Source organism: Saccoglossus kowalevskii, chromosome 15 (assembly GCF_978046115.1).
Source record: "Saccoglossus kowalevskii chromosome 15, keSacKowa6.1, whole genome shotgun sequence".
NCBI lineage: Eukaryota > Metazoa > Hemichordata > Enteropneusta > Harrimaniidae > Saccoglossus > Saccoglossus kowalevskii.
Genome location: NC_140655.1, coordinates 9,824,591 through 9,957,867, shown reverse-complemented (window position 1 = coordinate 9,957,867; position 133,277 = coordinate 9,824,591). Strand labels below are relative to the sequence as shown.

The following is a 133,277-nucleotide window of genomic DNA, read 5'->3' as shown; positions in this document are numbered from 1 at the left end:
CTGCTCATAAAAAATATGGCTGTTCAATTGTTACCTCTAAATAGTGCTTGTTGTTGAATAGCAATGAACCATATGGTTGAGTAGTAATTTGTTCTATTTTTGCATTATTTGGAGTTTAAAATGGTGTGATATTGGAAAAGAGAAATGTCATCAGCTCCTATTGATTATATTATTATATATTAATTTAATCCAAGATTATTTCTTATGGAAGTGTCAATCAAATCTGGGACAAATCAGTCATACTTTGATGCAAGATATTTGTGACAGCTTTCAGTTTCCAGAAAATATGTGGAATTATGGGAATGCTCATACACAAGTCTGGACCACATACTAGTACGAATAAAACTAGTAACTCGATTTTGCTTTCCATTGCTCTGTTATTTGTGATGTCAGTGCAACAGGAAAATATAATTGATTATTGTCCTGTGACGTCATATATGGTTATGTGTACTTGCCATATGTGTTGTAATGAAGGCGTTTATTCAAGGGTAATCAACGTACAGATAGCTGTTATAATACAATTATCAAGTGCATCATGACAAAGACTAGATCTAGATCAAGAAAAGGGAACTCACCTGACTCAATTTCAATGAAAAAAATGTTGTGGTTTAAGAGTAAACGTGAATGAATGAATACTATATAATATATGTCTTTTATTGAACGTTATTTGTGTAGCTGAATGTGATTTATATAATTAATCTATACAAGGAATATTTTCACATAAATTTTGGAGTACATAACGTTTTAGTGGATATTGATTGACAGCCGTTAGCAAACAGTACGGTCAATATTGCATAAAAGTGGTTATTATGCAAATTAGCAAATCTAAGCACCCGACAAAGTAATCATTCACCGTACATTTTAAATACCCGTTTACCCTTTCCCCTAAACTAGTGTCTGAATTTGTTTATATATTAAACAATATGAATTGAACGTAAAGCCATTTATGTTAGTGCCATTTATACAAAACTTCAGGATATCCAATTTTCTATCAAAACGACGGTCAATACGAACTATTCCCGATCTAGATTTTATCTTTGTGAAACAATCTTTTCAATTACACCAGTTAGCAAAGAATCGAATAAAAATGTTAATGCTATTATATTGTTGATGATTATTAAGCAAAAGTCGTGTTTTTTGTTTATGAATAACAACAATTAGTTGAATTTTTGATAAACTATCATATTCAGATTTCTCTATACATATATACTATATCATGACACGTCTTAAATGTCATCTTTACCATATATTCCAGTCATTTAAAAAGTTTGGTTAAAATCCACAATTCTTCCGAGTTCATGTCAGATAGCACGCACGAAATGCGTTTTTCTGAAGGTTAGCGTGACCTAAGCATAATATAGAACAAACAAGAATAGTATATCACAATTGCTGTCATACGTGACCCTCGCTTGTCAGCATATTTTGTTTACTGCAAAATATTGTGTTTTATGCTTTCACAAGCGTGTTATGGAAACGGTTAATTTTGTGTCGTTAGTGTTTTCTCTCGCGGGTTTTATGACAGGTGTTAAATGGACCGTATGGTGCGTGGTGTTAGATTATATAGAAGATGTATTGTATAACGAGTACACTCGTAAATAATCAACTTTTATGTAATATGTTACTTTTGCAATAGACCCTCTAAAAGGGGGAGGGTCTATGATTTTGCATAGTAAATACACGTGTATGTTTTGTGCTCATATACCTTGCATTGAAACGCATTCTATACATATCTGGTGAAGTTGAACATTACACGAATTTGCACCAACAACATGTAGCGAAGCATATAAAAAATATCTACAAATGATTTCCGCTGTTTTTTGTGATTCCGACGTAGAATAACAAAGAAGAAAAAAACATGCATATCACTAGCAATTGTCATTTACTTATTCGACGGACATATTTTTTGTTGTTGATTTGTTTGTAATATATTTTATTCTAGATTGATCACGCATCGGAATAAATAACACTGTTTTGTTTTCAATTTGTTTCATTCTTACGATTACTGTGTAATTTACGGGTATTTGCTCGAACCTTGCTAAAGGGTGTTATTTATTACTCGGGTACAATAACTGTTTTTGCCGCGTCATGTATCACCATGGTAACACACACCATGGGTGGATTGGTGGATGTTCTATAAAGTAAGACCACAGCAACTGCATAATTACATATCACCTATGAATCACAACTGCTCTTTATATTCGAACTTATAAAGTGAACCAGGAGACCTCTGTTAGGTAAGTGGTGATCTATTAAATTTACTCGTAGGAATTCTCGTTATGTTTTAATAATTATGAAAGTTATTTTATTATATTTTTTATTTTATTATATATTATATATTATATATTATATGCGTTATAAAAGGTTTTAATATACATGAGGTTACGTTTGGAGACATCCGTCTTGATCTAGTACCGGATAGAATGAAGTATATGATTAGTTGGATTTTCACACTTTCTAAACATTACCCCAGTAATCGGGGTCGTATTAGATGTGACGTTGGAGAAACTAGAATCGTAATTGTCATACAGCTTCGATAGTCTTATTATCACAACCTCCTAGTTACCTCTAAACTTGTCATCTCTCACAAACTCATATAATGTTGCTTTTTCCGTAGTTTTGAAAATCATATTCTGTCACAACCTTTCCAACAAAGTACTCGAATTGTGATTGCAATATAAAAACACTGTTTATTGATATTTGATATTATATCAAGACAAACATAATATGCAGAATTTGAAAATTTGAGTTATATTCAAATATATCTTCATTGTATAAATTGATTAAGACGTTTAGCAAATTGGAAAGTATAGCATAAAGTCGTACAAATGCATCAACATTTTGACTGGCAAATCGCAAGTTAAATGATGATTGTTATCATATATTCAAAGAATAACCAAGCCCAGGGTCGAGTATAGCACGTGAGTTTGACTAGTTTGAAGTGTACTGATTAAAATCTCGTGGTATACTCGCATCTGGTATGGTTATTTCTATTACATTATACCAACTTCATTTTAAAGGTAATTCTGAGACACGGAAATATTTTTTAAAGCATCAAAAAACATGTTCAAATGTGATACAGCTTCTGAAACGTGGTACTCGCATGTGATAAAATAAAAATGGGCCCTGGAACTAGCATGCATTGGTTATAAAACACCAAGCGGTGGCGCAAATTCGCAATCTCATTTCGGCGTTGCGAGGTTTATTCGTTTAGTTTCTTGTTAGGGGTAACGTTTGTTATATTTAAAATAATTTCGTTAATAACAAAAATATAGACGCCAACTGTCGGCGTTTGCCCGATTGCGTTTAGAGAATTGACATAACGTCTCGGTTCACGAACCAGTCCCTGCAGACGCCAATCATGTTTTGCATCGTTTGTGTAATTCTGAAAAAAATTCATGCTTCTTTTTTGTTCCCCAAAATACACGAAGGTCGCATTTTTATCCACTACGTGCTACGTTCGACCACTTTTTAACAAGGAAACCCGTTGTATATCGTCTGTTTAACCATGGCTTGAAAATTTAAAAACACAATTTCTTGCTAATGGTATAATATTTACGCCATAAAAGGGCGTCGCTCCGCGTTCTGTTAGATATGGGACCCATAGCGACGCATAACACACGTTGTCTGCTCAAGTGAAATTTGAACACACGCAGTGTACAACCAACGCCATTGTATACGTATTAAGCCGAAACAAAAAATTAACATTAATATAAATATTATCATCATATGTTCAATAATGTCAAGTTGGTTTTGCAACCATGTCAGAAATAATATAAATTGAATAAAACGAACAAAAAAAAAACATATGGATCCAATAACGAAATTAATTCCCTCTTTTAAAATGGCAAAAACGTCGCGTGTTGACAGTGAAGAATACCACCGTATTTCAATTATAATAAATTCAGGCAGTACTGATTAATAGGAACAGAAGTTCATTGGCGACGAAGCAACAACAATGATTTATTCAAAACTCAGACGGTTGTGCTCTGTCTGCTCAAATTAGCACAATGTTCAGACAAATTGCACACATTCTATTATCTATTCACAAATCAGGTATTGAATTATATCTCTAACAAGTTTGTTTAAGTATTAGATTCGCATAGTATTTAAAGTATAGTAAAATGTTTGTTTGTTTGTTGGCGTTTTCGGGACACCAGTACATCAAAAGACATCAAAAGTAATAAATATATAATTATTGACTTTTGTACAGATTAATTAAAACATGAATTCAAAGATCTTGTATGCTGTGGTTGTGGTTGGAATCGCTTGGTTTGAAGCTTCTGGACAACTCGTTCCAGTAAGTATGTTTATTATTAAATTATATTACCAAATATAGAAAACCAAAAACCCCAAAACAATTTGTTACGTTTATGATAATGAATAACAGAGCACCAGAAAAAATCAATATATCAAGAAATTATGGTTAACTTTTGAGTAGTTTATTTCAAATAAATATATTTGATGTTGCATTTTCTTTGGAAATATATTCCATGGTTTACTAAATGGTGAAAATTGCTGTTTTTACAGCGAACCGAGCATAATTTGTGCAATGCAATGAAAAGCGCAATTACGCATGCACACTGTCGTTTCCATTGTTTCATCGAATGAATATTGCCATGTTTGGTGCGTTTAAAAGTTACTATAAATTATACACTACTGTTTAAATAAAAGATGCATTATCGAACAAACCTTTCTAAATATCCATATCGCTTCTGTAAAGGAAACCCTTTAGATCGGAATACATGAGATAATCCGGTACATTGGTGTCATTTAGTTTGGCCTACAACAACATTTGTATTTCACGTTTCATTGCTCAATAATTAATTTCTCGTGTATATTTCTAACTTATAATCAGCTTATCTTCTTTTGTTTTAGGTTCCGAGAATAGACGGTAAGAACATTATATACTGAATGTATAAAACACAAATGCATTACAGCGCAGTCCTTACAACGTGCACGAGTCTACACGTATCTTGTAACCTTGTATACTACAAATCATAAACTATTTACATTACTGTTTGGCATACATTGACTACATTACTGGTTAATGTCTGATTATAGATCGTCCGACATTGTAAGGTATTATGACAAATATGTAATAGGTAACATTGGTGCATGTGCTGCTCTGGTGTTTTGCGTTCTGACATTTTTTTGACAGTTAACATACCTCGAAAATTGTTGACGGCCTTGCGCCCACTAGCTCAAAAATGCAAGTTGTTCAATTGAAACACCAGTTTCTTTACACATTATTAGTAGTATATGCCAGTGTGCATAATGTTTTTCTTTAAACTGACCTGCCAAAAAGATGCACATCCCTGAAATTTATATTTATATTTCTAGACTGGGTTGAATTATTTGATTGCACTGTGCAGACAGTAGACGGAGTTCGGAGATTCGACAATTTCGCCGACAAAACAATACAGCCTCCAAATATAATCTTTGATCCAGTTTGAAACCTGTTTACATCTAAGTAACATAGGTTTATTGAAATGGATACACGTGTCACAGTGTACCAGAGATTTCAACTTGGACGATTTTGTGGTTTGTCGGACAATACTATAAATACTGTATATTATTAATGCCCACCAATTATTTGATTTTGGTTTCACCGACAAAATTGTTGAGTCAACATAGACGATAAAGTTTAAAATTTAATTGTTGAGCCTTTGTTGTGTAATAGTTCTTTTAATTCATTTCATTGTTGGTCAGATGTCCACAGAGTAGCTCGGGTTGTGAACGGGCAACCGGCATCACCAAATTCATATCCATGGCAAGCATCGCTGTTGTTGACTGTCAATGGTAACGGCGTGTTGTTCTGTGGAGGAATATTAGTTGCCATAGATTACGTGTTAACAGCCGCACATTGTGTTGACGGGTATGTATGCTCCATTTATAATATGAGGTTACTACGAGGATACCTCAAAGTATGCACGAAGACAGTACAGCGGCAGTATCGACCGACGTGCTGCGGATTTATTTATCTGATCATTAGATCAAGGGCAGGGCACATTCGGACTATGATACTATATTTAAATAATGAACTTCTTTCAATTATGTTCCTTAAAAGGAATTCAATACATCACCACATTCCACACCTACATACACAAGGAGATGGCACTATGTTTTGATACATTGCAACATTGATATTTATTTCCGACCATTTTGAACCAAATCTGAAAAGTCAAATGACGTGCATCAAGGTCTCATTATATAACAAAAACCGGCCATGCTCGTTTTTGATGCATTTTTTGGACTTGGAATGGCTGCTATTCGACCATCGGACCATGAAACAAATGCACGTACATATGTCCGTTGTCTGGTGCGTACAGACACATGCTCGGAGTTAATATTTACCAGTAATTATTATTGTTTGTTTAAAAATTAATAAATGATCATATTCATCTAACCTTTTCTCAGTCCCCACTGCTTAGCATTGCTGTTTTGTGTACACCGACTTACCTCCAATGATTCATTCGTTCGTTCGTTCATTCATTCATTCATTCATTCATTCATTCATTCATTCATTCATTCATTCGTTCGTTCGTTCGTCCATTCATTCATTCATTCATTTTAATTATTCAATCATTATTCGCCTTTTTATTTGTGCAATATTTTACACAATAGTATTGTACATTGTGTATTATTCTATTCCTAGTTACACATCGAGCAATCACTTCTTTAATAAACAAAATGCGTTGTACCACGCTATTTCCTTTTAGAATAACAGCGAAGAGAGTGAAAGTTGGTCTTGGTGACCATATATTTAACGAGGAGGAAGGAACGGAGCAAATCATCAGTGTATCGCGCATAACTATAAGCTCGTCTTACGATGCTGATACGTTCGACAGTGACTATGCTCTTGTGAAGCTGAAAACTGGCGCCACGCTAAATAATTACGTGCAGATAGCAAACTTAGGAAACGTATATAAAGCAGATGGAGACTGCGTGGTGACGGGATGGGGAACTTCCGATCCGAATCGTATGTATTGCATCCCAAGGGCTTTGTTATAAGATTAATTATTCTGAGAGGGAAGATATATGTCATCGCAATAGATCATTTTCCGTTCTCTGCGAGATCACGCGTTATGGGTGAAATAGAACGCAAAAAAACATGATAAGCAAGGGTCATGGCGTCGCAGTGGCGTCAAAACGTCGCGCGGGATTCAACAAACGCGAAAGTATTTTGGAGATATTTCCACGTCTCATAATGTGCTTTAATTTTTAAGAAGTAAGAATATCTCAAAGTCATATTCTTTTCTGAATAATCGGCATTTTAACATTCAAATTCAAAATCAAATATTTCGGTTTTTGCTGCAGACGTCCACGCCTTTCACACAATATGCGAGATCTCACAGTTGAACTGAAGATTACCCATTAATTTATTTATTTATTGGTTTCAAAGTTGTTACGTAATATTACAGCAATACAATTTTGAAAATAGTAGTCGTACCTCAAGGAAGTTGTTATAGTGTGCGATCAGCTGAATACGCGCCATATATGTACTAGTACATTGATTGACACAATCCAGTGCCAATCTAAAGGACGATCATAGAAACCGTAATTCTGAGATGAAATGTTATATATCAATTCGTAATACAATCAGTAGTTTTAGAGACTGACTGTAAAATAGAATAGCAACTTTATTGACAAAAGAATTTAGATAAGCGACCCTTTTTTATACACACATTCATTGAGAGATAGCTTTTGGGAATTGCAATAGTGTTCTGTTTAGACAAGATTCTGTTTAGACAAGATTCTGATTAGACAAGATTACTTAGTCATGATATCAGTTACGTGAATTTTAATTTTATCTAATCTGAGTCGAAGAGTGTATAAATGACCGTTTTTTTTGTAATACATCTTCTCAGTGTCGTCCATGACGCCTGTCCTACAGGAAGCAACAGTTGACGTCATGTCTAATGCTGACTGCGCCGACATTTGGCAACATGTCAGCCCTATTACAGATAACATGATGTGTGCTGGATCTACTACATCCGGGTCATGTACGGTGAGTACAATTTAATATGACCAGGATGTGAAATTACGCGGTGATTCTAGATTGGCAATTATAGTAACTATCAGGGAAAAAAAACTAATTCATGACGTAACACTCACGTAATTGATCTGAAGGTAAATATGTATATTGTGGTAATTTGGGGATCGAACAGGTTTAAATTGTCAATCGACGCAAATTCATAAACGTAAGAATACTGAGCATCTGGGCGTTATATTTTTTTTTTACATATTTTAGTGATTCTTTGTCGTTTTACAACATTAGCACTTCCCTTCATTGGTAAAACCAGAATTAATTAATTAATGAAGTAAATGTTATATGCAATTAATTCAAATGATGTCATTTCCACCTTCAAGAATAAAAAAAATGGCATTTCATAGGTGGTTCCGAAGTTGGTAAATGACATCACTACTTTATTCGTCATGTAATTAAATATTCGTAAAGCGTTTAATTCGTACAAATAGGTAAACACGAACAGCGACAAGTGGTTTTATAAACTGTTCTGGCGTTGACATTATTTTCCAGGGGCTTTATTAAGGCAGGAATTTCGCCACGTCAAAGAAATACAGCAGCGTTTTAACGGCTCTTTATTGTCTGTGCCTGTTGTGTACATTTCACCTGTGTTCCACTCTTAGTAGCGTTGTATCCCTACGCCATTCTCGAAATTCCGAAGTTCATTATATTTTTCTTTGTATTTCCAGGGTGATAGCGGCGGGCCATTGATGTGTCTTGAAAACGGTAACTGGGTCGTACATGGCATTGTTAGCTGGGGTGCCAGTGCATGTGGAATTGACGGGGTACCGGATGTCTATACTCGTATCAGTGCAGTTTATAAAAATATTATGTCGATTACTAGCAAGGCTAGTAATAGCAATGGAAACGGAAAAGGGCACAAGGGTAAACGTAGTCTAATTATCAGAAATATATTTGGTGGAGCCTAATTACGCACCAGCCTGAGGGCGTACTAGTATGCATTAGTATGTTATAAGTTTTTAGTCATTATGAGGCGTAACGGAAAAGCACGTCAACAAATATGTTGATTAAACAAAAAGGATATACTTTGTATTTGTTCTATAAATCCGTAATTGGACGAGCCTAAATTAAACTAAATCTGAACTTGAATCCGTGCCTAGGCATCCACGATACTGCTAATTCATTGACTGGTGTGATTAGTGTCATTCCGTATTTATTTATATTCTAAATGACGTAATCTATAATATCACCCATTTTGTGGGTCTTTAAATATATAATTTAGTAATTATTATTATATATCATATATTATATTATGTTATGTTATTTTTAAATATTCGGTTTTTACTTTTATTCGTTCATAATTTATTTTCAATGCATTCGTTATACCACATCATTATAATTATAGTTGTTTATGGAACATGTGTAATACTACCGTAAAACGTTAAGTTAACAAGGTGGAAGCACGTTCACATTTTAATTTGCAGTGCAGTGCTCTGTGTTTAAATGGCTGCCACATAGATTGATGTTATAAGGGCTACAATAAACATATAATAATATATTGACTGTAATTATCTTTACCCGAAAATGCTGTTATTGTAGCACTAATCTGAATATTTCCTGAATACGCATTTGATTGAGGGTCGGAATATGTTTTTCGTTTTCACATCTCTGTAATTTAAGCCTTAACTCTCCGCATTTCCTTCTTTGGAGTCATTGTGAGAGTCAATCAACTATTTTGTCTTTTATTAACGTCAAAATGGGTGGGTGGTGAAGTACGAATCGTACATTTTTATCTTTCAGTTCACTTATTGATATTCCAGTTCACGTATAGATTGTAATGTTTCTTTGATTTGAAGCTCCGAGATTATAAATAATTTATTCTAATATTTAGTATATCTTCCAAGATAACACCTAACTATCTAAATAAACTGTCTTGTTTAAGTTACAAAATTGACGTCTTCCTAACACTTCCATGAAGGAGTAACAATGACAATCTACAAACAATTATGGTGTTTCCCTGTGCTGCCTAGTTGGCGTGTAACGTGAAATATGATTAATCGTTATTTATACAAATAACTTTATAGTAACCATGTAAAATGTTGTAATTGTAATAAAAATAATTTCTGTAAGCCCATGACTATTGCTATGCATATTTGATGAGTGTGTTGTTGTGATGATGTTTGTCGCAACCATGACAACCACATCAATCAACCTGTTGAAATGTGAGGTGATGAGGATTGTTATTTCCAACTCATTAAATTTGACCCATAACATTCCAACCGAAGTTTCTCTGTAACAGTAACTACATTTAAATTAGCACAATACGTCCTACTTGTTTAATTCGTCCAAAACATACCAAACGATGTCTCGTTATAACTACAATATGGTTACAATAATTTATACTCGCTTGAAGGCAAAGTCATGTCCAAGACTCTTAACTCACCACCTTCTAATTTTCATTCTAGAAATGTCTATCTATTCAATCTTGAAGAATTTCTCCAAGTATTTGACGAGTATCTACCTCTGGAACAGATAAGTTATGTTTACAAATAAAAGGCAAATGAAACACTATTTTGGGGTTGAAACAAGTCTCGTGGTTCTCGCGATCTCAGCGAGATTTTGGTGGCCATTCGCGATTAAAGGTCTATTGGAACAAACACTGTGCAATAAAGTGTATGCGCTCATATTTCTCAGCTCAAATCGTTTCCCATTCCATCAGTATGTAATAAAACATTCATGTGGAGATTCTTTCCACGTAACTACCACCGTGTAAAACAGTTCCCGGGAATATCAACAGCTTTCATATAATAATAATTTTGAGAGTGGAAACATGCGTTCTCATTTTCTCGATCATTGCGTTTTAACTTCAGATGACTGGAGTCCGATCTCTGTCAGTGTAGGGGTTTGGGTTTTCGTGTAAAAAAAACACTAAATAAGTTCGATGTATGCATTTTCATGACTGGCCGCCTAATTGTTTGACCAGACTGATTATCAGCTGCTTAACGACAAGTCCGTCTGTCTGAGAAGATTTATGTACGACCTTTTCACTTTCTTCTTTGTACAGCCAAATTTAGCTCAAATAAAAAATTCAATTGTAGTACCAATCACAATGGATTTGGTTCTTTGTGAATATTTAACCAAGTTCACTTAATTCTTTAATGTTACAGACTTTGATCAAAAATTTGTGAAATGAAATACACTTTGCAATGTTGTATGCACATCCAGTAGCGAAAAAAAAAACATGGCGGCCCATGTATTTGGAAGATTGGACATGAATAACGAGAATTTGTAGAACAATAGAAAGAGGGGGGCAAGGGTTATTTTCGTTCAACGTAATTGCAATATTTTTTTTTTCGTACAACGTAAATAGAAAAAATAAATTCCGTAATTCTGTAATCACAGGCTAGACGTACAACGTAATCAATCAAATATTTTTTTCGTACACTGTAAAAATGTGTCATTTTTCTCGGTACGTACAAGAATTTACATCCAAATAAAAAAAGTCGTAAAGAATAATCCAGGGAAATTACATTTTCGAAACTCTAAAACGACTAGATGACCCATTCACCGCAAAATTCAATTTTTCACTGTAAACTGTAAAAACGTCCCGTTTTTCCTTGTAAATAGTAAAAAGTCCTTTTTATTTCCCGTGAAACTGTACCAGCTAACCTCCCTTGACCCCCTCTAGATAGATGTCTGGAAGTCACTGTCTCATTACTTTGGATGAAATCAGGAAAAATGATACTAAACTGAAATGTGACAAAGCACCAGGCTCAGATCTTATCTCTGCTCATTTTTTGTAAATAACTCAAGACATTTTGTTATTTATTTGTTACTATTTCCGCATACTTCAGTATGATATTTCTAGGAATGATGCACAGGGCTTGTATTATCTATTTTTTGTTGTTGAAAACATGAATAACGACAACCCAGTAAACTGCCACGGAAATATTTAACACTATTAGTAATATGTATACAAGTATAGCGGCAAGCAGCAACAATTGGATTGCAGCATACATGCTGTAGAAAACGTGTTGCTAATGGTTACTATGAACACATCCATTTGTCGATAAAATGAGATTATTTCATTTTCCAAGTATCAGTAAAGAAATAGTTGCAATATAAAATTAGATTTAGGCCTAGTTGACGAGGTCACGTGATCACGTTAGTTTATCCAAAAGTGCCATTATCCATGCGCACAATGTCCAGTTATGAGTAAAAGCGTAATAGTAATAGTAATAGAAAGAACTCACATTTAGACAAAAAATCTTCGTAAACTAAATTAAACTAAATTAAACTAAATGGGTGATTCCTGAGATTTTTATATACAAATTCAGTGAAATCATACAATAGAAAAAATGTTTTAGGGGAAATGTATTGCAATATACGACAACACTTCAGATGAATACAAGATCTTCAAATATTTGCCAGATTTATATTTCAGTTCTCGAGATATATCTAACTAATTACTAGTGAGACTACAATTAATTTTAAAAATACTAGATGAATCGCTCATCCTTTAGGAGAATTTCATCTCTTTGTTCCAACCGTGACGACAGTGTGTGCCAAAATCCAAGAATTCCATAAAACTACTTGAACTGATGATATGTCTCCTTAAGACTGTGCATCAATAAAAACACATTCAGAAATCTAGATCTTGTCGTTTTTGATTTACGATGGTAGGTACAAAAAAACGAAGAGAAAAATTACACAAAAAATTAGCGTAGAAACAATGGCTTGCTGGTCAGCGCATGTACAATGTGAGGGCGCTGGTTCTATACTAAGAAGTAGATTAAGCAAAAATTAAAATAAAATAGTAGATGAACAAAGTGGCTTCCAGAAAAGGACGAGTACGCTAGATAGTGTTTTCAGTTTGAATTCAATAATTCGGAATACGTCTATGGTTTAACCCGTCTTTTCTATTGTGCCTTCATTAGTTATCAAAAGTGTTTCGATGGAGTCTCCAATGCTCGCTATTTTATAAACTAAATATGAAACAAGAAGATTTTATTTGAAATCTTTGTATTCAATGTTTGGTCACATGTGTCACATTTGATAAGGCTCAGTCACTACTCCGTTGTCATTTTGTTTCAATATAAATTATATTGGAAATACTTTAAGGGACGACGTCAAAAGATCGATGTCGGATAAAAAACTTAATTTCTTTAATTTTTTTCCAACCCCCCCCTACCCCCCACTGAAACTTAATTGATAAATATTGGTCATGGCGTTAGACTACATTAACCATTAAATACAAATTGATAATCGGACAGTAGTATTGCATAGCAGTTGGTTGTCGGGTGGGTGTAAACAATTTTACAAATGCACCTCATTTGACGCAGATTTACACTCGAACCAAACCATTTTTCTGTTTTTTTCCCTTTTCGGTTATTTCTGTCCATGATTGGATAGGTCAAAAGGTCAAAAACCGCCACCCCCAAACTAAAGGAAATAAGTTTTTTATCCGACATCGATCTTTTGACGTCGTCACTTAATAGGCAGTTTATCGGACTGTCTTGAAATTGTTGATGATCTTGATCTTTTCAATATCACACATATTCATTATTGCTATTTCAACCCTAACAGTCAGCCCAATCAGAGAGCAACGTCTTTATTGACAGGTTGGGGATTGTTACTTGTGATGATGTCATAAAAGTTGAACGGTTCGTTACAGACTTTATAAAAATACACTTAATGAGCTGTTTCGAATGCATCAAATTCCGGGATACAGGGGGACGATTGTGAAGACATCAAGTTTGTGTAGAAACAAGTCGTTTTTGAATTAAACTTAAACAAAATTAATATTCGAATATACTAGTTATCATAATGAAAAGAATAACGCTTGCCAGACAACATGTGTTAAATGTATATGTATATGTATGGAGTGAACACATTTCGTAAATGGCAAAAGAATTGTTTACACAGTTCTACACAAAACTTGAATCAAAAATCAACTACGTGCTGTATATTTACATTTGTTAAGAAAATGCCTGAATCATCCATCCCCGCCATACCGCATAGCAATGGCTATGCTTAGAATGTCACTGCCTTCAAATTGAAAAGGATCGGGCGAGCGTATCCAATGACGTATACATTATATTACTATTTTCGCGTATGAGAGAATACGACGTATTTCAAATGCAAAGTCTGCGTGAACACATCTAACGTATACAAATTATGTATCCACGATCCCCTGTGATGGAGGGACTGTGATGTATCCAAACTCATAGTAGCTGATAAAATTAGGAAGTAGGGTAAGTGAATAACAACGAATATACGACAGGGTACTATGGTAATCTAAGTAAACATGTATTGCGTGCGTGACTCAAACCCACGCACACGTTATGTGACGGCTTGTCTTCACTTTGGCCACCCAGGATCCCCCAAAGACGCTTAATAACCAAGCTCCGTGAAACCCGTCCAGGTTGACCCACTTATCATAGCGTGGTCAGGAATTGACGCAAAGCTTTTCTGATTTGCCTGTACAGATGGCGAGACATCTAAAAACTAACGGTACATCACTTATTGTTAACCAATCACGTACTGGGAGGTTGTTGCTATTGTCTTGATTCCGTATTTCAACGTTCTACAAAATCAATCATATTCACGTCTACCTACAACCATTGACTGACGTCATAATTTATAATTTCCGTTCTTTCCAATAATACCAGGAGTTGATTCAAGGATAATTTGTCATCGTTGTCATGGATATGCACGGCTGTCATCAAAAATTCCCATATGTACACATAATTAATTTGATGAATAAATAATTGGATCTCGTAGCATTAAAACAGTTCTTGCTTTACGGACAATCCTTAATCCGCTGTATATCGTCGTTGTTACAGGCCTCTCTCTCTGTAAAGTAAGTTTTTTTTTTATTCACTATGTGTTTTTTGATGCGGTTCAGGAGATTCCTAGAAGTTATGCTGACAATTCGCAGCATTTGTAAATTCGTATTTGTCATTCGGGAAACTAAGTGTGTTACTTTCATGCGAATAATTTTAAAAATAACTTTAGTGTATTTAATATGGGTGGTGCGGCAGCTTCGAATTTCGTGTAAACAGTGTATTCTATAAACGTCGGACACGACGCGCTGTGACGAACACGGCACTTCAAAAGTTACATCGCAGTTGTCCCAGTGAGCAACGTAGTCATGTGTCTCATGTTGTCAGCTCAGAGTGTCCTGTTGTATATTATCAGTAGAAGACATTCTGGAGTGTTGTTTTATAATTGTCACATATTTTTTTTATTTGTTTACATATTATCCAACTTTTCGTTTTTTACCCAGTATGACATAAAATTCAAAATTTTTGTCTTGAAAAAATTGTCTTGAAAATACAAAAATGGACATTTTGGAACAATTTCCATAGGAATATTATGTTAAAAAATTAATTACTGAAAAACTGAATTGATAATGTTCGTCGGAATTTTCAAATAATTTCTCGAGAACCCATTTTATAACTACATATACTTTCTCCATCCTACGAAACCGAAACGAACTAAATGTTGGAATATGATGTGACAGCATAGAAACCAAAGATAAATAATCCTATAATCGCCATTTTCATCGATACATTCATGTTTGGAGCGAAAAGTAGTTCGGAGACCATTTCATCTGGGTTACATTAACAACAACGTGAAGCAAGACCATATTGTGAAATCTGATCATTTGTTTAATTGGCAACAAACTACCTTATGGCGCTGAGATTATTTTAATTAAACCGGTCCCAGTTTGTAACTTAAAGCATATCCATTCTCTTGTGCCCAAGCTTTTTGAATATGTTCCTCTGTATTTCTGTGAACACGAGTGAACATCGGGACCAAACTGTATACTATGTATCGCGCACTACCAATCAACATAGGAGTACATAAACGGGTTGTTTCACGATATAGGACGAAAAACGTAACACCTAGGATAAAGCGATAATGTAACCACGTCTTCAAATATGTAAATGAGTAAAAATAATATGTCGAGATTTGGTCCTACACGCATCGTTCCCATGGGACACCGCGACTCGGATCAGGCATAATATAAATATAATATTCTAATTTATTATATTACACATAAAATAATACTGAACGGGGTAATAATATTAACAGTACAGCAATGCGACCAATGACGTAATAGATATATTAACCTCGAATACTTGAATCTAAGCAACTAAATATTTATGGTAACTATGGATATATTGATGTTTGATCGTGCTGTCTGCGTTGTTGTCAAATAACGACGTCATAACAATAGTGTAATTAATAATACAGTGGGGATAGAAACAACAACACGACGCAATGCAACGCAACGCAATGTATTGTATCAAAGTTGGAAACATTGGTCTAAAACCATCAAATAGTGTTCGTAGTTATTAAGATGTTTAAAAAAATGATGTGGTGGTACGCCTTTTTCTACTTTTTTTTAATTTCACTTTATTTCACTCATGTCGCTACGAGCACCTGACCACTCTAAAAAAATATGTGTTTTTGTTTGACCTTAGGTGGAATATCACGTTCAATATTGACATTTATTTCCCTGTAGATTCGTGTAATGGATATATTTTACATATTCACCTTGTGTATCAGTGCGCAGTTTATTGAAGTTTACGGACAGTTAAACCCAGTAAGTATTCAATGTTAAACTCATACATACTCAAAATATGTAAATCTACGTTTTAGCTTTTTTGAGAGAGAGGGGTGGTGGGGTTACAACTAATAATATAGACCATTTTCCGTTCACAACGAGATTCCGCGTTATGCGTGAAATCGAACGTAAAAACAGGACAAACAAAGGTGATAGCTTCGTAGTGGTCTCAAACATCTCGCGAAAGTATTTTGGGGGATATTTCCATTCTTAATAATGTGCTGTACACATTTGATGATGGTCAATTTCGATGAAGTAATGGTATTCAAACGCAATATTTTCTTAAAGAAATTCGAGTTCAAAATCAAATCGTTCGATTTTTGCGGCAGACATTCGGCGGGCGTCTTTCACGCAATTCGCGAGATCTCGCAGTTGTACGGAAAATCACCTATTGAGGGAAAATGAACGACTATACATAGGGTGAAATAGGCTTTGTAGGCTCGTTCGAAATTCGCGTCAACGTCAAATTTGTTTAAAGTGACACAGTGCACGTTTCTACGAGTTCACTGTGCAATGGATACTGGGATGATTGTCCTAGTTGTCTGATAACAACCGACTACGAACAAGGATAACAAAATAGCGAATAAATATGACGTAATCTGACAAAGCATATGTTAATGGCATAGTCCCCGTCAGCTGAATTAACTTACGTCTTGCCTTTGTATCTACTTTGTTCAATATATATATATATTTACATAGCCGCCAGTTGGCCTTTTTGAATCAAATCACTAAGCACGCCTAGGGGCACCAATAATCCAGTGAGTTGACATGAGTTATGTCAAAGCCAAGTTTGAACGAAATCAGCACAGGCACGCATGGGAAATGGTTGATAAATCGTTTAAATGTTGTTTTCGTGTTTTGGGGACAACAGTAGCTGTCAATCTGTAAACAAACAATCAAAAGGGAAGGTAAATCGACGGGCACATGTCGGCCATTATGACTTGTCTTTTTACAAATTTCCAACAAAATTTATCCAGGCATGTCCGATTCATTAACGCACTCACGGAAACATATAAGCCTTCATTCCGAAGTACTGATACATTACTATAGAAAAAATGGCCCGCCATTTGAACGGCAGTATCATCTAATATAGCATTGTTATGTATGTATTGATTGAGTGTATGAACTAATTAATATTCATACCAGCCTGTTATTAAAGTGAAAACATTTCTGAAATTTAAATATTGACATTTCAGCTTGAAAGATAATTAGATATGTTACCTGTGGTAAAATTGCTTAGCAAGAAGCGACTCTTCGATGCCATGTTGTGTTACCAACTTAGACACTGTCTGCTTCAATTTGGAGAAGAATAAGAGACGGTCAACTTAATTTCGCCAGCAAAAGTCATTCTCGTCTTAATTTCCATCCACACCGTGATTGGCCGCTCTGCAGCCATGACCATACCTGCTTGACGAATCTACCTTTTCAGCAACACACTGGCACTTTCAGACCGACTGTTTTAAAATTATGGCAAATGACACAATGGCCTGCCTCTTATTACTGAAGAAATCACCAGCTTTGCCGCTATCGCAGATGGCAGTGTTAATTACTTGGTCGGTGTGAATACATCATCATCTAACTGCATAGCATATCGTAATATTATCACTTTTTTCTTACTCTCCTTAGACACCAAGAAAAGATGCGGAAGGTAAAACATAACATTGTTATTTATAACCATTTGTGACGTGTTATTACATAGCTAGGACAAACTCACCGGAGGTCTACTTCGGCCACGTCAATAAAAGCGCCATCTTTACCGAATTTCTGGATCCACCATTGATTGGTGTTTCAGTTACCCCACTTTTCCTGATTTGTAGAACAATATGTACATTTTGTTTTAATATAAAAATGCATGGCTTCAAAACTTCATATGTTATTATTTGTATCTCTCTATAATAAAGTGTTAATAATATAGATCTTGTGTATTTATTGTTAAACATGTTGAGATAATTGTTGTTTTATCGTATTGTAACAATGCATTATGATTTATAACCGTAAAATAAATACGTTTTTTTTTCCAGCATATAGAAATATTCGTTCAGTGAAATAATATTATATCGTCATCGCTGTACACACCAATGGCGCATGCGCATTCCCCATATTTGTTCGAGCGAATACAACTATAGTTGATAAATTATATTATTATACATCTGTTACCGTAACGCCATAAGTTACAGCATGCCGTAATTTTGCGGTATTTTACGGGGTATTTTCATTCTACCATATAAGGAAATGCGATTTCCAAATATGGAATGATTACGCGCGTAAGTGTCCTCTAATAATAAAATATATGGACTCAGACAGTACGCCTCGCATCGACCTCCGCTGCGCGTCGGTCGATACTCCAGCTGTACTGTCTTCGTGCATACTTTGAGGTATTCTCGTAATAACGTCATATTATTCAAATCAAAATACAATAACAAAAAACATTATTTGAACTTCCAAAAAAATACAAAGCTTACCCGTGGTCATTTGCATCACTACCGTTGTCACGTGACAATTATATATTTTCTCTATAATACTATACCAGAGTACCTGTGTGAATGCATATATTTTGTATTCTATGCAAGCTATGACGGTTAAATATCCTACCGTCAACTAATTGTTCAGAAACTGATATTTTAAAAAAAGGTCATCAAATCTATCAGTGTCCGAAATAATATACAATTTGGAAACAAACTTAATTTGTAGAAATTTACGCTGCAGCTCGGTGTATCTCAATTGGGAAAATGCTAGTTCAAGGGCCCATTATATTTTACCCCGGACGCGTCTAGAACTGGCTGTTGAAGTTTGGTTTGGTTTCCCTATTTTGATCATTGTGTCGTTGTTTTCATCGCTAAAAAATACGGGGAAATAAATGCTTATATAATATTATAACAATGACCCTGGTTGAAATCGGGTACACTATTCAGTATTGAAAAACTCAACGTACGTTTCGACGGTTTTATGTGTAAACGAAACGTTCTTAGCGAAGTGATGTCTACGCTCTGGAAAAGCCAAAATTGCAAAGTAACAATGAGAATTATATAGTGATTCCTACACAATGTACGAAAAGCGTTCGCGTTTAATAGAACGCCTTCGCGTCAATAAAATTAGTATAGTGTCAATTGTATAATAATGAGCATTACACAGTGCTGGCTCCGTATATTCAGTCGGCATACCTTAATTTCAAAACTGGGGCACCCTTAATTTCAAATCCCACTTACCCCTTCCCTCTGAAAGTGTTTCTTGTGAATACGCCATTTATCTTCGTAAATGTGACATACTTCTTGGATTCTAGCATCGGGGCAATTTAATCTGTTTATAAAAGTAAGCAGCATGTTTATGAAGATAATTACACTTCGCGTTTCATTTCAGTTGATCTAAGCACCCGTATCGTAGGAGGACAAGAAGCAGCCCCCCATGCGTATCCATGGCAAGCGTATTTGATAAAACGTTTGCAAGGCAACTGGCGTTTCACTTGTGGTGGAATGCTTATCGACAGGGAATTTGTACTGACTGCCGCCCATTGCATAGAAGGGTAAGTGTCCTGCAAACTTTGATTTCCGCAATAAGTTCAATTTATTTCCTGTTTAACATTAGAGTTGTTTGAATTTATCTCGTATAACAGAATAACTACAAGGATTGTGTGAACAATTTTGTGATACGAAAGTTGAATTAAATGGGTCAATAAACCTCGGTGTGTTTTCAAGGCATACTGTTGATTGTATTGTATGAATTTTGTCTCGTAAACAGCAAACTAATTACTCTCTGAAACCGTGATTATATTATGAATAGCTTCTAATTCAAAAATAAATGCAAGACATTTAAAAAACGGGACATTGTCTTGTAAACTTAATTCAATAAATTAGTGGATATCCCATGGTAACGGAAAAATGATGCTTCGTTATATCTCTATATTCAAGCCACACAGTCATTTATGAAACGATACACACAAACACACACAAATATTTCTAATAAATTGTTCACAGACTGAACGCGGATAGATATACATAGTTTCCGAACTACTTTCCTCACTAGGATTAGATACTCATGAAAGATTTCGTCACGGTTCTGTTACACACGACAAACACAATCATGTACACTTACAAGATGAGTGATTATTTATGTTACAAATTATTTAGAATTTATTGAGAGTACTATTTATTTGTTTTCGTTTTTACATTGGTTCTCATGGAAACTGTCACACTGTTTAAACAAAATGTTGCGATAAATTATATGAGTGTGTTTAAACAATTCGATTTTGATAAGACAATATTGTCCAATTTTTCATAAAACAAAACTTTTGTTTTAATAGAAGCAAACATAACTATTGGTTCGATGCAAAACTGACAAACTCTAATGCGCATGCGCAGATTTACCTATACGTACATATTATCAAAAAACTTGTCTTTGCAGAATTGCGTCTAACGAAAACTGCCATAATTATAACTTTTCATCAAAATCATTCAAACAAGCCCAAAATTCTTAAAGTTATCGATATAACCAGACTTGTATGTATGTATACCGTAGAGTCTCGAAGCGTAACCTCCAAGTGGTGCTCGGTGATCACGATATTACAGTTACTGAGGGCACGGAGAGGTTTCACGAGATCAAAAGCATACTGATTAATCCTGACTATGATCCTTACACATTCGACGGAGACTTCGCTCTTCTGCGACTCAAGAATGCGGCTACTCTCAACAGTTACGTGGACGTGGTGACTCTGGCTGACACATTCAATGACTCCGGGGAGTGTGTGATTACTGGTTGGGGTAACGCCATCAAAGATGGTGAGTTATTAATTTTCAATGCACGAGATGCATGTTGTTTTTATTAGACTAGACGTCGTCTATTATCGTGAGATTTTGACAAATCTACAAATACTAGACTAGTGAATCGGTCTGGAGCATGGAACTATAAACCATTTTTATAGTTCCATGGTCTGGAGGGTTGTGTCTTACGTACGAGTCAGTCTGCGCATGCGAGTTCCCATGGTAATGTACTGAAGTCATGAAGACAGCGAATCAGTGATTAGAATTTTGTGCCGTCTATGTATTTACGTTGGCCATTCGTGGGTGCAGACCATTCTTGAGTGCTCTGGGAAGGGCACACTGGGATTCTAGGCTAGGTTCTTATGGTCACCCCATTTGAAAACGTATTGAACTTATGTAGAAAACTGTGGTGCATCTCAAATGGGAATAATAATTTGGGGATGATGTGGGAATAAAAAACATTTCTGTCATCTACCAGACATAATCAAACACACGCCCATAAACCTTAACAAAAGTTTCCAAAGGTTTTGACCTTCCCACGGAGCCGTGACAGTGAGACGCTCATCCAGGATACAGATCGAGTATATACTCCGCCGTAACAACTTCTACAAGTTCAGGTCTACGGTTTAAACTGAACATACTGAACTGCCTCTATAGAGTGAATGTGGTAAATGTAGGCACGTACCATGCAACTACTTTTAGCTAAGTTTCTACATTTGATTTAGTTTCTGCATATAATAGCGTTCACAAGAATGTGATTTAGAAACATAATCTTCGATGGGCGATAATAGGGAGTCTCCAGAGCTGTAACAATTGTTCTCACAATTCACCATTCAGTCGCGCCCTCTACAATGTAACGATTATGTGACGTCAATGCGTGCAAGAGGGACATCCCTCCCAGCGTCGATATTGTTTTGATCTGCTGTCGTCTGCCAACAAAACATACTGCCTACATATTTACTATATTGGCGAACTAAATAACATAGTTGTATATCAAAATGACGTTGCTCACACCTATTACGTCATTTTGACGTCACAGAAGTGCTTCGCCACCAGGGGGTGTGACTTTGTTATTTTGTTTGTTCTTTTCAAACGTTTGGCTGCAGAGAATCACGTTAGGTAATATGTGAAGTACGGTCTATGTTTTTTGACAGGTCCACAGTTTACAGTCCTACAAGAGGCGGCCGTCACTATAGTTCCTGTGAGTACATGTGAAAGCATATGGAACTCGTTCAATCCGATTACTGATACAATGATGTGCGCAGGAAATGGTGCGCAAGGTTCTTGCGAGGTAAGCATGTACAGTGTCTTCAAAGATGTCCGTGGACCATTTTGGGTTCACTGCGAGATCCCGCGTTATGTGTGAAATAAAGTAAAAACAGGACAAACCAACGTCATAGCCTCACATAGTAGCGTCCGTCGAAAAATCGTATGGGATTCGAAAAAATAATGCGAACGTATTTTGGGGGATATTTCCACGCTCAATAATAAGCTATACAATTTTGACGAAGGTAAATTTTAATAAAGTAAGTTTATCTTAACGCAATATTCGATCCGCGCATTACGCGAGATCGGAAGTCTGAGTGAGCGGGAAGTAACCTATTGGTATTCTGCCGATAAGCACATTTCATCAGAAACTAAGAATTATGTTCGCTGTGCAATATAACAGGATTTTGTAGTGCTTTTTAAAGTTTTGTATTGTGTTAGTACTGTAGCATACCACTGTTAGGATTTTCGCAATGAACGCTGGGAGTGAAAGTGTATATTTTGTCAAACAGTTACTATTATGCTCTCGTGAATGTCTTGCAAAATATGTTTCTATGGTGAAACTATTTTTTCATATATATAAAAAAATGTTTCGGTATTGTTATTAACATTGATTAGAATTTTTTTAATAAAGTACGTTAATGGTATTTTTCTGATACATTCAATACATTGGACATTGGACCTGATCCAAATTCGTGCTCGCGAGTTACCGGTGTCGGCGCTGACATCTGCCGTTTCTTGGAGTTTAAGTTGTTCGCATTAGTGTCCATACGTTAAATGAACGAGTTTAATCAATTTTTATAATTTAATATGCAATTATAGATGGAAAATATCACAATTATATTCATACTTTAATATACAATACTATATCATTTGGAAAATATTGATAATGAGAGATGTTCTGAAGATGTTTATATATCATGTGACCTGATAATCATTGTCACAATCACACTGTTTTTAGGAATTTGTGCCCTTCAGGCAAAATGTACATATTTTATTACGTAACAAAACACTTCGCGATAGGCGTCTTTTGTGGTATTATTTACGGGAAGTATTTGTTCACAATTTTGTAAACTGGCCTAGCAATTCCCATCACCCATTAGACAATGTCACAGCATTTCGGCTGTTTTTCAACAAATCTAAATCACTCTCGATAATTTTGATAATTTGAAGTTTTGGTAATTTTAAAGGGTATAAACGTACATTCACAAAAATACCCATAAAATAGGAAAATTTAGTATATAGCTTTGACAAAAAAGCATTATTTTTCATAATAATGCATTTTTTCGATCTGTGTAACTACATGTGGAAATCCTAATGAGATTCAAAGTTTAGTTGACAACTGTCGGTTTTGCAATATTAGGGTTTATCAACTTGTCCATGGAGGCTGCATTTTTTTTATATAAATATTGTATTCACTGACATTTAGCAAAAGATTCACAGTTCTGTATCTTTTTCTTACTGATTTGACAACACTGTGTAGTGTAGATGTTTTTTTTTTTGTCGATTGCAGTCAGTTGTTTGTTTTGTGTTCTTGGAATGTACACAAATCAACAACGGTTAAATAAGTATATTATTTCCACTTAGAAAGCTAAAAGTCAGTTGTCCGAGCCGCAGAACTAAAACATTCTGTCAGCCGTCGCCGTTCACAGAAGCGATATGATTTTACACATCGAAATTCAGAATCGCAAGTGTAGACATATTGCATAGAAATGAACACTAAATACATCTATCCCAACCAGCAATCGAATCATCAATCTTCATGAGTGATGTAACTGGTATTTCCATCTAATGTATTTGCTTCTATTCCCACTATCATAAAACGCTCAAGTGAATGTTGTCAAATTCGTATGTGTGCGTTGCTACAATAAAAAAACAGGAAATACATTCTGGGCTATTACCATTGTCAACTTGAATTTTTTAAGAGTAGAGGACTATTTATACTGGGGACGCGCCAGTAAGAAATTGTTAAAATTGTCCTATTGGCATACCAAAATTGAAACAGAAAATATTCTGTATTCACTAAAAAAAACTTATGTTACGTTTTTATACTTACAACGAACTCGAAACAAAAGAAACAGTCCGATCCAAACAACCTGCGTCCTAGAAAATCGGGTCTTACCGCCCTTGCGTTTCCGAGCAAAAATACGTCGATGCCAAAAACGACCGATTTTCGCCAAATCTTCTATGATTTTTTGATAATATCATTAATTCAGTAAAAAACAAAATTGGCGATGTAAATCACTCTCGGCGATAATAGCCAAGGGACTGGATTTTCAAAAACATATTTCATATACAAGGTATATCAAAAGCAAAGTATCAAAAGCATAATAATCTCATTTGCATAATTAATATTCATGAGCAATGAAAAACTCTTTTCAAACTGTGCTAAAATGATTTCTTATAGCTAACATTTCCAACTACCATGTTTTGCACAGTTTCACTAAAAGGGCGAGTTTTTCATTGCTCATTAATATTAATTCATGCAAATGAAACGATTATTTCAGCCAATCGTGTCATGCAACTCCCCCTGGATACGCGTTACTTATCATTATAGCTAATTTGCATATATATGATCTACAAGTTCCTTTCGGTTAACGCAGTTTATGTTAAAGTCATCCGGTTACGTTATTCAGTTTAATAAATAGTTTTACATGTTTGGTTAATTAAATGAAATATACCAGTAGATGATTTGCGCTAGAAAAGAAAAATCTTTCAAAAATGTCAAAACATTGGATTATAAATAAATGACTAACTTTATAAAGTGACTAAAAGCATTGTGTTCTATGACTGTTAAACGCGGAGAATCGAATTCGCTCAAGACTGAAACATTTTAGAAATATTCACCGAAAATCAGATAAACGAAATTGTTTAGAAAATCCATTTGAGTGCAATTAGTGTTTAAAACGGGGAGTCGTCACCTGCGCATGCGTCAGAATGCCAGAGCGTGTCATTGTTAACAAACAAGCGTCCTCCCGTAAGCTATTGCGTTTTTAGCGTGTGTTGTTATCGTCGCTTGGGACTCAATTTCCGCGCGTGCGCAGGTGACGACCCTCCCGCTTTAATATTTCGTTCCCAGCTAGTAGGTACGTAAACAAACCGATGTTTTTCCACAGTTTTAGTGTATCACGTGTGACATTACCTTGCACAACGCAGTCCCCGATAAAACTGTTAGCGATTCCACAGTAGTTAGACATTAATAATTAATATTAATAAATAAGTTCATTCAGCCATTTTCAGACTTGTAAACAAGTCTACCCATACACAGTATTGAGTACATTGTATTTAGGCAATGTTTAGACGAAGTATGTATACAATTTACAGATAAATATGTAGATGTTGACGATGACGATTGCGTTTACGTCTAGAAATTGACATGAACCATTGCCATTGCATATATAAGGGAGTTCATATGTGAAACGGAAAGCTCAACTCAAATCCCAGTAGTACCTTCTATTATATTACATTTTCCATACTGGTCAAAACGTAAAACATTTTTTTTTATCTTGTAGGGCGATAGCGGTGGTCCAATGGTTTGTTTTGAAAATGGTGTCTGGGTGGCGCATGGCATTACGAGCTGGGGCACAGAACAATGTGGAGTAGACGGTATCCCGGATGTTTACGCTCGAATCAGTAGTATACACGCGCAAATCATGTCGATCATTTCTGGTGGTGGTGGTGGCGGTGGTGGCGGTAACGGTAATGGCGGGAATGGTAATGGTAATGGTAATGGTAATGGCAAAGGCAAAGGTTAACCCGCTACTTGATCAACAGTCTAAATCCTATCACTTACGTTATCTCGCGAGATATACACCTATGTAATCTTGCGAGATTTCATCTACATGTAACGCACTGTGTGCAATAAACAATTTTCTTCCAAAATATTCCAGTCTTTTCTCATAAAATAAAAAAAAATGTTTCATACATGTTTCATGAAAGATTGCTTGGGAATGTGACAAATGAATATGACAGTGAGTAAAGAAATACAAACTAATTGATTTATGTCCAATGTGAAATCAAAATAAGTTATTGCGCCCTCACTGATATACGAGTTTAATTGGCATCGGTAATGGGAAAGTAAAAATACCATCGAGCTGGGGGTCTTTATGTAGTAGTATACGAGTTTACGTGACAACGCGGACAGCTCGCAAGTTGTGTATCTTTCACCAGCGTAGTTATTTTCACGAAAACAATGTGAAAGTGAAATGTCCCTACCTTTTTTTATTGTTTAATATTCCTGTATGTTGATAAATAAAATGGACTGAAATTTGTTATTTACTGTGAATGCTGTTCTTGTCACAACCATCTGAGTAATCGTTTAGTGAAACAATGCAACACGCATGCGCAGCGGCTATTATGGTACGTACAATAACAGTCAGTGCACATGCGTATTAGTGTTTTTTTTCACTCACCGTCCAACAAATTCTGTGCATGCTACAAAAAAATATTAATAATTTACAATAAATCATGATCTAATTCGGTCATCAACATTCAGTATCAAACAACAATATTACAAAAATATGTTTTCGCCCATATTGCATCTTAACTATTAGTCAATATCACAAAAAGTTGAGAAGATAAATGTTTATCATTTATTAAATGATTCTTTTGAATACATACATTACATTCATTTTAATTTGAGACGGCCATACATCCTCTCGAACAGAAAGCAAACATTTCCCTTTTCTACCGTATGTGGCACGCTTCACTGGTAGTGTACGCGTAATTGCAAAAAAATAATGTGTGTGATGGCCGTCAATTCAGCAGTGAATGTAAGATGCGCTCAATACGTGAACGCCCTGGTGGTTCCTAGCCTAGTAAAATAGTGACTGTGCCATGGAATGTGTCAATGTAAATTGCCAATTAAATTTACTAAAACTAAATTTCGATAATTATGATATGGCTAAGATATTACGCTTTACCCATAATCCTTTGCTGGAGAATCAACATGGTGGACTACATAACACCGATAAAAAGTTAAATATCTAGAGAATGAAAAAAAAAGGATATAAAACTGTAAATTGAGTTCTGCTGAATTTTCTCTGAGAGCATTATCTTTGCTCGGATTTCCCTTTTAATGATTCTAGCTCTTCTAGAATCGATTATTATAACCTCAGACAACCAGTAATATTGGTTATCCGAGTTTTAACACACGATTTAGATGATAAAAACTAAATATTAGTGTCAGACATTGGTCGTCGCAAAACCAGTTGAAGAATTTCTTACGAAGGCAGACGATTCGAATATTCTTTGAAAGCCACAGAATGATTCAAGTTGATCAGTGAATATCTGCGTCCTGATTGGTTGAAAATGTAGGTCGTATAGGATTGCGTGAGAATTTATTTTGAACGAACTTATAGACCAACAGATAATCAAAACATACAGCGTACTTATGACAGTGTGGTCACATTAGGGTTGCCGATGCATTTGACTGGTAAGTGTTTATGGGTAAATCTGGCTACGGTATTATGCCGATTAAACTGGGTGGGTGATGTACTAGTATAAGGTACATTGCGCTTGGGAAAGAGGATATTCCAACTACTATATGCACAGGGCCTTAACGCCCTCGACCGAATAATTGCATGTGTCCCGTTTTTTTTTTATTTAGAAATTCCATTTTCCCTGGAACTGTAAAAAAATCAAATTATCGGCAATGAATCGTATTCTCCCATCCCAGTTGTTTACACACTCGCGATCGAAAATTAATTCGTCTCAACTCTTCAACTCTTATGTACCGATGAGGTGTACTTTGACCTGTACCTGCAATGTGAACTTAAACGTGTGTCAGCACTGACAACGTCGTGTGTTAAATGAGGGGGTGAAAAATATAATAAATATACCGACGTCCAACCCAGTGAAAAGTTCTTCAATCAGTCTAACAACATTGCCTTTTTTGACACAAATTAAATTGGCTTAAATTGACGTTGATATTGTTTTAAAATATTTACTGTAAAATGAATGTGTTTTTTTTTGAAATTTGTGTTTACTATGTCAAAGCAATCACCGGTATTGTCCGCTATCAATTTAAGTCCAGTATAAACTCATTGTAAATTGACCTCTAAGGGATACTTCAGGACATTGAGTGGGCGATTGTAGAATTTAAAGAAAAATATATGCACATAATAATTTTTTGAAAAAAGTAAATTCCACAGGGAAGATCACAAAACAAACATGTATTTATATAACAAATAATCCACAAGAAAAAAGCAAAAACAAATTACAACATCACTATGAAGAAAATTAGCTCAAAAATAGATGACAAAATAATCTGCAACTAAATCTACCGCCAAGAGTTTCTAATGGTCAACTCCAAAAATTAAAGTCTTTCCGAAAAACTTTCCTTCTTTTGATGGGCGGTGGCTGGAAACTCGTTTAAAATTTTCAAAAACGCAAGTGGATAACGCGCTAATACATCATTTCTACAGATCGCACCATCTAATGGTAGGCTCTGTTTTGACGTCATTATGGCGTAATGGATAAAACCAAAGTCGTTCAAGTCGACAATCTGACAATGTAGCCATAGTTTGCTGCACCCAAACACTATCTTGAGAGATAAGGAATCTGCCATCGTGGTCATTCATTCATTCACTAACTCACTCACTCACTCACTCAGTGGTCAGGCGTATCATAATTAATGGATTTTTTAAAGAACAATCATTGGTAAAATTGGTGTTTGGTACTACACTGGCCACGGGCAAGTAGTACTATGAAGAGGTCATGAGAAAAAACACTGGGAGTCAAGTGTCTATCTCTCATGTGATTTTAAATAACTACTAGTATAACATATTTTGGAAACTTATATAGCAGAGTGTCGCAATTTCTTTTGTTCTATTGATGCATAGGTTTCATTGCTTTTTCGCATTGTGAATGATAATAAACACATTTTCCCACACATTTTTTTCTACTTCAACAGAATTTCAAAACTGAAACAAACGATCTAAACTGTAAACGCTACGATCACCATAGTCTTGTCAGCTGACAGCATTGCAATGCAATTGACAACCCCTTCAGTGACGAAATACGCAAACATAATATCCTCGGTTAATTAAAATAATATCCTCGAAATTACACCAAATTTGGCAACAAGATGTTGCTTTTAATCATCGCGAGAAAATCATGCACTCTGTGCTGCCATCTTGGTTACCTCGATCGGCACCCATTCGCCAATGGTTTGCGATATCCAATTCTAAGGTACTATAAATGAGGTATTTCCAGGGGCCAGCGATCGTCTCATTTTATCGAGCTTTTCGCCTGCAGCTGGATAAAACCTGCTTCGATTTACCATAGTTTTCTTTTTAATGCGACTTAATTTGGAATTTGTTTTCTGTCGTATATAATTTGTGTCACCGGCGATTGAGTAGTTAAAGGGCGGTGGTCGTCGCCCCTGTTCGATCTGGGACTTGTGAAATACATCGTTGGTTAACATAAAATTCGAACATGCGCAGGTCGACGACCACAGCCCTTCATTACTGAAAATACTAGTAACTGTGTTTTGGCAAATCGAAATAGACAGGCATGACGTTGCGTTGTGATACTTGGTATTGTCTCATTGTATTCGAATTTCAAAACGCCGTATTTCAAGTTGTATTGCTAACGAAAGCGGGTTACTATTCGATCAATGCATTTTATTGTTTTAATAAAATGAGACACTTTTAAACGAAGCAATTTGAGCACCATTGGTTTAATTTCAATCGACACGTGCAGATGACAGTGTCCAAGCGTCATGGGATATTCATTCTATGTATTGTCATCTTTGTCATCAAATGAAATTTTCAATTTTTTTGAATATGAAAACTTTAAATACAAACATACAGACGACTACAGATCAAAACAATATGAACGATTAGTTGTACCATTTATGTAGCAGTGACTCTTCATCTCTAGGGGGCGCTATTTATGAAACGGTATTCTTGAAATCTTTGTGATTATATTATTGGCGAAATCATGTTCACTTCAGAACAATACATTCGTAAACAATGTAAACAAATATCTGCTGCTTTATTTAAAAATCTGAATGCAAAATATTGCTGCACTGTAAAGTAAATTAGGCTCTGGTATTCACCAGTGGGTTCCCCGCCCTTTCCTCAGCGCGAGAAAGATCCGCAGACTTCTACGATGAAGTTGGAAAGTGTGAAGTCAGTCTGTGGTCGAGAATATCACGTCTGAAATTTCTTTAGAAATAATTTCCAACGGACGCAATTTATGTATGAAGCAATCAGTAGCACCCTGGGCTATATCCAGCCAAACTGGACTGATCACACAACGCGATCATTTCTAGGTATTCACTCCGCGAAGCCATTTTAGACGAAAGTCAATGTCATCGTAAATTATCGTAAATTATCACAACGTGCCAATCACGCCGTGTTTCGATCGTGAGACCACGGTTACTACGGTTAGTAACCGTGATGAGACCTAATGGCGTTCACGAAGAATGGCGAGTACTTGGTCGACCAGTGTCTGCATATTACGCAGGGGTGGATACAAGATTTTTTTTATGGGAGGGAGGGTCCAAACTTTAAAATCGCCAGACTAAGTTAATGATTTTTTTATATTATACAAAAACAAATTGAATAAATTTTTAATCGAACCACCCCCCTAGATCCGCCACTGTTACGTATGTAGTCGAGACAGGCGCTTGCTGACATTTTGATGATGGTTAGATCAATAAATTCCTGATTATTTTAGTTACTGCGATAGGTAGTAACTACATCATTGTCCTCCCACGAAGGAAATGGTTCAGGTCCGTGCAACCTTATCATCTTGACTTGAAGATACGTACGTTAAAGGTCGGTGGTTGTCGTGCAGCGCGTCTTCGAATTTCATGTAACCAAACAATGTATTTAACATGTGGTGTGTACGTCGCGATGAGTCCATATCGAACAGGACGCTGATTCTACTTCGGCAGTGACTCGTCGCACGCAATACGTGACCGTCCCAATGTTTTTTTAATTACATTTTTGGTGAGTCAATTAACCGTTCCAAAAATCCACCAGACCACGAGGCACGCTTAGGAATAATGTCCATTTCATGTGGTGAACTGCCATCATCGTAATATCGGGACTGCCAATTGATGTCTTTATTACACAAGCAGCGGAAAGATCCCAAACGCGTTATCAGATAATAATCTACTCGGAAGCGAACAGCGGCCAGTAAATTCGTTAATAAATGATCGCAATGACATACCAGGTACGTGTTATAGGGGTTGTGCACAGGTGATAGCGCATGTAAAGAAACATGTGTATCTTTTGCTACGTATTTCTTCCATTGATTTTGTATATAAATGTCCCGTAAAATCGATACCTGTTATAGCAAAGGGTGGTGTAATATAATAACGATTTTTAAAGACTTTGTTACACACTCATGAATCATAATTTTACGTGTTTGTGTATCCAGTAATGTTTGCTCGAAAAAAAATGTGGGGGGCGCAACCCCTTCAAAATCAAGCCCCCTCAAAATGCAGGAAATAGCGTTTCAGAGGGTCTAGATTTCAAAATTGTTAAGAGGGTGCATGCCTCGGACTTCCTAGTAAAGTCGTGCCTTTGGCGCATAGTTTGGTGACAGATCTCGCCCTCCATGCAACATTTCGTGCCGCCGCCCCTGGGTATTCCGTAGTAAAACCCATGTGTGGGTTGTGTCTGTAACTACCACGACACAGGACGTCTTCGTTATCTGTGAACAAGTTCAATTGTTGAACAACGGGGCAGGTTAATGATTGTTTAGTTGGAGTAAAGGTACGACGTCTCCGTCGGGGCATTGTTATATCAGTGACCCATTTCTACTGACGGCTTTAATGATTTGTTATTTTGGAGGCAATGGAATGCTGGTATAGTTTGATTACCACTTCAAATTGCCTACAAATTGAAGTATGTCTAACAATTTATTTTAGTAGCGTCACTCTGCATTCGAATCAACGATTTCCAGAACTTGAATGAATGCATGGTCAATGCAAGGAATTAGCTAAGCAGTTGATTTGTCATGGGATGCAGCATGTGGTTAGCTATGATACATATATGTATCAGGTGCGATACTACGGTTCATTGTCCCATCATTCGTCCATTGGTCTATGCATGTCATCGTATTTTGCAATAAGTTCTGAGGTGAGTTGACGACTAATACACATTGTGTGGCGTGTCGACACATCGTAGTTAAATGGTAATAGTGGTATGGTCTTCTTTCTAAGATAATTTGGTAGTGTATTTACCTTGGTCAATTGAGAAATAGTAGTCACGTTTCCAAAGTTGTCTTCTATTCCAATAAGTCCGAATTCCCACGCGTTTTCGATATTAGCTTCGTTCTTAGGGTGAATATCAGGAATTATGTTTCTGGTTTTGCGTTTGACACCAGGAACACATTAGATGCTTTGAAATATTATTGTTTGTGGCTATGACTTATAAAATACGAATGTTATAGTGTCCATGGCTCAGATCACACCAGTCGGACCAGATAATAAGTCGCAAATGTTTGATGAATCTGTGATTGAACCAGTCATTCCCGAAATTACTTATGACCAATATAAGTCTGTCTCAAAACAGTATGTATGATCGATGATATCGAGTGTGCAAATGCTCTAATTGGTGTACTTCCGGCGAATTATGATTATTTAAACATCGCTTCAAATGATACCCGGAAAGTTCATGAAAACCTAAATTAGTGAACATCTTTGCATTACAGGTCTTCTTCCCAAACATAGATAGTTTAACGTGTTCTTTACTCATAATGTTCACAGAGATTTCAAAAATGATTGACTGGTTTGCACGTTCATCTAACAGGGCAACATCATTGATTGGTGTGTGACTACATTATACGACACTAGTGCTGTCTCCAACAAGACCGGGTCGCTTTGCATTTTCCCTTGAGTTACTTAATTTTGGAAAAGGCAAAGTTAGGGGACGATTTTTCATTTAAATCTAAAAAAACTAATACAATTTTCAGGGGGGGTGGTCTAATCAATTAGATTGTGATAGAGATTCGGATATAGTTGCCATGGAAACAACAATTTCGGGAATTATTTTCTATTTATAACTCGAAACGATTTCCATGAAATTTTCAGGGGAGGTTGTCTTTGATGCAAATATCAATCAACTAAACATTGGTAGAGATGTAGATCGGTTTCCATGGAAACAACATTTTCGGGAATGAGTTTTCGTTGATAAATAATTCTCAGTAAATTTTCAGAAGAGGTTTTCCTGGGAACAAGTACCAATCGATTATATTTCACAAAAGCTGTGGATCTGGTTGCCAGGGAAATAGCAATTTCGGGAACGATCAAATATTTATAACATAAGAGTTATAGATTTTCAGAAGGGGCACCAATAAGTAAATGGTTGATTGGGATCCGAATCTCGTTGTCATAGAAATATGTATTTTTAACATTGCCATCCTCTGATTCCATTAGTGAACAAACCTACACAAAAAAATAAAAAAAATAGGTAACTTCATCCTCGAGATTGCTATTGACCAGATATCAAAGTGTCAATCCTAAAATGTGAAATAAATGAGCTATTAAACCACTATCGAACGATATTCTTAAATATGAACAGTCTTACCCCATTGATGCTTTATAAATATCGTTTTTAGCAATAATAATTTTCAGAAACATTGACCAGTATAACTGTGTTCAATTTTAAATCAGGAAATAAAGCCAATTACCTAGACAATGTGTTCATTTTTAAAGCCATTATACATAAATACAAGTATCATATTGACTATGCTTACGATGCAACAACGACTACAAACAAATCGAAAAGGCCAAAAAAGCTGTACGCATGTTTTGATAGCGTATGGCATGCTTTTGAAATTATTGAAATCAGGCATTAATGGCAATATCTATAACATTGTGAAAGACGTGTTTGGTAAGGTTAAGCAAACTGTAAAGTAAAGGTGAAAGGTGGTCTAACAATTGGTCAAACAATGCTGTAATTCAATATATTTATAAACGGTTTATCAAACATTGTCGATCCTGTCACTTGTAGTCCATCGACATTAATAAATAATAAAACAAGCTTCCTAATGTACGCTGATGACATCATCATCTGGTTTACAAAACTGTTTACATAATCTCGCATCATACATAAAAATGGGGTACCTTAAGGTCAACGTTGAGAAAACAAACATCGTCTGATTGAAGAATTAATTTTCCACAATTTTAATTTTTCCACAACCTAACCTAAATCTGAAAACGCGGCTGTCCCTTTTTGATAAATTAGTCTGTCCTCTATATTAGTTTATGACAGTGAAGTCTGGGGAGATGAAAGCTCATATCAATCAAATCTTGGCAGATTTATTATAAAAAATGCACCCGAATGGTAATATACGGCGAACTAGGTCGATACCCACTCGATGAGTTTTATTAGCTAAATTTTATAACCGTGTCACGAATTTTAAAGGTGCATTTGTTAAAAAACTCAATACAAAATAGTGTAGCACAATAGAATCTCAATAAACATACTACAAAATATGCAATTCTGATCTGATGTAATAATAATAATAACTAATGAATTCAATAAATAAATATTCAACCTGCAATAGAAAGAAGAAATTTAACAGACAGAACTATACAGAGAATTTAAAAATCAATCTTGTATGGAAATCCTTACATTATCAAACTTAATAATAAGTTATAACTTCGTGAATGTCTTACTAGATTTCACCTGACATACCAGACCAAAAACACGAGAAAAATGAATATGAATAGTATGTTTGATGAATGAAGTGGGGGATGAAGAACACTTCATAACGTCTTCTTCACTATATAGTTTCATGGGAAGGTCATACTAGAATCGACTAACACACATATAAACAACGTTATGAACTTAAATAATTGTAAGAAGTTTCTAATCGCAATGAAAAGCAAAACCTCTAAGGTCCATATACTAGTATATATCACAAACTTTCTTAAAAACCGACAACATCACCAACTTAGTTTTTTTTTGTTTGTCTTTTTGCTTATCACAGTGTTATTTCTTGTATTCTGTTTTTTAGTAATTCTTGTTGTTAGTGTATTGTTCAAGCTGTGATTTTTGTTAGTGAATTATATTAGTGTTATAGTTTACTATGTAAGAATTGTATTTTTTCCGATGACTTTTTTTAATAAGTTGTTGTGTATCAGTTTACACTGGGATCATCGTGCCATCATACACCTACCTCTTCTTCCCTTCTACTATACCAGACTTCTATACTATACGCCACAGTTACTATAACTTCATCGGCCGTATTTACCAGTACTTGTATGCACCACCACATAACTAGTCTGGTTCAAACATCTCTAACCCAAATCTCGTTACGGACATCATGTATTTCTGTTGATGATTCACAAGGCAATAAGAGATGTCATTATGTCTGGGTTTTGAAATACAACGCTTTGTCACGGAATAATAGTACGTCAAGAGAGTTAAATCGTGGTGAATCATTGAACTGCAAAACATGTTTGAAACCGTTGGGCATATTTTGTTTTATGGATATGAGTATATCCCATAAATTTCAGGCGGAATTATTGCAGTATTTATTTGGACAAGGTCCGACAATTAATCTGTCAAGTAACTCGAAAAATTCGGCATCTGGTTTGAGATACCTATTTGGACTTTATGTGGACTTTGTGCGGTTAATAAATACATTAATTGACGTTTATTTGCATCCTGTAATCAATCACTCATTTGCCACAATTTTGCCTTTTCGAGTTATACGAGAAGTCGGTGGTGATTATTGAGTGATAAATCAGAGTTAATGTTCGAGTTAGTAGGACTTCTAGTTATAAACAACACCCCCCTTTCGAGTTATATTTTTTTGGCCCGACCACGCCCACTTTTACCCCATTTTTAGGACGAACAAAATCATTGTAAATCAAAATTCATGAGTTAGTAACTCGAAGCCACTGTGTAGCCTTATGCTAGGTGCTTCAAGGTGGTCGAATTCATTGAGATTCTATCAAGATCGAGTAAAATAAATCATGCACTTAAATCGCTATCACCTTCACTGAAACTCCACAATTGGCGATAAACAAAAATAGTATCCCTGCTTGATTGTTGTTCCGTGAGCAATGGCCAGGAGAGAGAAATGTATCACAGTCTTCGCTACTCTGGTACAATAACAGAAATTTATAGTTCCTGCGAATATCGTTGTCAGCACCTTTACGTGAAGAGTTTACACACTTAAAATATTTAGTGACGTCACACTGCACGCCTTATCAGATTGCCACTATGGCGAAGTTCGCTATAAAGCTCTGTGTTGCCACGGATTATTTTCTGACCAAGATAGAATCATACCTACTTTTGAAAATGTTCAAAATACGAGGAGACCGTTGTTCTACGTTGGCTTAGTCCGGATCGAAAGTTCAATAGTTCACCGTGACGTTGAAAGGAGCACCCCTGGGATGGGTTCATCTGACGGTATCACTATACGATGTCTGCGGCAACGATCAACGACATAAAACACCGATTGGTAAGCGGTTCATTTCCTGTCTGCATAGATTTCAGTGAACTACGATTATTTGATGCAACAGACAATGTGTTGCCAGACCCCAAATTACTATTGCGCAATCACGTAAGCCCCAATCCCTCATCTAGACTATGCATGTATAAACATAAGGTCAAATCTATGTACGAAGACATTACCTCATTTACTGTCGACTTATTGCTCTGCATGCTACAATTATTTAATATATTGCCGGTACTGTCGCGGAGCTTTGCGTATTCCCCAACGACATTTATCGAGGTACGGTTACTATAGTAACTATGTTGGGTGGTACTAGCCAAAAGGATTAGGGACATCGTAATAATAAATAATTACACTATGCATACCGACGTAAACCTTGTTCACACGTGCTGAGAAACGCAGGGTAACCCCGGTCTACCTTTTACTCGGCGCTCGCACCTTATTGACACGTGTCTCATAATCACGGTTAAACACGGAACTCATGATCGAGAACTGAGTCCTGATAAACTAACCCAGGTCGGGGCCGGGCTAACCTGTTCACAAGTGTTTTTGTAACAGCGTGGGTTATAATTAACCCCGGGGTGAGCCCCCGCTTTGCTACACGTGTGAACACGGTAATTGACAATGTACATTGTGTACATTTGCGTTTGCCAAGTAACAGTTAGAACTTACGAATGACAGGCACAGAAAGAAACACATTGTATCAGTTTTCAAAGCCTTCGAAAACATGGCACCCAAATATTTGACCTCAAACGCAGCATCATCAAAAACGTGACAACTTTAATTCTAGAGAATAATAATTGAAAGAATCACCGGTTATTTTTTTTTTTCAAAATTCGCGAAGTTCGTGGATTTTATACCAACTTCCCTCACTCTCGGAGTTACCGAAGTAAGACATTTTGTGTTAGTTTTATTGTAGTTTATTGCTATCATTTATTTATTTCATTTTTTTTATTCATAGCTAAGCTAAGACATATTTGAATGTATCATTTTGTAGATTAAATCAGAACAGTGGTTTTACTGTCCCTGTTTGTTGTAAGTTGGCTGGTACCAGACATTTACTACATTGTATTGAGTGTGACTGACAATCATATGACAGATATAGTACAAACAAAATCCAGTAAATTTGAGCATTTTTGTGTAATGAGTTGAATGAGATCGGTCAAGGAATGTAAGAGATATGGCCCTGGAACACTATTCGTTAAATCAAAATGGCCGCCAGTCAGCCATTTTGAATTTGGTCTGAGAAAACAACGATACGTATCAATGTCTCGTAATGTTTAATGTCACGTACCTACTAAATGTGAATGAAATATGTAATACACGATGAAGTCCCTGTTCGCGATCAAGAACTGTAGAAATGCTTATTTTGATGATTTTAGCACTAAAATTACCACCATTCGACCATGTTGAATTGGATCGTGTGATTATGTATATGATGTATATGTCAGAGATGTGGCCCTGGAGCAGGATTTGTTAAAACAAAATGGCCAATTGTCGGCCATTTTCAATCCGACCCGCATGACTGAGATCCAGTTCCGGAATGACAGATATGTGGGTGAAGTTTGAATGCAATCAGCTCATCCATGCCTGAGATACAGGTGCGGACGGATGAACAGACCGTGACGGACGCGCGAAGATGAGATTATAAGTCCCCGTTTTCGTATGCCCGAACGGGGAACTAAAAGTTACTTCTACTCCGATTCAATACAATGTGTAACACCACTATTCCATAATACTCTGCCTTAAATTTAGGTATATAAGTACATATGTTTCGCCATTGTTGTGAATGGTGTGAACCGCTTCCCTGCTCAAATCGCGATTTGTGAGACTTGAAGAACGCTCCAGCAGAATGTGGTTATGGAGCACAGTCAGCTGGCTGGCGCACATCTGATATAATAAAATAAATGCGATATTTACTATATGGGGGCCGCCATCTTGAATGACGCATAAAACTAAATAAAAGACAAGTTGTGAAACGCGTTTTTCAGATTCCTACAAATCAGGAAATCAGGACAAAAATACAAATCTTTCACAAAAATACGGTCCGTTGGGGTTATATTAAGCCAACCGATAACAAAATTCGGCCGAATTCGTCGTTTTTGTGTGGAAAAATCCCTTGCATACGAACACCTAATTACGCGAAGAACCTAGAACACTAAGTCGGGGTATTTGAAACCGAAATTGTCATCTAAGCGTTAGGCCGTCGCTGATTGGCTACTGTGCTGGAATGCCAATTTTTAGTTTCAAATACCCCTAGGTTCTTCGCGTAATTAGGTGTTCGTATGCAAGGGATTTTTCCACACAAAAACGACGAATTCGGCCGAATTTTGTTATCGGTTGGCTTAATATAACCCCAACGGACCGTATTTTTGTGAAAGATTTGTATTTTTGTCCTGATTTGTAGGAATCTGAAAAACGCGTTTCACAACTTGTCTCTTATTTAGTTTTATGCGTCATTCAAGATGGCGGCCCCCGTATAGTAAATATCGTATTTATTTTATTATCACGTGTGCGCCATCTGACTGTGTTATGGAGTTATGATCATCACGACACCGCCTGAATGAAGCGTTCATGTCCCAATTTGAACTAGTGTGGGAGGGAGTGCGGTTCATTAGAAGTTAGGTGCCCTCCTGACACATGATGAGAAGTCGCTTGATATTACTTTTACTATTACTATTACTATTAATATGTAGGTGACTTATCTATGTTTTGGACGTTTTGCCAGCTACCAGAGTGTTATTCTATGCCATGTATCCGTCATCGCAACTGTGAGTCTCGATACGCAATTCTGACAAGACCATGGACATAAGCTATGTAGTCCATTTCATTAAACATAATAATGAATATAATTTTCAGAGCGTTTCCGACGCCTACTAGAAAATACCAACGTATGAATAATTCTATATTATATATCTATATTATTTTTCCAGAAGACACGTGATCCAAGTCACGTGTTTGGATAGTGAATCTGTACAAGAGTTCTGGGCAACACTGAGTGACAATGAAGACGGTCGTACAGTTGGAAGACACACACTACAACACAGTTAGTGTGGATGAGAATAACCACGAGAAATCACTACAAACGCGACTGCTGGATACACTGACGTCATTCGCAGATGCTTGGCTGTCCATAATCCCTATCGGGTCTATATTGGTTGCATTTTGGTGGGGTACCTGGCTGACCATGGGAGTTGTACTTCCACCTAACGAGAAACTCAGCAGTTGGCTGTCATTGTCAATCGGATTCGGCATTCTCCTTCTGGTTACTCCGATGCAGCGGTTGATCGCTACAAAAGTCACCGAGAGAACGATGTTATGGTACATCATCCCCCGTGTATATCTCTATGTCTTCTCTGTGGCTACGGTGAATTTATGGAGAGGTACCTGGGGTGTCATTATCTCCCATGTCGGGGACTCCTTCTCAGGATATATTGTCGTGGTAGCAGTATCATACATAACATTATGCCTCTTCCGCTTAAGTTACACTCTCGTTACGGCGCCACTGGTCATGGACTTGGACTTGGAAATAAATTATTATTGTATAAAACCCCGTTTCGGTGACGTGAAAGACTTCTTCCCCTGGGTACTGGGACTTGTTGTTACGTTTGGCTTACACGCTTTCGTGGCATCCTCGTGGTTAGGCGTGTGGACAGTACTTGATTTCTGTTTGTTCCCGGGCGACAAATTAACATCGGCTTACACTTCGTTGTGCTTAGCAGGCGGGTTATGCATGGTGACGTTGATACTCGGCCATCCACTGACGTTACTGTCTCATCGAATCGAGAACTTCGTGGCAAGGCTGGTAATAGAAGACGTCTGGAACATAATCCGTCATATTACAGTTGTCCTGCTTTGGCGAGGGTTCTGGTTACTGTATGATCTATATATATTCCCCGACTATCCTGCGATTGGATTTGTTTTATTTCACTGTACCTCTGCCATATTCATGACACACATGATGTGTGGATTTCTTCTCGCTGCTGCCAGTTTAAATTGTTATAGATTAGATGGGGATCCTCACCAACGAGATATATACCAGATGCCTGCATACATTAAACCATTGGTGAGTACCACCCCTTTCTCGAGGAATAAATCGGAAGTCGGGAGTGATATAATATCCCCAATTCAGTACGTAATTGGTACGAAATGCGTATATTTTTTGTCAGATCTCAAAGCAGGAAAAATCCGTTTTATAGCAGATTGACACCCATCTATTTGGTATGTAAATACAGTAGTTTCCTCTCCAAAGCTTATAATGTTATTAAAATACAAGTTCTAATATGAATTGATAACTACTACTAATGCGTAATTATTTAGTTATAACGAAGATCTCTCTGTTTTTCACGACACCTGTTTACGGCCTTCATTGAAAACACAATTGCACTGCACCTTGGTTTGCATTTGGGCCATCTACACCCCCCGGCGGGGCGACGCTCACATTCAATGGGATCCTAATTTATCAATGAAAAATCAACAGTCCATCATCATGGTGGACAATTTATTCTTCACCGAGACTGTCAAGTATGTGGCTTTGATGGTAACATCTCAATGGATGATTTACGGGTGTCAAGCACGTGTAATATGTTACACTGATAACTGGCCCGCTTTTCAAAATGTGCAAAAATCAATTAACCATTTCCAGAAGACTGGGTTCCCGGTGCTGTGAATTGAAGAGATACTTGGATGACGTATTCGAACAATACAGTTGATCAAAAATCGAAAATGTTGACAACTTAAATTATCCTTTTTGTAATCTTTTTCTTTAATTTTTCGATTATTAATTTATCTTTATTTAGAGCTTCGGCGAAATAGTGTATCGATATTTCCAATAATGAACCGGTAAGTTGTAGTTTCCGGAGGTTACCATACACTGTCAAATCAGTCACTGAGTGTGGATCAATCAGTGTTGCATATCACAGAAGGCTACTGAATTCGTGTTGGTACAATCATGGACGCCCATGGTACAATACAACTTTCCTACAAGTCACGCCATCTAGCGACAAAACGATTCGATGACGTCAAAATGACGTGAAGTGATTTTGTCGCTTGTCATGTAGAATATAGTAGATCTTTACAAATATAGTTTTATTGACCGACGACCACATATGAAGGTAGAACAAATCATGGAGGTGTTCTTATTACCTCCATGATAAAATGAACGGCGACCTTTGACTCATTTACGTACCTAATCATTTCGTCACTAGAGGGCGCGAGTCTATGGTGCTAGATAAAAAGTCTTTACTGTGTCTATATGGAGCTACGTCAAAGCATGCAGGTAAAACTTTCTACGTTGCTAGGGCGCGCACCACTCTAGCATGTATTTATATGAGCTCCGTCAGTGCAAGCTGCTGCGGAACGCCGGTCGAAGAGCCGGTGAAAACAGCCAAAGTCGCAGAAACAGCACAAACTAAACTTTGAACGCTATCTTGAGCAACCAAATTTATATGTGTATTGCACATGTGGTGGTAATCGTGTATACATTCTGTTCAGGGTAGTCTCAGTAATTATCACAAAGTACAGTTTTCTAAGAGTTTTCGACGTTTGTTTTCACCGTGATGGTTACCAAGCGATGAAAATGCCCGGATATCCGCCCAAGAATAACTGTTGAACTACCCAAGTAGTTTTTTTCATGTGCCAGATTTTGTACCTTATTTTGTCGTTTTTAATATCATTTCAGGTACATCATTATAACAGCCTCCGACAAGCCAGCCATAAACTCAGTCACCACTCAATAGATCACTTATAAACTCTGTATATATTGTGTTTAGAACATCGTGGTACAGTTCAATGTTAAGGCAAAGTAACAGACCTGAGAAATGTATGCAACACACACGAGTCTCAATGAATGAATTTTAACTCTGTTATGAACTTCGTATTTATAAGGTCACACCAGGAATACAATAGTTAGCACTTTGCGTATTCTTACAGGGTAAGAATGTTTTCGACCGAATGTTTTCCGATGAGCAGTTGCTTCAGTTTTGTCAAATAATCACACCTATAAGGAACTTGACTTTTTTACTTCACGATGACAGCTGGTCATTGAGATTCAACAAGAGGCGTTAGCAGCTGCTACAGTCCGAAGTCACAGCGCAAGATGCCCTGTCACAATGACCGTAACGGCTAACATTTATCGGTGTCACCGTATTTCTGACTCTTTGTATTACTAAGTAATGGAATTCACATGATGCAAGACATATAATAAAAACGGTGTTGGACAAAGCGGTATTATATAGGGTGTATTTTCTAATAAAAATAAACAGCGGTGAAAAACCTATATTTTTGTTTTATGTGTATTCAAGTTGTTCGAATAGCAGCTATAATTCACAATACAGACGTTGGTTTCTAAGCTCATGTGATATTTGCGCTGATTGGAAGCATATATACGAGGTGTAATATAATACGTTGACAAAATCTATCGACGAACAATCTGATCTCTGATTGGTCTGAATATTAGGGCTGGGTAGCGAATCAAGCACACTCTTCGCCTTCGTTCTGTGCCACTTCAAGTTGCATGCTTTATAAAAAATATCGTTGAGGGCAGTATACACCACCTAGAATACAGCAACTGGGTACCAGCGGGTATGGGATGAGTAAAGGTGAAATTACACCATCGGCTGTCACGTTAGTCGGCCGGCAGTTTTAAAAATCGGCTGACTGAACGCAAAAAACAAAAACAAAAACAAGTTTCTTTCCCGGCGACAATAGTCGGACGACTTGCAACTACACGACCGATTATACTAGTAGGTGTAATTTGCCGACTACAGTTAGTCGTGTGATTTCACGTTCATGATTTCACGTCGCTGTACAAATGTGGAAATAAACAACACATTTGATTCGGAAGCTCATATACATCTAATATGTGATTCAGATCAAATGCTGTCACGATAAGTGAAAAGTGTTCATGATATTAATAGTAATACATTTCTTCACAGAATTTGAAAACCACACCGTACTCTCTTTTGATATTAACTGCAGGGGGCGCTATTCAAATACTTGAATGTATTTACTTCTACTGCTGCGGTGCCATTTTCAGTGCTTATTAAAAAAGACACAAAATAACGTCAGGACAACAAGTCCATAATCTGCTGAATATTTTACGAAGAACAGCACGTTCTCTTCACTTTCCATATTACAAACTTTAGCGCAAAAACAAAAGTTCACAGATATGTCACTGGAATCGTAACAACATACATTCATTTAATCACTGACAGGGCTATGCAATGTAATTTACGAAATGATAACCCACTAAGAAAAATACAATTTTATTTGAACATATTAAATATTCACCTTGAGCGAATTCATGCGTCAAGTGCCCGCCAAATCCGCCTATCATGTGATGTACACGTCGATAGTGATGTAGTAGCTATACGAAAATGACATCGGTTCGAACTCTGGGTCGTCTAATGCTGTCACCTAGTTGACTTCGCCAAAAACATACAAAACACATGGCTTTGTCGTCCGTGTTTTTCTTTGGGACACCCTTCTTGAAAAAGGTATACTAGTATGTCCCCAAACAGGTTATTACTCACTCTTATTTTTACCACATGGATTATCAGTGTTCTCCACAGAAAATTGTTTTGCGGCTAATTTGCATATTATGATTTTCTCGTACAATCTTGATAAAGATGTGTGGCCACCAACCTACTTTTGTTACAAAAATTGTTAAAGCGGGAGTGTCGTCACCTGCGCACGCGCGAGAATTGAATCCCAAACGACAATAGCAACACTTGCTAAAAACGCAAAGGCTCTTGGGTAGACGCTTGTTAGTAAACAGTGATATGGCCATCTGACGCATGCGCAGGTGACGACTCCCCCGCTTATATTTGTGAAAATGTTTTTGGTCATTAACCCTTTTTCTGCGGTAAAAAAGTCGATATCTGAAAATTCCGGTTGGATACATACGATAAAATGATAGATTGTCATGGAAATACTTCCAACAGGGTCAAATAGTTCATTTACAAAATATTTCCTACAGAGTGGGAAATCCCCAAAACCATGACATATGTCTAATGGACTGGTTGGTCACTTCAGTTTTTTTACTTTGAAAGTAGGGGGGGGGGGGTCAACTCATTTCTGATTTATAGTACGAAGTCAATGTGTTCTGGTTTGAGTGGCGAGACCAAAACTCTAACAAACTAAACTGATTTTAATACAAGAACCATTTTCATATTTGTTAACATTTCATATAGCATACATTGAACAAACTTACATCTACTCTATAATCAAAATCAGCAGATGTCCAAGGTAGGTAATGTTATGTCTTGACAGGTGATTACATTTAACAACCTCTCTGTTTGTGTGAGTGGCGGTGACAAGGGGAGGGGGGCGCAAAGGGGGCGGTCGCCCCCAAATAAAGCTGAAATCCTTCGTGTCAGCAAAATTCGCCCTCAAAATGCAGGAAATAGCGTTTCAGATGTTCTAAATTTCAGATCTCGCCTCTGTGTGTGAGTGGAATCTTGTAAACTGTCACGAAGCCGAGGGTCACGTGATGTTCACATGATTCAATACACGTACTGCCTGGATGTTTACCCTTGCACTGCACGGAATAATACCACTAGAAACTGAATAAATGATTGAAGTAACCACAGTCCCTCTATCGATAGAAGGGGTAGAGGACTGTGAAGTACATAATGTAACACAAAATTAATGCACAGATTACTTCGCGTGTCGATGTCAGTGGATGTGCACACTTGCATAACACAACTTAGTTACTCTATTCAGTGCAGTGTCGTGTATATGACATTACGACGAATGTATTCGTTAAACGTTTAGCCATTCCAACCACTAAATTCCCTGACTAGTACTGACTAACAATACGACTGATTCGAGTACAGCTTGACTAACCTTTTCAATAATTGAGAAAGAACTCTCATTCAACGCCAAAGTTCTAAATTTTCCGTATGCGAGCCTGACAATACGTCTGACCATGTATCTTCGATGGTCTGACAGAAGCCGAATCAGTGGAACAGAAGATTCTCATCTATAGCATACTAATAACTGTACTTATCGCTTTGTTCGATGAAATTAGGTTGTAAAGCATTTGGAAAGTGGTGCAAGTGTGAAACTAGATTGCAATGTAGTAGAAAAGTGGTGCAAATTGTGAAACTGGAGTGGAAAGTAATGGAATAGCGGTGCAAAGTGTGAATCGAGAGGCCAAAGTAGTGGAATAGTGGTGCACAGTTTGAAACTAGAAGGCAATTTAGTAGAATAGTTGTACAACGGCTGTATGGTATTTCGGAAACAGAAAATGAAACAAATGATGTCAGCGAAGACAATGTGGTTGAAATATTAAATCGCCATGCCACGTCAAAATGGGTCGAAAACGTGATATCGTTAGAGCCCATCGTACAGTGCAACAGAACCAAAGAAAACGTGTTCGCCCGATTATAGTGAAATTTCATCACAGTGAAGACAAGGTTATTGCTTTGGCCGCCAAACCAGAGCTGAAAAAATCGGACATTGGCATTGGTAACAATTTAACGAGGACTGAGACAACGGGCAACTCTAACAGATTTAAAGAGTGATGGTAAAAGGGGCTATTTTAAACGTGGTAAACTTTTTAATGAAGATCACACTTCTCCGTCATCTGCCACTATCGCTACGCATCTGACATCGTCATTATCCCCACCAATTCCAGCACCATCATCAGCAATTAATCAGATAGATCGTAACCAGGCTACCGGGGAACGTCCGAGAACTCGTTCTCAGGTTAAACATAGCGCACCGATAACCCACGAATAACGGTTACGCCACGGTTCTCAGAAAGTGACATTTATTTTGTGGAATGTACGGGGTCTGAAACAAAAACTTTTGAGTCCAGATTTTGTTAATTATTTGTTATCTTTTGATGTTATTACCATTATAGAAACTTGGGCTGAAAACGAAGGCAATTGAAGGTTACACCCTAGAGTCTTTTTACTGCTTTGTAATTGCTTAAGGTTTTGAAAATGTTGTTTTTAGTTGGTCTTGGCGAGTACACCAGAACAGACGCAGTCTTGGAGAGTCTTGGGGCGAGTCTCGACGCAGTCTAGAGGCAGTCTTGGGTCAGCCTTGCGATAGTCTTTGGGACTTTTCCCCAGAACGCTGTGTCTTATAGAGTGCTCAACTGACCGACTAAGACGAGAGTTGAAACGTATTTCGTTGTGTGTGTCTTATTTGACTGTAACGTTTAAGTGACTTTCCCGATCCCACACCTCAAGGGGACGAGATATAGAGAGACCAGACGAGATTCCCCCCTGACACGTGTGGAGAACCCTAGAGGAGAAGAATATCCCCCTGATAGCAAGTTTAATGATAACTTTCCCGGCTTCAAGGCATTTCATACACGGCGTCAAAAAAGGCTAACCGTGGTGGAGGGTATTTGTGTCTTAATAAAAAGTCTGGTCAAATACGTCAATTTTTTTTTTACTTAATTAAGCTTGGCAAGAGGGATATTAGTATGACTCAAACCCTTGTACATAATCGTGTCAATACATTTGAAGCTCTTGGGAGAAAAGAAATTGCGAACTTCTTTTTAAGAATTATAAAAAGTAAGAATGCAATAATTACAGCTATTTATAGCCCAGATGTAATGAAATGTAGTCCGCTTTTGAGTCCTTGGCTGAGCCATGTTTTTTAACATGTACATTTTCTTGGTATTTATTCTTATTTTTATGTAACTTTGGTTATGTTTATATGAGCTAGTACTCGAAATAAAGTATATTATTATTATTATTATTATTATTATTATTATTATTATTATTATTATTATTATTATTATTATTATTATTATTATTATTATTATTATTATTATTATTATTATTATTGTGATTTACAAGACTGTGTTTTTCTTTCATTTGATGGGTTTATTTTTGATTTTATAAAATATTCACTTTGTCAGTACGTATATACCTCCTCAATATTCAACTTTTTACGATGCTATGGGTGTAGAAAATAGTATTGAATTGTTTGAATCTGGTTTACTCGATGTTTTAGGAAATTTGCCCGATGTCAAAGTTTCAGATAGAAACCGACAGAAGAAATGATATCCCAAGAGATGAACGCCTTTGCTCACTTTGAGAAAACTTAGAAATTGAAGATGAATTACACTTCTTGTTGATTTGTCCCTTCCTTGATGAATTTAGGAAAACATACATCCCTAGATATTATTTTACCCCGCCCTCATATGAGAAGTTTTTAACGTTGTTATTGACTGAAGACAGAAATGAATTGAAATCTCTTGCAGCCTTTCGTTTTCATTCCCTTAAATTACGTTATGAAATTTATAAACACAGTGTGTGACATTACTGTTTTTGTTACTTTATATTATATTTATAATTTATGTATTTTGGGCCACATGTCTTTGATTGCACTAATGACCGTATATATATATATATATATATAATACCAAAAGCCACTGTTTATATGTATTTCAGCAGATTGAAATTAATATGCAAATGCAAATTTTACACTACATTATTTAATGTCATGATTATTCAAATGTGATCTTTAAAATGTAATTATTTTAAGCCATGATTATGAATAATATTTGATCCACCAGCGGTGTGGCTAGAACCTTTTTACTATAACAGTACAACCAGTTACAAATGGTTCTCCTTTCTTATTCCACTGCAATGTGTACATTGCAGCTACAAGGCAGTCCTTTCTTCCTCACCCACCATTCCCTTCACAGTATATGTGGCTTTCTTTGTTTATAATTGTTATCTTTTAGTGTAGGTTTTATAGTATGACTGGAGAATTTTCTTCACAGGGATGTATTTACCCAAGCGGGGGGGGGGGGTGTTCGTATGTTGGTTGTGTTGGCATGCAGCCACAAGCCTACCTACTAGTATTTAACAAGTCATTTTTAATGACATAGTCCCCGTTGGAATTAGGAGAAATGTATAGTATGTATAGTAATTGATGGCTGATCTAGTATCAACAGAAATTAGATGTATTAAATTACCTTTCCAAAATCGAAATATGTGGTCAGAAATTAAACAGGATAAGCGATTCATGCATTTTTTGTATCCAAACTAAATGTCTTTTGTCTGGGCTCATGTACAGGGATATAGTAGTATGGTCAAAAAACAAAATTACAGGCAGTTAACCATCTTTGATCCGATTGTGAAACTAATTTTCATGGACATGTATCATAACATGTATAATTTGAAGACAAAAAAACATGACAATAATACGTTTTGAAAACAAGATGGCTGCCAGTTGGTCATTTTAGATTCGAACACGAAACAAATCATCAAAGACATGTATCTCAACATGATAAATAATGTTTGTTTCAAATTTGAACAAAAAACGACAAATCCTGTCGAAGACATCACATTTTTCAAAAAACAAGATGGATGCCAGTTTAATCTTTAATCTGGTTATGGAACAAACTGATATGAACATGTATTCCTATATTTATGATGTATGTGCCAAACGTGAATGAAAATGGTCTAAAAGCCTTGGTGATATAGTTGTTTGGTCAAAAAGAAAGATGGCCGCCAGTCGGATATATTTAATCTGACTGTAAAACAAATTGTCTTGGACATGTCATCTAAAACGTACAATGCACGTACCAAATGTTAACAAAAACTGACAAAGCAATCATAAGATACCCCATTTTCATTTGCCAGTCGGCCATCTTCGATCCGATCTTGAAACGTCAATTGTCATAAACATGTATTCTAAGATGTATAACAGGCCCGTAGCCAGCACTTTTGAATAGAGGGTTCGAAAACAACAATTATACATTTGATGAGAAATGTGTGAATTTTATAATATTCAAAAAGTGTTTTTGAGCTCTGTTACAGACATTTTTATATTATCGGTTTTAAATTAAATTTTATTGGTAAGATATTTCACATAACATCTTTGAACTATTTTACCATTTTAGAGAAGGGATCCTGAGCCATTCCTCACCTACAGACAAACACATCCACACCATTGATCCACTACGGCAAAATGTTGTACACACAAAAGACAAGACTGTACTTATCTTAGCATTATTGTCTAAGTATTTTAAGGTAGAAGGCTACTTACGAGTTTTTTCGCTTTTCGCAGATGTTAGCGCACATAAAAGTGACACGATTTCATGTCGAAATCTGTCTACAATTATTCACTTTAGTATTAGTCAATTTTGTATAATGTAATTTTATTTCTGTACAGGGCCTCAGCCTATCGTATAAAATGTAGTGGGTAGAAAAGTGCATAGCACGTTTTAAAAACAATACAACATCCATGTAAATATATGGTACTAAGTTAAGAATTCATATTCATCTCGTCCCTTGAAAACTTTTAAAAGATATAGAGCTATTTGAATTGATATATGGTGTAGCAGTTTGTGTAAGCCCAGACTGTCAGTATTTGCATAATTGCATAGGGTTATTGACAAAAGATCAGCCCTTAGATCATTATATAATGGACATATAAAAACAAAGTGAATTTCATTTTCTACCATGCTAAATTCGAACGTATCACTGCAAAAACTAAAATATTATTGATCTAACTGTATTTGTGTGTGTGTGCCTAATCCAAGATTATGTATATGGCCAAAACAGCGAAAACTCGTCAGTATATATTTTAGTCTATAATTGCTTGCCAATAAATCTCCCAGGTTATAATACTACTTTGATTTTTTCCAAAAGTACACAGCCTGGATGATTGTGAAATTGAGGCATGCCACTATTTTTTTATTCTTTGAGTAAATATCCCTAAGAAATTTGCAGTATCTCCAACTTGTTTTTCAAACCAGACAATACCGAAACCATATTTGAACAGGAGATTTTTACGTGGGTTTCCCAAATAAGACTGCCGGTCTTGTCTAATCGTTTAAGCATGATATAACATGTTTTGGGGTTTCAGTAATTTTAACCAATATGAGATACAACGCTTGAAATAACCACAGCACAATGGCAGCCTTCCACATTCGTCTAACATCGCTACATTGTTTGTACAACTATTAATGCTAAGTACCGGGTAGATATCTGCAAAATGTTGTCTGTACCCTCTCGATTTCCGAATTTTGGTACCCCCATATCGCTACCATAAGAAATAGCTGGCACAATGATTGCATCAAACAAATTAAATGCACTAACCAATGGCATACTACCAAGTTTCTTACAGTATGTAAATATATTTGGTTCACTGTAAATCTGTTTTTAGAGGGTGGTAAAATAATATGCATACAGTGGCAGTTTAGAAGCGGTTTCAATAGACTTCAATGACTACAACTCCTTTTATGAACCCACTAAAAATATAGTAAATTTTCTGAGACATCAAAAAAAACGTGTAAAAAAAGTTATGTTTGCAATTTATGATTCATCGCATAGTTTCCGTGCTGAAGCAACACTGTAGGGTAAATTGTTGGCTGCAAGATGCAAGAAGCTCTTCGACCTATCCAACTCGTGATGATAAATCTTTGACATTTTTTAATGATATGTTCAACCCGTAGCTGTACTCTATTGTCCAACAACAAAGGCTACACGTACTAATACAATAAGTTAACTACATTTGGCTGATACACTTGGAACAAAACAGTATACATGCCATCATTAACTTGAAGAATACAAAACTAATGAACCAAACTAGGAAAGTAGAGTGTGGTGTTGTGTCAATCCCGTTCGATCCCCACACTTTACTAACTGAGCGAACATTAGCACAAGACAAACTGCCCTATTCAGGACCACCACATCCTTCAGAGAGTGACTACCATTACCTTATTGTTTCAATGTTGTTTTAATATTTAACATCAGGTGCTTGAACGCGATCTTCATTACACCATCGTGGAAAAACCGAATAAAAGCTTGCCTATTTATAACAACCTGTTTTGGTTGGCTGCTGTTGAGCTGAGACGGCATAACTTCATGATTGACATTTAAGCTCCATGCCACCTAAATGCTCATTACTCATTACATTACTCCGATAGTTACCTCATGGAGTCAAGTGATTTAAACAATGATAATTATTTTAATTAATACTGTTTGTTTTATTATGTTCTAATCTACGATCATACATCTATTCACTTCCAAAATTTAGGGGGGCCGAACCGAACCCCCCCCCCCCCCCCCCCCCCCCCCCAAAAAAAAAAAAAAAAAACTACGGGCCTATATAATGTATGTACCAAATTTGAACAAAAACTGACAAAGCATTCATAAAATACCACATTTACAAAAATCAAAATGGGTGCCAGTCAGACATATTGGATTGAATCAGTGAACCACTGTATGTGCAGATGTCCCTTGGTTTCGTGTGCATTTTTATAGGTTCATTGTTTAAGTTAGTTTTGAATTATATGTCCCATTTCATTCAACATCACACTGTTTCAAGGGAGAAATAAACTGAAGATGATTTGGTGAATAAGATTCCTTTTCTCATTAACATATATATATTGTGTGGTTGGCATGTCTTCCAATAAGCTTTGAATAAAAGGCTTCTTGATACTTTTGCTATTATTACCAGAATTCGTTAGACCAGTAATATTTGGCTGAATTTAAAGGGGGAACTTCCAAGCCCAGGGATTGCACCAAAGACTCATGTGACACTATTGTTTATGTTGTTTACAAGGTTAATCTATCTTGTAATTGTCATTTTAATCCAGAAATTAAATTTGTTGTGAGATTATGCTTAACTAGAAGTGTCTCTTTAAGTGTCCGCGGGTCCGGATATATAAAAGGAAAGATAACCGCCAGTTCCCAGTATGCATATGACATTCAAGCGTGAAACATCTCTTCGTGGTGATCCGCAAAAATCACTCTTTTCGGCAATATCAACGCCTGTGGTGCTTTGTTTTCATGTCGTACACAGACATGAATATATATCCGCGATACAATTTCGATGTTAATTTACATGTTCGGAGCCATGTCAGTGTGATTTCCGCGTAAAAGCGACGGGAAAGCATGATTCACTGAGACAGTCTTTTTTAATGCTCAAAATGACTGTCAGTCATGGTTTATGCAAATGCAAGGTGTTAATCTCGAGTTGATTGTTCAATCTCTGGGTATGTTTATATAATTGATTGATAGTTGATGATGTAAGCAATATCATGGAGCTAATAAGAAATGATAATAATAATAAATTTATTGACATTACTCATTTTGAGTAGGACATAGTCAAATCTATAACTATATAACAATACAAAAATACATAAACAAAAGGGCTTGGAAATTCAGGGATTTGATAATTACTGTATCACATTACCATACTTTCTTTTATAAAAATGCCAAGCTGTATTAAAGTGTATTTAAATTTTGAATCATCGTCCATCAATTATTTCTTATTGATTCAAACAATTTGCTCCTAATTGTAATATGTTGTGAGCGTTTCATAACATAATGGAATTCATTCACAATTGAATCTGTGTTGCATTTTGTACAGATCCTGTGTTCAACTTTAACCTTTGGCCTTATATGCGTACCTTTCTCAATCATTAAGGGATGGTCACTTATTCTTAGTTTGCATATTCTTTTTTTTTATTCCACCATTCTTAATATTATTTATATACTCCTCCATTTTAAATTCTGTTTTGAATAATTTATATGCTCTTAGTTTATTCTGTCCCCCTGTCCCATCTGTATTTATATTTTTTTCCCAATTTGAATCATAGTCAGTCTCTACACGTTTACAAATTTCTTGAATGTTATTTTCATTCCCACTCCAAAAGTTACCCACTTCTTTTTTACCAGTAATTTCTTGCATTGACTTGGCCCATGAGGATTGATTTTCCATCGTATTCATCATTGCCTCATGGACGAGAGTATTCGTGTTTTTTTGTGTTTGTTCTTAACCAAAATTTCAATAACAGTTTCTTAATAAATATTGACAGTGGGTATCTACCTAATTCCACTCTTACTGCTAGATTGGTGGATGATCGATTTACCTTTAATAATAAATTACATAATTTTAGATTTAATTTTTCCACCAGTGTTTTGTCAGTATATTTTTTCAATTTCCCAAATTTCACACCAATAAGTTTGTATTGATCTATAGACATGGTTAAAAATACATCATTGTCTTACACCCCTGAGTGACTTAAATAGTCTAGTCAATCCTCCTTTTAATGTTATACTGTATTTTACATCTTCATACATGCTTTTGATTACATGATAACAATTGCCATTGATATTGTTTTTAATAATGTATAATACATCCTTGATATGATGTGAGCTGTTTGTCTGATCACTTCAGGGGTGTCGTCGGCGCTCCACGAAGTGGTTCGGCCCGAGCGAGTGCGGATGCAGGCACGAGCTGAGGTGAGCACGAAAGGGGGAGGGACTGTGGTGCGTATCTTCCTTAGTGTATGCGCGCAAAAAACTTGCTCGATTCTTATTTTTTCAGCAGAGATAGAGGTAAACTAGCTCAGTTATGAGAAGGGGAAATGGATGGTTTTCACCCCATTGTCGATGACAAGACGAACCAAGCTGTGGGTACTACCCTAGATTAGTTTATTAGTGATATCTATCAAACTGCATTTCATGCAAGTATACTTCTGAAATGAGGGAAATGTACCAGTCTGTATGTACATCCAATTAGTTTTATACATATATACATTGATTGGTACTGACTGATGTGTGTGAAAGTTACAAATATAACGGCTAACATTTTATTTTGTTCAATAAAACTTACATAGTGATCGATGGGAAAATTCAGTTTGTGTTATTCTGAACATTAACACATGATTTCCATATTGGAATATTTTATGATTTTTTATGTGTGAAATGTCCTCCTCTAATAGGTTTTGGGATTTTAAAATGTGGAACAAAGTCGTGCATGCACAATGTTTTATAAGATTATTACATCTATACATTCATGTATTTCGGAGTACCGTTTATTTTGCGTGTCAATATACACTCATATCGCAACTTTTTTATTTTCAATAAATTTTAATTGAACTGTAGACCCAGATAGATTACATAATACATTGGTTCAAAAAGAGCATCTCTCGCGACCAAACAATTCCATGACTGGACAATATTTCTATTTCCACCAGGTATAAAGGACGAGTATTTCTTGACAAGCAATCCAACACTGGGTAATTGTGAGATCCAATTCTGACTTTCCTACAAAACAAATAGTCTACTTTTATTTATATGGCTTGGTTATTTAAATAATAAGCATTATGGAATTACAAAAAAAGTGAAATTGTACAGCAAAACACTGGCGATTTTGAAAGGAACCCCGAATGCAAAAAAAAATGAAAAGCGCCAACTACGGTGAAACATCGATTTTTATTTCCATGTTTAATTATTTGTTTAGTAATAACTCTCTGATACCCCCATCTGACGGGTCATTTTAATTTATACATGCAATAAACTAAAACGTTTTAAACTTTGTATTAAAACTTAAATAAAGAATGAGTTTAAAACAAAACATTACCTATGTAACTGATTGTAAATCAGTAGCCTAGGGGGTCATCTCGTCTCAGGTCAGGTTTTACAGGTTACACCATTGTTCACTGTAGGCACATACAAACTAAGTGAGTACAATCGTGCTGAGTCAGCAGCCTACATTGAAACAGTGCATGAACGAGTAAGTAAAAGTCGCTTTACTTGAGCCATGGCAACATCAAATCCACCAGATCAATTTGTTGAGAAAATTGACGAGGACTTTTTAAACTGTGGTATATGTTCTGATCGTTACACCAAACCAAAACTACTTCCGTGTCAACATAGCTTCTGTGAGGAGTGTCTAGTTAAAGTGGTTGCAAAGAGTGGTCAACCTGATGTTATTATATGTCCGCTGTGTAGACGTGAACATGACATTCACGGTGGCATCTCAAAGATAGAAAACAACATGTTTATTAATCAGTTAGTTGAGGCGTTCAAAATACGTGATGAGAAATCCTGTGAGTCGATAAAGTGTACTGCGTGCACCGAGGCAGACGTCACTAAGCGATGTTTGGATTGTACAATGGATGTATGCAATGCATGTGCACGTGTACATGCAAAGTTTCCAAGTAGTAGGAATCACACAATAATAACGCAGGAAGAATTAAAATCAGACAAATCAGCGAAACTTTACTCATCTGTTTACTGTGATAAACACCCAGACAATCAGATAAAATTATACTGTGATACATGTGAGATAGCGATCTGTCTGGAGTGTATTGTGGTCGATCATCGTGATCATCAATACAAGTACCTGAAAAATGCAGCATCTGAATTCAAAGAGGAACTAAGTGCAATGGTGGATCAGATGAAAGTGAAGGAACAAGAAGTGAAAAATAGTATAGTCTCTGTACAAAAGGTATCTGATTCCCTTGAAAACAATTTCAAACAGCAAGAAAGCAAACTGAATGAGTTTGTTGAAAAGAAGGTTAAAGAAATACGTGAGAATGGCACAAAACTGATGAAGAAGATGAAAGACATGTATAAAGTGATGCAGAGTAACCTAAGAGTTCAACTGAAACAACTGGAGTCATCAACCGATGATTTAACACATACACGGGAATTTGCCGAAAATCTGCTGACTCATGGAAATGCATCGCATTTGATGTCTGCTAAGAAAGGAATGTCTTCAGAATTACCACAACTACTATCAAGAGACATTGCCCAAGAACCTGCTGAAACGGACTACATTGAATTCTGTCCATCACATAAAGTATATGATGATAGGGACATTGGGATAATATCAGCTCACCACAGTCTCAGTATTCTATCTCATCCTAAGACTGTGAGAATCCAAGATGATATTATCGTTACCATGACAAGCAGGTTGAAGATGAAAGAAACAATTCCTCCTGAGTGTATTAAAACTGAAGTGAAAACTGTAAAACTTGACAAAATGAGAGTAACAAATAATGATGATGGGACAGTAGAACTTAAATATAAAACTGAGACATTGGGTGAACATGAAATAGTGATATCTGCATATAATAAGTCAGTTAAGGGGTCACCTGTTAACATAGATGTGATACCTAGAAAAGGGTTGATGTGTAATTTTGGTAGACGTGGTTCAGGTGCGGGGAAATTACAGTTCCCATTTGGTGTAGCATTGACCAAGACAAAGCAAGTTTTAGTTTGTGATAATCTCAAGAATAGATTGCAACTATTCTCTCTAGAGGGCGCCTTTCATTCCACTTTTACATTCACTAATTTTCCAGTTTCATTCTATCCAATGTATTCAGCTGTGTCAGATGAAGGTTATATATTCACTACAGACCGTAACAATAAACAGGTGGTTGTATTTGATGACAGTGGTAAACTAATAAGGTGCTTTGGTAACAAAGAGTTACAGAATCCATATGGTATTGCTATCAGTCCAACAAATGGGAAAGTGTACGTTGCAGATAGAGATTCAGATTGCATTAGATTGTATAGCCAGGAAGGAGATTACTGTATGTCTTTTGGTAGAAAGGGAAATCAGTATGGAGAGATAAACGGATTGAATGGAATCGATGTTAATTCTGATGGAAATGTTGTTGTGCCAGAAGAGAATAATAATCGAGTAAAAGTGTTTGACCCATTTGGCAAGTCATTATTCAGCTTTAAAGGAGATAATGAGGGCAAGTTAAACAGGCCAGCAGACGTAGTGACTGACAGAGAGGGGTGTATGTATGTGTGTAATTATGGCAATAGTAGAATACTAAAGTTTGATAGCAGTGGTAGATTTGTAGATAGAATTGACAGTGACAAGGATGGAGTGAACCACCCTCAGGGTATATGTTTAACAGATGACAAACCATATGCTAGAGTCATAGTTGCAGAATTCAGTGGACATTGTGTAAAAGTATTTACACAGTGAATAGATTCCAGAGATGCTAAACTGACTTGAGAGAATTGATTAAATATAAAGTGTAAGATAAACCAGGGATTGTTGGTTTTTATAATGTTAGAGGTTGACCATTAGAAACCTGAGAAGAGAACGAAATGTTGTGTAAATTGTTATTTTTGATTTACTCAATTTTGAGCTGGATTTTTTTCTTCAATTTTACCTGTGGATTTGTTTCACTTCCCAGAGTTTGATTCACATCCTTTCCAAAAGAGAAAATTATAATGTAAAGTTATTTTTCAGAAATTTAGGTGACCAAGCAGTGTCTTAAATAATGCATTATGCAAATCTGTATTCACGGTTATTTTTTGGTACGTACCATTAAATCTAGGTGATATACATTGCATAAATTAGTAATAAATGAATACTATTTTGTACGTAATCACAACAATTTTGTTTTACCATGAATTGACAAAACAGAATTCAATATAAATACCAGTATTTCCTGGAATACATTGAATTTCACTTAAGCATGAATGTTTTTTTACAAAACATGTATAAACCTTTTATAAATTTGAAATGATAGTTGAAAATATCTTAACCAATCGCAATGCCTACTGCATAAATCATTCATGATTGAGGCTGGGAATTATGGGTAATGGACTTTACTCAAGTTTAGCAAAGATGACTGTCGATTTGAATTAACGCAAGTCTTCTTTTTTCATAATTTTTGACAAAGTCATTTCATGCTTAAAATACTACAGTCTTTGCACCATGTCATGTTTGATGTGAATTGTTAGTTGACATAAATACAAAGAAGTGGTGCATGACGAGTGTAGCGCTTGACGTGTAATACAGCGTAATGTATCTCAGATTATTAATATTCAATAATGTATGTGTTATTGTTTTGAGAATGTCATGGTGTTTACATCGATAATTTTACATATGACACGCCAAGAATGGATTCATCCCCTGAAATCATACATATGCACATCAACTTGTCTCTCGGCTCATTGTCCCAAAATCAACATTTCAGCGTGTTCTTAACCATTTTATTCAAATTTAAAATTTACAGGTATCGCATACAATGGGTCATTGATACACAGCTTGCTTTGAAATGACCAAATTGGGGGGGGGGGTATTTTTATTTTCATGTATTTTTGAGTTCCAATTATATTCACAAGTAACCAACCATTACCGTTTTATGAAAAAATAAAATCACATAATTTAAATATGTTATATCATCCGATTCCCTGGGTCAAATTTAAAATTGATGTACACAAGTTTGCTTTGAAATTTGATTCACAATGACCAACCTGGGAGGGGGGGGGGGCATGTTGTTTTTATTTCCACGTGTCTCTTATCCATTTTTGGATGTACAAAACTGATTTTGTTCAAAGTTAGTACAAAAACAAGACATATGTACAAAATTCACTTCATTTTTTTTTTTTTTAACAATGACCTTTGACCGACTAGTGGCCATTTATATCCCAAAGGAAAAAATTCTAACGGTAACATGTCATCAACTGTTTCTCCAGCATAGTGAAGATTTTATTGATTGTATTGATATGAACATCACACATGATGGTTACTAACACATCTGTTTTGTCATTTGATTGAAAATAACAGACTGACAGCCATATTGGTTTTATTTTTTTATGAACCATTTATCAATTATGCAGAGAGGGCTTTGGTTAAAGTTGTCATTTCTTTATGTGATTACATAATTTGATTCACAATTGTGAAATTTTGTGTTTTTCATGTAATTTATTGATTCTCAAATACACTTTTTGTCAAAATAATTTTATCATTTTGAAGCACTTTTAAATATAACTTTTGGATATTTAACTGTAAAATGTTTACATGTAGATTTGAATTATAAGATGTGATTTGGTAATGTGAAACTCTATTGTAACATTCTCTCTGTGCTAATAATTATTGGTTAAGGGCTTTTCAACTGTCATTTCGGGTTTATAAAATTATTTAAATACATAAATCATAAACCACATTCATGGGCATTCCGAAATAGATAACGAACCACGAAAATAGCTGTTATATGAACAAGATCAATATTTTATCTTTATAAAATTTGGGTTTTCTTGGTGTATGTAGCCAACAATTTTACTGATATATGGTGCAAAGCATTTTCACCAGCCTTCGCTTCACAATTTTACCTTGTAAGATTTCCCCCTATGAACCTGGATTCATTGTGAACGTAATCAAACACAATGTTTGTGGCTCTGGTGCGTTTCCATGGTAAATGGGACAGAATGAGAAATAGAACACCAAATCACATTCATGTCAGTTAAGCGATAACTAAATAAAAGGCAGAAAAATCTTAAATTTGAAATAGATTTGAACCATTATAGAAACACCGATTTATGGTTCAGCTCAGCACCCAACCAAGTCATTCAATTTAACTTGCGTGCATTCGTATGAAATGCAATGTCTCAAATAAGCATTACTTATTCCTCTGAAGTTCATTATTGAATTCACATGAGAACTGTACAATGAACCCACCACTCACTGCATTACACTATTCATTTGACGAATGAATTTGTTTGTCAAATCATTATTAGGATTGTAGCTACACGACTTGCACACTGTTTAATGTTATCTAAATCACTGAATTTAGGCCATTATGACAACACAAGGTGATTGGTGTGTCATACAAAGTTATAAATTGAGTTGCTGTCAATAAGATGCCACTTGATTGAAATATTGATAAGCTTATATTCCTTGCAACATAATACAGGTTGTTAACAGTTCGTCAACTTGCAACATTGAATATTTGTCAACAAAAGTTGCAGTTGTTGATCATGGTCTGTATGTTGTATTCCCTATTACAAATGATAATGATCTTTAGGTACCATTCATGGCAGCATGATTACAATCAGATTACTCATGCATGTAGATAGACTGGCATAGTCGGTTTACAAAAAAAAATATAATTGTCAATTTAGCCTTTTTACTGTAATCGCGAAAACTAGCGCGACTGCAAAGGAAATCCCGACTGGACGTATCTGCAGGCAGCCCCCTGCTTAGAGTGAAGACCGGAGCGATTTTGTGCGATTATTTATATACATTAGACATTTAAAGAGACTTGTTTTCAGTAAACATGGATGAAAATATCAGTTGCACTTAAAAAGGTTGAAGTATTCATCTCTGCGATCAAATCGAATCAACCTTTAAAAGGTCACACATCCACTCATGAATAATCAATGACATCTAAATAATTAATATCAGTCAAATGCCCGCAGATGCGTCCAGTCGGGATTAGTTTTCGCGATCACGCTAAAAGGACTAACAAGCAGCCAGTTGGCTGAGATAGCTCCGCTGTTAGCAATGCACATTTCAATTAAAGAACAGAAGATATCATTAGAAAATGAACAATATGTATGGTATCAAAGCAATGGGACTTGCCGTTTTTAATGAGTCGAAAATATCACTTTACTAAAAAATTCTCCAAAATTAGAGAATTAAAGATATCATCATGAAATGAACAAATCTGAAAGAGGTCCACATGTAGTACCTATATATGTAATATCAAAGCAATCAGACTTGAAAATATCGAAATAACGAAAATATTCATCAAAATTAGAGAATTTGGGAATTTTGACATGAAATGAACAAATCTGAGAAAGAACCATGCATATCATATCATTTGCATATAGTTTCGAAGAAGTTGAAATTGTAAAGTTGACGATGATGGACGAACAATCCGCAATATGAACAGCTCCGCTGCGTCGACAGCGGAGCTAATAACAATTATTTTTTTTCGTAAAACAAAAAAGAAGTCCAGACTTTGCCAGTCTAGCATGTAGTGTATATTGAGCCAGTATGGCAGAAATTAAATCAATGTTACAATACATCACTCACTCACATACAACACCACAAGACAACACTAAATCATTTTTTTACTTTTATTTTTCAAAAGCATCAAAATAAGTATTTTAACAGTATAAATGTTTTAAAGTCACTATACACCTGGACACTGGGTCAGAAAGTAAGATTGAAACCAAAAATACTAAATTAGAAAAGTTGGTTATATTAAAATAACCACAAAACAAGTAGAGGTTTTAACAAAACAAGAGTAGAGTATTTACAAACAGCTATGTAGATAAATATTACTTACTGGAGGTAGGATACACAAAGCGAGTAAAATTGACTTATCTCATTTGACGTAGCTGAGAAAAATGGAATCTCCACAGCCAGATTTGTTGATCACTTGAAAATCTATCAATGTTACATAAAGTGAAGGCATAACCAAGTCTTCTAAATCAAAATACAGTTTGTATCTTTTCAATGATATTAACATGTCTGAACCCTTGTATCTACAATCCAAACATTGGTGACATTCTTACTTCCGTTCTACTCGTTTGGGTTTTCACCGCTGCCACACCGTATTTGCATATAAAGAATAGAACGTAATCAAAGGCGTTTAAATTCTTGTACACTAATTTGAAATCATTTAAATATTCACTATTATAAACAGTTTCCCCTTCATCTGAATCTTGCAATTTGGAGAGATTACGGTAGTGTTGAAACATCCCATATGTAAACTTTGGGAAAAAAACAGGTCTTGTACAAAAGTGACATGTCTACACCTAAAGACACTTTCTGGTGTATGATTTCATATTTATGAACATCGCCATATTTATTTCATGAAAAGTCATAAAAGTTGTACGCATATATCACCACATTTTTTATGCAAATTACAGAACATATGCAAGTCTGGTGTGGCAGTGGTGAAAGCCAGAATGAGTAGAACGGAAATGAGGGCGCCGCCAGAGTTAGGAGTTCGCCACGTACCAATAAATTAGCGTCATTATGTACATCAACTAGGCTTCCACCAGATAATAAAATAGTTTTCAGTCATGGTGGCAAACACTAGACTGTTGTTTTGGCCAATTACCATAGCAACATTGCAAATAGGAAGAATTACAGATTCACATAGCATGATTGAAATATGACTTGTATAATCTAGATATTAAAGTTGCATTCACACATATGCAGAACACCTAACAGATTATTGTGATCACTACAATAGATGATAAAACTAGTATGTCTGACAACAAATTTTAAAGTAGCTTAGTATTTGACAGAAATAAGGTCATGGTGTCTAACATCAAATCAAATATTTGCAATTTTGCATACATCTTGGGAGACGCTTCTAAATTTAATTTCAGTTCAATAAGGTTTCTCATGCTGAACCAAATGCTCTGGTGCTTATAGGGGTCAGTAATGTTTTCTACACGTCATACATACAAAGTTAGAATGCAACTTTAGGCAATGTTTTTCTGATGGTTTTTAGCGAGCAATGACATGTTTTGAATGGCTGACCATTTCAGTATGTGAAATGTCTTAGTCATTGGTGACTGAAGTGACAATTACAACTAAATATCATTGCAGGTTGCTATTAGCAACTGAGGGAAGTGGTCAGTGCCTAACATTGTTATTATTGCCAAAATGCAGTTAAAAAGATTTAGCAGGTTTCCCCCTTTTTCCCCCAGACAAGTTCAAACTAAAGTGGATTTATTAAATACATTTAAAGCTAACTAGTTCGGAAGTGTAAATAATAACAGGTAAACTCAAAATCTAAATGGGTTAAATATAAATTGTCTTTCAGTAGGATTCTGAATGCAAAAGATCACTTGTAAATACTGGTATTGTTAGGTAGTAGCTGCTTACCACATAAAAATAAGAAGCTTCAACACATCCCAGGTCCAAGATTTTGAGAAAGCATAGATATGGGACACAAAACTTAGTGCAAAACAAGTACATCAATGACAAAATTGAAATCTACAAACATATATATTTACATTGGTTTCAATTTTATCCCATCGATTTGTTCAAATTTTGAAAATATTCAGCATTCGAAAGGCTTGTAATATTTTAGCATTGTGATACATCATGCTTTCCTGAAACAAACAGGATATTTTTGTGCCTATTCTGATGTGGTTTGGTCAGTGTTTTTGAAACCTAGAAATATACATATTACAACATACTTGCTTGTAAAGAAAATTCAAAAAATAATGCCCCCTGCCCAACATTTACAAAGCGTTACCTCCGATGTCTATCTCTTGATTTATGACCATCTTCTCGTACACGTTCTCTTTTCGATGATTTATGCGACCGTTCTTTCGACCGTGATCTAGAATACCCACGTCTGGTTCTCCTCTCTCGGTGTGGGGAACGTCTATGTTTATAGGCACGAGGTGTTCGACTTTTTGAGCGACTGCGACTACGACTGTGAGATCTGCTCCTTTTCCTTTTTCGTGAATGAGAACTGGAATGTTTGCTCCTGTTATTATGGTCTCTATCTCGTGATCTGTGATCATGTCTTCTATGTTTATGTGGTGAATCATACCTACTTCTGTGTTCATGTGGGCTATGACTATGGGTCGGACTACGACTATAATTACTATGACTAGAGCTATGATGTGAAGGTGATCTACTATGAATGTGTGAATTTCTTAGCGGTGTATGTGATCTACTACGGGGACTTCGTGAACGACTTCTATCATTACGGTGATGACCATTTCTCTCTCTGAAACAAAGAAAATCCAATATTTGTTACTACGAGTTTGCACACACAACCCTCTAATCAAAACTGTTGCATAAATTAAATAATTCCACTACAAAAAATATATGTGAAAAGTTTGCATATGCCACAATACTTCACATACCTACTGCCGATACTTCCAGCAGAACTTCCCGCACCATCTTCTTTCAATTTTTTCTTTAACCTACTATGAGGGGAAACAGCACCAGATCTTGGAGAGCCTGGAATCAAAGAACACAGTGTTAAAGAACCTTGACTGACAAAGAATTATTAATGGAAAGACAAAATCAGACATTTCTAATAAACACATTTTAAGACAGTTATTAGCAATAATTTTAAACTTTTTAAACTTAATTAGGGTAAAGTGATTATTATGAAAAATATTTTAAACATTTTGAAAATAAGAAGTAATCGTTTTAATAATTTTAATTATATCTCAATGTTGGAGATCGTTTTGAATTCCTCGGTAGTGTGAAAACTTGTGAATAGTTGGTTTAAACTTACTTTGCCTGGAAGAAGGAGAGAAGCCTGCATTGGGAGTTACAACTGTTGATCTCCCACCTGCTGCTTGTTCTTTTGCTCTCATTTTAGCTTCCTGGATGGTAACTCTACACTTTTCAACATGCTTATCTAGGTCCTCATAGGCTTTCTGTAAGGAAACAACAGACATTTATTTAGGAATATCTGAATTCAACTAATCAATGCTTAATGGAAGACTGTTTATAAGGCAAAATCAGACATTATTATTACATAACATTTAAACAACAATAATTAAGCAAGACTTACTCTGGGTCGAGAATAAACTTGTAGTATAATCAAAGATATTTCTTTCAGTTCTTCTTCGCTAGCACCCAGTAAAGAATACCAAGGAGGACGAGTTGGCAGTGAAATCTGCAAGAAAAATAGTGGAGTGTTATACAATCTTGGTCAGAATTATATACATTAATAATAACACTAACTTTGTCTTCTCACTTGTGTCCACGCTACTGTTGTTTGAAATTATTTGGTTTGCAGAATTTGGGGGATTTATTTGCACTTATTTTTACACAGGAAGCACAGGTATATGAAACTTATTTGTATTTTAACTAACTTAGCATAAAAATCCTTTTCATTTTAAATAAATAGTTTATTATGTGACTTATTACGTTCATTGCGTACATTAATACGTCACAAAATGCATTTATTACTTTTATTTACACATGTTCTCCTCCCCCTTGCAGATAATGGAACGGTTCAAAATTACACTCACAATACAACTATTCATTCCAAACTTGTTGCAAATAAGTTAGCTGACAAATCTTTTCCATGTGCATGTGCCCTACCAAACACATGTTCAAATGTATTTTATTCACAATAAACACACTAGACAACAAATGAGCCACTTTAATTTAAACATGCCAATAATTTGCAAAGGTAAAGATAATGAAATATATGCAATATACATGAAATATTTTATATACCAAATAACACAATGCGATTGTTTTTGCTGCAAGTAACACACACCAGACAACACATTTGATTCTTGTAGCAATGGGGTTAATTTAAATATGAATATTTAATACCGTATTTTTTTTCACTTGAGCGCCACCTTCAATTAGCCAGTGCCACGAAAACATCGTATTTTGCACTTTAATTAAGCGCCAGACAAAGTTGAAATTTTGGTGCGTAATGATTGTGGCCCCGGCAGATCGACTACCGGATAGTAGTGATAGACACGATCACGGAAGTCCCCCACTGCTACTGTATGATGGGCTTTTATGCAAAAAAATTGGTTTTGTTTCTAACAAATTTTTAACTTTCCAAAAATAACTAATTTCTTGATTTGAAAAAAACAAAATAAGCAGTTTTCCACCAAAATCAAAGCCAAAAGATGATGATGCGTTCATACATTAACATACATATTTAAATGAGCTATGGTAAATTGATCACATTGGCATCAACCAGCATTTTGATTGGGTAATTAACAACTTGACCTATCAGCTCAAAGAACACGAAGCAGGAAGCATGGCGGATATCGTATCGCATCAATTGAGCGTTTACATGCGACCGGAATCATTCGCTTACGAATTTAAGTTGAATTTTACTTGGATTTTATTTTTTGTGCGTTATTATAATAACTACTGAGTAATAATCATAACAGCATGACCGGATTTCACTACCGTGATAATTTACTATTAAGCGATGCATTTGTGTTTGTTTTATTTTTCTGTTGATCGTAATGCAAACTGTGAATGTTTTTTAAAGGATGTTACTTTTTGTATAACTTTCTAGACTGTCTGAAAACAGGTCATTCACTGAGTATTTAAAATAAAGGCTACAGTGACTAAGCGTCAGACTGTAATGTAAAATATTGCCAATAATGTATCACCAGAATGGAGCAAGAACAATGGCTTGAAACTCAGTTTCCAGTACTAGAACTTGAAGTGATTGAAATAATTGAAGACAAATATGGTACATTGTGTCTTTACCTGCAACTGTCTGGCAGTTAGATATATACAAGCACAAGCAATGGTTTCTGGAGGGTAACGCACAAATACATCAGTCCTCAAGCTATCATTCATGTAATTCCTACAAGAAAACAGAAGAGAACATTCCACATGCAACAAAACTATAAAAAACACTGACCACTTAACAAATCAGGATTGTCTAGGTGGATCTAGTTTCATTTTGTCTAATAGAGCTTTGATTTGTAGCAGAGACATTCTCATAAATCAGAATTACAGATGCCCTTGCACCCAGTAATTGCAATTCAATCAATTCTATATATTTTCAATAATCAATCTGCTGACGTACTATATCTAAATATGGCAGGAATTCTAGATTGAGCTTGGTATCTGGCCGTCAAGCAAACATACACTTCCATACACATCAAGTAAACATACTGAGTTACTATTAATATTTTTTTCAGAGAAAGTCCCTACTACAGTCAAGCACTGTTAAACGTGGTCATATCGTAGTGCAGATCGTCCAGACTTAACACTCAACAGAACTGAAACAAAGTCAGGTAAAATTACAAATGCACCAAGCATTGTTGATTTTTGATGTCCAGTTTCTTCTTTTTTCTTTTACAATGTATATCCTGGAAAGCTTATCACAAAGCCTAATATCCACACGTTTCTTGCAACATGGATCAAGATTATCTTCACTGTTTTATCAGCTATGTAGAAGAGTTATTCCTTCATTATTGACCCAGTCTGCAATAAACTTTGCTAACATGGTTAATAATAAAAGTTCATGCTAGCCAAAATAAATAAATGCACACAAATTGTTCATGGCACAGATCAGTATTCTTCATTGTAAACACAGTAATACAGACTGCTGCATCAACCAATGTTTTGGTCACAATGATGATTATTCACTATACTTCTTAAGCAGGAAATTTTGAGAAAAAAACACTGCCATTTAAAAGCAGTTACGATATCCCTCACAGGCAACCTCCTCTTGATGTGCGAGAAATACTCTGTGCAGATATGCTGTCATCCTTTCCTTGGCAAGTGCAGAGGTGTACAATTCCCAGAATGATACAGTCCAAAGAACGCGATGGTAGATAAAGTTACCCATCCATTGGCAGTTGAGTGGCTAAACTCTCAAGCCGTAGGGATAGACAGGAGTTGTGTTTTGCTTGGTGCAAATGTACTTACCATAACAGTAATCTACATAACTTCTCTATAAAGGGTGAATAAAGATAAAAATAAAATGTTACCATTGGTCCTGGTCATTAAGATCTGTGTACTAAAACCAATGCATCACAAATTCACGTTATTCTTTACTGTGTCAGCAGTGTCAACACATTTACTGAAGACTTTCTTTTTATAAATTTGAATTATAAGTGAACTTCAGACGACACAGTGAAGAAGCAACAGAATGACCACATTACTACCCATTTTTTCTCTCTACCTGCTGACACATAATTCTGCAGGTTTTAGTGTTGTACATAAGTTTTCTCAAATCATAGTTTGACATAATACTTATAAACTTGTACTTTGATGGTATTTTTGGGTGATTATATGACATGCATGTAGTGATTATTTAACAAAGGGTTGTGTTAAAAGTGAAGGTCCACTAACAGGAAACATCAAATTACTCAATGTGACGAAATTTGTCTAATCAGATTACTGTATTGAATTTATGCATACCATTTCATATTTTGTGTTGGTGAATGGTGAAAGTCGTTACCACAGTGAATATATTTTTCAGGTATCAAAATTCTCTACCTTTCGCAAAAATAAATGGTTACAGTAATCTGACCATGTTGAAAACTGTTGAATCAAAATTAATAAATGCAATTTTAACACCTTAGGGAAAAGCATTTTCATGTATACAACTAGTGTAATAAGGCACGCTGAGTTCTTGTTACAACCTAAGCCTAACTGTTCCGAATACAAGATTGGAATTTGTCCTCTAAAACTTGATGCATTGGTTTTAATACAAAACCTGGTATACTAGAACAAAATTACTACTTACCATGCTGTCTGCACTAGTTTTAAATGCTTCTCACATTCTAAAATCTGCAGATATGTAACAATCATCTGCGAAAAAGAGTATCAGAGAATAGTATTCATACAGATTCTTATTAAAGTATGACAATAACAGCTGAATGACAGCATCATCTCCTAGGATAAAACCAGGTAAAATGTCACAAGTGTTGTACAAGTACCACAAGACATAAATCTTCCATATACATCTAGACAAAAATCTAGACCACCAAATAGTGAAGTCAACACAATATGAATAGAGCAAGAAACCTACCTTATGCGGGTGCTTGACATGGACACAGAATCCAAGTTCTTTTAAAACTCTCCTTTCAGCTTTGATTACGTTATTCTTCAGATTAATATAGTTCTGGTCCAGCACCAATGGCACGACAGGCCTGCAGAGAACAAACGTGGTCAGTTCCCTTTCCTACCTACAGCCGAAATTCAATGTCGGTTTTTCTTGTGTCCAATGTTGTGTATGCATGCCAAAGTTATAGCAATGATAGGAATAACTTTATAAATGGTCTTGGAGCAAAGAAACAAAGCTTACAAATGAGAAAATAAATGGAGTTCTACACCCCACCTCACCCTTAACTAGTTTCTTGGCAGCTAGACCTAATTGCAGGAGAAATATTAGTGATTTTGTTAACACTAGTTCATTAATAAAAACTGTATTGTATTGATGCCAGCATTGCCACTGAGTTTTTAGAGTGTGGGAGAGGGGGGGGGTCTATACTCTTGCATAGAAAATGAGGGAACACAAAAACAAGCAAGGATAAATTTTGTACTGCAGTTGGTAAATGTACTCTTGATTTTTTAAATTGGGTGTTCCCTGCACTCTCGCATTGATAACAAAGATGCAAAATCAAAAATGAGGGTAAAAAACACTTCTGCAGATGGTACATATAAGACTGAATGCACATCCAGTTGTTAGTAACACAGAATTCTTGTCAAGCTGTGACATTTTCACTACAGTTCTTTAGGTAGGAGACTGGGTTTCAGCTAACTTTACCAATTGTGAATTTCATTTGGCAACAATAAATTATCCAACTTTTTTGCCATCATCGCCCAAGTGTGATTTCAAATCATGAAATATACTGTGAAAACATATGTGCATAGCATACGTGTCAAAATTTAATTTATTATTTCTTAACACGTTACTCAGTATTTTCACATTTGATTTGAAAACTTGCGGATGAACAAGAAACTTGTTTACATATTGTAAACACATGAACATTGTGACAATGAGCACAGCCAAATAACAGTTTCTGTTCGAACAGTGAAAAGTTAATGTAAACTGTAAAATTATCATTGATATGAATTTTCACAATTGGAAGGTTTTTGTTTCGTTGGCTACCATTAAAGAAAGCAGTGTTCTCCCCAGGATGTAAACAGCGTGGCGGTCCCGCCACAGTGCTTCGATTTGCCGCCACACCGGTCTGACACCGCCACGGTGATTAGCAAGACCGCCACAGTGCTTTTTTCATTGGGGATTTCGTCACGCTGGTCGGCCCGACCGGCACTCAAAATTAGCGACCACCACGGAAACGCGTCCGACTATTGTCATATTGTTATTATACTTACGTACCGACCGACAAGCATCCTGCCAGTCGTGGATAATAACTTGTAAACAAAAGACATAGTCGTGCGATGTGGTATCGGCTTTAAACAATACAAGTCAATTTTGTAAAATTAGCACCTCTTTGTTTGTAAGTAAATATTTTCTGATGATAGATGCAGTCTTTAGATTGATAGCTAAAATTCATTCAAAATCAATTCCACCCCGATGTAACATGGGCAAAGCGGAGTTCACGATCAGTTTAATACGCTACTCAAGAAAAAACAAGGTGTTTATTGCGTGATTGGGTAAAATACATTTGAACTGTTATCATCGTGAATCATGTAAAAATTCTTCTTTCAAGACTTCTTTTACCTTTCAAAAATTGCTAATCACCTCTTTCGAATACCATCATGCAGGTTTCATCTAAAATCCATACCAACACATCGTGCTACGACATCGCTTTACTTCCGCAATGTAATTTTTATGATCACGATCATTCGGAAAACTTCGGGTTCTACCGGCATTACCATGCGGCATTCTGATTGGTTAATGGCGTTTTTGACCCACCGGGTCAAAGGACATATGCGGTCAACTAACGCGTCACAGCTATCATGGCGGGTCTGTGTTTTTCACGAAGTGATCGAGTGATCAAAAATAATTTCTCCCGATAAAACTAGTTAAAATTTTACGTTTTATTCATATAAAAAAAGAAGTATTTAATTTTTGCATGGCATCATGACCGAGTAAGAGGAATTATTGGTATAACCGGTGTATAACATCGCGAAGTAAGTTATGTCACGCCGTAACTTTGATGATTGTTTGGAAGTGTTATTTGTTCGTTCATTTATTGTAAATGTAAACGTTGTAGAAGCTGATGGTCGGAATAATAACCAACAATCCGCCAAATAATTACGTGGTCGATTTTTTTGGAGGAGAATTTTGTAGTAAATAAGATCATGAAAGTCTTGAACATAATCCTGGCTGGAACGTTTCAGATGAGTTTCATTTAATCTTTCACAATTTATTTGTTTCTTTTTAGTCTGCAGTATTTGCATTTTGAGAATGTTTCATTTTTAAATTCAAACTCTTCTAAGTTGTGAAACGTAATTTTTTGACTCCAAACAAAAATATTTGCACTGTGACGGAGCTCATTAATATTACAAAAGTGCCCAAAATAAAAGTGTTTATAACACTGTGTAAAGCAAATAAATATCTGCCACTTTGTTTTTGAAAATATATGTTGTTTATTGTGTGGGTGTAAATGTGCTTTGGTCAATTTCTATTATTATGTAAATGATATGCAAATTAGGCCGCCACAGTGGTTTAAATTCCTGGGGAGAACACTGAGAAAGGATTAGATTTCCTTGAAATTAGCAAAGCGTTTTTTTTGCTTTTATAGTTTGTACTTTGGGGGTGAGGGTGGGTAGGGGGGGGGGGTGATAACATGTCCAAATCAGTTATGCAACACATCTGAAGCGTAATTTTGATCACACCACAATTCTTAACATGCAGTGAAACACATTATTACCCAGTAATGTTCACTGAAACAAATTTTTTACCATCTCAGGAAACTAATTTAGACAGTTAATTATTTCCCCTTTGGGTTCAATGCCAGAATGAAAAATCCATTTGGTTTTAGGGGAGTTACTTTTACTTTACTTCTAATCCAACTCATTTAATAATCCACTTTTTTAGTGCTACACTATTACTACAAAATCATTCCTCGTGTGATATTTTTCTGCCATACAAGTACAGAACTAAATCCATGACCAGTGCCTGCAAGTTCTTTTAGCCTATATGTCGCGCAACTGACACAAATTTATGCTAATTCAATGGAGTGTCATTTGACGCAGCAGAAAAACTATCTTAACGTCTAAGTTTGCAGAATTTGTAATTTTGTAAAATGAAATTCACAGAATAAGCGTGAAAATCCAGGGGCCCCCAAAACTGTTTGTGCCTCAAGTCACATACACTTTTTGAAGACCTATTTTCAACAGTCAACAAACTGAACTTGAATTGAGGGATTTCACTTTGACTACAGGATTATAAAGAATCAGTCTTATTAGACACACTGACCAACGCCAGGATTATATCACCCCCCCCCCCCAAAAAGTGGCTGTCTAAAATCTATATTGAAATGCAAGATAATCATCTGTTGCCAAAGACTTTTTGAATATTTATAGATATTTTGTACAAACTAGAAATTCCCAAACAAAAGTTGATAGGTTTGTAGAAATTTATCATGACAAATCAAATTTTATGCCTAATTAAAATGACAGGCAGCTGGCTAAAAGCCAGACCAGCACAATACATGCCTACACAGTATTTAACTATATCAGCGTATAACTATTTAAAGACTAAATTACAAATACATCATGTGATAAACATATTGTCTCAGTTGTATTAACACCACCATTTTACGGATATTTGCAAGCTATTGTGCAGTTTTATTATTCACTCATATAACTGTGCTTAAAACATGTTTTATATGAATTTGAATTTTTATATGAATTATGAGTGTCCAACAAAAATATATTTCTATTGCCACTTTTTGCATGGCTTAAGGTAGAAGCCTACTCATAAATTAAAATATCCAGAATTTATTCATTTTGCAATAAACTGTACTCCAAGGCAAGGCAATATTGAAAAAAGTTGGGGGTCACCAGCTTTTTTTTGAGAAAATGATGTTTGTATTTTAGTGGAAAGTCGCCATTTTGACACTATTATAACACTTTTACCATAGGTTCCTACGGCAGAGATATTATGCAATATCTCAAAATCTAGCCTGAAAAATCATTTATTGTTATTGATGGAGTACTTTTTGTTGTTCTGAATTATTTAAAAATCTGGGTTTTGAAAAGTGTTAAAAAATGACATTTTTCTTTGATATTGTTCTAAAAAATAGTAATTTTCAAGAAATATTGGGACACGTTTCTCAAAAAGCTTAACTGTAACACACAAAATAATGCTATTTCATTGTACCATGGGACATTAGCTTCAGGATTGTACATAATAAACATGGTCATGCAAGACAAAGCTTGTTGACACTATGGTACTACATAAAGCGTTATAATGGCTTTCTTATATTTGCCATATATATTCACGGATCCTTCTCTTTGGGAAGCAAGAGTTACAATTACTGTATTAGACTAACATAGGGTACATTTCCAATCAAGTACCCATCACTTCCATAATAGCCCCAATTTGATTGCATTAACATAACCTTTTTTCACTGGACACAGTTCTAATCAATGTTCTAAATAAAATATAATGCACTTGTTACCAGCAGACCAATGTTTACATTATTTTTGTTTTTGCAAATCAACACCGTTAATTTGCAATAAAACGAAATTGTTAATTAGCCATAAAAAGAATTTATGACATAACACAAAATTTTATTATAACATTTTGCTTGGTGAAACTGGTGCATTGCAGTGAAAACATATCCAGGCAATAATAATTTTAACCTATTGTCATATGCAACAAGAGTACTACAATGCTTAGTGACCAAGAGGTCACCAATTCACTTATTCTTGGATCTCGTCACGAATTGGGCAGTTTACAGATCATTACACAAACATGGGAAGCTAAAATTAAAATCAAGCATATTTTTTAGAGGGCTTAATGCTCATTCCCTGAAAACTTTTTATTTTGCGAAGTGGAGGTCACTGGAAGATAATTCTATGAATGAGGTAGTTCAAATTTGCCTGCTATCTAAGGTACAAGCATTTTTCTTATTGTCTCATTTTTTGTTTTGTTTTTTATCCAGAACTATAATCATTAAATACAACTGCCAAGTAGTTCATAAAAGAATTAAAGGTTATTTTCTTTAAGTAAGATGCCTATCTGTTTGCCTACTGCTTTTTAAAATGTTTTTTTTTTTTCTATAATACTTTGTTTGATGACAATTAATGTGAATGTAGTTGAAGGCACAATTGTGAGGCACAAGCCAAGTTTCAATGAATTAAATCTATAATATCCCATAAGTTGTACATTTATGATTGGCCTTATTTTTCAATCTTAACTAAATCTCAATTAGTTGCTCACTAATAAATCAGAAAAATGTTTTTAATCAAACAAGTGCAGGGCTTGATCTTCAAATTGAAGAGGGCATCTATTTACAAGACTTGAATTCATGAAATTACCTTTATAGAAATAACATCAAAGGGCAATCTATGAAATTCAAGCCCTGCAAGGGATACAAAAACATAAATTGACAAGGGGATAGCAAATTATTGCTCATTACAGTAGAGCGCCGTTGTCAAATGAGAAGAAGGTCGTGAGATTTTGAGCCCAAAAATTGTTTTTTGATGAAAGGGTTCTTTAAGAACACTCCTATTTTTTGATTATCAATTACCATAATGAAATAAACAATCAATAAACATATTCTAATATTCATATGTAAATTTGCAGTGACAATTCCATATTTTTTTCAGGGATATCCAAATTTGCACCAGATTATAAAAAAAATATTTTGGTCCAAATTTAAGTTTGAAAAGCAGCATACACTAAAATTGTACATAGAACGATGGAGACTTGATCTACATCGTTCTTAAACACTGGATCAGCCTTAATTATTCAATCTCATCTATTCATAATATTTGAATTTAATGATGAATTCAGTACATTGACAAACAGACCTGGTCTCCACTACTTTGGGACGAATATCAAAAGACCTGTCTTCATACATACAATGCAATGCCAATTCAATTGTTTCACTTTCTGCCAGCAGAGTAAACTGCACACATGTACAGCATACAGCATGTGAGTGAATATACGACATAATACAAACACACTCTGGCTCTTACACACCAGACATAGCGTCCCTATCTGATAACACTTCTGTAGAAAAACACAATCCTTGTGTCTTGCCTTCAGATGTTGCGGTGATCACTGTCCAAGTAGTGCGGATAACAAACCAACCAAGGGGCAAGGAAGACACCTCTCAAGTTGGTTGCCACAGAAACCAGTTGTTGAGGATGAGGCTGTAAGTTTACAGCAAAGGGAAAAATACAGTATTAATATATGATCAACATTATTTACCAATGCATGAAGTACAAATATACACTGATGGCACAATTTATTTAAGTGAGTGAGTGAGTGAGAAGAGAAATGTACAGTGTAGTATGTACTGTGTCGTGTACATGTGATGCCTAAAAAGGTAGTAATTAATCAAAAAAGTAGCTGTAAAAGAAAGGTTTTCTCATCAATCATATCCATTTTAGACAAGCTTGTTTTTTTTATATTTATAATTCTAACTAGTATGTGACTGTCAGTTGTATACCTATGGGAACCTACTCTGGCAAGTAGTATGGTACAGTCCAAGTCTAAAACTTGACACCTTGGCTGCTGCAAGCTCTTTAGACACACCAAAATTAATTGGGAGGGAAAAAAGGAAATTGGCAGGCATTGTGTTGAGTGTTTACACTTATGTAGGTAGAACTTGCTTAAACATTCAGTTTGAGGCAACAAAGGCAGTTTTCCTAAATGTCTTTCAAAATAAATGTAAACCAAAAGCACATCTTCAATAGAAGTGCATATAAACCACAAATCTTGTGTTTTATACTGAATTCTATTTTAACCACAGAAACGGTTCTGTAATTTATGTATCGATGCATTATGTATTGATGTATAGTTTTGATCTTTAAATTAATTAGTAAAATTATTTAATTCTAGTCGAGACCAGTTTAAATTGTCACATATAGAAATAATTAGCAGTAAGTAGGAGGCAATGTGTCAAGTTGGATTTGAACTGTAGCTAGGAATTAATTGAAAAACACAGAAGACAGTGAAATAATATTTAACCCCTTCATAGAAATCTTACATTTCTGTGTGAATCTAGTCAGATGACACTGTGTTGTTCAACCCTCCCATTGAAATACAACTGAGAACAGGCACATAACTTTATTTCGTATGATACATACCTGTTATGTCGCTTCTGTCGCACATGATGAAATACGTTTATGACATCTCTTATTCTTCTTGGAGCTTCCTCAATTTTGGAAGCCAAGTTGATGCATGCCATAGCTAGAGTCTAAGGATTGGGATAGAATTAGAAGGAAGGGGAAGAAAAGATTATTAAAGATGTGAAGTGTAAATAAAACAAGGCTTTCATATTAACCACAGGCTTTGTGACTGAGTGTAAAATTAATAAACCACCTTGTATCAAAACTGAGAACTGACAAAGCTACAAATTGAGCAGAATCCAAGGACACAGATGCATGTGCCAGGAATACTACTGTAAATCAATTTATATTCACTGGCATTCAATTTTACTATTTGACTTTTTGAGCAAATTCACAGGTTTTTAGTTCAATTGTTATTTCATATGTTTATGTTGATTTAATTTAGTTCTCTTATTAGCAAAAATGGTGAAATAAAAAAACAGTGAATAATCAGTGTTTGCAGTATTTTCTAAAATTCGTAGCCCAACTGGACTATACTAGAAAATTTTAAATAATTAAAATATGTCTACACTGATATAAGTATATAAGTATGGCTTGTCCTACAAAAATCAAGTTTAAAAACACAAACCAATGTAAAACGCATGTATTCTCTAAGACAGGCCGGAAACAAGACAAAAACAAAAGATTTTCCAAGTTAGCATGGGGGAAATAACGTTGCTAAGTAACATCGTCAAGAAAAGCTATTGTTTAAGCTATTCTGTGATTGGTTGCTGGCAATGTTTGGCGGATTTTGACCAGTTTGTGACGTCGGCTCGACTTGGGGAATTACATGTTTTGCAAATAAACTTGGACACTACCAAAAGTGGTTTGAGATAATCATGAATCAGTTCTTTCACAGAGTTATATTACGTCAGGTTTTCCAGAAATATAGGTTTGTATTGCAATATTGAGATCATATCGCCTTTCCTGAGTTTACTTTAATTCTCATAAGATCTTTATGTCATATAACACCCTTGAGTACCCTCATTTTATAAATCCTTGATAATATTGAATTACTCATCCATCTACTCAATCACATCCGACATTTTCAAGGTCAATCAACTTTGACATTTTATAAACCTACCTCCATGCTGTGCTTCACAAAGGATTTTGAATAATAAAATCTTTGTAGGATGACCTGGGCTGTAGCCATTGCGACCTGTTGGAAACAAATGAACATGGCAAATGAAATAGTAACGCAGTTAAACACGATCGCGAGATTATGAACATGACGAAACTGTAAGATATTCGTGAACAAAACTATGTAAAAACAGTTGACATCGATTGCCGTGTCAATAACACAATATTACAATATTTAGCTGACTGCGTTTGAATGTTCGAATAAAATGAGTACATGAATTATAACGCTTTTTGCAACAAAAGGCTTCGATTACTGGCAGCCATTTTACTTTTTCACAAACCTGAGGTAACTTCAGCAAAATTCCAGCAGTCTGAATTAGCTCACATCCCAAGATTCTGAGATCAATTTCTGTCTCCATGTCGAGTCCATCGATCATAGAAGGGGTTGGTGACAACTTATCGATCGGCAATATACAGTTGTCAAGAGTAATTGCGACTTTTCCATACGTCTTTTCTGGTTTCTGACCACTCTCCGCCATTTTGACTAACAACGTTTCATGCACGTTAGGAATCATGTGATTATTGAAGGTCGATATCAATACGCCAATAATGTAAAATTTACCACTTTTTGTTTTTACACTTCGACATCCAGATTATTTATAACATAGTGGTTATTTACCAGGTTTTTCGTCTTTAAAAATTACAATTATAAAACATACCTTTGAAATTCCAACTATCGTTGAGGTGGTTATTTGGTAGCGAGGCGAACGTATACATGTGAATTGAACAAAGTGCCGAGGCAACAACCAGGTGCATGCTGGGAGCTACATGACGTCGCCATTACCGAGAAAACCCCTTTCAAATGAGCACCTATTTCCTTATATAATAATAATAATAATAATAATAATAATAATAATGTTTATTTGCCATAGATTACATAAAAAATAACAATACAGCAATAAATAATAACTAATAAATATTGATAAATAATAATAATATTAATCTATGGCTGGGAAACAGAAATTAGCTCATGCAGAGCTAGTCTAGTCTATTTCCCATCAAAATATATTTGTAAATAGCTATTTATTAAAAAGGGCAATCAAGTAGACAGAAAAAACTTATTTACAATGGTTTGCTTACACACCGATACATGTTTGTATGCATCTATATATACATATTGGAATATAACTATGAATGATTACAGTGGATTAAATAGTCTTTCACTTCTTTTTTAAAATTTGCTCGAATACGAATCAATTGGATATCCAGGGGTAAGCTATTCCAAATTTTAGTTCCCTGGTAATCGACTGAAAACTGACCCAAATTTGTCTTTTTCATTGGTAGAAGAAAGTTTGAATTATCCCTTGACCTAGTGTGATAATGGTGAGTATGGAAATTGAAATAGTAATTAAGGTCACGTGGCAATCTGTGAAATTGTAGGTCATGTATAAATGTACATAGCTGATACTTAAATTGGTCATATATATTGAGAATACGTAGTGACTGAAAAAGAGGTTTACTATGTGCACAGTAGTCTTTAAATAGCATGATACGAACAAGCTTTTTTTGTTGTTTATATATAGGGTCCAGAAATGTGCGATACGTACTACCCCATACTTCTAAACCATAGGAGATATGAGGAAGAATTAGAGAATTATACAGAAGGATAAGAACGTATTTGGGAAGTGTATGTCTGAGTTTAGCAATTAAGCCAATTAAAGGAGTTATCTTTGCTAAAACTCTATTAATATGCGGCTTCCATGTGAGATGTTTATCTATCACCACACCAAGATAAGTAGTAGTATCGACTTCCTGGAGAACTGCATTGTTTAAATGTATGTTTTGTTTGTTTACCAGCTGTTTCTTAGAGGAAAACAGCGTGTAATTAGTTTTGTTGGTATTAATTGTAAGTTTATTAGTGTTGCACCATGTGTTCACCATATCTAAATGTAAATCAACTTCAGCGCTGGGTATATTGTTACTGGAAAATGAATGAAAAAGATTTGAGTCATCAGCAAATAATTTAATTTGGAAGTAAGTTGATGATGCAGGAATATCGTTTATATAAATTAGAAAAAGTAACGGTCCAAGGATGGAACCTTGTGGCACACCATAATTAATTGGAAGAGTGGAGGAGGTATGGCCATCAGCTTGAACAAACTGTTTTCGATTCAATAGATAGTTTTCAAGCCACTTTAAAGGTTTTCCACGAATACCATAGGAACTTAATTTGGAAAGAAGAATGTTGTGATTTATCGTGTCGAAGGCCTTAGTAAAATCCAGGAATACCCCCATCACGATATTACCATCATCAATTTTATTAATTAATTCATAGAAAAGATCTATTAACGCAAGCTTGGTACTGTATTTTCTGCGAAATCCATATTGGTGCTTATTGATAATATTAAATTTGTTAAGAAAGGAAGATAATTGTTTGTGCAGAGTTTTTTCAATAATTTTACTGATAACGGGTAAGATTGAGATGGGTCTGTAATTACCTGGCAAATAGGGTGAACCTTTTTTAAAAATAGGAGTAATTTTGGCTATTTTTAGTTGGTCGGGGAACACACCAGACATAAAGGATTGATTTATAATGTGACAAAGAGGTATTTTAATGAAAGGGGCTGCATCTCTTAGAAGACGGGAATAATTATAGTCATGGCCACAAGATTTACGCGGGTCTAATAATTTTAGATCAGATTCTATTTCATGGATGGTAACTGGTTGGAGAAAGAAGGAATTCAAATTGGTAGTTGTAAAGTAGTCCAAGGGATCGGCAGATGTGTTAATATTCATAGCAAGTTCCTCCCCAATGTTAGCAAAAAATCTATTAAAATAGTTAGTTATTTTTATTGGGTCATGAATATTCATGGTTTGAGAAAGCGGGTTGTCTATGGTAAGTAGTTTAGGCAGTCTACCACCATTCCCAGTGGCCCTACCTGTTAAATCATTTATCGTTTTCCAGAGTTTAGTCGGGTTGTTTTTATTTAGATTAATTAAATTGGAGTAATATTTTTTTTTAGATTTTCTAAGAATAGTTGTTAAAATATTTCTGTAGGTTTTGTAAGCAGACAGGCGATTTTGATTGTAATTACTCTTAACCACTTTCTCGTATAGTTTATTTTTATGTCTGATTGACTTTGTAATGCCCCTCGTTATCCATGGCTTCTTGGGTAGTTTTGATCTTTTTTTCATCTTGACTAAGGGGGCCACTTTGTCACAAATAGTGCTAAAAATAGACGAAAAAGTATTATACGCATTATTTACATCCAAGCTGTTTAGGACATCAGACCAGTTGACACTGATATGATAGCGATTACAGTAATATTATGTCACATGTTGAATGAGCTGATACTATGGGAAGCGAAGATGACATCTTGGCGTGTCATGTTATATAGAGTAGATTTTTTTCTTTTATTTTTAGTAAAATATGACAATGTTACACAATTGTTAATTTAGGGAACGGTCAGTTACTTCAAGAGGGAGGGCGAGGAAATTCATTTTCACCGTTGTAAAAAAAAATAGTGACCCACCCCTTGTTTAAAAAAAAAAAAAAAAAAAAATTGACCACTGCAAATAAATCTCATACAACGATGAAAATTATGTTGGAATTTCATGACTTGCCATCAGATTTTACATTTGTTGCATGGTGGTCACAATCAGAAGGAGGTGATTTGCATATAATACGAAGAATTGCAACTTTACGCCATGTACTGCATTTCAAACAGTTAATGAATAGTTTGTGTCTAATTTGGCTTGCAGAAAGTATTGATGTGATCTTCAGTAATTGTATTTTCCAATCTACATTATATCAATATAAAGAATTTGGTAGTCTATAGTTCACAATCCTCATAATTTTTCATAAAATTGGTCATAAATCGCATGACAATGTTAAACGGTCTATTGCATAAAATCACGAAGCCTCTGTCCTATGGCATAATAGCATATGGCCATATCATTACACCAACTAGTATAATCGGTCGTGTAGATGCAAGTCGTCCGACTATTGAAGATGGGGGAAAAAAAAACACGTTTTTTTTTTTTTTTTTTTTTTTTTGCGTTCAGTCAGCCGATTTTTAAAACTGCCGGCCGGCTACAGCCGATCATGTAATTTCACCTTTACTCATCCCATACCCCGGCCGCTGGTACCCAGTTGCCATATTTTAGGTTGTGTATACTGCCCCCAACGATATTTTTTTGAAAGCATGTAACTTGAAGTGGCACAGAACGAAGGCGAAGAGTGTGTTTGATTGGCTATCAAACCCTGACATTCAGACCAATCAGAGAGCAGCTTGTTCGTTGACAGGTTTTGTCAACGTATTATATTCCACCTCGTATATATGCTTCCAATCAGCGCAAATATTACATGATGAGCTTAAAAAATCAACGTCTTCATTGGGAATTATAGCTGCTCTTCGAACAACTTGAATACATATAAGACAAAAATATAGTTTTTTCACCGCTGTTTATTTTTATTAGAAAATACACCCTATATGATACCGCGTTGTTCAACACCGTTTTCAATATATGTCTTGCATCATGTGAATTCCATTACTTAGTAATACGAAGAGTCAGAAATTCGGTGAAACCGATAAATGTTAGCCGTTACGGTCATTGTGACAGGGCATCTTGCGCTGTGATTCGGCCTGTAGCAGCTGTTAACGCCTCTTGCTGAATCTCAAGTGACCAGCTGTCATCATGAAGTAAAAAAAGTAAAATTCTCATAGTTGTGATTATTTGACAAAACTGAAGCAACTGATCATCAGAAAACATTCTTACTCTGTATGAATACGCAAAGTGCTAACTATTGTATTCCTGGTGTGACCTTATAAATACGAAGTTCGTAACAGGGTTAAAATACTTTCATTGAGACTCGTGTGTGTTACATACATTTCTCATGTCTGTTACTTTGACTTAACATTGAACTGTACCACGATGTTCTAAACACAATATATACAGAGTTTATAAGTGATCTATTGAGTGGTGACTGAGTTTATGGCTGGCTTGTCAGAGGCTGTTATAATGATGTACCTGAAATGATATTAAAAATGACACAATAAGGTACAAAATCTGGCACATGAAAAAAACTACTTGGGTAGTTCAACAGTTATTCTTGGGCGGATATCCAGGCATTTTCATCGCTTGGTAACCATCACGGTGAAAACAAACGTCGAAAACTCTTAGAAAACTGTACTTTGGGATAATTATTGAGACTACCCTGAACAGTATACAATGTATACACGATTACCCCCACATGTGCAACACGCATATAAATTTGGTTATTTCAGACATGGCATTTCATACGGCTGATATGCAAGTTAAATTGAATGATTTAGTTGGGGTACCGAGCTGAACCATAAATCGGTGTTTCTATAATGGCTCAAATCTATTTCAAATTTAAGATTTTTCTGACTTTTATTCAGTTACAGCTTAACTGACATGAACATGTGATTTGGTGTTCTATTTCTCATTCTGTCCCATTTACCATGGAAACGCACCAGAGCCACGAGCATTGTGTTTGATTACGTTGACAATGAATATAGGTTTATAGTGGGAAATCTTACAAGGTATAGTAGTGAAGTGAAGATGCATACACTAAGAAAACCCACATTTATAAAGATAAAATATTAATATTGTGCATATAACAACTACTTTCGTGGTTTGTTATCCATTTCGGAATGCCCATGAATGTGCTTTATGATTTATGTATTTAAATAACTTTAGAAACCAAAAAAGACAGTTGAAAAGCCCTTAACCAATCACAGTAACTGATCTTAACATCATGCGAATGAAAATGATCTTTATTTTGAAATGACCTTAGCGTCATCCAATCAATAATTTGCACAGAGAGAATGTTACAATAGAGTTTCACATTAGCAAATCACATCTTTTAATTCAAATCTACATGTAAACATTTTACAGTTAAACATCTAAAAGTGCTTCAAAATGATGAAATTATTTTGAAAAAATCAGTGAAAGTGTATCCGAGAATCGGTAAATTACATGAAAAAACACAAAATTTCACAATTTTGAATCAAATTATGTAATCACATCAAGAAAAGACAACTTTAACCAATGCCCTCACTGCATAATCGATAAATGGTTCATAAAAATAAAACCAATATGGCTGTCATTCTGTTATTTTCAATCAAATGACAAAACAGATGTGTTAGTAACCATCATGTGTGATGTTCATATCAATAAAACCAATAAAATCTCCACTATGCTGGAGAAACTGTTGATGACATGTTAGAATTTTTTCTTTTGGGATAAAAATAGCCACCAGTTGGTCAAAGGTCATTAAAAAAAACTGAAGTGAATTTTGTAAACATTATGTTTTGTTTTTGTACTAACTTTGAACAAAATTAGTTATGTACATCCAAAAATGGTGAAGAGACACATAGAAATGAAAACAACATGCCCCCCCCTCCCAGGTTGGAAATTGTGAATCATACTGCAAAGCAAACTATTGTACATCAGTAAATCATATGTGATACCTGTAAATTATAAGTTTGAATAAATTAAACCCAGGCATACCAGAGAATCTGGTGATATTATACATTTAAATTATGTGATTTTATTTTTTAATAAATCGGTAACGGTTAGTTACAAGTGAATATGATTGGAATTCAAAAATACATAAAAATAACACCCCCCCAAATTTGGTCATTGTGAATCAAATTTCAAAGCAAACTGTGTAACAATGACAAATTATATGCGATACCTGTAAATTTTAAATTGGAATAAATTTGAAAAAAATGGTTAAGAACACGCTGAAATGTTTATTTTGGGACAATTAGCCCAGAGACAAGTTGATGTGCATATTTATGATTTCAGGGGATGAATCCATTCTTGGCGTGTCATATGTAAAACTATCTGTTGATGTAATCACCATGACATTCTCAAAACAATAACACATACATTATTAAATATTAATAATCTGAGAAATATCACACTGAATTTCACGTCAAGCGCTACACTCGTCATGCACCACTTCTTTGTATTCATAGTAACTAACAATTCACATCAAACATGACATGGTGCAAAGACTGTAGTGTTTCAAGCATGAAATGATTATGTCAAAAATTATGAAAAACAATATTTCTGGAAAACTCTTGCGGTTATTCAAATCAACAGTTACCGGTATCTTTGCTAAACTTGAGTCCATTACCCATAATTCCCAGCCTCAATCATGAATGATTTATGCAGTAGGCATTGCGATTGGTTAAGATATTTTCAACTATCATTTGAAATTTATAAAAGGTTTATACATGTTTTGTAAAAAAAACATTCATGCTTAAGTGAAATTCAATGTATTCCAGGAAACACTGATATTTATAATGAATTATGTTTTGTCAATTCATGGTAAAACAAAATGGTTGTGATTACGTACAAAATAGTATTCATTTATTACTAATTTATGCAATGTATATCACCTAGATTTAATGGTACGTACCAAAAAATAACCGTGAATACAGATTTGCATAATGCATTATTTAAGACACTGCTTGGTCACATAATTTCTGAAAAATAACTTTACATTATAATTTTCTCTTTTGGAAAGGATGTGAATCAAACTCTGGGAAGTGAAACAAATCCACAGGTAAAATTGAAGAAAAAAATCCAGCTCAAAATTGAGTAAATCAAAAATAACAATTTACACAACATTTCGTTCTCTTCTCAGGTTTCTAATGGTCAACCTCTAACATTATAAAAACCAACAATCCCTGGTTTATCTTACACTTTATATTTAATCAATTCTCTCAAGTCAGTTTAGCATCTCTGGAATCTATTCACTGTGCAAATACTTTTACACAATGTCCACTGTATTCTGCAACTATGACTCTAGCATATGGTTTGTCATCTGTTAAACATATACCCTGAGGGCCCTTCACTCCATCCTTGTCACTGTCAATTCTATCTACAAATCTATCACTGCTATCAAACTTTAGTATTCTACTATTGCCATAATTACACACATACATACACCCCTCTCTGTCAGTCACTACGTCTTCTGGGCAGTTTAACTTGCCCTCATTATCTCCTTTAAAGCTGAATAATGACTTGCCAAATGGGTCAAACACTTGTACTCGATTATTATTCTCTTCTGGCACAACAACATTTCCATCAGAATTAACATTAATTCCATTCAATCCGTTTATCTCTCCAGACTGATTTCCCTTTCTACCAAAAGACATACAGTAATCTCCTTCCTGGCTATACAATCTGATGCAATCTGACCATCTATCTGCAACATACACTTTCCCATTTGTTGGACTGATAGCAATACCATATGGATTCTGTAACTCTTTGTTACCAAAGCACCTTATTAGTCTACCACTGTCATCACATACAACCACCTGTTTATTGATACGGTCTGTAGTGAATATATAACCTTCATCTGAAACAGCTGAATACCTTGGACAGAATGAATTGGGAAAATTAGTGAATGTAATAGTGGAATGAAAGGCGCCCTCTAGAGAGAATAGTTGTAATCTTTTATTTTTATGATCACTAACTAAAACTTGCTTTGTCTTGGTCAATGCTACACCATACAGAGACTGTAGTTTCCCCATACCTGAACCCAACCCACCTAAATTACACATCAACCCTTTTCTAGGTATCACATATATGTTAACAGGTGACCCCTTAACTGACTTATTATATGCAGATATCACTATTTCATGTTCACCCAATGTCTCAGTTTTATATTTAAGTTCTACTGTCCCATCATTATTATTTGTTACTCTCATTTTGTCAAGTTTTACAGTTTTCACTTCAGTTTTGATACACTCAGGAGGAATTGTTTCTTTCATCTTCAACCTGCTTGTCATGGTAACGATAATATCATCTTGGATTCTCACAGTCTTAGGATGAGATAGAATACTGAGACTGGGGTGAGCTGATATTATCCCAATGTCCCTATCATCATATACTTTCTGTGATGGACAGAATTCAATGTAGTCCGTTTCAGCAGGTTCTTGTGCAATGTCTCTTGCTAGTAGTTGTGGTAATTCTGAAGACATCCCTTTCTTAGCAGACATCAAATGCGATGCATTTCCATGAGTCAGCAGATTTTCGGCAAATTCCCGTGTATGTGTTAAATCATCGGTGGATGTCTCCAGTTGTTTCAGTTGAACTCTTAGGTTACTCTGCATCACTTTATACATGTCTTCCATCTTCTTCATCAGTTTTGTGCCATTTTCACGTATTTCTTTAACCTTCTTTTCTACAAACTCATTCAGTTTGCTTTCTTCCTGTTTGAAATTGTTTTCAAGGGAATCAGATACCTTTTGTACAGAGACCATACTATTTTTCACTTCTTGTTCCTTCACTTTCATCTGATCCACCATTGCACTTAGTTCCTCTTTGAATTCTGATGCTGCATTATTCAGATATCTGTATTTATGATCACGATGATCGATCACAATACACTCCAGACAGATCGCTATCTCACATGTATCACAGTAGAATTTTATCTGATTGTCCGGGTGTTTATCACAGTAAACAGATGAGTAAAGTTTAGCTGACTTGTCTGACTTGAATTCTTCCTGCGTTATTATTGTGTGATTCCTACAATTTGGAAACTTTTTATGCGCACGTGCACACACGTTACATACATCCATTGTACAATCTAAACATCGCTTAGTGACGTCTGCCTCGGTGCACGCAGTACACTTTATCGACACACAGGATTTCTCGTCACGTACTTTGAACGCCTCAACTAACTGATTAATAAACAGATTGTCTTCTATCTTTGAAATGCCACCGGGAATGTCATGTTTACGTCTACACAGCGGACATACAACAACATCAGGTTGACCACTTTTTGCAACCACTTTAACTAGACACTCCTCACAGAAGCTATGTTGACACGGAAGTAGTTTTGGTTTGGTGTAACGATCAGAACATATACCGCAGTTTAAAAAGTCCTCGTCAATTTCCTCAACAAATTGATCTGGTGGATTAGATGTTGCCATGGCTCAGGTAAAGCGAATCTTACTTACTCGTTCATGCACTGTTTTAATGTAGACTGCTTACTCAGCACGATTGTACTCACTTAAGTTTTACGTGCCAACAGCAAACAATGGTGTAACCTTTAAAACCTGACCCTAGACGAGATGACCCCCTAGGCTACTGATTTACAATCACATTCTTTCTTTAAGTTTTAATACAAAGTTTAAAACGTTTAAGTTTATTGCATGTATGAATTAAAATGATCCGTCAGATGGGAGTATCAGAGAGTTAATAGCAAACAAGTAATTAAACAAGGAAGTGAAATCAATTATTCATCGTAGTTGGCGCTTTTTCATTTGTTAGCATTTTTTTTTTTCAAAATCGCAATGTTTTGCTGTTCAATTTCACCTATTTGTAATTTCATAATGCTTAATATTTAAATAACCAAGCCATATAAATAAAAAGTTTGTTTTATAGGAAAGTCAGGATTGGATCTCACAATCACTCAATGTTGATTTGCTTGGCAAGATACGCTCGTCTTCTATACCTGGTGGAAATAGAAATATTGTCCTGTCATCGAAGTGTTTGCTCGCGAGAGATCCTCTTTTTGAATTGTGTAATCTATCTGAGTCAACAGTTAAATTAAAGTTTATTGAAAAGTTTAAAGAAAAGTTGCGACACGATTGTATATTGACACGTAATTGCAAAATAAACGATACCCCAAAATACATGAATGTATAAATATAATAGTCATATAAAACCTTGTGCATGCAAGACTTTGTTCGACATTTTAAAATCCAAAAATCTATAAAAGGAGGACATTTTACACACAAAATCATGAAATATTCCAATATGGAAATCATGTATTAAAGTTCAAAATAACACAAACTGAATTTGCTCATCGATCACTATGTAAGTGTTATTAAACAAAATAAAATGTTGGCCGTTATATTTGTAACTTTCACACACATCAGTCAGTACCAATCAATGTTTATATGTATAAAACTAATTGGAAGTACATACAGACTGGTACTTTTCCTTTTCCATTTCAGAAGTATACTTGCAAGAAATGCAGTTTGATAGATATCACTGGTTTCCTTGACTTAATTTTAGTTTTGTTTCAAACAAATGCCGTTTTAAATTTGCATCACCACATAGACACAACACATATACAGACTGATTCACTTAGGAGTGACGTAGTAACAATTAAATGAGAAATCAGCAAACACGATATAAAACATTAAACAGTGTCAGTTTCAATTTAATCATTGTTATCGGCAGTTTTCTTACTAAATATTGTTATCATAGTTTTAAAGCGGGGGAGTCTTCACCTGAGCATGCGTCAGATAACCATGGCGTGTTATTGTTTACTAACAAGCGTCTACCCATGAGGCTTTGCGTTTTTAGCGTGTGTGGTTATCGTTCCTTGGGACTGAATTCCCGCGCGTGCGCAGCCGACGACCCTCCCGCTTTAAGCTTTGATTCTGGCATGTTTCTTTGCAGACTTAGCTATGAAGCCCACACAGACTGGGTGTATATCAACCGATACATTTTCTTCATGTAAATACATGTAATAGAGTTGAACAAACATGTCGCATACACATGATACAGGTAAGAACGTCATAACATGAGAATTACGTTAAATTGCCGTAAAAAGGCTGTTGACTACGGATGACCTCATTTGTTTGCGTCTTTATTTTATTCTCAAAATTCTACAAATTCAATTTTGCATAGCCTTGACATACAATCTGACAATTGTCATGTAAATGTGCTTGTCACAAACTACCGCGAAAAGTCGCTCACAAATGTGAACAAAGAGAGATGATTTTGCAAAAGACAAATTGTCATGGGAAATCTTCAATCAGTTATCCTAGTTCTCAGTTGAGAAGAGAACAATGTATGATACTGTGTATGTACCACATTAGGGTGATACATACACAATTTTACTGCCATCTTTATGAGTATTGTGTATTGAATCGTGTGCAGTCTTTAAAATACGAGATACGGTACATATGTTCAATACCATCATTCTATATTGTTATTACATACTATAGATGTACATTTTTTATAACAAAAGTTAAATTCAGCCAAATACTACTGATCTAACGAATTCTGTTAATAATTGCAAAAGTATCAAGAAGCCTTTTATCCAAAGCTTGTTGGAAGACTTGTCCACCACACAGTGTACTTGTAGATATGTTAATGAAAAAAGGAATCTTATTCACCAAATCAACTTTAGTGTATTTCTCTCTTGAAACAGTGTGATGTTGAATGGAATGGGACATATGATTCAATATTAACTTAAACAATAAACCTATAAAAATGCACACGATACCATATATATAAGTTTGTGCAACCAGGGACTGCCAGCTACATTAGTCCCCATTCGAACAGAGTTTGAATCGAGGACCTAAAATATGGCCGACGTCCGTTCCGAGTCATATTTCAGAACCATTTTGACCAAATTTGTTCATTCTTTACATGTGTCTAGTACTTTACCTTGGACATCTGCACATGCAATGGTTTACTGATTCAATCAAATGTGTCTGACTGGCATCCATTTTGTTTTTTGAAAATGTGGTATCTTTAATATGCATGCTTTGTCAGTTTTTGTTCAAATTTGGTACATGCATTGTAAGTTTTAGATTACATGTCCACGAAAACTTGTTTTTTAATCGGATTAAATATATCCGACTGGCAATCTTTCTTTTAGACCATTTTCATTCATGTTTGTCACATATATCATATATATAGGAATACATGTTCATATTAGTTTGTTCCATAATCAGACCAAAGATTAAACTGGCATCCATCTTGTTTTTTGAAAAATGTGGTTTCTTCGACAGGATTTGTCGTTTTTTGTTCAAATTTTATACAAACATTGTTTATCGTGTTGAGATACATGTCTTTGATGATTTGTTTCGTGTTCTAATCCAAAATGACCAACTGGCAGCCATCTTGTTTTCAAAACGTATTTTTGTCATGTTTTTTTTTCTCTTCAATTTATACATGTTATGATACATGACGATGACAATTAGTTTCACAATCGGATCAAAGATGGTTAACTGCCTGTAATTTTGCTTTTTTACCAAACTACAATATCTCTGTACATGAGCCCAGACAAAAGAAATTTAGTTTGGATACAAAAAAATGCATGAATCGCTTATCCTGTTTAATTTCTGACCATATATTTCGATTTTGGAAGGGTAATTTAATACATCTAATTTCAGTTGACCAACCATTTATTCACTCTAAATTACTATACATTTCCAACGCAGACTACGTCATTTACAATGACTTGTTAAATATGTAGTCTTGCGGCTGTATGCCAGCACAACCACCATACGAACAACATTTCCCTCCAGCTTGGGTAAATACATCCCTGTGAAGAAAATTCTAAAATCATACTATAAAACCTACACTAAAAAGGTAAAAATGATAACAAAGAAAACCGAATATACTGTGAAGGGAAGGGTGGGTGGGGAAGAAAGGACTGCCTGGTAGCCAAACATTGCAGTGGAATGAGAAAGGATAACCATATGTAACTGGTTGTACTTTTATAGTAAAAAGGTGCCACGCCACTGTTAGATCAAATACTATTCACAATCATGGCTTAAAATAATTACATTTTAAAGATCACATTTGAAGAATCAGGGTATTAATTAATGTAGTGTAAAATTTGCATTTGCAGAAACGAAAACGAAAGGCTGCAAGGAATTTCAATTCATTTCTGTCTTCAGACAATAACAACGTTAAAAACTTCTCATATGAGGGCGGGGTAAAATAATATCTAGGGATGTATGTTTTCCTAAATTCATCAAAGAAGGGACAAATCAACAAAAAGTGTAATTCATCTTCAATTTCTAAGTGGGCAAAGGCGTTCATCTTTTGGGATATCATTTCTCCTGTCGGTTTCTATCCTAAGACAATGAGAAGAACAACATATAACATAAACCTATGATAGGGAATAGAAATAGCAAACAAATAACGCTCGGGCTCAAGCTGTGTTTTAAAAATTACAATAATTATTAATTTTGTCCAAAGTTATGACATCTCCTTGCCAATCTAAGTATAAACGATATTTTAGTCTAGAAACAAAAATGTTAACCAAATTACTGGTGTTCGATATCTCATGCATATTACAGGAAAATAATAATTTTTTAACATTGGTAGCACAATTTGGTTTGTATCTTTTCTTGGACATATCTAGATGAAGTAACATAACATTTATGGGAATATCTATGTGCTGGCATACTTGGCCCAATATTTAACGCATTTTTTTGCCGTGCTAAGGAAAATTTTGTAACGCCCACATTCCCCTAATACTGCACAATTTGGTGTATTTTGGGAAACACCCAAGAACATTCCACATGCAAGGTGCTGGACGCGTTCAAGCGTTTCAGACCCGTAAGTTAAAATAGGGGAAATCATAGTATCAAAAATTTAAAAAAAAAATCATAGGGGAAAGGGCCTAATTTACTAACGCGCTTGCGTAAACACATTAACGACCTTTTAGCCTGTTGGGCGAGTATTTTAGTAGCACTGGACCGGTTTAACCGGACAGGAAAACAACACTCCCAAATACATATAATATGAAACAACATCTAGACTTTTGTTAAAAAACACTTTTCAGTACTTGAAATTCTACCTCCCACTTTAAAAATAACAACTTTAGTCTTGGACAGATTGACAGACATTTTTATCAAGAGCAGCTGACCAATTAACTATTTAAAATTCCTGTGAAGATTTTACTAAAAATAGTGAGCAGTGAAATATCCCTATTATAATGATATTATAATATAATTCGCCGGACTGTTTGGAGACCCATGTTTATACAAAGGAATAATAATAGCTCCCGCCCACTGCTCAGGGAAGACACTTTTTTCCCACATTTTATTAAAGAGTACATAGAGATAGGAGATAATACAATCACTTGTTATCTTAAAAAAACACCAAGCAGGGCATCTGCCCACCGACTTCCCCCCTTTAAGACTAATTGGGTAATTAATCAATTCAAGCTCAAAATGAACATCTGGCAAACCTCGGTCAACCATGGAGGTAAAAAGGAGCAGTGACGGAAAATAAGGCTATTAACTTCATTTGTTCATTTATTGCTAAGTTAACCTCCTAACCCCTTTGTACTTCTGGTGTTTGAACTCATGATCATGCTTTTTGTTTCTTCCCCACATATACAAAAGGAGTGCTGTAAAATTGCTAGTTTATTTTCAACTACTGCCAAGTCTACCCATTCTTCCGGAGAAAAATCTTCAACTATATCGCACATTTCCGCGGGAGCTCATGTCACGCCTGACACCTTGTTTGTTACTCTGGTTCTGCACATGCGCAGTTCTTTCGGATAATTTCCAAAGTTTGTCGAAATGCTCCGATTCGCGTAATCCTCTTTAAAGAGAACAGGAAAATGGGTAACACATTGTTTGCTAGGCAAACAATCGCCAACTATCATAGTACACAACCGGAACAATAGGCGTCACTACTAATTCATTGTTTTTACTTCCATGGGTCTAGCTCGGCAGCTAAGTGAAAATCGTAAGCAGCGCCACTACAGTCAAATAAACCATTAAAATAATTAAACCACTGGTCAGAATGTATATTGGAATATAAAGGGGTATATGATAAATTTACGTTTCTGAGTGTTGACCAAAATAAATTGGGATCTGGAAGACTCCTTAACAAACTGTTTTTTTCGACGTCCACAAATTGTTGTTTCCTACTCCTGCATAGGGACCTAAAGCGATTTCTCAAATTTGTATACTCCCACAGAATATTTAAATTTCCCTCTCCACGAAAGAGTCTTAACACATCATATTTTTGCTTTTTCATAACTCTGCAGTCCTGATCAAACCTCGCAGGTTGGCGACGACCAGCTTTCCCCCCCCCCCAAGTACCCACCCTTTTAGCCATGCTACATTTCGTTGTCGTGGTAACACAACTCCATTAAATAAATTAATAAAGTGGTTAATATCTGTGGCTGGGTCATCAATGATAACATTTAGGCCAGCCTTGTTACTTATACCACTTGGGGATTCACAGTTGGGCTCAGTATTTTTATTTAAACCAGACAGTATAATGTCAAATGTAAGTGGTAAGTGATCTGATTCAATGCGTAACGTAATATTGAAATTTAACAAATTGTAATACAATGATGTGGATACTAAGATATAATCAATAATGCTGGCACCAGAATGTGAATGACAAGTAAAATCCCCGTTATTTTTATTCGATCCAGCCCTGCCGTTTAACATGTGTAAATTGAAAGTGATGCAAAGGGACAACAACGCCCGTCCAAAAGTGTTAATGACCTTGTCTTTAGAAACACGTGTTAATGAGCTTGTCTTTAGAAACACGCGGTGATGCGAAAGTATCTTCTTCATATTCCGTTACATCACTGATCACAAAAGAAGGACTGTCATCAAAAATATAATCAGGTTCCCCACCTGTTCTTGCATTTAAATCGCCAGAAACAATGACATGTACATCGGGCAAATTTTCTAAAACATCGAGTACACCAGATTCAATACCATTTTCTACACCCATACCATCGTAAAAAGTTGAATATTGAGGAGGTATATACGTAGTGACAAAAAGTAAATCTTTCATAAAATCAAAAAAATACCCATCAAATGAAAGAAAAACACAGTTTTGTAAATCACAATGAACCCGCTTGACGTATTTGACCAGATAACATTTTATTAAGACACAAATACCCTCCACCACGGTGAGTCTTTTTTTACGCCATGTACTAAATGCCCTGAAGCCGAGAAAGCTATCATCAAACTTGCCTTCGTTTTCTGCCCAAGTTTCTGTAATGGTAATAACATCAAAAGATAACAAAATCTGGACTCAAAAGTTTTTGTTTCAGACTCTGTACATTCCACAAAATAAATGTCACTTTCTGAGAGCCGTGGCGTAACCGTTATTCGTAGGTAATCGGTGCGCTATGTTTAACCTGAGAACGAGTTCCATCTGATTATATGCTGGTGATGGTGATGGAATTGGTGGGGATAATGACTATGTCAGATGCGTAGCGATAGTGGCAGATGACGGAGAAGTGTGATCTTCATTAAAAAGTTTACCACGTTTAAAATAGCCCCTTTATGATTACTCTTTAAATCTGTTAGAGTTTCCCGTTGTCTCAGTCCTTGTTAAATCGTTACCAATGCCAATGTCCGATTTTTTCAGTTCTGGTTTGGCGGCCAAAGCAATCACCATGTCTTCACTGTGATGAAATTTCAATATAATCGGGCGAACACGTTTTCTTTGGTTCTGTTGCACTGTACGATGGGCTCTACCGATATCACGTTTGACCAATTTTTTGATGTTGCATGGCGATTTAATATTTCTACCACTTTTTTTTTCTGACATCATTCGTTTCATTTTCTGTTTCCGAAATGCCACACAGCTGTTGTACAACTATTGCGCTACTTTGCACTCTAGTTTCACACTTCACACCACTATTCTACTAATTTGCACTATAGTTTCAAACTGTGCGCGACTATTCCACTAAATTGGCCTCTCGATTCACCGCTATTTCAGAACATTGCTCTGTTGATTCGCACTTTGTATCACTTTTCCACTACTTTACACCCTAATTTCATACTTTGCACCACATTTTCACTACTTTGCACTCAAGTTTCCACATTATGCACCACTATTACACCACTTAGTCCCGTACTTTGCAACAATATTCCACTACTTTGCACTCTAGTTTCAAACTATGCACCACTAATTTCCACTATAGTTTCACACTTTGCACCACTATTGCAGTATGTTGCACTATAAGTTCGGACTTTACACCGTTGTCCCACTGCTCTGCCCTCTAGTTTCACACTTTCTACCACTATTCTACAAAATTGCACTCTAGTTTCCCCATTTTGAACTCCATTTCCGCATTTCGCACCACTATTCCACTACTTTGCACTCTAGTTTCAAACTGTGCACCACTATTTTCCACTATAATTTCACACTTTGTACCATTATTCCAATACTTTGCACTCTAGTTTCACATTTTGCACCACTATTCCACTACATTGGACCTTAGATTCATACTTTGCACAACTACTCCACTGATTTGCCCTCTAGTTCCCTATTTTGCACCACTATTCTAGTACTTTGCACTCGAGTTTCACACTCTGGACCACTACTCCAGCACTTTGCAGCCAAGTTTCGCACATTGCACCACGTTTCCTCTACATTGGACTCCAGTTTCACACTTTGTATCACTTTACACTACTTCGACATTGTAGCATAACACTTTGCACTGCTTTTTAATTTTATTGTCCTCTAGTTTCACATTTTGCACCTCTGTTACACTACATTGACCACTAGTCTCACTTGTTTTGCGCTTTCCACCATTATTGCACTACATTGGGCAATAGATTCACACTCTGTACCGCTATTCTACAGTTTGCACCACTATACCAGCACTTTGCCTATAGTTTTACACTTTGCACCACTATTCCACTACATTGCAATCTAGTTGCACACTTTGCACCACTATTCCACTACATTGCAATCTAGTTGCACACTTTGCATCACTATTCCACTACATTGCAATCTAGTTGCACACTTTGCACCACTATTCCACTACATTGCAATCTAGTTGCACACTTTGCACCACTATTTCAGCACTTTGCAGCCTAGTTTCTCACATGGCACCACTATTCCACTTCATTGCGATCTAGTTTCATACTTAGCATCACTATTCCACTATTTTGCTCTACAGTTTTACACTTTACACCACTATTCCACCACTTTCCACTATAGTTTCACACTTTGCACCTCAATTCCGCCACTTTGCATTCTAGCTCCTCATTTTGCACCACTGTTCCACTACTTTTCACTCTATTTTCACAGTTTGCACCACTATTCCACTACATTGGACCTTAGATTCACACTTTGCGCCGCAATTCCGATTTTTTGCACTCAAGTTTCACACTCTAAAACACTATTCTACTATGTTGTTCTCTAGTTTCCCACATTGCACCACTGTTCATCTGCATTGGACTCTAATATCACTTTTACACTACTTCGTCACTGTAGTTTCACACTTTCCACTACATTGTTTCACATTTTGTACTACTATTTCAGCGTTTATAGCCATGTTTTGAACATTCCACCACTTTTACTATTCCACGTCTTTGCACTATAGTTTCACACATTGCATCGCTTTTCCACTACTTTGCACACTATTTTCAGACTTTGCACCACTATTCTACAACATTGCAATATAGTTTCACACATTCCGCCTCTATTACACTACATTGTACCCTAGTTTCACATTTTGTACTAATATTCCACCGTTTTGTAGCCAAGTTTAGAACATTCCGCCACCTTTCTTCTATATTAGACTCTAGTTTCACAGTATGTGCTACTCATCTTCTACTCTGCACTGCATTTTCACACTTTGCACTACTATTACACAGCTTTGCACTCTGGTTTTGCAATTTGCACCACTATTGCAGCACATGACCACATGATGATCCGTATGTGCCGAACGACTTCTAGAACTGCTGAACGCACTGTGTAAAACCACAGACCTTAAAACCTCATTCTAAGGTCTATGGTAAAACTTACTTGTGGATCGCCCGGCTACGCAATTACGTAATTAGAAGTGAACATCAATGTTTATTTATTAATTCAAAATAATCAGCGGCAAAACAAATAGATCAAAGGAAATTGGTCAGTGGTTCATGCTCTATTCCACCACTTTGCACTCTACTTTCACACTTAGGAACACTATCCCACTAATTTGCAATCTAGTTACGAGCTTTGCACCACTATTCCCCTACTTTACCCTCTACTTTAATACTTTGCACTACTATTCCACTACTTGCACTGCAGTTTCACACTTTGCACAAGTACGCCGTCGCATCGACCTCCGCTGCGCGTTGGTCGATACTTCCGCTGTACTGTCTTCGTGCATACTTTGAGGTATCCTCGTAATAACCTCATAATATACACACAGGAAATAATGTATTAATATAATAATGTCTATAAATATTTCCCCAAATATATTTGGGTATTAATACTGCAGATTGAATAGGTATTCGAATTAAACATTCTTCAATAATGCATCTCATACAACTGATAAACAGACTGGCAATGCCTATTGTTAACCGGCTCAATTTATATGCTATGTGTGCCTTGTTCAGTTGTATTGACATAGACACCGTCGAAGTTTACCGAACATTTACCGAAGTTTACCGAACCGGATATTCTGCACACTTGGCGCTTCTTCGGAAATTGCGTACAGTGTTTCTTCACAAAACAGATCCGGACATTTAAAAAAAAACATGAGATGCGTTCAGGACAATCTGACCTTTGCAGCTGTGTAAGATTTTAAAGAATCGACCAAAATGTAGACGAGTTACAAGTAACTGAATGTCTTAGTACATACCTCGAATAGTTTTTGAATATATAATGAGCAGCTTTGAGACGATATTTCTTGCTGTTGCGGATTTTGCGGAAGGTTTAAGACATTTTTCGGGAAGAGCACATCGCAGTGTTTCGAGCAATCATACCACTTTAGTCTACTTTGTGTGTTAACAGTTTTGTTTTTGTGTTCAGGGGTGCATGGAATAACTGGTGTCATATACATGGTATCTCTCAGCGTATCAGCGTAATCCGGTTAGTGGTAAAATTGTGTGAACGTGGGAATGTGTTATTTTTGTCGCGTTCGACTACATAGTACGCGATATACGCGTTGTTCGTAACTATCGTCCTCAAATTCGCTAACTTCTTCCGTAAATTCCATTTTCGAATTTCGGTGTGGTCATGGAGGTAATAAGAATTACCTCTTATTGCCTTCATGGTGTGGTTCACTGACAACTTATGTCGTCTGTGTCACTTCCTGTGTGTATGTCTCGCGATTTATCGCTATAGCTGGTTGGAATATGAATATATCTCGCGGTATAATCTCGTTGCTCCGCAATGTTTACTACATATGATAAGAGCTGTTAACCCAAACAACCGTGGAACGCATTACTTCAATAAAAAAACAGCGCGTTTCCAGTCTGTTTATTGGTTGTCTGAGATTGCACATGCTCCAGTATCCCAACAATATGTCAATATTAAAGCGCGGTAATCATCGCGATGCGCATGTGCGAGATATATGGGTCTCATATAAACAAAGATGGCGACTTTGACTGTTGCGCAGATCAACGAGTACCAACTGAGACATTTCTGTCAACAAGCATGCGAATGTTTGATAACAATTGTCGCTCACTGATCAACACATGCTCGCGATGTGCTGCGTTAACATTGCCCATACGTTGTCTTTAACATTTAATAACAACAGCAGCAAATAACGGCGTTATTTTATCTTCGAGTGCCAACGATCAGTTCTAGTTTACGCGTCGCGCAGAACGTGAAAAAGTGCGATGTCTGTGCGATGGCCATGCGACAGCATACTAGTATGTTACCTGTTACCTATCCTTCAGATGCCTAGTGGCACATAGGGCCTCCACCGAACGTCTCCATTCTGTCCTATCAGCTGCTGCAACTCTGGCTTCCGCCCATGACTTCCATCCAGCCTTGTTTCTTTCTTTCTCTACAGTGCGTCGCCAAGTTGTTTTGGGTCTACCCCATTTCCTTTTCCCTTCTGGTGCCCATGTCAATGCTGTGTTACAGATGCTTGTGGGTTCCTCCCTTAAGGTGTGCCCAATAAATTTCCATCTAGTATACACTGTAATTTACTTGTTCAAACGTTTAAATCCCTGATATCGTTATACACGATTGATTGAATGACAATTATACACACAGTAAATGTTCAATTTATTTTCACCATCTACCACATTGTTTGGACCTGATTGAAGAAACAACATGCACACCATTAATTTATTGAATCGTGACTCAAACACAAACCTTATGTTGGGATACTTACTGCTATTGCACGACACTTAGAACTGACAGAGACATGTATTAAACAAACTGAGAAAGATCGATTCAAAATAATTTAAAGTAAAAAAATAAACAGTAGTTTTTGCTTAATTATATTACTTTGGAACTACTAGTAATTATATTTTGCATAAGATGGCGGTAACGAAAAAAACATATGGCATATTAACAAGAAATATGTAAATTAATTTCAGAGTCTGGACTAAAACATATTTAAACGACTAGATATGAGTGTAAACAACTAGTGAATAAAACCAGATTTCATTACTTGAATGAACAAGAAAGCTTATTATAATTATTGATTTGCATATCATAGTCAACGGGGCGCCGCATACATCAGTGGACAGTATACATTGGAACAACGTACGATCAAATCAGTGAAAGAATAATCTATGCAATTCGAGACATACAACATATAACAAAGTAAATACTAAGCACGATACCGACCGAAATTTCTGTGTTTTTTATGCATGGACATTCTTCATTTATAAACTATTTGGTATATAAAATTATAAAATATACAGCCTTTAAATGATGTCAGGTGTTTCGAGTAATCAGCCAGGTGTCATACGTAACGTAATAATGTGACGTCAGCATCTGATATATTGCATTGTGGCGTCGGCGTCGAATTTCAGTATAAAGTGACTTGCTACTGAAACTGGTGTATGGTAAGCCACAGACACCTTAGTTTTATTTATCAGCGAAGTAGGATATTAAACATGATTATTTGTTTAAGACATTTGCAATGAATAATTCTTGCTATATGGGGTGCAAACCATTGAAGGAATAATGGGGTGTAACTCTGCCCATTCAAATCTTTTCGGATTAGGCACTACGACTTTTCACATTGCTGTGGGTATGAAGTCATACAGATACAGTTTGCAAGTTGTGGTTGTAGTGATAGTGTAGGCAATACAATAAAACAAAGTACAGAGTGTTTTATTTTAATTTATTGTATTATTCGTTTCTTTTCAGATGATCATGTGACCGCCTGATCGCCCATTACACATTAGATGGGCAAACCAGAGATGTATTAATCAATCGTCGTCGTCGTCACGGAAACGTCATAGGCGATGTTAGCTTCGTACCTGGGACAGGCAGCTAGTTTCCAAGGCAACGACAAAATCGTCGATTTTCGTAATTGTGATTGGGGTTCTCAGTTTTATATTAGTGTCTGGTTTAAGAGAACAGAACATAGGGAAACTACTAAGGAATCGTATCAAATGGTTATCATGATCACAGACGTTTTGAGATTCGGATGGAAGAGGAAAACTCTGGTCAAATGCTTGGTGAAGGCGTTAATACGACGGACAGTAGAGAAACCTGAACTACATGAATTTATGGCATCACGTAGTCATGTCTTATGATGGATAGTTATCGATGTATTAGCTTGACATTAAGATACAAAATGGTGAAGTGGACTGTAGTCATGAGGACAGGCATGTAATTTATGATAAACCTCTTTTAGCCGATGAGGTCACTTTTATTCATGAAAAAAATGCATCCAATGATTGCATTGATCCGTCATTGTTACCATAGATACGTCCTTTAAATATTGGCAAAGCAGGTATTGGAAAGAAGAAAAAGTATTTCCATGGTTACATAGAAGTCAAAATATTTCATCGGTCTTAGGGCGGATAAAACAAGTGACCCCTTTAATGAAATATCAACGCACCATCGATATCATGGGAGTTTTCTGCATTTTATTATATCACCTATACTTTCATTCATATAACGTGCGTTTATTATTTTAAACAAATTTTAATATTACTATTAATAAATCAACGAGTAGAACAATGGACCACATTACCAAGGATAGTGCAATTACAGTAAAATTATTTATTGTTCTTAAATAAAAAGTAATACTCATAGATTAAACTATATTACATTATAACGTAGACGTAGAAATTGTTGCAGATTCAATATTTGCGTGTTGGGTATTGTGACAGTGACATTCACTATTTTTCCGACGGGAATTAACTGGAGGCGTTCTTCGATTCTCACAGAGTGAGCGCCACACTAACTAACAATCGGAGACTGTATTTTAGTAACAACTTGCTTGGGTTTTTGTCTCAAACAACTAAAGAAGTGGTCCCAGTTTTAGTCTGATAGATGTCATTTATTCAGATACAAAGGTTAAATTTTGATTGAATTTACGAAATTCTTTACCAAATGAAACATTATTTGAGATGCAAATCTAGTCTCGTGCCTTTTTCGCTCACAGTGAGATCTCGTCGGCCATTTACGTCTAGTGTATATTTAAAGCGGGAGGGTCGTCATCTGCGCACGCGCGGGAATTGAGTCCTAAGATGATAACAACAAATGGTAAAACCGCAAAGGCTCATGTATAGACGCTTGTTTGTAAACAATGACATGCTATGGCCATATGACGCATGCGCAGGTGACGACTCCCCCGCTTTAAACAACGCAACAACAGATTTTTACTTAAAGAAGTGTCAATGACAAACATGCTAGGAGTACTGGTCTTCACATTGAAACAGAGTAGAATGTAATTTGTTTTCATTATTCATTACAGCTGAGGATATGCGAGTAAATCCCTTGAGCTGATACCCGAGGGCGCTAGTCATTCTCAGGGCGGTCATCCGGGCATTTTCACCGCATGACAACCAGCACGGTGAAAACAAAGGCCGAAAACTCTCAGAAAACGGTACTTTGGGATGGTTGTTGAGACTCCCCTGAACAGTGTAACAAGATTACCCCCAGGATAACTTCAAAGTTGAGTTCCTGCATTCTAAACTCGCACATGCCTGTGGGGGGTGGTGTCCACTGTAGTGTTAGTTTCTGTCTACGATGATCGGTGTATATCCACAACTACGGCATATACGTCTCATTGTTTCTCTATCATTGTTTCTCTGTCTAGAATCAGTGGTCAACATTTTACGGCATAAAGTCGGATTGTCTTCCTGACTACACGTTTTCATCAACAGCAGTCTCTTTCGTAGAATGAATAGACTACTACCATGCAACATAGAGAAGAAATCATGGAGTATGTGATGACACACTTGATAGTGGAATGAACCACACCTTATCTGCGTTCTTCTAATTTAAAGCAGGAGAATACGGGCAATGACGTAATTTTGTATTTCAACAAACAGTAACAGAATTATTTTACGATTGGAAACTTGAGCTGTGCAATATACCGTAGCACAATATGATGAAAACATGTCGCTGTGCCATAAACATCACTATGTTTGGCAGTATACTACATTTTCTACAGTAACGCCCTACGCCTGTGACGACATTTTTAACGGCAACAGTAGGATCTAAGTTGCCTCATATCTACTCATTTTTTTAAAAATTATTGGTTCCTTCATTGGATAATTCATAGGACAATAATGACATTATTAAAACAAAAAAAATTATTTGCTTCTCAGTGTGCTGCTTCTTGCCGCCAGTTAGCAACGAGAAACCCACTGAGAAAGAAATGACACTTTCTAGTTGAGGCAGTATCTGAAACAAAAAATAGATATAATATAATATAATTTAATATGGACTAGCAATTTATAAATATTTGTCGACTCCAAATGCAGGCCACCATGAAAATATGAAATCACTTATTTGATCAAGCTGACACAATGCGTGTGCCGATCGCTTGATTTACGGGACGCGGTAATGTTTTCAATGGGCGTTTAATCAGATCCAACACGGTTTTTGGGACCGAAATAAAATAATACGTATCTCTGCTATAGAAAATTGATATAGAGTATGTAGTACTTTTTTTTTGTCAACTCGTTTTTTTTAATGCGATATTTTTGTCATTGCATGAATCTTAAAAATAGGTTTTCTCAATAAGGTAGGTATACGTATACAGGCTCTTTATCAAAAATCACGGGTGTGACTGTGTCGAAAACTCGATGTTGTTACAACTTGGATGCAATTGTCGTTGTTACTGGCGTTTGAACACATCGAAAAATGTGATACACCCCTGACAATAAACTTGAAAACAGTATATAAATTATTCGATAAAAGCTGGCACTTTAAAACACTAAACCTTTGGTCATAAAAACGAAAATAAGCGTAAACGCTCGACGAACGTACAGAAGAAATATATCCAAGCAAAGACATTTTCTAGTGTCTTTTTAATTCAAGTAGTATAAAATATACAATATACATGCAATAAAAATAATATCATCTTGATAGCAACAGTTTACATACGTCACTGGTAGCATAGTGGTTGTCGCGTCAGACTCATGATCGGTAGACCACGGTTACTACGGTTACGGTTTAGTAACCGTGGGTAGACCAAAGGTCAAATCCTACCTTAGGCTAAACATCAAAAGGGTCTACCCCTACCCTGGACTCAATGGGAAGGCCAATCCACTGGCCGAGATTCATTCACTAACGAATGCGACTTTGGGGGAGCCTTGGTTAAAGCGCGGCAGTCGTCGCATGTGCGACATTTGTATTGATATACATTGATTTTCCCACAATCCAATGCGCTCTTCAAATGAAAATCACAAGTATGAGGTTTGACCTGGGCGCGACTTGCAATGATTACCGCCGGTGACTCTTTCGATACCCTCCAATAACATGAAAATTACTTAATTAAAGTTTGAAAACGTCTCAGTTCGTACTCGTTGTTCTGCGCAACAGTCAAAGTCGCCATCTTTGTTTATATGAGATTCATATATCTCGCACATGCGCAGCGCGACGATTACCGCGCTTTAAGGTCCGCAGGTGCTTGTGTTTGACCGAGCCTGGTTGACGCGAGGATAGCGCATTAAATTGCCATTTGATAGGGAGATGGCCGCACAGCCCTGTCATGTAGTCCCTAACAGGAAATGACTTCTGTGTCAAAATGCACTATGTGTCAAAAGTCTCTTTTTACCTCCATAGACCGTCTACCCAAGCCGAGAGCCTCTACTCTTTGTTCCATTGTACGTCCATTGTATACTGGGGATTTGACACTGTACGCTGGCAGTCATTGATAATAGGGACATTACATTCTGTAAAGAGGCGGCGAAGGTTATTGGCAACGAGAACGGTCCAATATATAGGAGGTGTTGAGGGACGGTTGCGTAGAAAAACAATATTTTGTAATAAATTTTGATAATATATTTTTCTCTACTCCTTGTGTCTATTGTCTGTCGTTTACGAGCCCAGTAAGTAACAGGGAGCTGAATCAAGAAGTACCATACCGCCACGCGTACTGAGGCCAGCAACTAATTTGCGTCATCATTAAAGGTTCGATTCAGAGGCGACCGCACAAAATTTTGCATGGGGAGAGATCTGCTCATACCACCCCTCGCGTCAAAGGCGCGAACTTACTAGGGCGACGCCCCTCTGTGCCGCCGCCACTGACGGTGAAGAACTCTCAAGACATACGCGTTCCTTGGTTCCTTATATTTTAAAATCGAAATTTTAACAGTCTCTAGCGAAGATTGTTTGAGTAAAAATAAACAAAAGAAATCCAAGTGCCCGAGCCTGCATCTACTAGTATAACCAACTAATGGCCTGACAAAGCATAAGAGAGCGGATGCGGGCGAGAAACTAATTCAAAAAGCATGTTAGCGTTCCAGTCAGTAGACAGTGCCGATGTTGCCTTGCCAGATTTCAGGGTGTGCGTATAAGGAAGTTTATCTACGCGACAAGCTGTACTGTTGGTTGGAAAACACTGAAAAGCAGGTAAGCGAAATTAATATGCAACAAAAAATACATTAGGAAAACAAAATATCTAGACATTTTTATTATCGCGCTGATTTTTTCACCGAGTTACGCAGAAATACTACTTCAATTCTTTTCGCGAAGTCCAGTCAGTTGTACATACTTTTTTCAAAAAAACGTTAAAATATGATACAACAGAAACATTAATATATGTGTCGGCAGAGCAGTCATAATTTAGTCTCTGTGTCAATATGTGTTGGGAAACTGTCGAAGTAGCGATGGTCGCCGCGCCACGCCATGTCCGATATAGGACACATAACGACGTACTAGTACACAACACGTGTAAAATACATTGTTTACGTGAAATTCGAACACGTGCTACGGCTGAATGTATATACAGTACACCGTATTACATACATTTAATCACGCCCGCCAACAGTGACTCTCAGCTCGGCAAGAATTTACGGTTCACTTGTATTTGCTATTAGTTTGCCATACTACTCAAGGTAAGATCACTGTCCAACATATCTCAAATATATTATGAGATGTTTTACCAACATTTCAGTCACGCTTAATGTGTATTTGAATGTCGATGGTTGGTCCTGAACAGTGTCGATGGTTTATTTATAGAGCCGTCATTTCAAGTTACAGTTGCGGGTAGTCGCCTCTTCAGATTTAATCGTGCGCGTAACACACTTCTTCGAGGCAAGCTATGCTGTTGATTAGGAAATACTGGTAAGCAGGTAAGCGAAATTGACATGTAACAAACCTCTTGTTCGTTTATGCTACTAGTGCTGCTATAATACGAAAGTTTGTTTTTTCACTACATTTGTAAATATTGGTTACGCGAATGAATGAAGTTTATACATTCAGTACGTCGCTTCGGTTATGTATCACAGTAAAAAATGAATCCCGCTGTTAGCAGTCATAAGGCGTGGGTATAAAGGCCAGACACAGACATACCTCACAAATATTTTTATTTACAATCTGGCTTAGACATATGATCCATTTCTTATGATTTCGTGTTTCATGACAACAGCACCGGGTGCAGCCGTAGGACATTCATTCGCTCAACTTTGGCGTTAATTAACTATTATTATGACTGTGGAATATGTTTGACATCACATACAACTATATGCGGGTAAGGGGACATTTATATGACCTAGGTCACTGTAAATCATCCGACCCGTTGTAAAGTACGCCCTCTTGTGATGGCAAGAGATAAAACATCGTGTATTTCAACTGCAGTAATGTATTCAACGCATGTTAACAAATACGACAATGAATCACGTGACTACACTGCGTCACAGACCCGTCGTCAGAGAGACTGTGAATGCGTCTATTTACTGTAAAATAATTTATTTTAGCTGGAATTAATTTTCACTGAGTAGACTTTTCGGGTGTTTTGTATGGAATTTATTTTCACTGATTTTTGACGACTTGAATGTAAAATATAGGAAAAACAGTATATTCGCTGGATTTTATTTTCACTGAATTATTCCTTCAGCGAAAATAGCGAAAATTAATTCCAAGTGAAAATAAAGTATTCTATAGTACCATGATAATGGCGTTATCGTTCACAGTTTCGACGTATCACTGATGATATCATATGGTACGGTAAACGTCACGACACAGCATGTGCGGTCAAACAATACACAAAGAAAATAACAGAACAGAAGTGACTCGCATGGCACAATGACACATACTCACAGTGAGGCCCGTTGAAAGTTCCGCCCAATCGCATCTGCGTAAATGCGCATCCAGTGGCACGCTTGGGTGTCGTGGCATTTCCGTAAAATTGCGATTTCTTTGTATATTTGACACGCATAATTATTGATACTAGCCCATGACGTCACTCGTATGATTTATTATTGGTAGATTTATTATGCGTTCGAGTAGTTTAGTCGTCTAGAAATATTAATTTATATAATTTAATTTACACCAAACAACAGAACTGTCTCTATCGCACATATACAGGCGCCATGTTCCGAAATATACGACACTCTGAACAATATAACGTAAAAAAGATCTGTGCATTGAGCAATACACACAAACACTGGGCGAATTTAATTGAATATTAAACTCTACCAGCGATATCGAAATAATAATTGCGTGCAAAGAAATTATACCATTTTTTTTGGTTATTTCGAAAGGGCTAACGTTTGATCTAATGAAACAAACACGCTAAAAGTCAAAAAATACTAGTGTGCAAGTAAATACACCCCTTATGGATATATCTATAACAATATATTTGCTGATTTTTTTATCTATAAATCTGAAAATTAACCGTGTGACACAATCTGTGAATTCGACGTAGGTAGACGTTCTAAATCTTTCGGTTTCAGTCACCGGTGTACTTTTCTTACCCACCCCTTCTTAAGACAAGATATGTTTGTAAACGCATGTTTTGATAGATAGCGGTAATTTTTAGTTATTTTAAAACATTACCTTATAGTACCAACATGATATGTGCTGATTAGAGAATACTTTTGGTTTAAACATTTGAAAATTCCCTCAATCTGTTTAAAATCCGATGTATATGTAAACGTTCCCACCACTTTAGTCGCCGGTGTGCATCGGCATGTACCACTCTTACCCATGCCATATGACACGATTAACCAAAAAACGTGGGATTAGATATAAAGCAGCCACACCTGAACAAATTGGTTGGTATATACAGACATGAATTGTAATAGGTCAGTTGGTGTTAAAGGTTATACACACCGGTCGACATTTAAAACAAACGGAACCACTAACGGCAGGGGAATTTAATCATAATGATATTACAATACGTCACCATAATGTTGACTCATCTATATTTTTTTCAGAGTTATACCACCGCCACCACAGCCACGATGATTAATTATATCCTGGAAAGTCTCTTTGATAACTTTAACACCCCGGGTAGTATTATTTTACTGGTGTCAGTATTCATTCTATCCTATGGACTGATTGGTTTACGCAAACCACCTGGGTTTCCACCCGGACCAATGGGATATCCGTTTGTTGGCAATATGTTAGGTATGTTATCAATATCATGTTGAATATATATTCTCAAATAATTATTCCCCGAATTATTCGTATATTTTATATCCATACTGCAAATTGTGACGCTGTCGAATCACCATGCGCACGTTTAATGGTTTAATTATTGGTCGTACTAAATTTATTATATAGACACCACATATGATATTATATCCCGCCTTGAAAGTAAAATCATCTCACGTATTCAAAATCGGCAGCCAAATTTTTCATTACAGCGTGCCGTAATTTTGCGGGGTGTTTTACGGGGTATTTTCATCCTACCATATAATGAAATGCGAATTCTAAATATGGAATGATTACTCGCGTATACGTTCTCTAATAATAAAATCAAACATGGCTTCCATCAGGGTTTGACCGGACTTCGCACATCGATACTTCCATTGTACTGCCTTCGTACATACTTTGAGGTATCCTCGTAATAACCTCATAACATTTATGAATATAAAAATATATTCTTGTGACAGCTCGCGGCGGTTTAAAAGGCGGGTATACTGATCTCAATGCATTACAAATGTTGGTTCGGAAAAGTGCGCTTCACGTACGATCTATCGTATTTTTTTATTATATTATGAAATTTAATGTAATTTGATAATTCGTGAAGAAATAATACTGACACGTGTGTCGGAGTTGGTGAGTTTAATCTTGCATGATATTGTATGTCTGTTAGATTTGGAGGAAGAACCACATCTAACCCTGGCTGAGTATGGTAAGAAATATGGAGATGTTTTTACAATCAAGATTGGCAGTCGGGCAGTGATTATACTCAACTCCCTAGAGGCTATTAAAGAAGCATTAGTGAAGAAACAGAATGATTTTGCTGGAAGACCATACTTTTATTCGCGTAAGTCGTTCAGATATCGACGTAATTTAAAAAAAAATTAAAAATGTAACATGAAAGTAAAGGGTAAATAACGTACAAATTTAAATACGTGATTTGAAATCGTGATAACGGCAAGCGCCTCGCTACTCTGGACAGACGTGTTCCCATCACGCCACCACCGCCGTCCAAAAATGAAAAAAAAGTCAAAATAGTATAAACTTTACCAAACTTCACTTGTTTGGCTGTCAGCAGTCGGGAATATGTATTTTGACTAGGCACGCATAAATAATATTCTTGACAATTTCACAGTTTCAGGTCTGATGGCAGAGGAATGCCAAAATATTGTCTTCGGTAACTTCACAGCAAAGTGGCAGTTACAACGTAACATCGGACATCAGGCCATTAGGTGAGTAGATAAATGATTGCCTCATATTTATTCATTCGATTGCGACTCGTCAGTGAACTCATTAACCTCCCAATTCGAATGCTCCTAGCGCCTACAAATTTAGCTAAAGTTTGCCTGGTTAACAATATTTCCGAATATGACAATGTGTTTTCATATTCAACCAACAAATCTTAATTTTAAGACTAGCCGGTCTCTCGAAAGCTCATGGTTTGATAGTTTTCAAGTTCACAAATGGAGACCTAGTGAAAAAAAGGACCTCATGTGCAAGTTTACAGATTCATACGAATACAGGAATAAATTCTCAACAAGTGAACGCAAATGTTTTCTATTGGAGTGCCAGTATTTTGTTAAAAATATACATTCGAAACTCAAATATGTTGACAATCAGAAAGTCTGTAAATATATAATACCAACCCAGAAATAGAAAAATGAATCGTTTTCATTTCTTATTACAGAATCAGTATTCTTTCTAAATAATCACTTGATATTTAGTATTTTATGTAAATCACGTACATTTTCTTCACAGAAATTACGCGAGTGGCAAGAAGCTGGAAGCTTTGCTGAGATGTAATGCCTTTCCAAGTTTTCAGAGAGCTGTGGCTAAAATGAAAAAGAGACCATTCTACCCGAGACCATTACTGCATCTATTAGTAGGAAATATAATTGTTTCCATGTGCTTTGGAAAAAAGTAATTCATCACCCTTTGTAACGATTATATTCACGTATCTGATATAGCTTAATGCAGCAATACAAATATTTGTTTGCTAAGAGTCGGTAACAATGTCTTCTGATCGTCTTGCAGGATCGCAAAACCGCGGAAAATATCAGTAATATAATGTCTGTTTAATCATAGGTACGAACTTGACGACCCAGAATTCATTAACTGTTTGAGGGTATTGAGTACAGCAAATGCATCTTTTGGAAGTGGTCTAGTTGCTGATTTTATTCCCGTATTTCGACATATACCAACATTCGGACTGACGAGAATAAAGAAGTCTATGCAAAACTGGTTAGATTTAATACAGCACAAGATAGATGAACATAAGAAGACATTTGATGAAGGTAAACGTGAATTGATTGATTGACCAATTAACTGACTGACTGAAAGACCGACTAACAGACGGACTGCCTGAAAATGTGCATAGTTATGAGCAACATACACATATCAATTTTTTTGTTTTTTTTAAATATTTATTTGTCTCTGACATTGCACTTACCAATGCGATATGGATACTGGAATATAATCATAATGATTGTCACTAAATACAATACGCAGCGTCTCAAATAACTGTTACATATCATCGAATATATTCGTATTATCTAATAATATAAACAGGTAATGAAGACGCGAAGAGCCTTGTTGGCGAAATCTTATCTATTCAACGTAAAGCTAGGTTGTCCAGGGACCAAGAAACAGAAAAACAGCTTACCGATGTCAATTTACGTCAAACGGTAGCTGATATGTTTGGAGGTATGGTTTGCTTAACTACTGTTGAAAATTGCGTGGTCTTGTTTGTAACACAGTTTATTCAGATCACGTGTTAAACAGTACTATGGTCGTATGAAAACAATGTGTCTCTCTAAGGGAAGAATGTTTGTTTACAACTGATCTAAATCATTAATCATGTTAATGTAGTTCCATATCAGTCAATAACTACTTCACGAAATCTGTCACATACATATATTGCATACAACAAATGTACACCTTGACAATTTATGCAATCTTTTATTAATTGTTAACTATTTAATCACCACCGAGTCATCTTTATTTCAGCTGGTCTCGACACCGTGGTCAACACATTGGAATGGGCCATTGCGTACCTCGCTTGTTACCCGGATGTACAAGCAAAAGTGCGTCGAGAAATTGATGACGTTATTCGTGATCGACGTCTTCCATTGTTATCGGATAAGGGTAAATTACCATACTGTGAAGCTGTGATTAACGAGGTTATGCGCATAAGAACAGTTTCACCGTTTGCAATACCCCATGCTACTACCGTGGATACGTCTGTTGGCAAGTGTTATATTATACATGTCTCTGTAAATCGTTTTTTTTACTTCGGTTCTTTTTCTTCAGATACGTTATTCGCCGAATGTGCGAGCAAAACATTTTGAAGTATTTACATATAGCGGACACAGATTTAGTTTCTAAACGACGTCCGAATAGTGAATGACAAATACTAAATATCATTGATTAATTTATTTACATGTAGGTGGGTACACAATACCGAAAGATACGTGGGTCTGGTGTAATTTATGGAATCTACATATGAGTGAAAAATATTGGGTGGAACCGGAAGAGTTTCGTCCAGGTAATATTGTTAAATGTTATTTGTTATATTGTCTTTCTTTAACTAAATATTTTATTTCTGTTTTTCCTTCTTATTAATGTAATATCCCCTTATATTTAATCTTAAAGTTCACCTGGAACGCTTGCCACTTCGCTGTCCAAAATATATATGGTATATGATTAATATCATAGTTGATATATCTAGGCACAAAATAAATATTTTATTTAAGCAAAATTAGTTCAAAATTGCTGTCTACTATCGGCCATTTACTGCATTTCACAACGAGGCTCTACAATTGCCCTCATTTGCATTCTTCTTGTGACGTCTTCAAGGGGACATTGCTGGATGCCGTAGACATTGCAGTTGGTCTGTGCACCGTCCCTCAACACCTTGAGGGACGGTGGTCTGTGACACGGTTCTGAAATACGATCCAGGTGTCAATTTATTGTCTATTGATTATTAAATAATCTAAAATAAACTTCCATTATTTTTTTTAACAAATCTTGAACGCAACTATACCTGTGTGGTAATAATAATTATCGTTGTCGGTCATCGGTACCTTATTTCGACCTCAGACTAGTAATTGTATATTCATAAACTATTCAAAAACTATTTGAGGTAAACACTAAGACATTCAGTTACTTATAGCTCACCTAATTCTTGGTCGATTCTTAAAATTCGTACACAGCTGCAAAGGACAAAATGTCCAGAACGCATCCCCCGTTGTTTTAAAAATGTTCGGATCCGTTTTACGAAGAAATACACAATTTCCGAAGAAGCGCGAAGTGTACAGAATATCCGGTGTTCGGTAAACTTCGACGGTGTCTATTTTGCGGGTCTGTTGTATTCCTAGTCTGAGTTTCGACGGATTCAATGATCTGATACGTGAGTGCCTGTATTCATTGGTCAATTGTTTGACCCTGTGTCACTTTCAATGCGTAAGATCGCAGATTTCTTTCGTGAAATTTGATTTCTTATTTGATGTAACGGAAGACGGCTACTCGTTTTCCGAGTGTAAAATTTGTTCTTAAATTGGATATTCATTTGTTGTGGTTGCTTGCGTTGATATCGTCTGAATTTTGTAACACAGTTCACGGTAGTGTCATGAATTTGTTTTTGCGTATCTGTTAACCGACTTAATTAGCTGATTATTAGCTGAATTGCTGTGTTATGTCTGTCATCGTTTAGGCCTATTTGAAGTTTTGGACGGAACTTGGCTCAGTGATTTGGAACTAATTACCAGATAACCGCCGCTATTTAGACTATTAATTCTGACAGTTTATATTCATAGTTATTAGTGTAGTGAACGATTAATCAAAAGATATGACGTATTCAGTACTTAGTGTGATTGGCCTTATGATTGAAGGTTACGCCCTAGAGTCTTTTTACTGTTTTGTAATTGGTTAGAGTTTTGAAAATGAATAAAGTTGTTCTAGTTGGTCTTGGGGAGTACAGCAGAACAGACGCAGTCCTGGAGAGCTTTGGGGCGAGTGTTGACGCAGTCTAAGAGAGTCTTGGGTCAGCCTTGCAATAGTCTTGGGGATTTTTCCCCAGGGCACTGTGTCTTATAGAGTGCTCGATTGACCGACTAAGACGAGAGCTGAAACGTATTTCGTTGTTTGTGTCTTATTTGACGGTAAAGCTAAAGCGACTTCCCCGATCCCGCACCTCAAGGGGACGAGATATAGAGACGAGACGAGATTCCCCCCTGACAAGTGTGGAGAACCCCGTGGAGAAGAATTTTCCCCGTGATAGTAGACGGAAATTCAGGGCCACTTTTTGGAATTGTTACCGGATTGTGTTTTTCTAATTTTCAACCTCACCCGCTAGCGTCATTTGGTAAGCGTCGATCGTATGCTGGTAGTGATCGCGTATTATGACACTGACTGAGCATGGATGTGTAGTATAATTTTCATTAGCACACTAGTAATTAACACAACTACGAGTTTTGACGGTATTCAGTGCGTGCCTTTCTCTGTGCGTTGGCGCTTGGTGGTGCACTTTCACCCCTGGAGAAGTCGAAAAGCCGTAAACAGCGATTTGTTTTTAATTTCATAAGAAGATGATTTTTTTTCTCACAAATGTCCATTTTGGGACGACAAAAATCCTAAACATCTTATCGCATTTTATGAGAATTACGTTACCTTAGTAACATTCCCTTCCTTCTCCGGAACTCAGATGGGTTCGCCTTGTATATGAAAATTGATTTTGTTTGTCTCACACGACCCTGTCATGTATGCGAATGTGTACGTGTCAGATGGAAATAATTCGCATAGATGAAAAATGACTTCAGCATTGAATGTGTTAGCGTTTTTTATTATTCATACGTATGGATGTTAATTGTAATATGAAAAATATTAACGTCGACTCACGGATGTGAACTATTGTTATATTTTTTTTATTTCGTGTACTCTTCGTTTTAATATAGCAGCCTACTTTACATATCTTTATTTTCAGAACGATTCCTGAATACTGATGGTAACGCCATATCTAAACCAGATAGTTTCATGCCATTTTCAGCTGGACGCCGAGCATGTATGGGCGAGACACTGGCTAAGAATGAGCTATTCCTTATTTTTACAAGCTTGTTTCAACAGTACACATTCAAGACACCAACTGGCGGCAAAACACCTTGCTTGGAAGCACACTGCATGACTCAGTTCACCCGTTGTTGTCAGTATGAAGTCAAGGCCGTTGCAAGAAGAAATTAAGTGATTGGTACCTGCGTTATTTCGAAAACAATGTTGATTTCCGTGTCCATTGATCTGTATTAGTGGATGAATAATATGGACTTATTTAACGCACAGTTACGAGAATATTTAATTCGTTAATCCAATGTCCCATATAAAAACATGAGGTATATATATATTAGTCGATACTAAATATTCAGCCTGTTCTTGGAAATGTAATAGTCATGTTTTATGAACTCCCGACCAGGCAAATATAAGCTGATTGCCACAACTGATTGCGACAAAGCGTTAGTTTGGGTTCCTATTGTGTAAATCGTGCATATTAATTGCGTTACAATGAGAGTAATATTGTAATTATATATCCTACCGAACATGTGAGCAGCGAAACAACATACTGTAAATAAATTACGTCGCGTCTTATGTAGATATTCACCTTTCTATAACAATAAAGTAAATATCAACTTTATCATCAGATAATTTCACACATTTTTATAGCTATATTCCAATGAATTAATTATATTATTCAGTAAACATGAGTAGTTTGAAGTTATGTCTTCTTTCACCAAACTATTAAATTGAGGTTTCTCTGATTAAACGTAACTGAAAGAGTAATAACATATGTTGCAATAGTGATTATTTTATTAATGTACACGTCTTCTAATACTATAAGTACGTCTATAATGTATTACCGTTTCGGCCAATAGTTATATTAAAATGTGGTCAAGTAAACTAAGTACATGATAGTGGTCTAATAGTTATATTAAAATGTGGTCAAGTAAACTACGTACATGATAGTGGTCTAATAGTTATATTAAAATGTCGTCAAGTAAAGTACGTACATGATAGTGGTCCAATAGTTTTATTAAAATGTCGTCAAGTAAAGTACGTACATGATAGTGGTCCAATAGTTATATTAAAATGTGGTCAAGTAAAGTACTATATCAGGTGAATTAACCCTAAAGAGACTTTGTGCTCCAGAGTAAATTAGTTTAATATATTTAATAAAGGCTTCTCCAAAACCGAAAGCATATAGTTTTTTGAATAAAAAGTCGTGATGCACTCGGTCAAACTGTTTCTGCTGATCTAGAGCGACTATAGCAAGTGGTACACATTTAATGCCAGAATATGATATAATATCCCAGACTAGACTTGTATTATCGAAGATGCGTCTTTCCGGAATACAATAAGATTGGTCAATATAAATTATTTCACAGAGTGCATGACGAAGCCGTAGAAAAATTGCTTTTGTAAAGATTTTGTAATCTGTGCAAAGGAGGCTCATCGGCCTACAGTTACACGATAAATTATTTCCACTTCTGGGGAGCTAAGAAACAACTGCTCTCCGACAAGACAGAGGTGACACACTATCTTGAAGAGAAGCACTGAAAACATTGCAATGTCTAAAATTGTTCGTAAAACTCACCCGGTAATCCAACGATGCCGGGGGTTTTGCCACGTGACAGGAGTTTGACAGCCCTTAAAAGTTCATTAAAGATAAGACCTGAATCGTATTTTTTTTTCATCGTCAGACAACTTAGGAAGATCTTTTACTGGAGTATTCTGACAGTCCAGTGAAACGGGATCAGGTGAAAATAGTTCTCTGTAAAATTCACACACATGGCGACACCTAGAACTCGGCGAATCAGCTATTATGCCGTCGGGCTGTTGTAACTGAGATGACCTTTCTGCGACCTTTTTGTTTTTCTAGTACGATGTTGGTGCATCATTTTCATTCAATAGACGATGCCGTGCTCGCATGTCTGCGCCTCTCGCTTCAGTTTTAACAAGGTATTTGAGCAAGTCGCGTTTTTTGGATAGCTGTTTTTCAACTTCGGGGTTGCCATTGGCAACCACTTCTAGCTGTTCTATTGTTTTACAGATATCACGTTTAATGGTGTGGTAAATTTGACTGAGTTTTGCTGTTGTTGTATCTTGTATTTTCAGACATTTGAATAGATTAAAGCGTGAATTTTATTGCTGCCATGACAACCCATATTCATTAATTATACAGCAATATTCATTGTCTCCACGAAGGCTAATATTAAAGAACCACACTGCATTGCGGTTTGCTATATTATGTATGTATGTGTGGATAGAGTTAGTGTAACGGGTTGATGATCTGAAAAATGAAAACGTTGAATAGTGGACTGCTTAATACATGATGCACAAGACTTTGGTAAAAAGAAGGTATCAAGCCATGACTCCAAGTAAAGTGTTTATTATCAGCATTGACACGACGCCATGAGTCGACGAGTTTAAAGCGTGTTACGATATGAGAGAAGAACTTAGAAGATATATATGGTGGATCTGTGCTATTTTGTCTATCCATACTTGGATTGATAGTGTAATTAAAATCACGGCCCACAATACGGGTATCACTGTTTATGTCATTTAAAAGAGATTTCAGTTTTTTAAAACATTGCAATCTTTTGTAATCCGTATGCAGGTGCATACATATTAACCAGATGTAAGGGGTAATTGTCCAGCTCTTTATGTACATGTAGCAAATAACCTTCTACAACATTGTTAACGGGAAAAATTATGATCTTGGATCCCGGTATCGTCATAATGACAAAGAATGGGTGCTACCATGGGGAATAGAAGCACGGACCTCGCCATACTACTTGCCACGCAGCTTCATCGCAAACAGTTGTGTGTGTCTCTTGCAAAAAATGAACATGACTTGAATGATCAGGTTTACGAAAATTAAATACCTGGTGTCGTTTATAGGCGTCACGTCCACCTCTGATATTCCATGTAGTGGTCTTAATATGCGCCATTATGAGTGTATGAAAAAAAACAAGAGAACCAAACACCACCCATTGTAACATTGTGTTTACATTTTAATCAGTGGACTGCTGATAAGTACCAGATTGCGAGGCAATACCTCTCCGTTTATATATGATCAATTCCTCTTTCGAACCAGCATGTTCATTGATTACATCATATGAATTATTCTCATTTAGTTTAGTTGTTTGCTTGACGTGATTCCAAATAAGAGATGTCACGCGTTATAGACGTACTTTTTCCGTGGCAGTATTGTCTGAGTTCTTACGAAACTTATTCTATTATTTTATTTCTTTATTCCGCACTATATGGCCACCGGCCTAAAGTACTGTTACATTTCAAAACTTAAATTACACACAGTCGCTTTAAAATTACAAGATACATATACTTCAAATCATACTTCCATTTCAGTTTCTCTGTAATGAAAACTCTTAAACAAATATTTACCCAAACTTAGTAAAACATACGAGTTAGTACTTTGTAGCAATGCAATGAATTTTATCTTGGTTGGTGGTGAAAAATAATATTTTGGTAAGAATTTTTGTCTAAGTGCTTCATATTTTGGACAAACCATAGTAAAATGATATTCGTCCTCTGTGACCCTGCAACCAAATGGACACAATCTTTGGTCACGTGGAATACCCAATGTTCTACCATTTTCAATTTCTAGGGGATGACAGGAAATTCTAAGTCTAGTTATAGCACATGAATAGATAGGAGTAGCCAACGAAATAGCAGCAAGATATCTTTCATATATTAAATCTTGTTTAAACATGCAATATGTTTGAAGCTTTACATTTTTATTAATTTCTGCACACCAATTCTGTCTAGATATATCAAAACATCTTTTAAATTCACTGAAGAACATCTCGCTATTATCAATTCTTTGTTCATACCATACATGTCCATAACCAGATGTACATAAAATATTCAAAACTTATTCAAAAAGCGCACAAGTAATTTAAGATCAGAATAAAAAGTAGTTTCTTGCTCTATAAGTTTCCTAGAATTAAACGAATTCTCTCCTTTAATTCAGGACGCGTATCTTGCAGACAAACTATTGAAGACAAATCAGATACATCTGATAAGACTGACCCAGTCTCCTCTCTATCGCCACACGTCAACACTTGTGGAAGTAAACATTGCCTTTTGAAGGTCGATTCGATCGCAGAGATGGATACTTTAACTTTCTAAGTGCAAAGGCGATACTATCATTCATGTTTACTGAAACAAGTCCAATGTATATAAGTAGTCTTTCAAAATCGCCGGGTCATACGAAATGAAAGGTCACGTACATTGACATAGATAAGATCACGTATACAGCTGCACTCTGATTCGTTGCCAATGACAGTCCAACAAATTTAATTTGCATAATCACCGGAGTTATTCCGCTTCGGTTTTCACTACCGCTCGGGTATCGTCGGGGTTTCTTTCGTGGTTAAACTAGTTTTCGCGATCACGTTAAAAATGCTAAATTGACAATTATATTTTTTTTGTACAACAAAACAGAAGTCCCGAATTTGCCAGTCTACACTATGGTATGGTATGCACTGTACCTGTCCAATATCGTTTCCGTGATCTTTTGGAGAGTGAGAGGACTATGGGAGATGTTGTATTCGCAAGTTCAAAGGGCAATTAACATTGCATTAATTAAGATGTGTACAGGAAGTAATTAAAAACACTGCTTGAAAGGAGCGAAAAACTAAAAAAAAAATCGATTGTTTGCTAGCGATTCACATCGTATACATAACAATTACGAGAAAATGCAGTTCTGGTATATTTATGTGTCGGCATATTCATCAGCATCATTCCTCTGCTAACCGTCATCTCCATTAAGCATGTAGTCCGGGTACTCTAGTAGTTGTCCAGCAACAGTGGATATGGCATCGTTGATGCACCAAAGCGATATAAATTTATTTAAAGAACGAGTCACCATATGGTAGTTGTACTCATTTCTCAACCTTTGCCTGATTCTGGTTTTAAAGTACTACACTACATCAGTCTGGAAGAGTTCATTCATCTTATTGATCCTAGTCACGTGTTTCATTGTGGTGATGATAAAGCATAAGAGGCGGTGACTTGGAGTTGGTTGCTTACTTTGTGGACCTAGTATGTACCAGGACAGTTGAACTTTGTCAATGTAAAGTAGTCTGTGGATGATAATTTTAAAAAGGTTGAAAAGAGGTGCCAATCTTGTGCACTCGATGAAAATGCGAGTGTCACGAGGTTGTATTAAATATTTGGATAAATTATACAAATGTCTAAATGTCGGGTTCCAAATATCACTCGTGTTGCGGGGTTCTTTTACCTGTACCGAATTAATGGTTTATACCTCTAAATGAGTAGTTGTGACCTGTTCAGCAATATGTTTGGGAATACGAACATACAAACACAGCATACAAGAGAAGACTAACTAATCAGTAACAAGTAAAGGAATTTAATTAATCACGGAAAACACATGCATTACAAATAACATTAACCGCTCCCTAAATAAGGGAAATAAATATATACGGTTCGCTCGGGGTTATGAGCACCAGCGCATATGATGGGAAAATGCCCTAGAGCTCACAAACACGAGCGGGTAACTTATAATAAATGACAGATTAATAATAAATAGACTTCATGGTATAGCTACACAACTTTCAAACAAAATACGGCATTCCCAGTTTCAATTGTTGTCTTAATTAACCGGTTTGTGCACGTAAAATAGAATAGTCATAAAAGATACAGAATGCATTTCACAAAAATACAATAATTAAACACTTGACAGCTAGTGCCCTAGACTAATGGAAAGTGTGGGTGTGGGGTGCATGCGACTCACAGTTATGTCCGTACGACTTGTGGTTATGTCCATGATGGAAGTCGGCGCTCGTTGTACGGAAAACTGAGTGTAGTCACCACCAGGATAGCAGAATTGACGAAGGAACGATGTTACGCGTCGAGACCATTCGCTCGCAGAAACCCAGCGCTGGTGAGTCTTCAGGGAATATTCGAACAGCCATGTGCGTCACCACAACTTCAAGAATCTGGGACCAACTTTTGTCAAGGGTTCTCCTCCACCGTGATGTTTGAAGAAGCAACCCCGATGACGGGGCATTCACGCATTATATAGTCGTACACCTGGGATTAACATCACAATACACTGGAACTTAACGGCGGAACCATTTGATGCACAGGGATAATTGACACCACTCAATTACACAATGGATTGTCACGTTCCACACATTCGCAAGAAACTACTGGAAGTCAATTCAAAACGATTGCTGTGTATAATAGAATGCATTTAGCATTTCTCCGGTTCAGAGTGCCACCTCGGTAGTTTTACAGTTATTTCCGACGATCCATGAAACAGGGCTCCAAAGTCACTGTGACGTGATTTCCATCACGTGCAGGTCACGAGTCTTGACTGTACGATCTTTCTGAACCGGGAAAGTTGAAATAATCGCGACATAAATGTACCGTATGTAAATAATAAACATCTATCTCAGCTGTCGTATCCTACCTCGCTGCCATATTGTGGATCTTATCTTTAACTGACCACAGTGAATGTATTTTAATACAGACCTTGTGACAGTGAGCCAGGTCATTGGTTTCATGACAAAAGAGACATGCATCAGTGTTATGTATTTTGGACTTAAGCAAAAAGCCACCACAGGGGTATCCGCCATGCAGTAGGCGCCATTGTAGGACACCGTCCTTCTTAGCGATCGGAACGAGATAGCAGTCCTTGAAATTGGGGATGTCTTCATGGTTGAAAGATAAGATGTCCCTCCATACACAGCCAGTAGGCTACCCTGCACATAAACAAATAGTGATCATAGGAATGTAAACAATGAAAGCAAATAAACCAGCTGGCAGTGGTGTTTTTGTTTACACTTATAAAAAGTGCATTTTCTCTGTTAGTTTTCGTGGTAGCAAAATAAAAATGACATTGTTTAAAAGTAGAGATTAGTAGAGGCTACAAGTACATATACAATTTATGAGGATAGGGTTCAAATTAGGTAGGTCAAAGTTCACAATAAAATAAGACTCTCAACAACTAGTTTCAGCTGCAAATTAAACAAGGCACAATTTTGGTCTGAGAAGCCGCAGACATAAGCGAACACAACCAAAATGTAGAGAATCTACTTGTTAAAATCAGTGCCACAAATTGTGTTTATACCAACATTTCTTGAGTCGGGAGGTGTAAAACAATGTACTAGGGTCTCTCACAACTGGCCCATGACCCTCAAGGTCATCATCCACATTGGATTTAGCATTAAATTATTTATTCCAAAAGAATTTGTCAATTATTTTGTATTTCTTCAAGGTTCATGCATTAATTAGTGTAACAGTTTTTTATTACCATGTTTTGATTACCATATTTTTTCCTAAAAGGTTCCCAAGGTGAACAATAACATTTCATATTAATAAAACTCATACACAGTATATATCAGGTTCAAAGTGTTTATTTACAATAAAATATCCGTTACTATAATTAACAAATTATTCTACATGTAAATCATCTTCCTCAAAGCTGTTTGTTCTGTCTTGAAGTTGATATAGATCATCATCATCACTTCATGCTTTTCTATAATAAACAAAAACAAAATAGAGTTAAATAGAAATCCTACATGTATACAGTGAGCAATTTTGTTTCTATTTTTTCTAAATGTAATTTTAAAATTAACTAATGAAGTTTATTATAAACTAGTACTAGTATAATGAATTTTAGCTAATGAACCCCAGTTATAAGGTAGTAACAAATGTATGCGCTGCAAGGAAGTGAAGTGTTCTGTTAGGAAAGATACCCAATAGTAATTGTGTACTCACCATTTTATTCACTTGTCTTCACTTCATGTTTTTCTGTAATAAACAAAAACAAAATAGAGTTAAATAGAAATTCTACATGTATACAGTGAGCAATTTTGTTTCTATTTTTATTTTAATTTTAATGTAATTTGAAATGAACTAATGAAGTTTATTATAAACTAGTACTAGTATAATGAATGTTATCTAGTAACCCCCCCCTCAGTTATGTATGTGCTGCGAGGAAGTGAAGTGTTTTGTTAAGAAAGATACCCTATAGTAATTGTGTACTCACCATTTTATTCATTTGTCTTCCAGGTCAGATTCATAATCTATGTCATCCAATTCACTATCAGTATTATTTTCACCCATTTCTTCCAAATTATCACTCCACATGAATTCATCAGTCTCATTCACAACATCACCAGTGTCATCATCTACCATTTCTGCATTTGCTTCACTTGATTGCTGGTTTATTTCGGCAGCTTCAGTCTCAATATTTTCATCAAGTTCTTCACACACCTTACTGTCATCTGTACTCTGTTCTGTAATCTTATTTTCACAATCCCTACAACTGCACCCGGTTCTGCAAAGCAAAACATTCTTTCTGCATCCACATCTTTTGGTTTTACACCCTTTCTGGCAATTACAACCAACCGTTAATTTCAACACTCATTTGTGCAGTATCCCATAATACTCTGAGCTCACCATCCGTAGTCGTGAAGCCATGCTTTTCATCCAAAGTTGGAAATTCCACATTACTGGAGGCAGCTTGTTTCCATAACTTACACACCCAAATGGTTCTTCTCCAATGATACTGGAGGGCTTCATTTGATGGCAAGCTTTCACACTCAAAACTTATCTTACCCCAGATGGCCTCTTTGATGATTTCCAACCATAGACCGTGATTTTGAATGTCTGACCCCTCAACTCTTGTAACATCTTGGAATAATGCTAGGAAAGTGTCAACTTTGAATGCACTGAGGTACTTCTTGAAATACAACACTCCATCCAGGCGGTAAATGCTAGTAGACCATCTTCTTTATTATCTGGATCAGTGTCAGAAAGTTTACTTAACAGATTCCAGTTCACTAGAAATGAATTCAGCATGTTGGTAAAATGTCTTGTACACTGTTGCCTACGGTGGCCCATATATACAATCAGTCCGCTACATGAAAATCCGTCGGCTATTTGAAAATCGTTCTGCTACTTGAAAAAAGTCGGTCGGCTACTTGAAAATTGCTCCGTTACATGAAAATCGGTCGGCTACATGAAAATCGGTCGGCTACATGAAAATCGGCCTACTATATGAAAATCGGCCGGCTATATGAAAATCGGTCGGTTACGTGAAAATCGGTCGGCTACATGAAAATCAGTCGGCTATATGAAAATCGGTCGGCTACATGAAAATCGGTCAACTACATGAAAATCGGTCAGCTACATGAAAATCGGTCGGTTACTTGAAAATCACGGTAACACAAATTATTATTTTTTTTAAAGAAAACAAGCGGGAAACTATATGCACCCCAATGAGCTAAAAATGATGCATTTGTGTCTCGTATTGTTTAATTATTTTTAAATCTATATAACGGCATGGTGTAAAACTAGGTATATTTACTAAAATCTTGCTACACGTGACGGACAATGAAGAGTTTAAATTTAAATCGAAAGCAATGAATTGACATAAACACGTCGCTCTTTAAACGAACTTTGCGAAGAAATACTACGCGTGATAATTTACGCATGTTTTGCAATAACTTGCATACTAGTTAAAATTTAGGAGTTAAAATTGTATAGAAATCCATTTATGTATTATTATCACCACCGGAGGAGGGATACACGTGTTCACGTGGTTTTGAATCGTCACCTGGTTTGTTTCTACTATTATAATACTACGTCGTACAACTTCATCTATCTAGTACTCAAATACCAATTTGATCTACGCATATATCCGTTTTGGCAATTGAGATTCTGTCATCGTTTTTAATATGCAAAGTACATGATTAGTTTTCGTCCATTCTTGAGTATTACAAATCATTATTATAGTTCATAAAGAAATATTTTGTTTATACCACATAGTGTTTATTGGAAAATATTGCGTCATGTAACTACGACTCGTCTCAATTGGGCATGTTGTACCGGAGCACCGAGTTACTGACGTTATAGGACATATTTTTATAGCTCCATTGATAAGGCTGTTTTAAACAAATCTGTACCTCGTCATAGATCATTTGAAGGTGATCAAATTATGATTGAGTATACCTCATTATAGACCAAACACCATGATATGTGCATGGGCTTTATGAGCGAGATTTTTTCTTGTCGTTTTTCGCTTTCTTTTAAATTATAGAGATCATGTGTGCACGATATTTTCACAACATGATTGTAGACCAAATTGTTGAAAATGTCCTCATAGCATGTAGGTAAGCTTTGTGTGTCGCGCCAAAATTGCACACATTTCAATTATTACAGATAACATATTGTTTGTTTGTGCAATTAGTTTAGTTGACCGTTCTATCACCTTAGCTTTGACAATCACACCGATTTTTTAAATAAGTCATAAACATTAGTGTGCCCGATTTACAACCCGTAGTTGCGAATCATGTGATATGACGGTCGGCAAGGGGTATTTTCGTAAGCTGTAATCAATTGTTTTTATTTTTCGTAATAATGTAATTTAAAAAATAAAAAAAAACGTAATTTCGTAGACATGAGCAAGGTGTAAAACGTAATCAGCTATGCTATTCTTCCGTAATTCGTACACAAATCTTATTTTTTGTAAGTGTATAAACCATTTTCCACATTAAATGTAGTAATTCGTACGAAATTACAAACTTGTAATTCCTCATTTGAAGCCCGGTGTCATGCGAAGAATTTTCCGTGCGCTAAAACTTCCGGCTGAGGTCGTCGCACAAGCGCAATGCAGTTCTTGAATTTTCTTCGCGGTGTAGTGGATTCTCGTAAATAAAATAAATAAACGTTCTGCTGTTGATGCATCGACGGCAGATGGCTAAGTTGTTACGTATATCTCGAATGTAGGAAGTTTCGACCACACACACACATGTTGATTGAATCTATGCAGTTTTATATATTAAGTAATCCAAAATCTAAATAAATGCATATAACAGCAAAGACTGTGTTTGAAACTATTTCCGTAAAACTATCAGTAAATACAAATAGTACATTTATAAACAAAATACAACAACCTAGCGAGCACCTCTGCTTGTGTAAACACCAGATGTGTTATTTACTTAAGGATTATAAATGATTAATATTATTTTGCCTGGCGTTGTACATAATACGTGTTGCATTGTTTTTGTAATTCAACTATTCTATTGTTTTACCAAAATAAAATGTGAAAACGTTTTCTCTTCTAGTTTCCTTTCATTGATGATTCCACATACATGTCAAGCATGCTCACGTATAATTTTATTTTTCCAAACATGGAAAAATAATTGCTAAGAATTGAGAATAGTTGATATCGTCACAAAAAGAACATATCTAATAGAGATTAACACAAGATACCTACATAACATGTATCAAATGAATCGAGCTAGTAGTTTTCAAGAAGTCGTCGGAAATAGCAGTTTTGACATAAATGACCCAAAATATTAAAAAAAAATACAATATTGACACAAAATCAGAGAGAGACCCATTCAAGGTAGTAGTATATTATTATTATTAGTATTCAGTAAAAATTATTAGTATTCAAGTCGCAAATACAAAACTTGTTATAATTTATAGTTATTAGTTTCGTCAATAACATAATGAAATTAAACAATTGTTAAGCTTAAGAGCTAATCCTTACAACAGACAATGATGATCATTGTTTCGCCTCGTATATTATATTTCTGATGTTTTGTCTGGCATCAGATTTTTATTTGTCACTATAATATTATTTTAATAACTTGTCAAAAGATCCATTTCTTACCACTATATCTGAACAGATTATAACATGATTATATATTTTATACTCACTGTAGTTTGTTTAGTGAATTATTATTATTATTATTATTATTATTATTATTATTATATGCATATTTAATTTGTATGCTCATTTGCTAAAACAATGAGCGATTTAGCGTGACGTTCGAAGTTAACACGATGTTCTAAATATTCTGACTTTTACAATGACATGTACGCAATGTTATCTACACTTTATTTAATGCGGTGTGCAAGTGTCCTCGTCAAGCATTGTTCTTAGTAGAACACCGGAAAAAATGTCAAACCGGAACTAATATCGCACGTTAACGTTCGACATTAATTCCTGGCCTGATTCGCGCATATGCGTCACACAAACCCATGAGATTTGTCACAGCAGAACGCATTCATCGGAGGTTATTCTACGTGTGATATTCTTTGGCTCTTAAATCAAATTTATGAAAACAACTGTAAAATGTAATTATGAATTTGTTTTATCTTCGTAAAGTGTAAAAACCCATTTTCACTATACATGAAATTTTCATTTTATTTCTTGTAAAAACGTAAAATGCCTTTTTAATTTTCTGTAACCTGTATCAGCTATCCCCCTCGCCCACCCTCTGATATATGTTGACAGCAAGACGCTCGTTTTATAGGTGAATAAAAGCTAAACTTAGTAGTAGTAAAGCCATGAAACTGATTTGTAGGGATGTAAACGTGATACACGGTACAGTAGATTTTGGTAACGAGTCGTAACAATTTGTGGTTGTACAGGGTTAGAATGGCGCACTGACTTGTAACCTGCTTACATTCAAAGCCTAGAGTCAGCATGCCAATACAATCAACACATGCAAATATGATGTTTCAAGTATACAAGTTGGTTGACTTCATTTTATTTAACAAACAGATGAATACGTTGTTTACCCGACTTCGTAAGCATACACAAGCAATGGTATACATTGCATGTTGTACTTCCGGGTCATATCTGCAGATAGGTTACCTCGCAACATACACGCGATTTTCTAGATAGAGGAGCAATTTTCATATAGCGGCGCGATTTTCAAGTAGCCGACCGAATTTTTCAAGTAGCGGAGCGATTTTCATGTAGCGGAGCAGTTTTCAAGTAGCCGACCAATTTTTTTCAAGTAGCGGAGCGATTTTCATGTAAGGACGCGATTTTCATGTAGCGGAGCAGTTTTCAAGTAGCCGAGCAATTTTCAAGTAGCCGACCGATTTTCATGTAGCAGAGCAATTTTCAAATAGCCGACTGACTTTCATGTAGCGAACCAATTGTATATATGGGCCACCGTAGTTGCCTTTCCATATCCACTAATAAATGAGGTGTAGTCACATCCTATGCTATGAACAATGTTTGCAGGCAGTTGGCCCTTATGTGTTCAGGATATGTTAGAGATCAGGATCTCTTCTAATGGCGTAACATAATGAATTCATTGACAGGTAACTTGGATAACCACTTTTCATTAAGACATTAATGTACACTTCTTTTCTGCTTTGGTCAGTTTATATGAATGGCAAACCAACATGAGAAGTGTCGGTATCGGGTGAATAGATACTTACTGGTTTGTACTGCTGAAAGCATGAAGCCAAACTCTAGTGTCACTTTTCACATGATTGGAACTACCATACTCTTCAGTACGAAGTGCTGTTGTCACAAAAGCTTTATCCCGGTTGACACCACCAAAGCCACCACCAGTAACAAACATCTGGTTCCTATGAAGTACAATTTCTAACAACTTGCCAAATTCTTCTGACAACAAATGTACCAGATTTCACTTGTTCTTGCGATTGGAAAGAAATTGTCTCCAGTTTCTAAACACTTTCCTATCAGGTCCTATGACCATAGTAGGGGCTTCTTGGCGAGTGCTATCTCTGCGTGCTCTTTCCAGATCCTTTGCTGACATCCCATTCCTGTGTGGATCATCAAACACTACAGGGACTTCTTCTGCTCGTTGGTGAAAATATGGCAGAATTTGTGTCCGTATTAGGAACTTTGTGTAGTCAAGGTATGTTTTGTGAGTTGACAAAGGTGTAGTGTTTATGAGAAACTTACCCTCAAGTACAATTGTATCAGGTTTCCATCCTTCTGGAAGACTTTGAGAAAGCATGCCGCTGTATCATGAAGTGTACTACTTGGTTGTGTTAGCTTTCACACCTTTTAACATGTTCCCCTCATCAGTTGCAAGTGATCTTGGTAGAGACATTAACTGTCCAACTTGTATAGGTGGTTTGTTTTCGTCTTTTGACTTTGTGATAATGCGTTTTAAGCATTTCTGGTAAAGTCTGTGTTCTTTGTCTGCGGCTTTCGTTTTCTTATTTGATACATGCTTCTTTGGAAAGGTCTTCAGTGCTCTGCGACGTACTGGAGCATCAGTGCTAGGTTTGTGTAAAATTAGCATTTCTGTGAAGCCTTTGAAATCTCTCTCGCCAATTGCACAGAACTGCAGTAAATCAGTTTTGTCAGGGAGTGGCTCGGCTGAAAATAAAGGCTTCAAAACAGTGCTTTTATCTTCATGGATGAAAATGCCAGTACTCATGATCATACTGGAATACACTCTACACAGTTGTTCTTCCTGCTTCCAAACACTTCTTTCCATCTTTCGTTGTGGTTCTAATGATGTACCAGCAATCTGTTTGGTAAGTAGACTGCAATTTTGTCAAACAGTTCAGGCGATGTTTTCTGAACGGCATTTTTTACATGCTTTTTTATCAACATCTCATGGGCCTCATCCATTGCAACATTTGAACAGGTCTTTCCTGAAATGTTGACAACAAAACCTCCAGCACCTAAATGATCAATTACTGGCTTGGGCATTTGTAGCAGATGTGCCAAATGTCGTGGAATTAGACGCAAGTATGTGTGCTGATCAAAAGCGTGAAATAATGGCCCTATAGTCTTTAGAGCTGCCCGCTGGAAGTCCCAGTCACTGGATCTGAAAGCTATGTATAAGGAGATGTAGGCAAAGCAATCCTGGTGAATGAATTGATCCCAGAATTTATAATTTGCATTTCAGCTCTGTACGTCTGAAACTCTTCTTTCATGCCAATACACATTTCAACATCTCTGCATATGTAGAAATCACTGAGGTCATCTTCACCATATTTAGACATCATATCTTTTGTTTTGACAGCTACATCTTCTAGAAACTCATCCACAGAGAAGTTGTCCATACTACTCTTATAATTCAGGAAGTGCTTTATTTGGCAGCGCTAAAATGCCTCCCATACTTCACAAAAGAACTTGTGTATGTTTGAATGTTTTGCATTCAAAAAGACTCTGCAGTGTACTGCCATGGTGTGTCTCTTCACAAATCTTGCGTAGACCAGCATCCAAATATATCTTCATCAGCACTGGTTGGTAATTTTTTAGAATGTGCCAGTCTCCAGGAAATGGAAGCAGCCACTCAAGATCACTACCATATTCATTTTTTAATCTCACCAGGTAATCAAATGTTTTTCCATCACCAACAACTACAATATGTTTAAGTCGGGTACCAACTTAGAATTTTGAATGTATGTATTCTACCACATGCTTCACTGTCTCTAGGTTGTCCGCAGGTTCATTTAGAATTTCCAGATAATGTATTTCCGATATCTCTAAATCTACTAAATCTAAAAAAGCGAATAATTCTACATGTACTACATGGAAATATTTCTAAGTAGGGCCTACTATATATGAATACTATAACTACAGTGTAGCAAACTACAAAAACAGAGCAAGAATAAACTAAACTCATAATAATATAAAAAATAAAAAAACAGCACAAAGGTAAAAATAAAAATAGTAATACTACTAATATAAAGAGACACACCTAATACTATAAATCAGTAATTTATAAGGAAAAAATATGATAAAAATATTTACCAGTGGCAGTATGGCACCATTTTCAACATGCCCATTACCCCACTCCCTAACAAGTAAATTTCAGGTGGTAAAATTTCATTCTGAACTGTTCAATGCACAAGTGAAAATATATTCAAAATAAAATGTACAGAGTAGAGTATTATAATATAGATAGTGTTTATTAATCATTTTTCATTATTGTACTAGAGACATCTTCTAAAGCATGATTATTTGTGACAACGAGTATACATCGCAAAGTAATATATATAATATAGGTAATAAACTACTTCTATGTATGCTGTAAATACAATTGAAGAAACCTGAACACTGGTGACAAATACAGGTTTCAATGTGTTCATGCCGGATGCCTGTCGCGAGATCAACAACTGAATGAAATGATTTCAATACCCGACAAAACACGACGATTTCATAACACTGGAAAGCGCCCAAGAAAGATAACTGATTATAAAACGACATCACATTGATTAAAATTCTAGTTTTAAAATGTTCAAATCCTATATTATCTCGATTTTTCTCAACTTACCTTGGAAATATTCGAATTTTTCCGCCACAGGTTATATACGCGTAAACACAGCGTCGCCATTTTGAACTCTGAAAACTCGTGCCTCGTACGATGCCAGGAAAATTAACACACCCCACATCAATAGTATGTACGCGAATTCTTGCCTAGTTATTTTTGAAATCCAGTTCATGTGTAATCTTAATACATGGTAACTGCAAAATGAGATGTTAATACTTGTTTTTATAAAACTCGCAGCATATTAAAAAATATGTACACGGACGAGGCCAGCTTATAGGTCAACTTATTTGACCTCGAAAAATCAAGTTTGCGCTATGAGTTTTTTCTCGATCATTTCGCCGATTGATAGCATGGCTATTTGTGATCGCAACAAATTGACATTCACAGAACTTATAGTATGACATTTCATAAACAATATATTTATAGAAAAACAGTCAAACCTAAATACACAAGTCAAGAGATATGATTTCCGAACACGTACCTAAAACACGAAATCTACACTTCTACCCCACAGATCTTTTCAAAAATTCAGTCTAGTGGAGACCTATAAAAAGTAGCGCGATTCTGAAATTGTTGTAGCGATTGAACCTTTATTCATCGAGTTTCAATTTTCGTTGAGTTGGCTCTTGCGTAACGGTCGTTAAATTCAAGATAAAAACTAATTAAAACCTCATTTGCATACGGGCTTCCGGCTAGCTGTACAGTATCATAGCGGCTTGCATATTTCCTGCATTTTGCTTTGCTATGATAAATTTGTTTATTTCTCACTTCTCAAATTTGTATAGGGGACAGTTTAGAAGAATGTCTTCATCTTCATCGATATACGTAAGCTCAAGAGAGTACTTTAGATCAAGTGATGTGATATCACTCTCAATGTTGTGGCTATTTAAAATAGTTTTCCTATTTGCCGGTATGGCTCTATGTACAACGTTGAGGGCGGTTGCCAGCAATCTTTTGAATAAATCGGCACGGATCCATGTAATGCTGCAACATTCAGCCATTTACCAACACATCTCCAAGTGCAGAAGATTTAGTGGTTTGTGTTGCAATGGGTGCAAAATCAGATTGTTGAAAAACAACGGTTCTTCAAATACTTCTTAATAAGTATGTGGTTCAACTTTCCTTAATGATGTACATGAGTACCATGTTTTCAATATATCGCTATAGAAATCAGAGACACAAGAGTAATAACAAATAGTTGTTTGTCGTAGTTTAAGCCGTTCACCTGCCTTAAAAAATAGTCCGTGAATATAAAACTGGGATGCTTTAAACCTGAGTAAAAATATCGGTGTATATATTGTAGACGGGAGGCGGCTATTCGTGAAGAGAGGTGAATTAAGCCCTGTCCACCCACGTGGTTTGACATATAAAGTAATTCCGCTGGGATCAAGTGGCATCCCTGCCAAAAGAACTCAAGAAAAAGAGTCTGCAAGCAGTCGACCATATGTTTCGGCGGACACAGCCACATAAACCGGTGTAATAACTTTGAGGCGACGAGCTGATTTATTACTAGGGTTCGCCCCTTTATATGACATTGCTGGTGTATACTTGGTCCATCATTCAAACTTTGTTTTAACATTTTCTATAATGTCATCCAAGTTTTTAGCTATGTATTCATGTTTATTTCCGAGGAATGTTCCAAGGACCTTAAACTCGTCATTATTCCAATCGATACCCAGAGGTGTGTCAGTTCTATCACGCCACTTCCCAACCCATAACCCTTGCGACTTTGTGTAGTTCACACGCGAGTTGCTGGCGCCTTCATAAATTCGCAGCCATTTCTCAAGTTTAGAAAAGTCGCACTGCTGGGTAAGAAAGAAGCTGATGTCATCAGCATAGGCGGTGAGATTCACGTGTTTTCCACAAGAGTAATTTACTTCAAAACCATGTATATCGCTCTTGGTTCTTGTTTTATACAGAAGTGGTTCTATAGCAATAGTATAAAGTTGACCGGAGAGTGAACAACCTTGGCGTATGCCACGTAAAAACGGTATAGGGCTTGTAAGGGTAATGCTGATGCGTACAATACTATGTGTGCCAGTATATATCAGTTTCATGTATTTTAAAAATGTATTCCCAAAACCAAATGCTTCAAGTGTTTTAAAAAGATAACAATGATTCACTCTATCAAAGGCTTTCTTTTGATCCAGTGCGACAAAGCCGAGCTGAATGTTATTGCGGTTAGAGTACGTAATTAGGTCGCGCACTAGGTTTATGTTGTTGTTTGATTATCATGAATGATGTTACCAATTGCGGATCTTAGCCTGATTGAGAGTGCTTTCGTTAAAATCTTGTAGTCCGCACATAGAAGACACACCGGTCTCCAATTTTTCAATAAGCGTAGAAGCGTAATCACTGCACGCCGACATGACAGAGGAAGCTGACCGTCCTCAAGAGAAGCAGTGATAACTTGGTGGAGATCAGGACACAGAAGAGACCAGAAGTGCCTGTAAAACTCACCAGGTAAACCATCAATGCCTGGAGATCTACCTTTAGATAACATTTAATGGCCACAGAAAGCTCATCATACGACAAAAGAGCATCACAATCCTCCTTCAAGGCGTTTTCAAGTTGAAGGAGATCTTCTAAAATGATATTTTGGGACTCAGCTGACACCGGACCAGGGGAGAAGAGATCGGTATAAAATTGTTTAGTCAACATGCGTATTTCGGCCTGGGAGTCAGTGGTCGTATCGTCTGGCTTTTGTAGTTGGGTCATAATCTTTTTGCTCTCATTGTGTTTTTCAATGTTAAAGAAAAAGGCAGTTGGTGCGTCATTTTCGTTCAGGATTTTGTGGCGAGCCCTTATAGCTGCCCCTTTGCATTCATTTTTATTAAGTCATCAAGTAGCGTCTTTTTTCATTAAGTTGTGCAGCGACGAAGTTACTTGGTTCGTGTACTTGTTCATTGATTTCTTTACAGAGTGTGTGCTTGGTTTGTTTGTAACTATGAGCGAGCATTGCACTATATTATTTAGTTAGCTCTTTTATTTTATGTTTACCGACATCCCACCACATTTGAACAGAGTCAAAAAGTGTTTTTTGAATACGCCATGACAACCAGTAATCATTAAGTATTTGACAGTATTCGTCGTCCTGTAGCAGGTTTAAATTAAAGCCCATATCGGGTTATGGTTGCTGATCAGCTTGACAAGGCAATGGTCGGAAAAATCGTGATGAGGCTGAATAGATGCAACTTTAATTCTGGCAGCAAGAGAGGTAGATAAAAAGAAAGTGTCAATAC

The 133,277-nt window shown here is 36.0% G+C and overlaps 7 protein-coding genes and 1 long non-coding RNA gene across 9 annotated transcripts; 5 read left to right on the top strand and 3 right to left on the bottom strand.

Annotated features, from left to right (window-relative positions):
• Nucleotides 1-2,176: 2,176 nt before the first annotated feature.
• On the top strand, nt 2,177-10,116 carry LOC100375731 (chymotrypsinogen B). Its single transcript, XM_002737955.4, has 7 exons — nt 2,177-2,234; nt 4,211-4,297; nt 4,876-4,891; nt 5,710-5,875; nt 6,720-6,979; nt 7,869-8,008; nt 8,716-10,116. Exons 2-7 carry the CDS (start codon nt 4,223-4,225, stop codon nt 8,953-8,955), a joined length of 897 nt encoding a protein of 298 aa, XP_002738001.2. The 5' UTR covers nt 2,177-2,234; nt 4,211-4,222; the 3' UTR covers nt 8,956-10,116.
• Nucleotides 10,117-14,795: 4,679 nt separating this feature from the next.
• Nucleotides 14,796-26,568, top strand: LOC100375882 (elastase-1). The gene is made up of 7 exons (XM_002737956.4): nt 14,796-14,849; nt 16,521-16,601; nt 18,249-18,270; nt 19,980-20,142; nt 21,135-21,394; nt 22,531-22,667; nt 26,155-26,568. Exons 2-7 carry the CDS (start codon nt 16,530-16,532, stop codon nt 26,395-26,397), a joined length of 897 nt encoding a protein of 298 aa, XP_002738002.1. The 5' UTR covers nt 14,796-14,849; nt 16,521-16,529; the 3' UTR covers nt 26,398-26,568.
• Nucleotides 26,569-40,076: 13,508 nt separating this feature from the next.
• Nucleotides 40,077-41,279, top strand: LOC102806580 (uncharacterized). The gene has a single exon (XM_006824947.1). It carries the CDS (start codon nt 40,077-40,079, stop codon nt 41,277-41,279), a length of 1,203 nt encoding a protein of 400 aa, XP_006825010.1.
• Nucleotides 41,280-55,473: 14,194 nt separating this feature from the next.
• LOC100369154 (E3 ubiquitin-protein ligase TRIM45-like) lies at nt 55,474-58,978 on the top strand. Its single transcript, XM_085508275.1, has one exon. It carries the CDS (start codon nt 55,607-55,609, stop codon nt 57,791-57,793), a length of 2,187 nt encoding a protein of 728 aa, XP_085364401.1. The 5' UTR covers nt 55,474-55,606; the 3' UTR covers nt 57,794-58,978.
• A 2,691-nt stretch (nt 58,979-61,669) lies between these two features.
• LOC100369296 (cyclin-L1-like) lies at nt 61,670-77,954 on the bottom strand. The gene is made up of 10 exons (XM_002741478.4): nt 77,728-77,954; nt 77,391-77,465; nt 76,286-76,395; nt 69,075-69,195; nt 68,790-68,854; nt 66,794-66,893; nt 65,112-65,216; nt 64,830-64,974; nt 64,450-64,546; nt 61,670-64,310 (listed from the first exon to the last, which is right to left on the bottom strand). Exons 1-10 carry the CDS (start codon nt 77,923-77,925, stop codon nt 63,824-63,826), a joined length of 1,503 nt encoding a protein of 500 aa, XP_002741524.1. The 5' UTR covers nt 77,926-77,954; the 3' UTR covers nt 61,670-63,823.
• Nucleotides 77,955-84,771: 6,817 nt separating this feature from the next.
• On the bottom strand, nt 84,772-87,454 carry LOC100369440 (E3 ubiquitin-protein ligase TRIM45-like). The gene has a single exon (XM_002741479.3). It carries the CDS (start codon nt 87,364-87,366, stop codon nt 85,180-85,182), a length of 2,187 nt encoding a protein of 728 aa, XP_002741525.3. The 5' UTR covers nt 87,367-87,454; the 3' UTR covers nt 84,772-85,179.
• Nucleotides 87,455-107,718: 20,264 nt separating this feature from the next.
• On the top strand, nt 107,719-114,751 carry LOC100369590 (cytochrome P450 1A5-like). The gene is made up of 9 exons (XM_006824948.3): nt 107,719-107,905; nt 108,597-108,770; nt 109,059-109,155; nt 109,682-109,843; nt 110,009-110,217; nt 110,492-110,626; nt 110,930-111,169; nt 111,369-111,467; nt 113,904-114,751. Exons 1-9 carry the CDS (start codon nt 107,740-107,742, stop codon nt 114,155-114,157), a joined length of 1,536 nt encoding a protein of 511 aa, XP_006825011.1. The 5' UTR covers nt 107,719-107,739; the 3' UTR covers nt 114,158-114,751.
• A 5,855-nt stretch (nt 114,752-120,606) lies between these two features.
• LOC144342928 (uncharacterized) lies at nt 120,607-130,116 on the bottom strand. Of its 2 annotated transcripts, none has more exons than XR_013418854.1 (3): nt 130,039-130,116; nt 121,736-121,768; nt 120,607-120,717 (listed from the first exon to the last, which is right to left on the bottom strand). It is a non-coding gene; the product is annotated as an uncharacterized LOC144342928 (long non-coding RNA). The 2 variants fall into 2 exon arrangements; XR_013418853.1 differs by lacking the exons at nt 120,607-120,717; nt 130,039-130,116 and adding exons at nt 121,356-121,493; nt 122,007-122,228.
• Between the last annotated feature and the right edge of the window lie 3,161 nt (nt 130,117-133,277).

Bases quoted from the DNA above. Each gene is read 5' to 3' on its own strand.
- LOC100375731 (XM_002737955.4), top strand. From the start codon at position 4,223: ATGAATTCAAAGATCTTGTATGCTGTGGTTGTGGTTGGAATCGCTTGG. The intron at 5,876-6,719 runs GTATGTATGCTC...ATTTCCTTTTAG, and splicing joins GCCGCACATTGTGTTGACGG to AATAACAGCGAAGAGAGTGA. The intron at 8,009-8,715 runs GTGAGTACAATT...TTGTATTTCCAG, and splicing joins CTACATCCGGGTCATGTACG to GGTGATAGCGGCGGGCCATT.
- LOC100375882 (XM_002737956.4), top strand. From the start codon at position 16,530: ATGGATATATTTTACATATTCACCTTGTGTATCAGTGCGCAGTTTATT. The intron at 16,602-18,248 runs GTAAGTATTCAA...TACTCTCCTTAG, and splicing joins TTTACGGACAGTTAAACCCA to ACACCAAGAAAAGATGCGGA. The intron at 22,668-26,154 runs GTAAGCATGTAC...TTTATCTTGTAG, and splicing joins GTGCGCAAGGTTCTTGCGAG to GGCGATAGCGGTGGTCCAAT.
- LOC102806580 (XM_006824947.1), top strand. From the start codon at position 40,077: ATGAAGACGGTCGTACAGTTGGAAGACACACACTACAACACAGTTAGT.
- LOC100369154 (XM_085508275.1), top strand. From the start codon at position 55,607: ATGGCAACATCAAATCCACCAGATCAATTTGTTGAGAAAATTGACGAG.
- LOC100369296 (XM_002741478.4), bottom strand. From the start codon at position 77,925: ATGGCGGAGAGTGGTCAGAAACCAGAAAAGACGTATGGAAAAGTCGCA. The intron at 64,975-65,111 runs GTAAGTCTTGCT...GTTTCCTTACAG, and splicing joins AAGTTTATTCTCGACCCAGA to AAAGCCTATGAGGACCTAGA. The intron at 64,547-64,829 runs GTAAGTTTAAAC...CTTTGATTCCAG, and splicing joins CTCTCCTTCTTCCAGGCAAA to GCTCTCCAAGATCTGGTGCT.
- LOC100369440 (XM_002741479.3), bottom strand. From the start codon at position 87,366: ATGGCAACATCTAATCCACCAGATCAATTTGTTGAGGAAATTGACGAG.
- LOC100369590 (XM_006824948.3), top strand. From the start codon at position 107,740: ATGATTAATTATATCCTGGAAAGTCTCTTTGATAACTTTAACACCCCG. The intron at 109,844-110,008 runs GTAATTCATCAC...GTTTAATCATAG, and splicing joins TCCATGTGCTTTGGAAAAAA to GTACGAACTTGACGACCCAG. The intron at 110,627-110,929 runs GTATGGTTTGCT...TCTTTATTTCAG, and splicing joins GGTAGCTGATATGTTTGGAG to CTGGTCTCGACACCGTGGTC.